The sequence below is a fragment of the Raphanus sativus genome, chromosome 4, assembly GCF_000801105.2.
Source record: "Raphanus sativus cultivar WK10039 chromosome 4, ASM80110v3, whole genome shotgun sequence".
In the NCBI taxonomy this organism is placed as follows: domain Eukaryota; kingdom Viridiplantae; phylum Streptophyta; class Magnoliopsida; order Brassicales; family Brassicaceae; genus Raphanus; species Raphanus sativus.
Window position 1 is genome coordinate 42408244 of NC_079514.1, and position 129932 is coordinate 42538175.

The window sequence follows — 129932 nt, forward strand, 5'->3', positions numbered from 1 at the left end:
CTTTCGGTGATAATATAAGTATGTACTTATAAGAAAAATGTCATAAAGTCTATATAAAGAATTTCAAATTGTGTGTTGCGTACATATCTTTAAAGGAAACAAACATTATGTATTGTATTATTCTATATCTTTCACGTTCGAGTGTAAAATGATTAAACTAAATATGCTTTTTTCTTTTTGTAAAAGCGAAAACAAATATGAATTGATTGTGTTTTCACAAATGGATTGTAAAAAGAAAACCATAAGCTATAAATTAATGACTATACTACATATCATGAATTTGAATCAGAATAAAGTTTTCATCATAATTGTTTTTGTTTCACATACCATACTGTGATAACAACATTACAAGAAAATGGGTTAAGTTTAAGCGAATATTATTTGGCTAATGTCAAGTGACAAACGAATAATCTTCGTTTAATCTATCTATCACCATATTTATCTGTCATTGCTAGCTATTTCCTATCGACATGACATCATGACCAGTCCTTGTTGAAAACTAGATTTTTGTCACCACTTCTATATTCCATTTTTAAGATCATCACTTATATACATGTTTGAAACAATATTCTACATAATAAATAAGAACAAACGAGAAATGGGATCTCGTATTTCTGCATGGGAAATCGAACAACTCGTGGATCCGAGTTAAGATCACATGATAACACGTTGCTTCACTATCTGATGACCATAACGTAAAATATATACATGTGTAATATACACACACTTGATTAATATTTTAAGCTATCACACATACTATTTTAATTAATTTTTAAGAAATAGGAGTACATATTTTAAAAATCCAAACCTCCAGTCGTGTTATGGTCTTATTATTTTCTCTTTTGACCTTTGCTTCTTACATGCATGTCACATAACATCTTCAAACACAAACCATCAACTCTTAAAACCTATATCAAAGTTTTAACCCAACCGATCTGATATTTGCCCCTTTTAGTATCCTAAATAATTTTGGCATACCATTTGTTAATTTCATCTTTGCCCATATGATTAAATATCACAGAAAGAGATGTTTTGGTATATAGATATCAAAACACTATATTTCTGTGAAAAAAACATTTTTATCATAAGTAATTTTCATGCAAATTATTTCTCAACAAATATTCAAAACGTCGGCACAGAAATTAAATGGGTAGACGACATTACGGGCTGGCAACTTACCTTGAACGGTACTTAACACAAACTCAACAAAGATCCGATTATTATGCTTGCAAAGCTTGTTTCTTAATTAATTTTTATATATCATTTAGTAAATAAAGTTGTCTCAATCCTAGTCAGAGTTGTCACGTGGACAAAACCCGTAAGCATGCGCACCTTCACAATCTATATATCAAACTCCCTTGTATATATAAGCCCCTCACTAGTACTCAACATCACATCTATCTTTCTCCATAACACTCAAAAGCTTCACCGTGAGAGATATATAATCTAGTTATGAATAAGCTCTTCCTCGCGGTGGTGGTGATTGGAGCCCTCAGCCTCTTCCCGGGAACGGCTGAGGCAGCCGTGATGGGACCATCAATGCAGAAACTAACATGGCATTTCTACAAAGTTTATAACACCTGCGAGAATGCTGAGAACTTTGTGAGGCATCAAGTTGAGATACTTTACAAGAACGATACAACCATTGCTCCTAAGCTCCTACGTCTCCTCTACTCAGATTGCTTTGTCACCGTCCGTTTTTCTTCTCCTGTTCTTGTCTTATAACATTTGAATATTATATGTTTATGTGTGTATGTGTGACACTATGATGATAGGGATGCGATGCATCGGTTCTTCTAGAAGGTCCAAACTCAGAGAGAATGGCGCTGGCAAACAGAGGACTTGGAGCGTTCGTGATCATAGACAAAATCAAAACAGTGTTGGAACAAAGATGTCCTGGTGTTGTCTCTTGCGCTGACATTCTTAACCTCGCAACTCGAGATGCTGTTCATTTGGTTATAATCTTCTTCCATTTCAATCTCTCTTTCTAGCTCTATCCAGACACATGTAGATACTGACCAGCTGCTATACTTGGGCAAATGGTTTCCTACAGGCAGGTGCACCATCTTATCCTGTGTTCACAGGCAGGAGAGATGGCTTCACGTCTGATAAGCAAACCGTAGACCTACCATCACCGTCCATCTCATGGGATGCATCCATGGCTTACTTCAAATCTAGAGGCTTGAATGTTCTTGACATGGCTACACTTCTAGGTCAGTAGTTGCCTTTTCGGTTTATTTTCATTTAAGGTTTGTTTGTACAGGAGACCAAATCAGTTTGTTTAAGGTACAGTGAAAAAACCTATAAATTAATTATGTTCAAACTATGATATTTTATTAATTTTTAAAATTATTAATTTATGAAATAAAAATAAAAAATTGTTTATATATATTTTTATAAACTAAAAATAACTTATTTTGTCGTATATACATTACTCAAATTTTAAAGAGTCAAATTTTCATACTAATTTATATTTTATTATTTAATGTATATAAATATGTTGCATAAAATTTTAAAAACTAAAAATAACTTATTTTTCCGTATATACATTACTCAAAATTTTAAAAGTCAAACTTTCATATTAATTTATATTTTATTATTTAATGTATATAAATATGTTGCATAAAATTTTAAAAACTAAAAAATAACTTATTTTGTCGTATATACATTACTCAAATTTTAAAAAGTCAAACTTTCATATTATTTTTTATTTTATTATTTAATGTATTTTATGTGGTTTTAATTATAGTTTACTAGATATTATAATATCAAAATATTTTAAAGTATCAATAAATATAGATATAATTACATTATAAAAATAAATAAAATACACAATATAATATTTTGTTTGTACTTATATAAATATATATAAATAAATTATTGATTTAGGATTTTTTTTAAAATATCACATTTTCTTAAAAATATTATTTTATTGATCTATCTTATATTTTGAATCAGTTTAATTCAATTTTATCAATTTATTATATTTATTAATATTGGGTTTATAGAGTCTATAGTTTTTGTTTTTGGTTTAGTTTGAATCGGTTTAGCTGAATTAAATCTCTTAAACTAGGATCACACTCAATGGGGAGAACACATTGCAGCCACATCGTTGACCGTCTCTACAACTTCAACAACACAGGTAAACCAAGCCCCACTATGGACAAGTCTTTCCTCTCTGAAATGGCAAAGCAATGTCCACCAAGAACCAAGAAAGGCCAGACAGATCCGCTCGTCTACCTAAACCCGGACACAGGATCAAGCCACAGCTTCTCAAGCTCATACTACACCAGGGTTCTATCAAACAAGTCTGTTCTCGAAGTAGATCAACAGCTGCTCTACAATGATGACACCAAGCAAATCTCTGAGGAGTTCTCAGCGGGTTTTGAGGATTTTAGGAAATCTTTTGCTCTTTCAATGAGCAGGATGGGGTCTATTAATGTGTTAACTAAAAACGAAGGCGAGATACGAAGAGATTGCAGGCGCAGAAACTAATAAACACAAGAAGCACAATCTCTCTCTGTGATTGCAAGAAGAAGAATAAACAGAAGGTATAAAGAGGAAACATATAGATTTTTATTGTCATTATTACATTGTCATCAGCCATGAAAAAGGCTTCTCTATAATAGCTTAAAGAAGATATGATTCTTGTTGTGTTTGCTTTCTAAGTATAAAATTTTCTGATATTCACATTTTAAAGTATAAAAGGTTATGCAATAAAAACTGTTCATGCAGGAAAAAGAGAGATAAAATTTTTATTTGTCTAACCTCTTTGATTATGAGTCTCAGTTTGTCTAGTGCCAAGCGATTCAATGTCACAAGCTTCTCAGAGTCTCTTCATAGTGCCAAAACTGTTCTTCTTCTTTTAGTTTTATCTTATTATACTGTTAATAAGTGGAGTCTGACTAGTCACCACTATGATGTGAACTTTGTGTTTGCCTCTGGCTTGCACCTTGAGTCTCTTCCAGCTTCTGGCTCTCCATATGAGTTTGATGGTGGATCTGAACCTCGTTTTGATTCTGAGACTGAGTGTGGCTCTTGGTCTTGATTACCTGACTCTAACAAGCGTCCTCAACAGTTAAAAATAGAATAATACAGAACCATAAACTTTCTCTGTCTAAGGATAACTAACCTTGTACATGTATCTCCTACGAAGTTTAATGGCTGTGCGTACGCATCTCCTCACGCTAAACACAAGAACCTTATCGTTGAAAATCTGCAAAAAAAAAAAGATATATAGATGCATCTCATCAACTTGAGCATGTAAGGAGAATAAACAGAACAAACTTTCTAACCTGTATCATGTCATCAATGGAGCGAGTTTCTTTCATGATCTTATGTCGATTCATAATCAAAATCGCCGCCACACAAAAGACAGGAAGAGCATCATCCCCTTTCCTGATAGATGAGACTACACAAGGGGCATGTGTGGTTGTTCTACCGTTCCTTGACCAAAGACTTCTTGTCAAACCACAGAAGTGATATGTGGAAGAGGAGGAGGATGATGTTGACTTCATCCCACTCTCCTCAGAGAGCGGACCAGTGGTCTTTGGCAAAGGACCACTCTTCGGCAGCAGACCGCTCATAGACAACAAACCGCTGCTCTTTGAAATTGGTCCGCTCTTCGAAGATGCTGGTTCTCTCTTTATACTATCATATATGGTTTCCTCACTCACTTCAGGTCTGGATTTACTAGGAGTCTGAATCACCAGAGGCTCCAAGCAATCATTCTCCAGAGTTTCAGCAACAGATTCATCGTAATCAGCTGCCCACATCATCTACATCCAAAGTTTCATGGTTAGGAGAACGTCACTATAGATACAGAGCTTGAACAGAAGAGCTACTAACCTCCCACATTCTGAGAGCTTCATTGAAAGACAGTTCTCGCCGGAAGAGTACTAAAAGCATACGGAAGGCAAAGTGAAGACTCTCAGCACCAATACGCGTCAAGTGAGAGAATATATCTTTATCTGTGAGTTGCAGTATGTGCCACAGTGATTGCAACTGATCCATCACTCCAGTTGGTCCCTCCATTTGAAAATTCGCTCTCTGCACAAGTTAAGACGCATAGCAAAATCATATTAATGCATAGTTCAAACAAAGGCCATTAAAATAAGATAATTAAGTATTGGTATTTACCGTTCTTCTTATGAGCATTTCAAAGCACCAAAAGGCATCAGCGTTATCTTCAAAAAGAACCACGAATGGAGAGACTAAATCACTCATTCCTATCAACAGAGTTGCAAGCACAGAGTTAGTCTTCTAATTTAGACCAAAGTAGCTTTCTCATGTTTCAGTTTAACTGAAGAGATATATAGAACCTTGGCAATAACCAGTTGAAGGATCAATCCAAGCATAAACCGCAAGGATATCAGACATTCTTCCTAGGTTTCCTGGATCCTCGTAGAACTCTAGGTGGCCATCTGTCCTTACCACATCAACAACTGAGGAAACAAGAGAGAGTTAAACAATGAAAAGATGCCAAGCTGGGACAGAGAAAAAGGAAGAACATCTCTACCTATTCGATGCAACGTCCAAAGCCATTCAGACACTCTATCTTCTGTGACATTCCCCACACCAGAGGGAGTCTCTTTTACTGATGCAACAGACTCCGGAGGCATCACTTCGATCTCTGAAGTAGACCTTTGTTGTTCTCTAACTAAGTCAGCATTCTTATTAGCAGCAGAAGATCTTAACTCTCTGTGCAATGAAGCATCCTTGTCCGGAGTAGAAACCTCTATCTGATCTAAACTGTTCCTTCCAAACAAATCTGTAACCGGCAGCGAGGGGAAGTCAAAGTAACCGTCAGGGGAAGAAGGAAAGCCATACGGACTGGAAGCAGACACGAAAGAGGAAGTGTTGTACACTACGCTCTCTGGACTTTCTCTACCGCTTGCTAAATCAACAGACTCGCTAGAACTCCCTCTTCTGTGTTGTACATGAGATGTATCAGCACCACCGTTATTATTATTACTCCAATCACTCTGATGGTCTTCAGTATTAGCATTATCATGATCTTCTTCTCTGTTTTCATCTGTAGTAGTAGTAGCAACCTTGACGGCCTCATCTCTATAAGACTTCCGCATATCCATGACTTTGGAACCCACGACATAGGCAAGCGAACCAGTTCCCACGCTTGAATGCATCGTCTGGCATTGCTTGAGCAAGTCATTGTACCGTTTCCTACGTTAATAACATTCAAATAATTAACAATCTCTCTCACTATAAGCAGTGATACAACAATTAAACAGTGTTACCTTCGAGCATCCCTGAGTTGGTTACGGTGCTCAGAGGTGCTGCTCAGCTCATAACAGCCAAGTAAAAACTCCCAAACCTCAGCTCTAATAGACGGATCGATTCCCTAATAAGAAAACAACATCAACCATTAGAGCATTGTATCTAAAGAACAATCAAAACTCTTCAGCCAAAAAAAAGAAAAGCATACCCCTAAGATAATTAACTTGAGGGCCTTTTGGAAACCAGAAACTCTTCCTTCGCTATCAAAAGACGATTGCCACTTCTCTGGCTTAAGCATTTTGCCAATCTATGCACCATTTACAAAATCAACTATTACACTTACACACACACAAAAGAAGCAAAGCCTCCAAAAAAAGAACATTCATTGCTAATTATAGAGAAGAATCAGAAAAAAAAAAGAAAGAGCTAACAGTGATAACAACCTGAATGTGGGATTGGGAAAGACAAGGCTCGCTCAAATCTCGAACCAAAGATCCAACTTTCTGCAAACTCACAACTCCCGCTTTTCCACAGCTCCATTGTTTCCCTTCTCCACCAGAACACATCAGTCCCTCACACACACTTCACAAACTCTTCTTCAAACCCAAAAACCAAAAACCAATCAGATCAGAATCCCATCATTAAAAAAAAAAATCATTCAATACAATCCACAGATCAAAATTCACATTTTCAGGAATCCAGATTTACCGAAAGTAACAAACTCTCGTCGTATCAAATATACGATTCAACAACAGATCAGATTGAATTGGCTACTAACTACAATAAAAACTGAAACTTTACATACATTTCTCGCTTATACGCATAACGTTTGATGCAGAGAGAGAGAGAGAGAGAGAGAGAGAGATGAAGAGAGGAACCTTAAGGGTCAATGGTTATGGAGGAGGATGATCTTCTCCGATCTCCATTTTTTCATGGGTAGACGTAAAGTTTGATCCTTTTTTGCTTTCTCGTCTCTCTCTCAATTTTTATTTATTTATTTGTTTGTTTAGGATTAGTTACTAATGCGGAAAATTTAATAAACAATGATCTCAGAAAATAAACTAAATTGTTTGTTATTTGCCTTATATAGCCTTTTACGGTGATCTCATGCAATTAGGTTGAGATCATTATCATTAACAATGTCCATGTTTAGCGATGAATCAGATCTTTTTGTGTGTGTGTGTTTGCGATGTGATTAGGTTGTGATTACAATATTAGACGAGTATTATTATGGTATTTTTCTATTAGAGTTTGGAGTTTTTATTTTAAAGAATACTAGATCACGACTCGCTCGACCGAGCGGGAGTCAATTTCTTTTTTATCTTTGTTTTTACTAAATGTTATACATGATCGCAATGTATATTAATATAAAATTTTGATAAATAACAATGTATACTAGTGTGTTTAAATAAGCAATGTGTTTAATTATTAAATTTGATTTTTAAATTTTATGATAACATAAAGTAGATTTTTTCTATATTATTTAAAATATATAGTGCTATATATTTTGTATTTTCAACATTTATCATACAAAACTTACATTGGGGTATTATTTATACGAAAATATGTGTAACATAATATATTTATATATTATATAAACATATGTACATCCGCACGGGTTTTATTTTTAAAATGTATTCTATATTGTTTAGTTTTTTGTAGTATCGAGTTTGTATAATTCAATTTTGTGTTTAAAGAACAATATCAAAACTGTCAGTTGTATGTAAAAATAACACTTTGCAAGCGCGAGTTGTGTCTTTTTATTGTAACACAAAATTTTATATAAAACTTATGTTTTTGTACATTACGAAATTTAATTTTTTAAAATAATTATTACGTAATTTCAAAGTGAATTTTATCTCTGAGGTCTAATATATTTTGTGTGTAATGGTTCAAAGCATTTTCGATATATATTATATTTCAGTTTGGTTTGTTTTTAGTATTATTGTATAAGTATAATACTATACAATATTACTATATTCTAAACAATATATGAAGCTATGCGTTATTTATTTTAGAAAGTAGATTAGGTCCAACGTAGTTATAAGAATAGTCATATCTTTATGTATGTGTGTATGACTTATCTACCTAATGTTATTCGTACTAATAAAATTAATATGGCCAATGAAAGTATACTGATCAATTTAAAATAAATTGTATAGGGTAATTATAGAACGATTAATATTTTTAGTATTCTTAGTATATATCTTATTTAAATTGATATGTAATAAATGTAAAAATCATATATAGAATATGGACAAAAAGAAGAACTGTATTTAAGAAAATATATTAATGCAAAGTTAGACTATGGTACGTATTATATATAAAGAATGAAACATTTAATTTAAATATATGAGATCCATTTTTAAAAATCCACCTAGAAAAAGTTGTAATGTTCCTATTTTAATAAGATAGATACAATTTGGGCCTTTCCGATTCTTTCTGGGCTTTCTATGATCTATCATTATTAGGCCTTGGATAGATCTACATGCTATAATGTGGGTTTGTTTAGGAGACTTGATTACACACACAAAAATGGAAAATTATAGTAATTAGGGAGGTCTAAAGAGTTATAATCACAGACTTGTTTTATAGTATTGAGCTGCAATCTAACTGTTCTATATTTAAAAATGCATATTTTCTTTGATAAAGTAGAATAATGGTTCTTTTGATTAAGGTCTTTTGCTGCTATACGAGGCACTAATTAAGATTTTAACCATTATATTGCTACTGCTCCAACAAGTCTTTGTTTTCTAACCAGCTGTGAATATATAAAGTACAATAACATTATGTTATTAGTAAATAGTAATTTCTAGACAGAGGAATGGTTGGTTCATCCATCTGATATTTTGATTATAGAAAGCTACCGACCAGCTCACAGCTTTAACGTTATTTGAAAAATGCAGTAACATTTGAACTCTTCTTCTTTACGACGACCTTAAGAACTTTATAGTTTGGTTGACAAAAACAAGAGAACATTTGATATATTAATCTAGCTACTTGTTGAAATTAAACTTGTTTAATCTAAAACTTACTTTGTGAATGCCTAGTGGATTAAATATGTTAATCACTAATTACGTGTTTTCGAGATGTATCTACTCATCTAGTGCAGTTCTACTGGGTTTTTTGTCATCTTATAAGTTCGTAGGCTGCCGGGAATAAAGGTAAAAGATATTTTAGCATCACGTCATCGTCATATATATACTGATGATATTTAAAAGAACATGAAATCTCAAATACAGCAAATAGAGAGACAGGCAATGAAATCTCAAATACAGCAAATAGGGAGACAGGCAAAGTCGTGCAAAATATAGCCATAGCTGTAGTTGAAGATTCTTAAAGAATCTCAAAAGGCATATTCGAATCTCGAAAAGAAGAATCTAGCCGGAACGGTCACTTTTCTCCGCATAATATAAAGCTTTCGTCATCTTTATAATAATACGGAGAATATAATATTATATGTAAGAGGAGAGGTAGTAAGAGTCATTCGTGACATCAGCATAATAATAAAATATGCTTAAGACACATATATTAACATGCAATAATGGTCTAAAGCCAAACAAATCATAAAAAGAGGGTTAGATGCATGCATCTTCTGTTGATCCACTAAATAAGATTAAGAAAATGATAAGTTGTTCTTAGTTAGGGATTAACAAGTGGGTAATGTGTTCATCAATAACTTTCCACATTTGATTGGATGTGAATCTATGTGACACATCGATTTGTCATAGCTAAAACGATTGTAACAACTTAATATTCATCTCTAATCATATGGGCTAAAACATCATATATCTTCTTACATTTCTATTTGTGTATGTGATTGTTTTTATAAGTTATTGCTGCCATTTTTGTGATTCCATAGTAATGTTTGTTATGTATTAATTTATTAATCAATAGTAAGGTTTGTTTTCTGAAACATATATTAACACTAATATATATATTAGTATATATTATAGATTTGGAGCAATGCGTAAATACGTTAATTATAGATTCTATTTTTACTGTGAATTAAATGGTTGTTTGCTTCGTCTATTCGACATGCATTTTTTCTAACATGCCTTCACTTGTAAGTTTTACTTACAAAATCCATGGATACTCATTGATATCAATTTTTTTGGTTCCGTACCATATCTATCAACCAAAAAAAAATACACTAACATATGATGACATTACAAAAATATCATCCTTAATTGAAACGCAACATTTTATTGCATACGCAAGCACAAAAACTTATATTTTAATTATAGAAAAAGACCAACTCACAGCTTTGACTTTACTTACAAAAACACAGTAACATTTGAACTCTTCTCCCCTACGACCTAAGAACTTTATAGTGTGTGTTTGGTTGATAAAAACAAAAAGAAAATTTACTACTATTATTGGCCTTGTTAAATTGGAGTTGTATAATCCTTTAATGTGAATGCCTAGTGGATTAAATATATTCATCACTAGAGTTACATATTAGATTCGTGTATTCGAGAGTTTCCGGTCGTCTAGTGCAGTTCTATAGTTGTTTTGTTATCCCTTTTTTTGAGAATTAGTTATTCTTACGTCATATATACTGTATACATACTTAAAAGATTGAAAAAAACTTAAAATATCAAATACAGCAAATAGAGAGACAAGCAAGTCGTGCAAAGTACAAAACATAGCGGTATATTGTTGAATCCACGCTTAAAGAATCTTGAAATACAATAAGAATCTGGAAGAGAATCTAACCGAAAAAAAAAGATCTAACCGGAACGGTCATGATTCTCCGCATAATATCAAGCTTTCGTCATCTTTATAATATACGGAGAACATAATAGAAAGATATAATAATATGTAAGAGGAGAGGTAGAAAGAGTCATCCGTGACATCATCATAAGAATAAAATATGCTTAAGACACATATATTAACATGCAATAATGGTTTAAGGTCAAACAAATCATATTACATGCTGATCTCTTAAAACCAAATTAAGATTAAGAAAATGATAATTTATTCTTATCATTTTAACAAGTGGGTAATGTGTTCATCAATAGCTTTCCGCATTGGATTGGGTAGGAGTATATGCGACACCTCGATTTGTCATAGCTACAAAGATTGGTAATAAATTAATATATTCATCTCTAATCATATAAATTAATATATTCATCTCTAATCATATGGTCTAAAACGTCATAGCTTTTTTTTCTTTCCAATATTAAATAACAATTACATCATCGTATAATCACTAGTTTTATAAAATATAATGATCAACTACTTTTAACATGATAGCTTTCTACACTTATATGTTTTATAGTTTTTTTTTTCATTTTAAAACATATATAAGTGAAATACATTTGAAAAATAATTATTTTGTTATTGTTTTTACATTTCTATTTTATACGTGATTGTTTTTATTAGCTATTGCTGCATTTTTTTGTGATTCCATAGTAATAGTTGTTATATATTATTAATCAATAGTAAAAACAATTTGTGAAACATACAATAACACAAATAAAGCCAATCAGTATTAGCTAAGTAATAAAAATAAAATTTGGAGTAATTCGTAAATCCGTCGATTTTGATTAATCTTTTTCGATATGAGCTAAGTTACCGTTTGCTTGGTTGCATTCAGGGATAAAATACTCGTCCTTATCAATTTTCTAGAGATTATTTGGGTTTCATCCCAAATATCTAAATATCTGTAGTTATCGACGTAAAAAAACACTAACATATAATGATACTTAGCCTTGCGGATTTGAACTAAATCGAATTAACCAACTGAAGTTTTTGATTTTGATTTTAAATCTAGTTAAATCTAGTTTGTAAAATCTTTGAAAATATTTTTCTAAGTTTTTGGTTCGGTTTGGTTTTTAGTTAGTTTACTTTTCAGAAAAATATAAATAATCCGAAATAACTGAATTAAATTAATAAAACTAATCGTAACTAACCGAAATAATCAAAAACCGGAAATACCCTAACCGAATTAACTGAAACCGCATAGATACCTCTCACTCAGTGATTCCTATAAAAACATCACATCATCTTTTTAATTGCATAGACAAGCACAAAAAAACTCAGAGAGAGAAAACCGATTTGATTCCGTGTCTGAGTAGACTTCTCTCCTTTGGTTGCAAATTGCAAAGCTTACGACTTTTAAATTAATAGAAGCTGCCTTACATCACACACTCTGCTGATGTAGCTTCCCCACTTGCTTTAATAAAACAAACCCAAGTTTCTACTTTCAGCATAAAGCTCATAACTTTTTTACTTTACTCTCTTCATTTGTCTTGGTCTTTGGCTCTTTTTTCTCTCGCCGCATTTTCTCTCTCAGAAACACCACACGTGTAGTAGTTGTCGTCTCTGTTTTGAATTCTCTCAGGTCTGTCTGAAACTCTCAACTTTGGTCTCTTTTACTATATTCTTTGTAACGTTTTGTGAGTTCCGGTTGTTAAAGTTTTGGATTTTTTTTGCAATTTCTTTATATCATTCGGTGATGTTTGTCCTCTTTGAAGTCAATTAAGTGAATTTGATTTTGTGACGTCTTCTCTGTTTATAGGGTACTGGTGGAAGGTTTCAACTTTCAAGCATCTCTTCTTTGTAATCAAAGATCCTGTCTTTATCTCCAACAGTTTGAAATCAGAATCAGTTGTGTTCTGGTCAAGTAATCATCAACGAAATGGAACACCCTTTTGCTTCAAGAGAAAATGGGTTTAGTTACCAAGAACAAAAGGATGGTTTAAGCTTTGGTTCTGGTGTTTGGAGTTTCATCTCTGACGACATGCTCAACTCCTCTGAGCTCATGAATCTGAACTCTTTCGCCACATGGTGTGACAGCCCTTATGAGACTGATACCTCCTTGGTCGCTCAGTATGGTCTAACAACCTCTCAAACAGGTCTCACTCGTTCATTCAATGGTTTGGAAAGCTCTTACTATGGTGGAGATATGAGTTACTCATTAGATAGCGATGAGCTAAGTGGTAAACGACGCAGTGTACTGAACTGTACTATCCCCAGGTCTTTGAGCCACTCACTAGATGAGAAGATGCTTAAAGCATTAAGCTTATTTATGCAGTTCTCAGGTTCAGGAGAAGGCGTTTTAGCTCAAGTTTGGAGTCCTGTCAAGACAGGAGACAAGTACATGCTCAGTACATGTGACCAGGCCTATTTGCTCGACCCGAGGCTCTCTCAGTACCGTGAAGTCTCAAGGAAATTCACATTTGCTTCCCAACCGAATCAGTCTTCTTTTCCTGGTCTTCCTGGCAGAGTCTTCATCTCTGGAGTACGCGAGTGGACATCAAACGTGATGTACTACAAGAAGGACGAGTATCTGCGTGTGAAACACGCGATGGATAACGAAGTCCGTGGCTCCATAGCTATACCTATCCTTGAAGCATCATCTGGTGCATCTTGTTTTGCTGTCATGGAGATCATCACATCCCATGAAAAGGTCAATTTTGATACCGAGATGGACTCTGTTTGCCGTGCTCTCCAGGTGGATTCCCTTACTCTCTCTTATCTCTCTCTCTCTCTAATCCTTTTTAAGCTCTAAGCCTCTCAAAAGCAAAACCATTGAACATAGAGAACTTGTCTTTCCTTAAAGGTTTTGATGTGTTTTGCAGCACAGCAAAGTGCAATAAACACACTTAAACTTTATGCAAACTTGATTTAGGGTCTGAGAATCTCTTTGTTGGCTTAAGGACAGAGTCCTCTGCCACCACTGTACATGAAAGCTTCCCAGGGCCAGCTCTGGAGACAGTTTGTTTGTGGTTGAAAGGTTACCAAACTGCAGTTACTGAATCCCTTGTACTGTATACCAAATATGTCGAAAACTAACTTATCGTATACTCTCTTTTTTCTTCTTCAGGCTGTAAACTTACGGACATCAGTGGTCCCTCGCCCTCAGGTAACATCCTGAAACCAAACAAAAGCTTATAGCTATATGTACAAGTACAACTCATTTTTATGCTTCATTACTTGTTTTTTTTTTCAGTACCTTTCAAGTAATCAAAGAGAAGCCTTAGCTGAAATACAAGATGTTCTGAGAGCACTATGTCATGCACACAAGTTGCCTTAGCTCTAACCTGGATCCCAAACTCAGGTGAAAATAATCGTGTTCTCTGCGTAGAGGAGACAGCTTGTTATGTGAATGATATGGAGATGGAAGGCTTTGTCCACGCGTGTTTGGATCATCCTCTGAGAGAAAAGGAAGGAATCGTTGGCAAAGCTTTTGTATCAAACCAGCCGTTCTTTTCTTCTGATGTGAAGGCGTATGACATCAGTGAGTACCCTCTTGTCCATCACGCTAGAAAGTACGGTTTGAGTGCTGCTGTTGCTGTAAAACTGAGGAGCACTCACACTGGTGAAGATGATTACATACTTGAACTTTTCTTGCCTTTAAGTATGAAAGGAAGCTTGGAACAGCAACTTTTATTAGACAGCCTTTCGGATACTATGCAGAGAGTTTGTCGAACTCTGAGAACTGTTTCTGATGATGTGGGGGAAACTAACTCCACTACAAGCATGTTCTCTGATAAGTCCTCTGATAAAGATAGTACAGGATCTCAGGGCACTTGTGAGCAGGTATGTTTGATGTATGCAATTTTAGTTGTTCTGTAGATAATGGACACTGATCTCTTTTTTCTTTTCAATAGAATATGAGCAAAGCTATAACACCAGAGAAGAAGAAAGGCACCGTTGAGAAGAATGTGAGCTTAAGAGTTCTCCAACAGCATTTCTCTGGGAGTCTAAAAGATGCTGCAAGAAGCATTGGTGGTGAGACTTTCACATTTTTGTCAAGGCTTCTGATCCGTTTTTTCCATTACCAGACTCTTGACTTTGGATCTAATGGTTGCAGTTTGTCCTACTACGCTGAAACGGATATGCAGACAGCATGGGATCATGAGGTGGCCATCTCGTAAGATCAACAAAGTGAACAGGTCGTTAAGGAAAATACAGACGGTGCTTGACTCTGTCCATGGTGTAGAAGGAGGACTGAGGTTTGACTCAGCGACTGGCGTATTCGTTTCAGTTGGCTCTTCTAATAATGGTAACAATGCGCATGTAAGAGTTCAGGAGGATATGGCTAAAGATACCTCCTTATGTGAGCTCTTGAAAGCTAAATCTGTCGACAATGCAATTAAGTTAGAGGATGATATCATCACTAACGGTAAGAATCATCTCTATAACTATAACATATGAATCTTAGATGAAGAAGACTACAATCTTAAGCCACTTTCTGTTTGTGCAGGATCATTCATGGAGGTTAATGCTAACCGGTCCAATTCAGATTCATCAAATGGCTCAGGAGCAGCTATGCTCAGAAGCTCATCTCCTTCCATGGACAATAGGAACCAAATGAGAACCCAAAAAGGCAATAGCAGCGAGAGTGGATCGTCAACCCTCACTGTAAAGGCTACTTATAGAGAAGACACAACACGTTTCAAGTTCGAGCCATCGGTTGGGTGTCTACAGCTCTACAGAGAAGTTGGGAAACGTTTTAGACTGCAAGATGGGTCGTTTCAACTCAAGTACTTGGACGATGAAGAAGAATGGGTGATGCTGGTTACAGATTCTGATCTCCAAGAGTGTTTGGAGATTTTATATGGTATGGGAAAACACACGGTGAAGTTCCTTGTTCGTGATTTACCTTCGCATATAGGTAGTTCTGCTGGTAGCAACGGTTACCTTGGAGCAGGTTTATGACACCTACTACTGCTCAGTTATGTCTTCCCTTGTGAGAGAATGTTTGTTTATTTCTCCATGTATTAGTTTTGCTTGTAAGAAAAGGCGTGAGGGAGAAAGGCAATTTTGGTATATTGGAGTCATGATACTGTATATGATAATCGTTTTATATAAACTAAGTAGAGAAGTTAGATGTCTTCACCAAATTGCTCTGTAATCAGTGCCGAAAATTAATTTTAAAATAAGGTTAGAAAATACTAATATATATATTTGTATATAAATATAACAGATCTTATAATTTTTCTTCGAAATTTTCATGCACAAATTTCCATAAATTGTATTCATCAATCATATCTTAGATAAGTATTATTGATATTTATTTAATTATTCTATGATTGACTGAATTATAAATACATTTTTATTACTTATGAATTTCGAAAAAAAAAATTTGTAGAGACGACATAAATTAGGATTTTCTCTCCATAATAATATCAAATATAACAAATGCAAAATTGCTAAAACCAAAATGGCATGGTGAGAAATTTCTTATAGTTTGACAAAATGGCATTTTGTAGTTTATAAAAACATATATGAATAACGTAAAGAATTGATATTAATCTAAAGAATAAAAAAGCTTCTAAACAAAAATCTGAGTCGTGGCCTAAATATTATTGTAAGAAAATGTGGCCTAAAGCAATGCCTTACTTGCCTTACATAAGGAACGGGCCTGTCTGTAATCACTTATTACTAATAATACGGGGTGTGCCATTCTCGAATATACATTCTACTAAATTTGAGATACTAAGGGCGAAACCCCGCGTAAGCGCGGGGATATTGACAATTAGATGTGATTTAAAACTTTAAAAATATTATAGAAAATGTTGTGGATTGAATTTTTTTATTTAGTTGAATTTGTTTACTATGGATTGTTGATATGCTTGCTCCGCACATCGGTTCCTTATTCCGGTGTGTACATCAACTCTTTTATATATGGATGCATTTGTTCATTTTACTTATACTTTAAAAACTCAATAAATTAGTAATATTAGAATTCTAGTATTTTATTAATTTATAGAGTTATCAATTTACAAAAGAAACTCTTTAAAAAAATATTTTAAGAAATATTTTTCCTGAAATAAAAAGATATTTAAATTTAATGTATATACATTAATTAACATTTTGAAATTTTACAGTATTAGTTTATTATATTATTTGATATATATATATATATATATATATATATATATATATATATATATATATATTTAATTGTGTTTAAGATATAATTTTATTAATCTCATCAAAATATATTAAATCTTAAGAAAATATAAATATAATTTCAGTGTAAATATAAAAAAACAATATAATAGTTGGTTTGTACTTATATAAAAATGTACAAACATATAAATTGCTAATTTATAATTTTAATGGAACCATATATTTACATATGATTTTCTTATAAATTATTATCTTATTAATTTATTTTATATTTGAGCCGGTCCAATTTTGGACCAGAATTCTTTTAATGAACTTAGGGTGTTTATTAATGTATCAAATATTAATTTACACGTTTCTATTGTATTTCAGTTTTGTAATCAACTATAACCCCACAATTCCCAAACAAATGTGAATTAAGTTAAAATAATACAATAACAAATCTGTATATCTTTTAACGCATATGGTTATAACTTATATGATAAAACATATTTAAGCGTCTCTCACCAGAATCAAAGAATCAATGGAGCTCACACTTCCAATTGCGTCTCCAAAATCAGGATCGGAAGGTTACTTGGTCAGTGTACTCTACGGTTGTGAGTGGAGCTTTCAGTAGAAGAGCAGCCAAAGTAACAACCTGAGCAGCTGCGGAGTTAACATCTTTTCCCTTGGGAGCATGGATGATCACAAGATCGTGTAATGGTGTCATTGGTCCTAGCTTCGTAATAGGGTCCCAGTCAAGCAGGACCTTAACCTTGATTCCGAGCAGACCCTGCACATTTATGAGGTTTAACCACAATCACTTTAGATATTTTCATTGTACTTAACCATTAAGGAGAATGAGGAACTCAAAAGAAGAAACTCTCACCTAGTCACATGTATAAACAGAACATGTTTAACTACAGATTCGATGTACTACTTGGTTAGTTGACCGGAGGAAACCATGTAACCGACCTTGAATTTCATGGACTTGGCACCTTTTGAGCATGGAGCTTTCCACTCATAATAACCTGAGAGTAAGAACTTGTGTTAAAAATGAAAAGTGTCTGTGAGAAATTTTATAAAGAGAAAAAACAATTACAAAATATTGGGATTTGTATTAACCTCTCATCCATTAGCGCCACTCTCCGCATGATGAATGTCATCTGATTTAGAAGGAAACCATAGAGTTTAAACTTCCGATTCAGAGATTACCACCATGGAAGGTGATCATAGGATTACAGATGACAAACCGTACTAAAATAAATCATCAAGCTTTTAAAAAAAAACATCTAATATAAGATGCTTGTCGTTTCAATACCTTCTCATCACGGAGAAGTAGAATGATTTCCATGAATTTAGCTTGCTTCTTGATGGTTTTTGAGTCCAAAAAAACGAAGCAGCCGAGCAACAATGACTGGGTAGATTTACCGAGACGAAGAGCATCAAAGGCGGAGTGCGCAACAACATCGGAGGAAGCCATCTTTCTACCCTTGATAAAAATGAATAACTGAAAGTGGTTCTGAAGATTCATCCTAGTCTCAACCCTCTTTAATTTATAGATTTGACATGAAGGATCCGAAGAGGTCGAAATTAAGATACATTGAACGACAGGGGAGGTTAAGAGATGAGAAGACGAAATTAAGAAGACGTTGAATGATTAGGGGAGGTCAAGAGATGGAAGGAGAAATCTTTGGGTTTGCAGATTAAGTTAACCGTTGACGGTGAGAAAGAAGACTGGAAGAACGAAAAGAAAGATACCCTAATCTATTCAACGGCAAAAACGCAGCGTTTGACTTATAATCTAACCGGACAAGGAGAACCAAAATCAGACCAAACACCAACCATAATCGACCAATCAAAACCGGACAAAACATGGGGCCCACATGCATTTATAAAAATCCAACGTGTACACCCTGAAAAGAGAGAAAAGTGAGGCATTATATATATGATTTTGATATTAATCATCTATTTGTTTTGTTATATCCTATTTTTATATTTTGGCATAAGCTGAGATAAAATGATTAGTATTCTCTTTTGATGGTATTTTCTAATAGAGTTTAGGTACTTCTTTTAATAATATTGCTAGTTTATTTTTTGTAATTTTAAATAATAATGTGTTTAAAATAATTATTTTATTCTAAAAAATAGGGATTTAATTCCTGTTTTCTTTTTCTTTTCTTGTAACAGGAGATTTAGTTCCTTTTATATAGTTTAACAATTGGATGAGAATATTTCATGTGATGTGGCATCCCTAGAATACCAAAGATTTAAAGATAAATAGCATAGTACAAGTTGGTTAATACATACCTTAACTCAAAAGTAAAACAGAGAGTAGAGAGGGACAAACACAGACAAAGAAGTTGGCCATGGCTACGAAGTCACTTTCTTTCTTCGCCCTATTTTTCACACTCTTTTTGGTCATATTTGGTACTTAACTATCTCCATATATTTTCACATATATTTGTTCAGAAAAATTGTGTTTCGTATAATTAAAATGATTGAGAAAGTAGTTCTCTAGTTGATTTATATTTTCTCATGTATTTATCTAATATAATATATTAATATATAATGAGCAGAAGTGCCGGAGATAGAAGGGCAGCTGTGCATGAGAGAATACGTTGGTGATTTTCCCTTAAGCAACTGTTCCGCTGTGGAAACTCCGCTTTGTCATACAAAATGCCGTGAAAACGGAGCTGAAGGTGGAATTTGCTATGTGGCAGTAGAGGGAGAGGACGAACAGCGTGTCGAAAGCTATAAGTGCTTATGCAACTTCTGCAGCGAGACATTCTGCCACGACACTCCTGGTCCTAGTCAGACTCTAGGTTGAATAATCCTGCATGTGTCATGGTTTGTATGATAATAAAAATGAAAGTCGTCCAATTATTAATAAATATGTGAAAAAGAGCCGGAAGTACCTTAAGGCTCACATGGTTTGATCACATTATATGGTTGGTATCGTGTTATATGCAAATAGAAAAATTAATTATTTAACTTCTTCACAACTTTTCATAAGCAAGAAGAACCCGATTCAAAGAAAATATCTATTTGTGTTTAAGATCTTTAGCATCCAGGTGTAGATTGACTAGTCGATTAATTTACTGTTAATGATGAAAATTCTGGTTTTGTAAACACATTAACCACCTTGGTCTCAACTGTTCATTACGTACTCAACAATGAAGTTGTTAAAATTTTATAACATATCTTAGATGGATTCAATAGAGTTGTTACATCAGTTGAATTTTTGAGTTGTTACAACAGTTGAATTTTTGTGTGTGGTTCAGCTTAGTCACGTGACGCAAGTTGATTGGATAATGTTGGATGAGTGCGTACATATGCACCATATAAAGATTATTTTTTAAATAAAAAATTTGGATAAAATTTAAATAATATGTTTTCATTAGTTGTGCAGATTGTTTTGATTTTTATATCTACCTAATAATTCAAACTCATTTATAAATAATAAAAACATTTTAAATAATATAAACTATATCAAAATTCATGATTTTTTATGATCTATAAAAGATATTGATTGTTTACTGAGTGAGAAGAGAGGGATGTGGAGAGTAACACGACGTCTTGATTTGATGGTTTATTGAGGAGCATTGAAGTTTCATCGGATACATTACACCTGAAAAGTTGGAGAGACAAAACAGAGACGACTCAAGTGATTAAATTTACGGTGGGGATCAGGGGTTGTGAAAGGGTAGAGCATGTGCCCCCATACTGATTATATTAGTCTCCTGAGGAAATAGCTGTTGCTGGTGCATTAGATTTGTTGGTTACCCGTGACATCAATAGCCTTTCGGGATTAGTTTTCGATTCCACACGCCAATGAGTTTTGTGTCAAATTTTCTTTCTATTCATTATCATTTTTCTTTATCGATATCTCATCTTTTTTTCTCCATGATTTATTATCATTTTTACTTGTTACATTTTATATTTTCAATACACATTTTTTATTTGTTATTTTATCAATATGTTATTTGAGAAATCTTTTTTTTCTCCATGTTTTATTATCATTTTTACTTGTTACATTTTATATTTTCAATACACATTTCTTATTTGTTATTTTATCAATATGTTATTTGAGAATCAAATAAATTAATATTTTTAGTAAATCAAGTTAATTATATGATTTGGATCTGATTTATGAAATTTTTTAGAATCATTTTATATAAACGAAATCTACACATTAATGATTTTAGTTTTTTATAAATTATTTTTAAAATTCAGAATTTTAAATAATTTTAATTTTTCTAAATAAAAGTTGCATATATGTAATTTTAATTATGATTGTTTTACTTTTTATATCATTTATTTGTGCTCCATACAAATATTTAATTTTGATCTACACCTATGGAGATAATATTAGAATGAGGGGTAGATCATAAAAACAAGAAACTTTTAAAAATGGGTTGGTTATTTTGATGAGTTTGGATGGTTTAAGGTCCATTGGTTTAATATCCGCGATGACGTGGCTAAATAATTGGATGAGAATATTTCAGGTGATGTGGCATCTCTATAAAACTAGAGATTTAGTTTTTGTATATAGCTAAATGATTGGATGAGGATAATTTAGGTGATTTGACACCCATAGAAAAACAGAAATTAAAAGATAAATAGCATAGTACAAGTTGATAGCACATACCTTAACTCAAAAGTAGATTAGAGATTAGAGAGGAGAAATATAAACAGGGAAGTTGGCCATGGCTACGAAGTCACTTTCTTTCTTCCCCGTACTTATCATACTCTTTTTGGTCATCTTTGGTAATTAATTAACTCCGTATACATTCACATATATTTGTTACGAAAAATTGTGTTTCATATAATTAAAATGATCCAGAAAGTACTTCTCTAGTTGATTTCTATTTTCTCGTGTATTTATCTAATATAATATATAATGAGCAGAAGTCCCAGTGATAGAAGCGCAGCGGTGCTTGAAACAATACGAGGGTGTATTTGTCTCGGATTCCTGTAACTTTCAGGAATTTTCGGTTTGTTACTGGAAATGCCGTTTAAGTAACGGAGCTAAAGGTGGAATTTGCTATTCGGTGGAGGGCGTCGGTAACTACAAGTGCTTATGCGACTTCTGCAGCGACAATCCTGCATGTCTAGGTGGTCCAAGTACTTAATCATGTATGCGTCATGGTTTGTATGATGATAAAAATGAAATTGTCCAAGTAATAATGAATATGTGAAAAAGAGCTGGAAGGCTCACATGGTATGATCACATTATATGGTTGGTATCATGTTATATGCGAATATAATAATTATTTAACTTTTTCACAACTTTGCATAAGCCACAAGAATTTAATACAAAGAAAAGAATAATTCTTGGGTTCACTTCTACGATGATCTATAGATTTACCAACTAATAAAAATTTATTTTTTATATTCAGTATCTTTTAAATTAAAAGGAAATAAAAATTTGCGACTACTATTTTTTTTTAAATGTTAAAAACATAATATAACTTGATAATATTTTGTTTCCTTTTTAAAAGATTCTGAATATGAAATAAAAAAAAACATATTAGTTGGTGAATCTACCGGTTCATGAACCCAAGAATTAATCCAAAGAAAATATCTATTTGTGTTTAAAATCTTTAATTTAGCATCCAGGTAGCTGTGTTTGACTACTCGATTAATTCACTGTAAATCGACGATCAGAATAAAACGTAGCTGTGGCGTGTGAAGAAGTGATTCAATAGATTTTGTTCCGTTGACGTAACACATTGTTTGGGTTAATTAACACACAAAAATCAAATGGATGAAACACAACCTAACAGAGAGCTACATCATATGTTGGTTGGTTGGTTGGTGTAGGGGAAGAAGACAATAACTAACTTTCAGTCGCACAACATTGTAAACTCTAAAAAACAGAAAAGTGGTATAAATCTTGATATTTAGACCCAAAAAAAAAGTAAAAAGACTCACTCACCGAATTAATTAAAAGTATTTTATGGGTATGATGAAATTTCTGGTTTCCACATTAGACCAATCGGCTTGGTTTCAACTGTTAAATATTCTGTAATGAGACTGTTGAAATTTTGTAACATATTTAGGTGGATTCAACAAAATTCTAGAGTTTCCACTGTTAAAATTGTGGTCCAATTTAATCACATGGTGCAAATTGATAGGATAAAAATGTTTGGTGCGCAACTACGCTATCACCTCATACGAATAATTTTTTTTTAAGGAAAATTTGGATAAGATTTAAAATGATGTGTTTTCATTTATTGTGCATATTTTTTATTTTTATTCTCACCTAATAATTTGAATTCATTATTATATAATAATTTTTTTTAAAAAAAATTACAAATTATTTCAAAATTCCAATCTATAAAAAGATATTAATCTCATTTCATCTGGATATTCTCATTTTTTATTATAATCAAATAATTTAGTGATTTAAATTCTATTTTTGGCATAAAGCTCAATTTTTTACTTTACTCTCTTCTTTGTTTTTGTCTTGGTTCTGTTTTCTTTCGCCGCAATTTGTCTCCCGGAACATCACTCATGTAGTTGTTGTCTCTGCTTTGAATTGTCTAAGGGATCTGTCTGAAACTCTGAACTTTGGTATGTTTACTATACTCTTATAAAACCCCTTATATATTAATCTTGAAATATTATAATATTTTTTTTGTAACCACGTGTCATCACCAGAATGATTCTTCGAATCCTTAGAAAAATAGTTGGTTCATCCTAATATATATTATAATTTTTATTAAATTAACTAATAAATTGATTATTAATGTATAAAGGAATATTCTCAACTCGTTTTTAAATAAAAACTACCAAAATTACCTAATGTGATTAACATAAATATGACAATTAATGATCATAAATAAAAAGATTTGATAACAATCAGATGTAGCGCCAATATTATCGAACCTAACTGGTCCATGTCAGATTCATCAAATGGCCCAGGAGCAGTTATACTCAAAAGCAATAGCAGCGAGGTGGATCAGCAATGCTCACTGTAAATGCTAATTATAGAGAAGACACAGTACATTTCAAGTTCGATTCATCGGTTGGATGTCTACAGCTCTACAGAGAAGTTGGGAAACGTTTTAAACTGCAAGATGTGTTGTTTCAGCTCAAGTACTTTGACGATGAAGAGGAATGGGTGATGCTGGTTACAGACTGATCTCCAAAAAATGCTTGGAGATATTGTTTGAAATGGGAAAACACACGGTGAAGTTCCTTGTTCGCGATTTGCATGCTTCTATAGGTAGTTCTGCTCAGGAGCGAATCCAGAAATGAATATTAGTAGGTGCACAAGTGTGTAAAATTACAAATTTAAGTTCACATATTTAAACATTAGTGAAGAAATTAATACATTAGTTTTTCAAAAACACTATGGGTGCATGTGCACCCTTATTCTTCTTACTGGCTTCGCCAGTGGTTCTGCTGGCAGCAATGGTTACCTAGGAGCAGGTTGATAACTACTACTACTCAGTTATGTCTTCCCTTGTGAAAGAATGTTGTTTGTTTCTACATATATTAGTTTTGGTTGTAAGAAAAGGCGTCAGGGAGAAAGGAAATTTTGATATATTGGAGTCATGATACTGTATATGATAATAATCGTTTTATATAAACTGTGAATATAAGTTGGATGTCTTCACCAAAATGCTCTGTAATCACCTATTAAGTCATGTTGAAAATTTGTGCACAAAAAAAAAAGTCATGTTTGAAAATTTTGTGATTCCACAATTAAAATGATTCCGAATGTATTTCTCTATGTGATCTAATAAATTTCTCTATGCGAATAAAATTAAGATTAACTTAGATACTTCACAACTTTTCATAAGCCAAAAAAAAAAAATCTGAGGCAAAGAAAACAAGTACTGGTTTTAAAAAACTCTGTTAGAGCATCTCCAATGGTTGGCTTCATTTTTATCTTCAAATATGCACTTTCTTCAAAATGAAGAAAAAAATGAAGCAACATTCACTCCAATGGTTTACTTCATTTCTTTCTTCTAAAAGGAATATTCCAAATATATTCTTTCTCCACTTTATCATTAATTATTAATAACATCTTCTAGTTTTTTACATTTACTAATTTTGCCCAACTATTTTATTTCAACATAATTCAACATGTTTAACATATCTTATAATAAAATTATTATACCAAACATAAATAAATAAACAAAAACATTAGATTTTATATGTTTAGTGTTAATAAACAAATGATTTACCAGATTATTAAGTTTTAGTTTATGTTGTATTGATAAGTTTAATATGTTTAGTTTTGTGTTATTAATTATGTATTTGTCTTTTTATCTTAATTAAGTAAGTTTATTTTATTTATTAGTAAAAAATTTAAGTATATTTAATATTTTAAATTGATATAATGAAAATAACAACTGAAATTAGAAATTAATTGGATTATATTAAAGCATATTGTTTATTTTGGCAAAAGATACAAATAAATAAAAGTTAAGGATCAGTTTGCAATGAAAAAGTTCATCTTCAAAAAAATGAAGATATATACAGTAGATCTTCAAATTTGAAATAACACTATTCACGGCTTCATTTTGAAGCAAAATATGAAGTAGGGTTGGAGCAAAACTTTCTTCAAAATGAAGCAAAAAGTGAAAAATGAAGTGGGGTTGGAGATGGTCTTAGTACATATTTTCTTCTCTTTTTTGTTTTGATAAGTGGCCACTTTTTTTTTTTGCTTCTAGCCTTCTTAAACGTAGGACCGGCTCTTTATCTGACTGTCGTTCGTTTAATTTATGGTTAATTAACGGTCAGAAATTACATGTAACTGTGACGTGTGTATGAGTTATGACAGCTAAATGAGTCTTTGATAATAATTTATTGGTCCAACGATAAAGATAAATAGCATAGACCAGTTCATTTACACATACGTTAACTCCAAAGTGAAACAAAGATAGTAGAAAGAAGATGGCAATGGCAACGAAGCCAGTTTCTTCCTTCGCCGTGTTTTACGTTCTCTTTTTGGTTATCTTTGGTAATTTAACTAACTCTATATTTATTGACATATATTTGTTAAATTTTGTGTGATTCATAATATGATCCAGAGAGAATTTTTCTTGGTATAATCGCAGCACGTTCATTATATATGTGATTTATATACACTCTCAAGCATTCCCTGTATACCAAATGATCAGAAATGCCTGAGACCGAAGCAGCGCAAGACAGGGAATGTTTGAAAGAATACGGTGGAGATGTTGGCTTCAGTTTCTGTGCGCCTATGATATATATATCCGTCGTTTTGTGTCAGAAGATGCCGTGCGGACAAGGCAGCTAAAGGTGGAGAATGCCGTTGGGGAGAGGAGTTTAATGTCAAGTGCTTATGCGACTTCTGCGGCGACAAAGCTTATGATCAGATTCTAAGTACTGGTATTTGATCAATCCTGCATGTGTCACGGTTTGTGTAAAAATAAAGGTGAAGACAGATCCAGGTAATAATGTAATGTTGTAATGAATATGTGAAATAAATAAAAAAGGCCGGCGGTATCTAAGGCTCGTAATTATGGTTTGATCATATTATACGGGTGGTATCGTGGTTAGAAGCGATTCATATTATTGTTAACCCTCATACTTCACAACTTTGCATAAGCCAAAAGAATCCTAGGCAAAGAAAATATCTACTGGGTTTAAAAATTTACCGTTAATCAACGGTAAAAGGAATAAATGTAATTGTGACATGTGAACAAGAGATCTAAATAGAGTTTGTTCCGTATCTAGTGAGTGGCCAGTGCAGCAGTGCTTATGCGCTTCTTCAGCGACAAACTTTATGATCAGTTTCTAAGTGTCATTTGAATCCTGCATGTGTCATTGCTTGTGGTAAAAAAGTTAAAATTGTCCAAGTAATAATACGTATATGTGAAGAAAAGTATATTGATAACTATTGTAGTATATCCAAGCCCCTGTAAACGCTGGAGCATTCACTTGTACATATGTTTTGTGAGTCGAAAGTAATTTTTTTCACCTACCAAACCTTGTTGTAACTTGTAACAATTCCTGCTTTGGTTCCCTATTTTAACTCAGGTTTGCTCAATTTTTGGTTCAATACGGTTTCCTAAATCTTCATCTCTAGCATGTATTGGGCTTTTAAAACAACACTGAGCTCAGTGAGCTGGGACCAAAAGTAACATTTATCTTTCTTTCTTTTTAACATTTAAAACACATTTTTAGTTAGAAATATGGAAAATCCCAAAAGTCGTTACGTTTCGTATCAATTATTATCACAGCTACATGACCTCTTTATAATAAGGTAAATATCATAGAAACTTTACACAGACTTTAACTCCAAAGTGAAAGAGAGAGAGATAAGATGGCCATGGCAACTAAATTAGTTTCCTCCTTTGCCGTATTTCCCATCCTCTTTTTGGTTATCTTTGGTAAATAACTATCTCCGTGTTTATTCACATGTATCAGTTAACAGTTGTGCGATTCGTAACAAAAATGATCCAGAAAGTATATCTCCACGTAATAGTTTCAATATAAATGTGATTTCTATATTCTCACGTATTCTCTGTATATATATAATGAGCAGAAGTGCCAAAGACAGAAGCGCAAGATACCGAGTGCTTGGTAGAATACGGAGGTGATGTGGGTTTCGCCTTCTGTGCGCCTTTGATATATCCCCCGTTTTGCTATACAAGATGCCGTGGGGACAAGGGATCTAAAGGTGGAAGATGCGTTACGGGAGAGGGCAATAAATATAAGTGCTTATGCGACTTCTGCACCGACAATTACAAACCACCTTTCGATCAGATTCTAAGTGGTATTTGAATAATGTTGCATGTGTGAAGTGTCATGGTTTGTGTAATAATCAAGGTGGAAATGTCCAAGTAATAATGTACGACTAATGAATAAAAGTGAAATAAAAAATAAAGCCTGAAGTATCTAATCTTATCTACATGTTTGTTGGTATCATGGTTAGTGAAATAAGGCTCTCATGTTTGTTGGTATAACAAAACAAAAAATATATATAATTCACTAAATAATCAAAATTTCACCCTCTTTTCTTTCTCTTCCTATTTTTTTACCATCTTGCTACAAATCTAATTTGTTATTTCACAAATCAACTATTGTTGGTATCGTACTATCATGGTTAGTGGCGAATAAAATAACTCTCTTGTCTACATGTTTTAAAATCTTTTATTCAGCATAAACGCTGTACCACTTGTAGTTGTACACTTGTACATATGTTTATACGTGTGACTACCGTCAGATGAATTTACAGTTTAATCCAACGGCTGTGAATGAACATCATCAATAGTGACGTGTAAACAACAGAGAGTAAACTCGAGTCTAGCTTTAATCACAGTAACTCGCGAGAAGAGAGGATAGAGAGAGATGGGGATATCGGGTTCAAAGCGAGTCAAGACGACTCTATCCAACTCGCCCGAGTTCCACTCGGCTTGCGACTCAGCATACGAGGAGTCTCTTTCTCTCGCTCAGCATGCTTTCGCCGGAGTTCGTCCCTACCAACTCCTCTCCGCCGCCGCCCACATCCACCGGAACCTCTCCTCTTTTCCTCTGATCATCAGGTGGGTCCCTTCTCCTCCGAGTCAGTCCCAAGTCGACTCAGCTCTCCGAGTCATCACCTCCCGAGTCACGGCGGCGGATATTCTCGGGCCGGAGGAGTTCGAGGAGTGGGCCACCGAGGTTTTCACGGAAACCGTCGTGGGAAACGCGAGGAAAGCGATGGCGAGTAGGATTCCATTAGGAATCGCCGGAATCGCTGGGATCGGCGCCGTGACTCGGTCCGGACAGAACCTAATCGGAGCGGCGATTGGTGTGTACGCAGTTGGAGTTGCAACTTCGGTTTTTCTCAGCCTCTCTTGACTAAAATAAAACATACATTAGTATTATGTTTTGTTCTTCATATGTAGTTCTGTTTCAAGAATTGTACGGAGATTTTCTTTGTAAACTGGTTCTGACAACTGAAATGAGTTTGGTAATGAACTATGTGGTTGTTGTCTTTAAAATCTTGTATAGATATGTACCCAAGATTCTTAGCAATCATCTTTCTCAGCGTGTTCGTACTTCGTACATTTAATTACATAGACTTTGTAAAATAAATATATTGATCTAAGTTAATCAATATCTTCCTCTGTCTCCACAACGAGAACCCTTTCCTTTTGTTTTGGCCAAACTTAAAGACTTACACCAAACTGCACTATACTTCTTTGGTCCTTATTGTTTTTCAGGACTAATCTCATAGCCATATTTCACATAAGACCAAAAAAATGAAGTAATGGAAAACTCACGAGCCGCAGAGATTATTGGTATAGTGGCTACAGTTTGAATTATTGAGATTGTTGAATTATTGACAAAAAAATGGAAAGCAAATAGTGGAGAATCCACTTTTATGTTTTGAATAATTGGCAAAATACCTGTTGCCCTGTTTTGTCCATGTATTCTTCTTTGTGTAACTTGGAAATGCTATGTGAAAAACGTTTTACCTTTACGGCAATATTTGATTTTATAAAATCGAGAACGGGCCCTTGAATAATTGTTGTTTTTTTTTCATTTCGGTTCGAATATTTTTAGCATTAAAAGCATCCTAATCATTTTACATCACTAGTCTACTACTACTATAAATATAACGGTTGATACATCCCAGAATTGCAAAATAAGCATTATCATAAGCAAATTGAAATGAAGCCTGTTTCCATATTCCTTGTGTTGTTCGTTGTCTTCCTGGTCGTTCTTGGTAAGTATCTGATTAAATTTACCATGTTATTCAGAAACTACTACTCTTACAACTCATATAATTTTGACTACAATATGCAGAGTCGCCGGAGAAGATTGAAGCAAAGTTCAAATGCGTGGAGGAGTACGGCGGAAAAACTGGCATGGATTGTAGCACTAAATTCTTCCCAACGTTGTGCCGCCAAAACTGCCGTGCTATGAAAGGCGCGAAAAACGGTATATGCATAAAGAAAAATAAGCATACCAAATGCTACTGCGACTTTTGCAAAGAATGATTAGAGTTGCAAGAACGTATGGCCTCAGCTTCAACGCATATCAAATAAGAGACCCCTTTCGCTTAAGCGTATCTACTTCCATATGAATTAATAAATGTATGTGCTCATGTGATAATAATGCCCCAACAATTTCATCGACCGTCAACTACTATCACTTTGTTTGTGTATGTGTTATATCATTGTATCATTTCATGTATGCTTAGGTTATAAATTTATAACGTTCCATTTGCTAAAATAACCACTTCTTCAGAATGTAAACAATATGCTAAAAGAAATAGCCAGTTACTCTGGCGAATTGTAGTCAACACTTAGCCTTAGAGAAAGATTAAATCAAGGACATTTATCCTTCATTAACTAGGAGTCTTTCTCTTCTCCATCTCTGCTTCAAAGAGGTTCATGAAGCTTTTAACAAAAAAATGTTTTTCTTTTCAAGTAGCAATGTGTCTATATGATATCATGGTTGAATGGTTCTAATAATTTAAATATTGAATTTGCTATTAGAGTGGCATATCTATTCTTTTTGGTTGGTTGTTAGTTTTATTATACGTTTTAAACTACTGAACCTATAAAACAACTCAACATATGATTTTTAATTTATAGATAGCTAAAGGCATTCGAGCTTCAAAGTACCATTAACATCTTTTTAAACGAAAAAGTACGATTAACATACAAAATATTGAACTAAAGTAATAAAAATAAATTGTTATACATTGTCTACGATGGTGCATACAAAATTAAAGTGATGGGCAAACTCATTAGTTTAAAATATAAAGATAGTGGAGCTTGAAAAAAAATCACGTGAAAAATGTATGTACCAATAAGGCAATCATGATTGTACGTATCTATCTCCTTTTCTTCTTTTTCTGATACGTCAAAATCTAGATGGACCGTTCGTGTCTCAATTAACACAGCTATATTATTAAAAATGTGAATGAAAAAAGAGGTCCAATCATTTGCATGTCACTATAAACACATGAATCGCTGGCAGATACACCTCCACAATAAACAGTAAACAAAGCAAAATGAAGTCTGTTTACATCTTCATAGCGTTGTTCATCTTCTTCCTCGCCGTTCTTGGTGGTAAGTACATTATTACAAAACTACCACTCTCACAAGTCACAACTTATATATAAGATTATCATAACTAAATATGCAGAGTCGCCGGAGAAGATAGGAGCCGACGAGAAGTTCAAATGCCTGGAGGAGTACGGGGGAGACGTAGGTCCCACGTTCTGTAACCCTAAGTTCTTCCCCACGTTGTGTCGTCAAAACTGCAGGAGTTTCAAAGGTGCTAAAGGCGGTAAATGCGTGAAGAAACACAAAAGCAAACCTATCAAATGTTTCTGCGACTACTGCAAAGACGATTAGATATATATTACAAGCTAGAAATCATACACCGCTTATTATTACTGTTTAAAACGCTAAACGCAACCGCCCAACCCGCTATCGCAAACAAAAAAAAACTTTTCCCTATAGCGTTTTATACTTTGATATAAGTATGGTTGTATGTGATTCATGTAATAATGTCCGAAGACGTATGAGTATTATCCCCTCTAATAAAATGCATACATGTCTATGCTAATTTATCCAATGATTCCGAGCTCGTATTGAAAACGAATTTGATTTAATTTGATCCAGAGTTCATTAATTTTGCCAAAATACAAAAAAATATGTTTTGATCAAAAAAAACAAAAGAAAATACAAACAAAAATATGTTTTGATACATCTGAGTATGAATACATCTCAATCTTTTTGACACACTACTGAACATCTCTAAAACATCTGCAAAGTTAATATTCTTCACTGATATAAAGTAGAATGATATATAAAAAAAAAAGTAGAATGATATATCATAGAATTTTGTAATGGTGTTGCAGATTAAATCGTAATGTAGAGTTTACTCTTAAGTTGATTCAGAGGTATGTATCGAACTTCTGTATGTTATCAGTTCTTTTACCTAGTCTAAGATGTTTGGTTTCATTTATAAATACTAAACGCTATAGTGAATATTACACTAGATAACAAGGAGATAGTAAGTCTAATTTGAAAAAAAAAAAAGTCTAATTTGCAAAGTAACAAAGAAGATAAAAAGCAATGATGAGCTTCCTTTTAGTCCCACACAAATACAGGACTTGGAGGCATTTTAGAATTTTGGTTGGACCAAACGTTCGAGATAAGAAGATATAACACAACTAGTAGTGGATGAGAGACTACGAATGAGATTTGCATATGGATAATGTTTGTATAAACTCTTGTGATAATCACATATTAAAACATTCACTATAACTCATATCTCATGGAATTTAGAACAATCATAGTTGTCTTAAACTCTGAACAATGATGAGATTCTTATGTCATCAATCATCATCTTTCTGCAACTAGAGAAAACCAAAAGAAACTATGGGGGCCTAATGGTGAAGGAGCTGAATAGCTGACGGTTTCTTTTTACAACGAAATGTAAGTAAAAATGAGACACCATCACATAATGTTGTATTTTCATATTATAATCTGAACTTTAAAAAAAAAAATAGTTTCACTCTTCATCTGACTCGAGCCCTGGTATGTACTCTAAGCTCACATCAAATACAACTGGACTGTTCGGTGCAACTCTCGGCCTTCCCGGAGCTGAGACTAGACCCTTTGGAAACGCCAACTTGTAGTGTGACATTCATATAATCAAAACAGACAGAAAAATTAGAAGCTCTGTTACAATAAAGTACTACTGCTATAATCTTGATGAGAAAGAAACTCACAGGCCCTGGAATGTAGAGTCTGCGTTTACCACCAGCTTTCATAGTCAAGAGTCCTTCATCTAGTCCCTTGATCACCTGGCCAGACCCAACACGGAACAGATATGGTAGACCTTTCTCTAGAGAACTGCAAGGTGAGTGAATGTGACCATTTGGTGATAGCTCAGCTAAAGAAGATCAAGTTGTTAGGTTTTGTATGGATTGAGAAAGATTACCTGTCAAAAATCTGCCCTGAAGGAACCATAGCTACATAGTTAGCAGCAACCTGCAACATTTTGGATCGTTTCATCTCAGCAACAAGGTTGAGAATATGGTTTCATCAATCTTTGATTCAGTTCTTTTTTACCTGAAAACCAACCCGGGGACTAGGGCCTTTACCAACTTTGATATCTTTATACTGAAGCCCTGACTCTGTAGTTACCATTGGGACCTTTTATTCAATCAAAACCAGCAGAGAATCCAATTAAAAATGTCATGAACTCAAAAAGATTATATGGAAAGTCCAAAAAGGTGGTGTTGTGTGCGTGATCTCACCATACATTTTCAAGCTCTTTCTCGCATTCTGCTTCACAGAGCCTCGGTTTATCCTCTGGAGGCAAACCGGCTGCATAAGCCGCAGGAGAGTAGCTCGTTGAGAGTCCTGACACGCCGAGAACCAATAGCATTGCGTCTCTACGGCTAGAGAGAGTATTGGTTTTACAGCTTCTGTCTCTTGTCTCTGAAGCTATGATGACTCTTGTAGATATACATCTTGGAGTCTTAATGTTTGGACCATTTCTAGATGCTGAACATAAATGCATAAACAGAATCTCAGGTTCTCAATTGTATTCGTTCAAGCCATGGATCAAACCGGTTCAGTCTAAACCAAGAAAGGTGAGATCTTTCAATGAGATTAAGGACTCAGCAGAAGAATCTAAGGAACTGAGAGTCTCAAAGTAGATAAAAACAGAGGAACAATCTCAAAAGTAGATTAAAAGCAAAGGAACAATCTCAAAGTAGATTAAAAAACAGAGGAACAATCTCAGAGTAGATGAAAACAGAGGAACAATCTCAGAGTAGATTAAAAACAGAGGAACAATCTAAACAAATAAAAGTGAGATCTTTCAATGAGATTGGGGACTTGGCATAAGAATCTAAGGAATTGAGACACTCAAAGTAGATTAAAACAGAGGAATAAAAATCTCGACTTGGAGAAGAACAGCTCAGAAAACAGAGGATCTTACCTAATGGTAGAAGTAGAGATGGAGAAGAAGAAGCTGCCATTTTCTTTTTTGGTTTAGCTCCTCGAGAGAAAGATTATGGATTTGGCAATGTGGCAGAAGAAGCTGAGGAGTTCAGTGGATAACGAAATCTCTGGTTTTGTTTGGTCTTTGCTGATTTGGCTCGTAATCCTTCTTGTTTTGTTCGTTGCAAAAACGTCAAAGAGTGGATTATCCGCAAGTTAGAACGGCACGCAGTTCGTTTCACATTAGGAGGTCTAGTCAATTTTCTAGAATACGCTGTTGTTTCGATTCTTCCTATGACGATTGTATTAGAAAGCATATGTTTCTTCGAATCTTATCATATTAGAAGTTTATAATAATGCAACGAATTTAGATGCTTTAAAAAAAAAAAACCCAACAAAGGATGGTTTCAATTATATATGTTGACATAACCAACATTTTACATATCAACTACGTGTAAATGATAAGTGGAGAATTTGAACTTAATTAACAGATCAATGGCATTGTGACCACACATTTGCCATTATCACAACTATTAAGAAACTGTTGCATCTCTCTCCATCTTAAGATGTATTCATACTTTGAATTTTGGTGGTGTCTTGCAGCAACCACTTTCGGTAGAAGTGATCCTTCAAATGCATCTCTCGCCAAGTCTGTACTGCACTCTTCTATCCCCAACTAATTCTAGTTGGAAGGATTTTATAATATTTGGTGTTCAAAAAAAAAAAAGACAAACATAGACTTTTAAAAGCTATCTAGTAAACCACACAAGCGTGTTCGAATGGTATGGTGAATTTGAAAAGGTCCTAAGCATTCTAGATTCGAAATCTATTAAACTCAGATTTATCCATTTGTGTAGCCAAACAATATATGTATCTAATTTCCATTGCGAATAATCAGATATGGCTTACACCGGTAAATACTTCCAGAAGATTAGTCGGTGGATCTCGACCCACCGTATGTACAGTCATCAAGAAACGCTATCTAGTAGACATCCACATTGGTCAAAGACTTCAGTGTGAATTTTTCAAATCAGTTTCATCAATAAAATACTCATATAATTTTATGTTGAAAGATTTGAGAATTGCCAATAATAATAATTCTAGTTAGTCTTTTGTTGACAAAAAGAGTTAACCTATAGGAGTATATAACCCATTGGATCTCAAAATACATATATATGTTTGTATATATTAATATTAAAATTTAATTGTTGGATTTTTTTTTAGAAATCACGAGATTCTCGACCGAAAATATTTCTTTTGGAATATTTTAATTGGGTTTCCCCTAGATTTAAAAAATCCATAATTAAATAATAATATTAATATATATATATACACAAATATGTGTATTTGATCTCCATGGTAGAATTCTCCACTGAGATGTTCTACTTTTATAAGAAATCAAAAGATGATGTTGGACCCTTGAAGTATTACGTTTTGTGTATATTAGGCTACGTAGAGAAAATTCCAAACAAATATTGGAATAATCGTCAAATCTTAGATAAATTAGTTAAATCATTAATCACGGAAAATTCCAAACAAATTAATTTTGGAATAATTGTTAAATCTTATATAAATTGGTTAAATGGTTTATCACATAAATTACCCTATGTTTGTGTGATAATCTAATCTATTAATTTAGGGATTATCTACTATTTAAAGTTCTCATTTAAATTTTGGACTCTTTCATAGTTGTTGCTAGAATATATCATGCCTCCTATACAATGCAACCTACCAACTTAAATTAAACCAAATCTTAACCAACATAGATTAGTTAAATCTAACTAGTAACACTTTTATAATATTTTTGGTTTATCTCTTAATATAATTAGATCATATAAAACTGAACCACTCTTAAATCAACGAGTTTCATATCATTCCAGACATAAGAGAAAAAATATCCGACTCATTTACAACGTAAGCATACAAAGACCGTGTATGCTTATACTCATTGATCTTCCAAAAACCAAATAATTGTGGCATAGACCAACATAGGCTCATGTTCGTATCACTAACTTTACTTCCATATATTTACTATTCACCTACATCATATCACAACATACACAGTTATGCAAGAACATGATTTTTTTTTGTTCAAACAACCAATAATGGTGGCATATGGTCAGTAGATTTTTTAAATATGTTTTTTTATATATTACATTTTACGAGACTATGTGTATAAGTTTTTTTTTTTTGAAAAAGGACATAACTATGTGTATAAGTTAAAAGGTAAATGGTGTGACAAGGCAAATTATTATACTAAAAATGAAAAAGATTAAATACAAACTAATAACAAGTACAACACAAATTATAACACTATTAAATTCTATATATATTTAATAAAATATTATATATATGTCTAATATGTATATATATATATATAAATGTTACACAAAATATATATAATATTATATACATATATTATATATACCATATATTATTAATTAAAATTTGACAAATCAATTTCCGCCCTTTAGGGCGGATCCTAATCTAGTACAAATTTAAAGTCAACAATGAAACGTTCATGCACTTATGTAAATACAGAGATATATCTCCTGACTGTTGGCTCTTGATATTAAGTTCGCAATGTTTATATGTGCATCTTTGATAGATTCATAATATGTGTGTATGTTCTCAGAGGGTTATATGCTTCGTTTGGCGGACTCCTACTGCTACTTCAAGACGATCCAGCTCATATGTATTCTCTTATTCTTATACACTTCTATTTTGTTTTAGGATATATACAGAGAAAACTTTAACAAGAGAGGTTCAAAATTCAAATCTCTCTGAGATATTTACACCAAAAAAAAAAAATCTCTCTGAGATATGAGTTGTGCATGATTCACTAATAACTGTGCTTGATTATTTTCAAGTCAAAGAAAATACCGTGTCTTTTTTCTTTGTTTGTTTTTTGTTTTAATTGTCAAACTATATCTGCCCCTTTTACATTTACGTCCCATTCGTATTCTAGTTTCCTCTTCCCACCGGCACTGGAGCCGGTGGTACATGTGCACTACTAGAATACAGGACCGGGTCAGGCCATGAAGCTTGATTTGATGTACACCTACCAAAACAATGATCAAAAGAAGAACAAAATTCTCATTTTACTTCTTCCTTGGCAAGTTATATTTTTCTCCCTCGGAAGTTTCTAATTAATACCGTGTAAACAGTAATTAAATTGTAATAATTAGATAAAGTTTCTTTTTCATGTTCTTCATCATCTTTAACTCAATGGCACTGAAAATTGCGTTTCTTCTCTTCCTCGCTTCACATTTATCGGTCTCGGGTACGTTACTATTAACAAGTAAGTGAGATCTGGTTTAATATTAATCACTCTCTCCTATAAGCCTTTTCTTATTTGCATTTTGTAGTGATGTCGAGGAGCTTTACGATAGAGAACAAATGCGACTACACTATATGGCCTGCAACCTACAACTACCAGGGCTCGGTCGACACAACCGGTTTCAGGCTTGAAAAGGGAGAGACGCGTACCATCAATACGACGTCGTCATGGATAGGTAATATATGGGGTAGAACGCTATGTGACACAAACTCATCAGGGGGTTTCTCATGTATCACCGGAGACTGCGAGTCCGGCGAAATAGAGTGCTCCAAGGAAGGCGTTCCTCCCGCAACTTTAGCCGAGTTTAACCTAGCTTTTGACGGTGGTAATGATTATTACGACGTCAGCGTCATCAATGGTTACAACCTCCCTGTGCTTGTGACACCGGAGAACGGAACGTGCAAAAGCATAGGATGCGTTGTGGACATTAAAAAGACGTGTCCAACGGAGCTGTGGATCAACAGAACCGATATAAGATCTAACGATCCATACGCATGCAAGACCTCGTGTCAGATAAACCAGACGAGGGAGCTTTGTTGTGTCGGACTTTACGTGGCTGGCGACGGCGTACCACCCGAACAATGCAAGCGGACGATCTACTCGCAGACTTTCAACCGTGAGTGTCCAGGCGCTTATAGCTACGCCTACGATACTAATAACAGCACCTTCGTATGTCCATATTCCTCCAACTTTGTCGTCCAGTTTTGCCCTGGTCCCAACACAACCACGTAAATTCACATCCACTCATCTCTATTTCATTTTTCAAAGAATTTATATTTATATCCATCACTCTCATCATTATGATTTACAGTACTATTAGTGGGTAAAGCTTTTAAAACGGTGACCAGTCAGTTTTTAAGATATTTTAGGTTAACTTTGTATCACTTAAATGCACTATGCATGTAGTTTAATAATAGTTGTAACTTGTAACTAAAAAAATTATATTATCTAGTAAATGTCTAGAGGTTATATGATAATAAAATTAGTCAAAGTAGGATTCATTTTTTTGTTGTTTCAAATAAATCTCTTTGGAAAGTTTTTTTTAAGGAAATTGAATTTTGAAATGGTTTAGGCCTCGTTCTAAAGATCATACGGTTCTACGACTCAAGAATCTCCTATTCATTAAAATTGTACTCATCGTAAAGCAAGTTTGGTAGAATGCATAGCGTTGACCCCAAGAAAAGGCACCATTCATGTTTTCTGGATCCACGTGTACACAGTTACTCTTCACTATGTGAAATATATCGTGGGTTAATAGGTTCTCGGACTAAAACAAATGGATTTGGCACTTAGATGTATACTGATGTAAGTTACTTGTTGCAGAGGCAACGGATGAACCTCCGCTAGCACCCTCAGTGTCTCCAGCCCCCAAGACAACTCGAGTACAAGCAAAACGTTAGTTTATTCACTATTCGACTTATATGGCTCACGGAAATGTTTGTATATACGTTTTTTGTTAGTTAATTGAAATCTTTATTTGATACTTTGTTGCAGGAAAATCTTCGTTGAAGTTAATACTCATACTTGGTACACATTAACTAGCTTCACTCATTAGTTTTTTTTTTGGACAAAGCTTCACTCATTAGTTTATGATGTATATATATACCACCTAACTTTTGATGCTCATTCTCTTGTAGGAGGCTCGTCAGTTTTTGCTATGATCATCGTTATTGCGATTGTGATTAAGGTGAGAGCAAATAATAGGAGAAAAAGTGATTTGGATGGGAAGAACATCGAAGCAGTTGTAATGTTAAAACGATTTAGTTATGCACAAGTCAAGAAGATGACAAAATCATTTGCGGATGTTCTTGGGAGAGGCGGATTTGGAACTGTTTATAAAGGAAAGTTACCTGATGGCAGCCGAGATGTTGCCGTGAAGATCTTGAAGGAGTCAAACGAGAATGGGGAAGATTTCATCAACGAAGTTGCTAGCATGAGTAGAACATCTCATGTTAATATTGTTTCTCTGCTAGGGTTCTGCTATGAAGGAAGCAAAAAAGCTATAATATATGAGTACATGCCAAATGGATCCCTCGACAAGTTCATATCGGAGAAGATGTCGGAGAAAATGGAATGGAAAACGTTATACAACATTGCGGTAGGTGTGTCACGTGGCCTAGAGTACTTGCACAACCGTTGTGTAACGAGGATTGTACATTTCGATATAAAGCCGCAGAACATACTCATGGATGGTGACTCTTGTCCCAAGATTTCGGACTTCGGTCTTGCTAAGTTATGTAAAAATAATGAAAGCATCATGTCAATGCTAGACACGAGAGGCACGGCAGGGTACATCGCACCAGAAGTCTTTTCCAAGAATTTTGGAGGAGTTTCTCACAAGTCGGATGTGTATAGTTATGGAATGGTGGTTCTTGAGATGATTGGGGCAAGGGACAAAGAAAAGGCTCAAAACTTTGAATCCAACAATAAGTCCATGTACTTCCCGGATTGGATTTATAAAGATGTTGAGAAGGGAGAAATCATGAGTTTTTTCGAAGATCAAATAACTGAAGAAGAAGATGAGACACTAGTTAAGAAAATGGTATTGGTGGGTTTGTGGTGTATTCAGACAAATCCATTTGATCGTCCATCAATGAGCAAAGTCGTTGAAATGTTAGAAGGAAGTCCAGAGGCTCTAATGATTCCACCGAAGCCTCTTTTATCTATACCTGCAACAACAGTTCAAAGTAGTGCTGGTGAAGTCCATGACACTTCAAGCTTCTCGAAACCGAGTCAAGATACTTCACTTTATTCCGAAGAAGCAGTTCAAGACATTACAGAAGAGTATAGCTTAAGATCTTCCTAAACCAAGGCCGGCAAGTAGGATCATGGAATCGTCTTACCGGTTCATTGATGAAACCCAAGTTAGATTTTGTTACTATTCAGTTATTCATCATTAATGATAGTTCCTGTGGAAATGTAACCCCAAAATAATATATGCTTATAATAACAGGTGATCTTTTAAATGCAGACTTGAAATGATAGAGCACATAACTACACATAATTTTAACGACACTTTCTATTGACGAGAGGGAGTGAGGGACTAAAAGCTTCTGAATGGTGATAATGGAATGAAAGTGCAAAAGAAATAAATCAAACAGAATAAGTGTAGTTAATGTGAAAGGGATGAAATGAAACAAACAAACCAAACGGCCAACTAACTATAATAGTACGTGTGATTGATAAAAATAGTATTTTTATTCAATGATATTCCAATATATATATATATATATTGGATATTATTGCAAAGTATCTCATATTGATACATAAATTTACTATTCTTTTTTTTTTTTTTTTTTGTAACACCATAAATTTACTATTCAAATCAAATGAAAGAGATGTTCCAGCAAGATAAATATTTAACCGTACCTTATGTAAATTACAATATATATATCTTATATTAAATAGTGACAAAATAGCCTAGAAAATGATGGATCCGTGCAGAAAAGTCTTTGTTGGTATTTCTAGCAAGTTATGTTGGCTCCTGGGTCCACACCCAGCTGTCTACAATAATCTCTATAGTATCCAGTCCTTGCACTAACGGCACCCGAGTTCCCACCGGCACACTCCTTATCATTGATGGCTCTAATGGTGGCTCCAAATCCTTCCTTCAGTACTGGCCTTACGCTATTCATCCAAAACCACAAACCCGTCCAGAAAGATATAGTTGAGTTGCTACCAACTAGTTCAGGCTGGCCTAGGAGGTCGAGTTTTAGATCCACGCCGCACGATCCGTACATAAAGTTCCATGCTAGTTGGATAGGACCACGACCGTAGTAACCCTTTCCCGGTGCACATGGGTATTGCCTGTTGCTCTCGCAGTAGTCGCGTGAACTCCCGTTTACCTCCTCTATGTAGCAGAAATCTAAAAGTAGAGAGACATATCAAGCTAATTAAGTTGTACCAAACTGAGATCATTATTTAATTTACATATGTATATATATGTTTTTTTTAGAACAATATATATGTTTGTTTCTGTATATGAAGTAATAGGAGTAAATATTTAAATATTTCAATCATTTATTATTGCAAATCTATTGAATTTTATACGTAGCTGCTTTCATCCCTAACTAAGACTATTCCTTACTCATTTCTTTTTTTTTTTAGTTAAAGTTCCTTACTCATTTCTATATTTTTCAGAAATAGAAAAATTATAAAGATATATATTTGATTTAAAAACTACTTTTATCACTAAATATAAATAATATTCTTCCATATTGTTTTCTTAAAATAGAGAAAAATCTGTTAATAATACTCAAATTAAAGTCTATATCCGAACAAACATGAAAAAGAGGATTATTTTTTAGCAAAAAAAAACATGAAAAAGAGAGAAAAATTAAGAACCTATTGAAAGGAATAGTTCTTACGCACGTTCGGTCTCGTGAGTAAAATGAGCAAACATGGCAGCGATCTCGAGCCTTGTAACAGTGTCAGTGAAGTCAAACGTAGCATTAGCGGCTTTAAGAAAAGATTCACGAGTGTAGAATCTTTTTCCGGCACAGCCATTACGGGTTTGGTTAATAATTCCGTCAAAAAAATTTTGAGTCACAATCTCGTCAACAGGATCTCTTGTTCTGCAAGGACCTGATTGACAACCGGAACCACAGTAATCGTCCCCGATATCGCAATAACCATGTTGACTGCAGCACATGATTGGAGAGCAGCCGCAGTACTGCGACTTGGCAGTTTGGGAGTAGAAACCGAAGAGGCAGATGAGAAAAACTGATGAGATTTTTCTGAGAGCCATGTTTGTGGATGAGAAAAGTAGGAAGAACTTGTGATCGGATGTTTGGTGGTTTGGTCATTTATTTGAGATATATAATAGGAAGCCATTTGAGAAATAGTACATTTGACTATTTTTTTACAGATGACTTCGGCAGTTTGACTCTTCTGCCTCAAAGATTATTCCATGGTTTAGCAATTCAATTTTCTTTTTTATATGGTAATATTCTCAGTTTTGTATCCTTACTGAATAGCATACATAGTATTATGACTTCCTGAATAAATCGAACAAACAAAAAATTACATTTTTCTTGCCAAAATAATCCACGCATTACTTTATTATACACAAACAACAGATTCAGTTTCTTACAAAGAATTTGATTCAAGCATTCCTAAGTTTATAAATGTTAACTTAATGCTTAATAAACTACCACAGGTCCATATAGTTGTTGCGTCCACACTTACCACCATCTCGCCGCCTGGTCGACTTCATATCGTTTCGAATTGATTAACCTCAAAAGTTTACCTTCGTGAAAAAAAAAGTCTATTGAAACAGCATTTTTTCTTTTGGGTAGTTTTCTGCCTCCTATATATTTCTGAATACAATATTTTCATTTTATTTTTATTTAATTATGATTTTCTATCACTTCAACAGCTAAAAATAAGTTAGATCGAACCATATTTATAAAAAAGAGTGAATTGGCTGAAAACATAAAAAATATAGTAATTAGAAAAATATCTAAATATTGTGGGGAGAAAAAGTGAGGAAGGAAAAAATTGGGAGGAAATAAGATAGAAAGTGCAAATATGGTAAAAATGTAGATATTGAGTGCAAATATTCTTTTACTTTTTTGTGGAGAACCCAAACATTTTAAATAGTTTCTTCCGACTTAAATTGAATTTAGGTGGTAGGAAGTTACAGCTTTACCCTTTTACTCGTACGCCAAGTCAACGTTGGTAAGATATATTGAGGTTAATTGTTATCACAAACTGTTCCATATAGTTGTTGCACGAAGGAAAAACTGTTCTATTACACCAAAACAAAAAAAAACTATTCTGCGTAAAAGAAGTAAATATGTTTATTGGATAAAGACTTGTATGAGTTTCAAAAAAAAAGGATAAAGACTTGTACAAACAACACAATAGTATTAGTTACATTAAAGACACATCACATAGTATATCACATAGCATATGACTTGTTCCCTCTTTATATTTTGTAATATTGACTTCTCTTTATTATTCGGCACATGACATCTTTAACACACAAACACACATAAAAACCACATTCAGTAGTGTCTTCAACATTTGAGGTTGGTTCCAGGAGTGACCCCAAGCTTCTTGCAGAAATCCAAGTAATGGTTGACCCTGCTCTGCACTGCGGCTGGACGCCCACCGTCACACTCACCGCCGTTGATCCTCCTCGTGGTGGCTCCAAACCCTCTGCTCAAAACCGGACGCACATTCTTGTTCCAGAACCACATGGCACACTTGAAAGCCACGGTTGGGCTACGAGCCACCATATCTGGATCCTTCAAGAGAGGAAGCCCAAGGAACTTTCCGGCTGCACCATAGTTGTAGTTCCATGTGATTTGAATCGGACCACGACCGTAGTAGTTCTTGCCCGGTTGACAAGGGTAGACTGTACTAGCTTGGCAGTACCTTCCTCTCGCTATTTCTTCTTTGTAACAAAAACCTTTGCATACCCAAACAAAACATGAAATGGTGCCCCAGTTAATAAAATAATGTTACCACTTGCCAAAAACATTATCGAATTTGTTTTCCAAAAAAAAAGTAGCAACTTATATTTTATGACGATCCTCTCTGTAAATTTCTTCAACAATCGAAACTAATCTCTAATACAAACGGCCAAGCAAGGTTTTTACGTATATTTGTGTGAAATTTTGTTATTTAGAAATTAATCTCTACTAGATAGATAATTTATAACTATAATTTATTCTACGACCAAAAAAGCATAACTATAAAGTATTTATATAATATTTTCTGATGAAAAAATGATAAGAGTAAACGTTGAAACGTACTTCCAGATTCATGAGAGAACTGAGCCAACATGGCTGCAATCTCACGCTTAGCGACGGTTCCTTTGTAGGCTGGAAATGATTGAGCGGCCGCAATGAATGCCTGGCGAGTGTAGAAGCCTTTGGCTGGGCAACCACTTCCGACTTTACTCATGATACTGTTGAAGAACGCTGGTGTGACAACGCTTGCTATGGTACCACGAGGACCAGCGTCTAGACCGCCGCTACCGCTGGGAGTAGGAGTAGGTTTAGGTTTTGATTTGCAAGGTCCATTCTGGCACCCCGTGCCTCAGTAGGCGTTTGTGGTGCCACAATATCCCCATCTGCTGCAGCACATGTTGCCTTTACATCCTGTTTTACCGCAGTTCTGCGAAAACGCGGTTTCTGCCAGGATGGTTAAGGTGAAGAGGGAAAGGATGAGAGCATTTTTCAGGAGCGCTTTGTGGGTCGCCATTTTTGTATATATGTTTGATGGAGTGTTTTGGAGGATGAGTTGTCTGAAGAAATGAGGAGGGTTTGGGGGACGTATATTTATAGTGAAAAATTGGCGATGTCGAATTTTATGTTTGGTCAAAAGTTTAAATACGTTTTATAAATAAGGCATGACCCATTCCTTTTCTTGTAGTTGTGATTTAAGGATAAATACTATGATTATTTGAATATGGACTTGGTCATAGCGTTTAGCTGAATTAGACTAAGAGACGAAACTGAGGATAATCTTTCTTTTCTTATAAGAAAAATAAACAAGTCTGGCATTGGGTCGGTTTAGCTTTAAATACATGATATCCTATGGCTATAATTTTTGATATATGGCTAACCAAGAACAAAAAATATTGTAAATATAATGTGCAGTCGTATATACAGCAAACCTGATTATCTCAACAGCCTCGATATATGATTAACATTTTGCATAAAGATGTCATTATCACATTATGTATGTTGCGTGTAATATGTTCCTGCAGATTCTACGATCGCTTGAGACCTCCGTATACGAGTTTTTTCCTAGTAAATATTAGAAAATAACAACTGTACACATGGAATTGTTTATGATAACAAATTCATAATTAAAAGCAACAATGGAGGAGGATGAAAATGACTAAGTTAAGAACATCTACCGTGTCGTGTTCATGTCGTGTTATCTCTATTTAAGTGTTTAAAACTCGTATATTAATCCTCTTTAATACATACGATCTTATCCAAAAAATAGCAGGTTTTGTGTAAAAGACTTTTTCTTCAACGAGTAGATCAAAGCCATTGGAGTAAAAGATTTACTAAGGTACGCATGCTGGTTAACTTAAACTTTAAGAATTCACCAAATTTATAAAATAGTTACAATTTAACCGCTAAGAAAATAGAAAACCATTTTTTCTTGAGAATTTCAAAACATCGAACTACATATATTTCTGATTGGCTGGGTGGAGAACGTTCAATTCAACATGGCTAAATTATTTTATATGAATAGCTGATAGATTATTAGACGAATATATATATATATTGCTTACTTGCGATGTATGTATAAAATCAAGGTATGTGATACGATTGTTTTTTAAAACTATATAACACGATTAAGTTACGTTTAAAGTACTTGAATCCTAATAATAATATAAATCTATATGCATATTAGAGGCGAATATGCCATTAGAAAATAAGCACGCACATGTAAATTATTACATAGGTTTTCAATCTGAAGGACTTTGCGATGGTTTGGAAATGATACTGTTAATGCTTATCACTAATGATAATAAGTATTAGTTAACATTCTAAATCAGCTTATTATATATGAGTTCAAAGGGTTTACTTCGCGAGACACGAAAATAAAAAGGTTTGCTTCAGCGCTAATTAAGGGTCATATCCATTGAAAGTCAACTCAAGCATGATGCTCTCATCCATGAACTCTTTTTTTTTTGCCTGGTCAAGATGTAAGAACTTTTTTTCTTTCTTTTTGACAGTCATGTGATTTTGTGTGAAAACAAAGGGAAGCCTAGCTAGTTTTTCCTTTTAGAGGTAATGTGCTAATTGGCCGTTTTGTGGTAAAAAAATGAATATCATGACTAATCTCCATGTTTTCTCTAACTTTGTATTAATGGAATTAAACACCTTAAATTCAATACTTACTTTTTTGGGGATATCTCCAATCCAACTCTATTTTTCACTCTAAAATAGAATTTAGAGTAAAAAATATTTTAATGGTACTCTATTTCGCTTTATAATAGAGTGAAAAATAAATTTACTTCAAATTTAAAGTAAGTTGTTTTTTTGTTCATCACTCTATTTTTTACTCTAAAATATAGTACTATTGGAGAAAATTACATCTCTATTATAGAATTACTTTATTATAGAGTAAAAAATAGAGTGAACTCTTTGAGATGCTTTGAGGATGGTATGAGTCTCGTAAAGATCGATGTTTTTCCATGAAAAAAAATGATGTTCTTTAACGACATTGAGATTTTGTTTAATAGGCTTAATAGGCTTGGAATAGTTGACGTACTAGTCATAAATCATAGTTGTTGAAGCTATAAGCTATACGGCAGAACTGGAACTGGAGAGGAAGTTGGAAAATATAAGTGGAGTTAAAAACAATCAATAGACTTTATAGTAATTAGTGAAGAAAAACTAATTAGCTTTCCTACATCCGCCCCTGTTAGTCACCAATAAGAAATGAGATTTGCTTGGAGCAAGACTTAATTAGTTTTCTATTGCAAAAAGGAAAAAGAAAAAGAAAACAAGTCTGAAGAAAAGCTATCCATAGTAAAAATATTGAGAAGTTACTAGTGTGTGTGGGATAAGTTTTGAACTGTAAATTAAAGGACGATAACTAATTATGCAACAAATTAGAAACTGAAACATAGAGAGCAATAGAGAAAAACGATTATGAGAGTATGAAAGGTTCAAGAACAAAGATTAAGCCATTAAGGGTTTGTCATCCTAAGAGTTTTACAAAATTAATTATTGTAAATAGTTACATGTATGATTGCAAAACATTCATGTGTGTTTGTAATAAGATTTCCTTTATGATCGAATATAACTGTTGAAGTGGACGTGTAACATATGCTAATTAAATAATCTATAACACTACTAAAAGGCAAATACGAAGCTCCATGGGACTGTCCACGTAGGATACATAAATCAACCAATAAGAGATAAATGTTTAGCCATGTCATTAATTTGCTCACTTCGCAGACGGATAACTCATTGGGCTGTTACTAATAGAATGTGGCCCATGTTTCAGATACTCTCATCTCTTGGCCCAAATCTTACAGAAGGTATCACGGCTGTTGCACTTCACCTTCATTGTCTCTGCAAATCGCGGTTTCACCTTAACAGTGTAGTTAATTCTATTCATTTCTCCTTTCATCCTGAGAGATGTTGACGTTCCGACTCCTGTTGTCTCTATCCCTATATAAACTCTTCATCAAATGTCAGCTCGAAATACGTTCTACAAACTCCAGACAACCACATCAAGCGCTGGCCATGAAGTCATGGGTTTCATGTTTTCATCGACGAGTAGGGGTTGATCCAGGAAATTCCGGAACCGGGTCTTCTGAATCATCCATGTCCATTATGCTTCATCTGGATTCGAGGGTAAGCCCCTCGTGCTCTTCCTCTGCAAACCCATGATCCAGATTCCTCCTTAGATTTCTACTATATATCTATAGAACCTATTATCGAGCTTTTGTGCATTTCTGTTGGATTTGGAAAAGTTGTATGTTAAAGTTTCCAAATTTCTCACTTTTTGTTTGTTCTTTAACAGAGAACTAGGAGAGGTCGAACCGATAGAGGGAGGTCAAGTTGCAGATAAGAAGCGCTTATGAATTGATGGTACGAATTAATGGAACGAGAGCTGAACCAAGGTTTTGCGCAAAGGGTCTTTGCACCACATATCTTATATGTATGTTTTGATTCTCTGACTTTTCTTGAGTAAGCTGGACAACTCTGTTTTATAAGTTTCACATTGATATAGATTTAGAAAAAAAATGAGTTATAAGGTGCTGCAAGATGACCATAACAACGGCCAGCAAAGCACAAGAACTTGTTAGAGCTAGATAGTTCTGTGAAAAGCTATTTGTTCATTACCTTAGAAAAATTCCTGATTGGTGACTGCGGTTTACTATCTTCTACATTTATGTTTACAGTTAATCACATATAAGATACAAAGTAAAAGGTCGTCAGAAAAATACGATATCCTGAACAACTTAGGAAATAGTACGAAAAGGTTCACAACTACTCATCAGACATCCAGGTTCGACCACATCTCCGTCTCTGTTCGCAATGTAACTTCTCATATTTTTTTTTTTGGTTTTCATTTAATGTCATATATACATTTCTGAGTTTTGCAGGAAATCGGTAAATATGTTTAGGAGAGTAAAGTATGGCCTTTTCGAGATCCAACCAGAAAGAGCCACGGACCGTTATCATGAGTGTCGCTCTGCGTCTCTGCCGATGGAAATCTTGTGGTCATTTTCCCCACTGTGGAAGCTCTCATGTCTTTGGTGAAAATATGCGCTTTGGTGGACTCTTTTGCTGCAAAAACAGTGTTTTTTTTTAAGATTGCTTGGAACATGTCAAGAGACCTTTTGTCCTTGACTACTAGATTTTGTGAAGGCTTAAAATTCTAATCTTTTCCTGCAGAGTACTATCTTTATATAAAATAGATATTAAGATGCCAAATGAACTGATTTTCCCTGTCTTTTTATATACTGATGCAGACGTACGGTAACGGAACAATGCACATCAACATACACGATGGTTAATGTGAAAGAATAAATAAGAACGAGGACATACTAGGCGGATCAAAAAGCACCACCGTTGGTGAAGCAAAAGGCACGTCTGTCACTCTTGCAAGTTGGGAGTCCCATGTAGAATCATCTCGCCTTCCAACACTTTGAAAAAGACAACAGTAGGTAAGTACAGTAATTTGCAGATAACGATTTATATAGTTAAAACCAGTTCAAGAATCATGGTCTCCCTTTCCAGATAAATCAAAATGGAAGCGCTGGAGCAATGAGGAACATTAATGGTGGAAGATACATTAATGAAATTGTTTCTGAAGTTGATAGAGAAAATGTAAGTCCTTCTACTATCTTTTATAACTTTGATAAGCACATAAAACAAAATTATAATCACACACCGGTTAATTTAAGCTGATTAGATTGTGTTTTCTGTTCAGAGATGTATGTTTGTGTACCTGGGTTTGGAAAACTTGCTGTCCATAAATAAAGAACTAAGAACTTGATTAAATTGACAACCAAACAGTTTTGTGCTTTACATTTTCAGCATTCTCACATTGCTTCTCTAATGGCTGGGAATTTGGTTTGGATTCAGACTTTCAGAGCAGTGGAGCTTCGTCGCTTCTTCCTCTTTGTGTCACATCTATAGAAACGTCTGTTTTGTTCCATCTTCAGCCTCCTCTACGGCTTCTCGGTGGAATGTCCAACTTCATACATTTTACACATGGATGCTAACAACATGCTATAGTAAATAAGGATGAAGAGACATAAATCTTCTAATGGACACGAGAGACACAACAGGTCTGCACGTCAGATTGTCTCTACATTGGGCTACATCCATAAGATTCTTTTTCAAGTAAGTGTTTCCTGGTTTTAAGAATTTTGTGGTCTACATGGTAGGTGTTCACTTCTCATGTTTCTCGCTGTCTCTAAACATGCTTTTAAATGGCAGACTTGTGCAGGAGCTGAGTTGCTTTATCTACCCTTTTATCAAATCCAATGAATTCAGTTTCCAGTTTTGAAGAAGGCAAGAGTACAACTTTGGAAAAACAAGAGTGTAACTTCCAGCTCAAGAATTGATATGTAGATGATAGAGCACAAGTGTATTATTATTGTATTTGAGGGAATTACAATCTGAGGATCTCTAATGAGTACGTTATATAAAATTCAGTCGTTGACTAACTGATTCTAACGATCAGCCAACTGTGAACTGAACTACCTACAATGCCATGTCACCTTTGGGAGTCTGAAAGAAGAAGTAGGAAGTAACCCAACTTCCAGCTCATCAATCAGCCTGAGTCACCCAAAATATCAGGCTAATCGTCTCATTACTTATTGTTATTACTAGGTGTCTTCATGCACCATGTGCAGTAATTTTTTTTAAAATATGTTTTAATAGATAAATATAAATTATATTTAATTTTTTATTAATATTATAAATTTTCTTTTTTCTTATCAATATTTTAATATAAATTTGATTTAACTGAACATTTAAATTAAGATAAAAATAATTTTGTTCATTTTGAATTATATTTAAGAATGTGCATGTATATATTTAAAATTATAATTTTAGTTATATTAATCTATAAGACATGTCATATTATTTTCGTGAGAATGATCGTAAAGAAGACATGTAGCAAAATCACTTCTCAAATATAGTTTAGGGGATACGATATTTTTTTCAGTGCTCACATACTCTTTAATGAAAATTATGACGAGAAATCAGCGATTATAGCGACTAAGTGCGAGGTAGAAAGATGGTTTTCAGAAGATTACTACATTTTCAAGTGAAGCCTAACAAACCAAAGTTAATAAAAGTTAGGACTACAGTTATGTCAAAACATACAAAATCATATATATATATATATATAAATAGATGATTAATATTTAATGTATCGACCCTCATAAAAATTAAAATAAATTTGAAAAGTTTGTGTAGAAATTTTCTTTTAGTAAAAATTTGGTAGTACCATAAATAATTTTATACATTTAGAACATTTCCAACCCTACTATATTTATTACTATAAAATGGTAAAATAACAAATAAAACAGTAAAAATTAGTTAAATTACATAATAAAGCTCATAAACGCAATAAAACTTAAATTGTTTAAATTTCAAAAATAAATAGGAAAAAATCATTAAAAAGTCCATCAAGCTATTTAAGATATTATTTTCAGTTTACAAGAAAACAAAATAAAAACAATTAATAAAAATATATCAAATGGATTTTTCTTTTTTTTTTTGTCACAGAACTCATGTTAAGAAAAAGTAATATACATTGTGTAAAAATATCGACATCAATATGGGAAAATACACTTTGTTTTATGAGAGAACTGCATTAGTTTAAAATATTGTAATCGTAGAGTGGGGGAACGGAGTACTGAATTAATTTATACACTGTATTAGCCGCTCTTAACCATTAACATAAGCTAACTCAAAAAATTTAAGTGCTTAAGAAAGAAAGTTCAAATATATGTTTGGATCAAATTGAATATGCAGCCATGAAAAAATATTGTGGCTTCACCTCAAATTGGTTGCAAGTATTTCTCCTAATTTTATGGTAGATTAATTACCAATTTATAGTGCTTTTCAAAGCTTATTTCTATAAAATCTCTGTGTTCTTGCATGAAAGATAGTGGGAATGCGAGCTCAGCATGCTACAAATCGATGGTTGATTATATGAAGATTGATTCACATGACTATAATACATAAAACTCTAAAAAGCATTGTACAGAAGGGAAAAAACAAGATTAGAAAAATGAAAGCTGAGAGATTTGACATCAAAAAACTAAAGAGAAGCTAAATGTGTAGGATGTGTAACCACAATAAAACTTCAAATGACACCCCATAATGAAATAAGAAACATAAAAGTATGGTCTTATATATCTAGCTTACTACGTTCGGATGGGTTTTTGTTTTTGAAATGCTACACACACTTAATGTTACAGATTATATTTTACATGGATATAAGTTTTATGTTAGCTTTTGAGTCATAGAATTGTAGAACGCATAAAAGAAATTTGTTTTGGTAGTAGGCAAAATTCTTGATAGGAAGCGTAGAAATGGGACTACGAGTTTCTGACAATATGTTGTTATAGTTTAGAAAGCCATACTCAATCGGAACTTTACAATTTCCCATCATTTTAAACAAAATAGATAATGTATTTCAAGCTTTTTCCCTCAGCTGACTGTTTCATACGATTTCCGCAGTTAACTTTTATCTCTTTAAAGAACTGATCTAATATTACAAAAGATCAATTGTAATAAAGTGAATTTTTCCTCAAAAAAAAGAAAGTGAATATTGAATCGATTATCAAATTCAGTCATGATAATTACAACAGCTGTATCTAAAATTTTCAAAGCAAAGTTAATTTTCGCAAATTGATCCAAATTCCAAATTCTCAAAAGTCAGTTGACAAAATTCCAAAATTTGAAACTTTCTTTGTTATCTACGAAAATTCAACTGCTTTGGGTGTTACAATAAGAAGGTAAACAATAAAAAGGTGTTACAAAGAAAAGTTCTACCTGCTTTTGGTAAAAATAGCCAAATTGTTTGCTTCTGACTATTCATCAAACATACTCTAATATTTACTTGCAAACTTTACATCCCAAATCATATAAAACTATATAACAGATCGACAATGGTGAAGCTCATTATGGGATAACCCAACATCCCTGTTCAAATAGTTGCAAAGATAAGTAATCGAAAATATGTAGTTGTCATGGTGTCAAACATTATCCCAAAATATATAAAGGTAAAATCAAATACAAATTTAAAAATCTAATTTACTAATTAACAACTCTTATTTACAGAAAAAAACTATTTCTCGCCTCATCAGTCAATTTTTACTTGATTTTTGTTTTTGACCAACAACATTTACTTTGATAAGACAATAAAAATCATCAATGACGTCAAAGTAAGGATAAGAGTCATGTCGAATACATGAGTTAGAGCTAAATCTCTCATCTACAACTCAGAAGATAATAATCAAAGAAACACAACTAAGAACAACTTCTCCACATCATCCAGACTATCTATGTATTCTGAATCCAGTTTTGGTATTCTAGCAAACTAAACAACTTCTCCACATCAACATTTACATAACAAAAATATAGCATGTCTTCCCTCTTATACTACACACTTTATAATTTTTATATATGAAAATTATATGGTATTTTTATTTACAGAACAAAATTCATAGTAAATTTTAAAAAACAATTATCCGCGCGTAGCGCGGAAAACGATCTAGTTTCGGTAATAAGACTAAAAAGTGAAAAAAAAATTAATGTGAAAATAGTTTTAGAGAAGAATCAACTCTCTATAAATTTTAGTATGGTAATTGTGACCACCTCCAATTTTTTTTCTTCAAAATCCAGGCATATCATTTCTCAGTGTAGATTTTATCAATCCCACATTTTATTCATACACAGTTTTTTTCTAAAAATAAAACTTCATAGATATGTTCATGTAAAAGGTGATTTATTTTTTTTTTTAAAAAAGGTGATTTATTTTTATTTTAAAATAAATGAAATAACTTTTTACTTTCCATAAAAGTATCCTTAATCTATAAACCAACTCAAAAGGTTTAAAATATCACACAAAACTAATAAATGCATTCGAAACTCTCTAGATTTAAAGCACATGTTCGTGTAAAATCAAAATTGAACCGAAGTTACACTAAACTGAAAACATCGATAAAACCAATTGAACCGGTTTGGTCAACCAAACTAATTTAAACTACACAGTAAAATCAATTATCAATTGATTTTACTGTGTAGTCGTCTTCTCCGGCTATTGTTTCCCTTTTTTCTCGAAATCTCGTTCCCGTTAAAGGCTTCTATTAGGTACAGATCATCGTTTCCCACTCGAATTCGGTTTATTTAACCAACCACACCAAGAAGCATTTTAAGTCTTTTATATTTCCTAAAGTATTTCTACAATTTTCTATGCTCGTCATGCATAGCTTGTTTTTTTTTTGTCAACATGCATAGCTTGTTATTTTTCTATTTAAACTCTTATTTGGTAAAAACCTCTTATTTTCTTATTTTTCCAAAAAAATCTCTTATTTGTTTCATTTCAAATCATTCAATCATTTTAAAAATCTTCTTAGTGCTTAAAGACAAGAATTGGGACTGTACCGAGGAATTTTGGATGCAAACGTACGTGAAAAGAGAAGAAGGAGAAATCGTAACGGATGAAAAGAAAAGTAGGTTAAAAGATAGTAGGGCTATCAATGTTTTTTTTGCAGAATATCGAAAGTATGCCTCGATAGTATCGAGTCGATACAGTCCCAATGTACTTCATCATTACTACGAAGCGTGTGTCTGACCAAGGCTTGTGTCAGACGTTATACCTAAACAGGCTATACTAGGTATTACGAGAAACTAAACAGGCTGATGTCCGTTTGCCTAATAATGGAAAAAACCCATTTTTCTATTTAAACTCTTGTTTGTTTTCATTTCAAAATCATTCAACCATTTTAAATAAAAATCTTCTTCGTGCTTAAAGACAAGAATTGGGAAAGAGATGAGCTTCACTAATGCTAATTCTTCTCGACCATCCTGCTACTCTCCTGCTACAAGGTAGTAAGCTTGATTATGTAATTAATTAGTTCTATGAACCATATGGCTACACTGTGTTTGTCAGCCCCAAGTCCCCAACTCGTTATTTACCTCTTTTTTTTCCTTTTTTTTTTACTACAGCTATGTTCTAAGTATGGACAGGATCAGTCACTTGCCAGATGCCTTGCTTGTGAAGATATTGTCTTCACTTCCAACAACCAAAGAAGTCGTAGCCACCTCTGTTTTGTCTAAACAGTGGCGGTCCCTCTGGAAGATGGTGCCTAGGCTAAAGTTCATTTGCAAAAGCCCCAATGATCTTCAGGGATTTGAAGATGGTGTACGCACGACTATGCTTTCACTCCAGGCTCCGTATCTACAGAGTTTGCATCTCGATGTTTCATTTCTTCAAGGTGATATCGATCATCATATAGATTATGAAGAGTTAGTTGAAATTGCACGTGGACTCCATGTGCGTGAGTTGGTGATCAAACTCTTAAGGCCAGACTCCAGAGCTCAGTTTCTTCCTTAGTTTGGATGACTGTCAGACTCTAGAAACACTGAAACTTCGTGGTCGTGAGGGATCCATTATTCTAGATGTCTCTTCTCCGTGTTGTCTGAAGTCTCTTACAACTCTGCACCTTGAAGATGTGGTCTTCGATGACTCTGTCATGGACCTTTTAGCTGGCTGTGTTAGTCTTGAAAGTTTGGTGGTTGATCGTAATGGTCATGATGATGTGGAGACTCTCACAATTGCCGTGCCGTTTTTACAGGAGCTAACCATAGAGGATGATGTCTCGGAGGGTACTTGCTCGAACTACGTGATAAACTCTCCTTCTTTGAAAAAAATGAAGATTGCAGCCTCTCTTTATTCTGGATCTTGTCTGATTGAGAATGCACCTGAGCTGGTGAAGGCACAACTTTTTATCAAGGAAGTATTTCTGGGAGAACCACTCTCTTCAGTCAAACGTCTCTCCCTGAGTACACACATGGAGGTATGGTTTTCTTGTAATGAATTGAGTTTGTTGTTGTTGTTGTTACATTGTTTATGAATTATTACTGATACTGCCTAATGCATAAATTTTAGGTTCCTGCTGGTTTCATCTTCAATCAGCTGGAATATTTGCAGCTTAATACAATTGAATTAAAGTCTTGGAATTTTCTAATGCTTATGCTTGACATCTCTCCCAATTTATAAGTTCTCGATATCAACAGCGTAAGCATTTGCAAGTTCATTTTTAATTTTCTAATGCTCGTATTTGATGATCTAACATAATGTATAATACATTGTTGTTGACTTGTTGGTTTCAGGACCACCATATGGAAATTCCATGGACGCCACCAAACCATGTTCCTGAATATTTGCTCCACCTTAAGACATTAAATTGGTTTGCAGAGCAAAGAATATACGGGGAAGATGTGGCCAAATACATCCTATCGAATGCAAGGCTTTTGGAAAATGTAACTTTGCTCATAAGCAGGCACGACGAGTATTTTCGCGAGCGTTTTCCCGAGTATTTTCCCGAGGAAGAAAAACTTAAGGTGCGGCATGACTTTGAAGGATGGTGTCCAGATGGTTGTATGTTTGAATGCAAGTTTGTGAATTCTTCTGAGGCTTCCTCCCACTGTCGCTTTTGATTATTGGTTGTTTCATGTCATTTTGTACTATCTCTAGTCTATTTTCCATGAATCAATTATTATTATTGGTCATTTTGTACTATCTTGTTTGAGTGTAAGCTTGAGTTTGAGACGTCTTCCACAGACTGCTACAGCGACTAGTGGCATGATATGGAAAGATGGTGTCCAGAATGATTGTAAGTTTGAGCTTTATGCGTGATGTATTATGTATATCATATGTTCACATTGTTAGGCGTTCTTTTATGTTAGATTTTGTGTCTCTTATGGTTCCTAATTTGAGTCACACGTGGTTTGGATTTTTTTTAGTTACTCATGATATTTTTATCTTAGAGCTCTCGCATTTTGCAGCTTTTTATTATCCGTAACGGTATTTTTATTTGTTTTTGGATAAGTGCATTCAAATTTTTTTTTTTTTTTTTGAATAAATGTTAAATTTTATTCATCAAAAAGTCTTTTTACATCAAAGTGAAGACCAAAGTCAAAAGGAAATTCTATACATCACCCTTCGAAGAAAATCCTAGAACAAAAGACCAAAGAAATCATACTCTTGTCCTAAACCAGAATTGGAGGAGCCCCTCCATACCCTTTCTCCTATCTTTTTCTATCAAGTAAAACTTGTTGCGAATCCCTTTATCAATAACTCTCTTCAGCATTGCAATAGTCATTGGTTTCTCTCCATGCTTAATTCGATTCCTCTCCCTCCATAGAGCATAAACCACTGCTTGAAAAGCATATCGAATGCAATATGACTTCTTCTTATCTCTGTGTCCAACGCTTATTCAAGATACAACATCAGACCAGACCGTAGAATGAGAACTTCCCATGATGCCAAGCAATAGATAGTCCCAAATTTGAGCTGAATATACACACTCGAAGAAGAGATGGTTTCTGCACTCCGTCGCCATTTTGCAAAGGACACACATGGTATCAACCCCCTGATTCCACAAGGATACTCTGTCCATAGTAGATAATCTATCTCTCATCGCGAGCCAAGTAATGAAAGCAAACTTAGGAGTAGACATCGAAAACCAAACTCCCTTGGCCCAATCACACTTCTCATAATCAACTCGAATCATCAACCAAGTCTCCTTAGTCTGAAAAGAATTTTTGTAACCCGCCCTGCATTTCCAGAGATTAACATCCTCTATATCCACACTCCATTGGTCTTTCAGACCCTTGATCTCTTCCTCGACAGAATTTAGAAACTCAACACGATGATTTCTACTTCTTCTGTTGCTCAGGATAGCTTCTTCAACAGTAGCCTCTCTGCGAATTCCCAGATCAATGATTCCCCTATCTCCCAATAAATCAAACATAACCCCTTTGCACGACCAGTTGTCAAACCAAAAAGAGACTTGCTTCCCATTTCCAATCTCTTTCATAAAGAATCTCTTAGCAACTTCTCTTAACTTCAGAATTTTTTTCCACATCCAAGAACCCATCTGAGTTTTCCCACTTATAGCCCAGAAACTTCTCTTCTTCAAGAGATAACACTTGATCCATCTTCCCCATAGAGACTCCCCCGACAATAACCTCCAGATAATCTTTAAACCATAGACCATATTGACTTCCTTTAGCGGCCTTATGCCCAATCCTCCTTCCTCCTCCAACTTACACACTTCACTCCATGCCACTTTCGCACCAGTTGCCTTAAGATTCGGACCTGACCATAAGAAGGAAGCACACATCTGCTCAACCTCTTTCATACACTGGCTCGGTAACCTAAACACTGAGGCCCAGAAGCTAGCAATGCTCCTAAGGACTACCTTGATCAACTGTAATCTACCCGCATAGGAGAGAAAACGAGTGGTCCAAGTGCCAATTCTGTTGCGAATTTTTTCCATAAGAGGTAGATAATCTTGCTTCCTCATCACCTTAGTCATAAGAGGCAGACCTAAATATCTCACCGGAAGAGATCCAACTGCAAATGGAAAATTCATAAGAATTCTGCTCTGCTCTTCTCTTGCAACTCCCGCCATATACAAGGTGGATTTCTCAATGCTTATACACAAACCTGACCACTTCGTGAACTCATCGAAGACTGATAGTGCATTCAAATTAAAAGCATATCAAATGACAAAGTTCAAAACCGTAAGAGTTTGAGAAAGTGTTATGAGCAAGGACATTGCTAGATAGTGGCTCTGTTGCCTAACAAGAGCTTCTTCTTCTTCTTTGACGTGCAAAGGTTCTCCCTGTAGTCTGAAACCAGAGTTGAATCCATAAAACCATAGTTACTCTGCTTTTTATCTAGCAACATATTCTTGTGTTTATGGGAATGTGCTTGGACCTGTAACATAGCTTCATTTCTCCTTATTTCAACAATTTGTGTCTAGATACACAAAACTGACCATCTGAATAGACTTAAGGCTCTCTATCCTTTGAAACAGACAACACACATCAGCTTTCTTGACCAACTCTGTGTTTTTGAACTTGAATCTCCAATATTTTTTAACCAAACCCCAAACTTAGATTTTGAATTTCATGATATATATCTCAATTACTACCAACAGAATCATCTGAATAGACTAAAGACTCTCTATCCTTTGAAACAGATAACACACATCCGCTAAGATGAGTTTTATTTCTTGACCAACTCTGTGTGTGTTTGAACTTGAATCTCCAATATTTTTTGAATACACAAAACTAAATGCTTTCCAAACCCTCTATAAATTAAATTTGAAGCATATGTTAAGTGTGAAATCAAAACTAAACCGAACTTAAACTAAACCGGAAACATCGACAAATGCAATCGCGAGAATCGGTAATCAATTGGATCGGTTCGGTCCACCAACCCAGGCTAAACGACGCCGTAAAAGTTCATCTTTGGAGATAGATTAAAAAAACATAGGGATCGCTTCACCGTTCGCTCCTCACTGTTCTTTCGTCTTCTCCGGCGATTGTTTCCCTTTCCTCTCGAATTCTCGTCTCCGTTAAGGCTTCCACAAGGTACAAATCATCGTTTTCAAATCTGTAATCCGGTTCATACTGAGCTTCTCATCGTTCTCACCCTTCTGCACAATAGAGCATTTTCTTAGGGTTTATTTTGAATTATTGCAGTTAACATCAGAAAGTTAATGCACTAAGTATTGGGGGAAAGAGATGAGCTTTACTCAGGCTAATTGTTTTAGACCATCCTACCACTCTCCTGTGACGACGAGGATACCTAAAGCTAATGGTGTCTCCACCAGTGTACCTGTTAGAGCAACTGCTTCGGTGTCTACTCTGTTTTCGCCTCTGTTAAGTCACCGGCGTAGTGGGAAATGGAAGCAAAGTTCTGCTGTTTGCTTGTTTGGTGGTGGCAAGGATAAGTCCAATGGTGGCGGTGACGAGGTCTGATGCCTTTTTCCTCACTTTGAAAGTTATGTTCTTTTGTGTGTCTGAACGGTTTTACTTTGTAACTAGTTCTGTTCTTCTTTGTCTGAATTATTTTGCTCTGTAATTAGTTCTGTTCTTCTCTGTCTGAATGATTTTACTTTGTAACTAGTTCTGTTCTTCTCTGTCTTAATTAATTTACTTTGTAATTAGTTCTGCTCTTCTCTGTTTGAATGATATTACTTCTAGCTGGACAATGATTTCTTTTAGTGGCAGATCGTTGCTGTTCTGTTTTCATGTTTTTCAGTTTGTAATGATTTTTTTTTGTTTTCATTAGATATCACCATGGAAAGCAATAGAGAAAGCTATGGGGAAGAAGTCAGTTGAAGATATGTTACGGGAGCAGATTCAAAAGAAAGATTTTTATGATACTGAAAGCGGCGGCGGCAACGTTCCTCCACGTGGAGGAGGAGGCGGTGGTGGTAACGGTGGAGAGCGTCCTGAAGGATCAGGAGGAGAAGAAGACGGTGGTGTCGCTGGGATTGCTGAAGAGACTCTGCAAGTGGTTTTAGCCACCTTAGGCTTCATCTTTTTGGTACAACACACAACTTTGAAACTTGCAATATATGTAAGTATCATCATGTGTTGATCGAATGTTCTGTTTTTTTTTTGTTGGCAGTACACTTACATTATCAATGGGGAGGAGTTGATAAAACTTGCAAGAGATTACTTTAGGTTTCTTTCGGGGAAACCTAAGACCGTTCGGTTGACACGAGCCTTGGATGGTTGGAATAGATTCATGGCGACGATGTCGAAGCCCAAAGAGTATGATGAGTACTGGCTAGAGAAGGCGATCATCAACACGCCTACCTGGTACGACAGTCCCGAGAAGTACAAGCAAGTCCTCAAGGCTTATGTCGACTCAAAGACTGATGAACAGTTCGATTAAACCCCTTGTCAGTTTCACTTTTGTTTACTCAGTACCTATTCACAATCACAATTGAGGTTTTCTTTGGTTTATCGTAAGGCTTTTCAAATAAATGATCCTGTTCTTGAATGTTAATATCTTTCAAAATTCAGTTTATAAGTAAAAATTGCAGGTCAAATGAGATTACATTAAAAAAAGAGAGAACATCAAATTTTCTTGGGTTTAGTAGAGGTTGAAGTGCTTTCTTTCTTGTCTGCCTCTGTTGATTTCTTACGGTCTTTCCTCTCCCTCTTCTTCAAAGCAGTCATGTGTGCTTTAAGGATGGTGGCATATGATGCTTGAAATCTCTGGTGATCCTTAGCCCCAACCTTAAAACAAGAAACCATTGCAATAAGTTAGCGTCAGTGTAAAACTTAAACCAGTATTCACATTCTTGACCCCCCAGTAATAGTTTACGAAGAGGGCTAAGAAAGAATGTTATATGTTATTGTTAACCATTCTCAAGTGAAAGTATAGACAGACAATTCTTGTGACTAATATGGTCTACTCATGGCATAGTTAAACATTTGGAGACAAATATGGTTCTGCAGTAACTTCTCGAGATCAATGAGTAGAAGAACATACCGAAGTAGAAATAGTTTTCTTGGCATCAGTAGCTCGAATAAGGCATCTGTACTCTATGGATTCACCTGCCTCGCTCAGTTTCCTCTTCTGCAGCTTAGACTTCAAAGATGCTGACACAACAAGTGATAATATAAATCATATACAAGTGAAGGAAGAAGGTCCAGATGAGATTGTCTGTCAAGTAAAAGACTAAAACAGCCAAGCTTACATCTTTTCAAAGTAACCCACACAGAACCCTTCTCTTTGCTTTTCTCAAACATGCTCGTGAGTTCATTCAGAAACGGATCCAACTGTAGTAAAACCTGAGAGTAACAAACGAGATTCCATTAAAAAAAAGATTTTTCCCCCCTCAATTAACCATTGAATCTTATATAGTCTAGCTGAATAAAATCCCAGCAAACACTCATAACACACACACACAGTGTTTTCATCTTGTGTAGAATATCATATAGCTAATGGGATCGAAAATTACCATTGTTGAAAAACCTCAGATGGATACTCTTTGCAGATGCTCAAGCACTGAAAGGACTTCTTCTTCTTCTTATCTTTCGGATCACTGAGTAGAAACAAAAACATAACCACAATGCAGGGCAATAGTGAGAGACCTTATGCAAAGTTTTTTTTTTTTGAGTAAAAGATCTGATTTTTAAAGTTGACTTTGCCTATATCAATCCAATAAAACATCACAATAAAACAAATTGCGCCATAACCATTCAGATTCTGATCTATTCGAAGCTAATAAAAAGATAAAATAAAATTACCCTAGATCATCCAAAGATTCTGAACAAATCTACACGAAAATCAACATGCAGGAGGAGATAGTATAATTCAATTTATTTGTATTTCAAATCAGATTGAGCTACAACGTTCCATTAGCTGAAAACCTAGAAGATATAAGAATCAAAAAGTAAACTTACCGGAGACTAGAGAAGCTGATGTGATCTGCTCTCCAACACCCACCGGCCGGATGAAATTTATTCGGTAGCTGTAAAAAAATTAAAGAGAAGAATATTAAATTAGGGCTTTATATTATGTCCACACTAACGGGCCTTTTATGCAAACTAATGGGCCTTCTTAACCAACAAGAAGTTCTAAAAAACCCTAGCAAGGTTTAAACGCTGCGCGCTCTCTCTCTCTCTCTCTCTCTCTCTCTCTCTCTCTCTCTAACTCTTTGATAGCCTCCTCGAAGAGCTAATTAACAGCGGCGTTGATTTGATATTTTCCGACGTAGAGAACCCTAATTTATACAAAAACCTCAGAACCGGCTCTGAGAAAAAACATAACAATGTGGAAAAAAGTGGGGTTTCAGAAGAGTGGTAGCGTAAGCACCAAGACACCCAAAGGAAACGATCAAAACGAATACGATTTTCAGGTAAGGAGTGTGTTTTGTTTGTTCTTTTTGTGTATATTGATTCTCTCTGAGACAAACTTCACCATACGTTTGTTAAATTTTTATCTTATCTTCTGAAGCTCCAATCAAGTGATGATGAAGAAGAGGAGGTGTTAAGAGTACGGGCAGAACAAATAGGATCCATTACAGAAGCTGATGCTGGGTTAGAAGATGATAGTGAAGATGAAGAAGATAGAGACAGAGAATTAACCATGGAGGTGTGTGTGTGTGTGTGTGTGTGTGTCATGAGTCTCCAGCGATGCTATAATACATTTTGTATGACTAGTCAAGCGGATGTTTGTTTCTTTTATCATATCAGCTTACTTTAAATTTTTTTCTTCTCTATATAATTAAAGATCAAAGGAGTTGATGGAGAGCTTCCACCTGGATTTGAAGAGTCTCTAGCGACAAGTATTGCTAATAATGGGACAGTTATAATCACACAAGACACAGTCGAGGTAGAAGTTGCGTCTTACTCGCTCTATCACTTGAGTTATTCTCTTAGGAGTTGTTTGACACTTCCTTTGTATCCTTTTCTTGATCTCTCTGTTGATACAGCCAGTTAAAATCAATAAATCGAGGGCAGACGCAAGGAGAAAAGGAGAGAAACGCAAGCACCAGGTGAAAAAACTCATCCAAGCTATCCTTTGTCTGTTCTGTTTAAGTTGAACTAATAATCATATGCTTTTCTTTGTAGCAGAATGATCAAGTTGATATTCAGAGTGAGGAAATGTTGTTGAAACTTCGAGCTTCTCTACAAGGAAAGTTAACAAGCAATGGAGTTTTTGGTTCTACTGTTTCAAAGTCTGATAAAGCTCAAAAACGTCAGAAATTAGCTTATAAGTAATGTCTTTTTTTTTTCTTACTCTTTTACTAATGATGATCTCTTTTGTACCTCGTGTATATATATTAATAATTTTAAAGTTCCGTATCTAACCAGGAAGCTAGAGACATCCGACGACTATGATGATAATGACATGGTTGATAGTGATGGCAAATCAGAAGGCTCGGAAGATGAGTTTTACAAACAAGTGAGACAGAACAGAGAAGCTAAACGAGCTGCCAAAGCAGAGATCTATTCAAGGTGTGATTATACACACTACTTTTAACCTTTTCTAGACCGTCACATATGATGTGTACATGCTGTTTCAGGGAACCATCATCGACCTTTTCATTACCAGAAAGCGTGGATGGGAAACGTTTGATTTCAAATGAGGTTTAGAATGTTTCCAAAACACATACAACAAGATCTTCTGTTTCTCTCACCGTTCCTGTTCTTTTTTTTTTTTATCTCGACCAAAACCTAGATTTGAGTAACAGAGGATTGACTCGACATCGCAACAAGGACAAAAAGAATCCGAGAAAGAACTACAGGGCATAACACACTTGGATTGCTAGTTTGTCCATTTTTAGTTTTTTTGCCTCAGCTGAGATGTTTTGGGGCCTTGGTCTTGTTTGCAGGACAAGTACACGGACAAAGTCAAGAGACGTGGAGGACAAGTTAGAGAAATCAGGAAACCTTCTGGTCCATACGGAGGTGAACGTTCAGGTATCAATACCAACATAAGCCACAGCATCCGTATCAAGAATTAGCCTCTTCTTCCTATCAATGTCATATTTCTTCCTATCAATGTCATATTTTTCTTCTTTGTTTTCTATCTTTTATTGGATCTCCTACTTTGCATTTCACTCTGCTTCATTACTTGAACAAAACAATGCTTTGTTAAACTTGTTTACCTTTCAAACAAGCTTAAAGAGTTGCTAGTTCAATGTTCATCCAATTTCAGAGATTTTTTTCTTTTTAGATTTTCAAATATATGATTATTAGATTGAAAAAGTAAAATGTACTGTTAAAATTTTATTACGGATTTAATCTTATAAATAATCTTAAGATATTATGAGTTTAGATATGTTAAAAATCTAAGATATTGCGGCATTTTGTGTTGTTAAAAATTAATAGTAACCAATAAACTTTTTTTTAATGTGAAAAATCTGGCAAATAAATAAGCATTCTCGTTATGCTTGACAAATGATAATAAACATAATCACCTAATTATTTCGGTTTCATACAGTTTCTAAATCAATACTATTAAAACACAAGAGGCTTTTTTGAGACCACCTTGAAGTTTTAAAATATTTACCATCATATGCCACTGATATATTTTTAATCTATGCTTTTTATTTAAATTATATTTAAATCTATTTAATCCTAACTAAATCTATTTAATCCAACAATAGAATCTCATTTGAACTAGCCCTTAATTTCAGGATGAATTTTTTTTCTGTTGTATAATTGTTTTGTTCTATTTTTTAAAATTAAAAATATTTCAATATATTGTTATATACGAAATTAAATTATTATTAAAAATGTGAAATATTTTCAATTTCTTAAAATATTTATGTGTTGCAAGTATCATTTAAAATGACCACATAAATGTTAATTCTTAATTTTAAACAAAAAAAAACTAAAAAGATGGCATTTTCTAAATAAATTTGTAAAATTTAAACAAACTATTTATTCATTTAAAAGACAAGTATTTTCAGTTAATAAAAGGTTGTGTCCAACTAATTATTTACATGTTTTACTCTTTCAAAAAAGAAAACTGACTTCTTAATTTATGTAGCATATAATACTATGATTTTAAAGTTAAAAACATAACTACTTTTTAATGTAAGAAAACGTATCTCCCTATTTCTTTGGGTAGTTTTGAAATTAACAGTAATCATTATTAAAACTGTTTTTAGCTTTTGATAGTTTCTATACGAGAATAATTATAATGATATATGTAATTTATATTAAACAATTTAAAGCTGATTTTTATCTTATGTGACTATGTTCAAATTCGTCCATGTATGATTTAAATCTTTTTATATTGATATAAAAACATTTAAATATAAGGTTTGTAATCATATTTAACATATATTTTTAGCAACATCTTTAGCAAAAAAAACAAAAAAAATTGAACACCATTTTTTCAAAAAATCATTATCACACTACAACAACATAATTTACATCTCAGCCTAAAAATCTGGGATTTATTCAACCAAACATTAACTTATTTAAATTTTAAATATTTTATATAGACATTAGTTTTATCTATTAACAACGCACATGATGTTTAAATATGGTTTAATGGGTGGTCTAAGTGGACTTTTAATAGAAATAAATTTTCTTATAAATTTATTTAGTTTAACGGGTTTTCAATAGATTATTCGATTAAAAACTATTTATTAAATGTTCTACGGGTGGGTGTTCGGGCCTCCATTGGGTTCGGTTGGTTCTATTCAGATTTTGAATTTTCGGATTCAAAGATTTCAGCCCCATTGAGTATTTCTAAATTTTGGTTTGGATTCGGTTCAGATCTTTGAGAGTTTGGTTTGGGTACAGATAACCCATTTAAATAATTTTTAAATTTTTTAAATTCCTGATATATTTAAATTTTCACAAAATCTATAAACAAAAATAGATATTACATATAAATTTGAATAGCATAGGTCAAAATACCTAAAATTTATATATAAATTGGTTTGATTTGAATATTTGGATTGAGAATCAATAGATATTTTAAGTATTTTTAGTGTCTTGAGTATACTTTAGCTATTTTAGACATATACGACTATTCGTATATATTTTCAAATATTTTGAACAACCAAAAAGTATCTTATATATTTTGAATGTTTTATTATACATTAAATCTAAAAATAATTAATATATATATATATATATAAATATATATCAGATATATTCGGCAACCCGAAATACTTCGGTTCAGGTTGGGTTCGGTTTCGATTCTTTAAATACCAAAAACTTGAACTCATTCGGATATTTAATTAATTTCAGTTCTGTTTGGTATACTACTTCTTCGGATCGGGTTCTGTTCAGTTCTTCGGATCTAGGTTTTTTTCCCATACCTAAACTATCCAATTGATAAACGTTATATCTATTTTTTTTATATTTGCATCAAACTATATAATAACGCTAACCACTTTAAACACAAAGATCATTACAGATAACACAATATAAAAAATAAAATTTCTATATATATATATATATATACCTGTCCTTTTAAAAGATTCTACTAATATAGATTTAGTCCAATTATTTTTAATAAAATAAATTAAAGTCTTTTACTCATCATTTTAGAAAAAATATTTTACACAAATATGATTACAAAAAAAATTAATTAAAAATATAAATATGAAAACTAATTTTGTTAAATAAAATGCAAAGCAAAAGGTATACCGTCCTCCAGAGAGGACGGGTCAAAATCTAGTATTATCTTAAAATATTTATAGCTTTTTTGTAACATTCAAATATTTATAGCTACTAGCATAAATATAGAAGTTTTAAATTTGGTACGTATTTGTATTTTACAGAAAGACGTGTTTGCTCACACTTAATTAGTTTATATCTCCAAGATTAGGACGACAGGTGTTGTTGAAAATAATGACTGGAACTTTTGTAATGTTTGGAAATGATTATGTTTACATTTTGTAATTACTTTTAGTTTATCCTGGAATGTCAATTTTTAGAATGTAATAATATAGAATGATCTAATTTCATCCGTCCCACAATTTATTTTACCATTTGTAGTGAATATGAAATATGATTACTCTACCAATTCCATAAAAGAAATAAACAAAGTTCAAAGTAAATCATTTCATTACAATTTTGATCATGAATAAGGAGAATGAAATCTATTCCATTTTGTTCAAAAAAAAAAGAAATCTATTCCATTTTTTTTGTCATATTTCATTCTTTTTTAATCTACTAATTCCAGAAAAAAACATTTGGGTGAACGTCTCTCTTTACATATATAAGAGAACTTAAATCTAAGTGTAAATGGCAAAGTAGAGCTGTAGAAGAGTTTTCAGACGTCAAGCAAAAAAATCAAATATGCCTAAATCACACATAAATCTTTGCTTCATCATTATTTTATATCTTTCGTCTGAAATTTTCATGAGTGTAAACTCACAGGTATGTGTTTAAGATTAATTACCCCAAAACAAATTTCAAAATGTAAAAAAAAATTCAGTCTTATATATAACCTTTTTTCATTTGAACTTGCTCTTTGCAGAGCCAGGGAGACTGGTGTATAGCGAACTATATTACAGATAATGATAAATTATTAAATATCATAAATTATGCATGTGCTAAAATCAATTGTGGAATTATTATGGAAGGAGGTTCATGTTATCATCCTAATACTCCTCTTCATCATGCTTCTGTCGCCATGAATCTTTATTATCAAGCTCAAGGAGGAAACCAAACGCAAAGCGATTGCTCCTTCGAAGGCTCTGGTCTCATTACCATCACTGATCCTAGTGAGTTAGCCTCTCTAAACAATTATGTAATTCTTCTCTGTCAATCTTGAATCAATATTATCTTATTATATATTTCTCTTATTTTCAGGCTATGGGAGTTGCAAATTTCAGTATAGTCCGTAAAAGTATGCAAAGCTTTGTATTGGTTAAAATAAAATAAAATGAATAACAGAGAACTCTATTTATGGAATTTCATTTTGATCTAAAGTTTGAGTGCGATTTATCATTTGCTACAATATTTGAGTTTCTATGATTCTATCATTGTCAGAACAATAAATACTTCATCCATTTACAAAAACTGTTATGCTTTATAGTTTTTACCTTAAAATGAATAAGTAATAAACTGACTGGTACATCTTACTTCTGATATGAGATATTACTTTTAACTCGTCTTCTCGAATGGTTTGTGTTCTCATTTTGATCAAAAGAGTTTTAAGGGGTTATTGGGAGATTAATTTAAGTAGAATTGATTGATTGGAAGAATTAAGAGATTTGTTAAATTTACAGAAAGTTTTAATGAATTTTTTATATTTTAAAAGTCTACGAAACTATTCTACTATAATGATTTTCAGAATCTTGAATATATACAATATTTTAAAAATCTTGTTTTATAAATTAAAATGTTAAGAATTCAACTCTAATAATATTAGATTTTAATAGAATTAATAATTTTTAAAACCCAAACCATTCGAAGAACAATGAATTCTATATATTATTAAAAGATCATGAAACCAATAACACTTGATTTTAAGTATACTAGAATTCTTTTGTTAGTAACTATAAATTTTTAAAATTCTAAGAATCATTATAAATGTATCTCTCACTAATATTCTCTAAACAATACAATTTCTATTTTGGTTAACAACCTGAACATATATAATAAAAACTGCTTATCTCAAGAGAAATCAGGAAACCTTGGGGTTCAATCCCAACATAAGCCGGAGCATCCAAATCAAGAATTAGTCTCTTCTTCTTCTTTGTTGTTGTTGAACTTTTTATTGGATCTTCTACTCTGCATTTCACTCTGCTTCATTACGTGAGCAAAGCATTGCTTTGTAAAACTTGTTTACCCTTCAACCAAGCTAAAGAGTAACTAGTTAAATGTTCACCCAATTTCAAAAATTCTTTTCTTTTTGAATTTCAAATATTCGATAATTAGATTGAAAATGTATTGTACTATTAAAACTTGATTATCCATTTAATATAATAAATAATCTAGGATTTTAAGAGCTTAAATGTATTAAAAAACTAAAATATCATGACACTTTGTGCTTAAAAGTTAATATTAACAGATAAACTTTTGTGAAATCCTGAAAACAAATAAGAATTCTAGTTTCTTCTTAATGTTGATATGCCTTGTGAATCTGGATGTTACATCTACGCGATGGATGTTACATCAAGTTGTGACGGATCAGATGTATTTCCGGGCCAAGTGCTCTACTAGAGCCAAACTAGATGCCTGTACTGAGACCAAACGCTCAATTAGAGCCAGACGTCCATCACCAGATGTCCAATCTCTCGTTTAGTATAATTTTGTTCGCTTTAGACCTAAGTCCCACACGGATTTGTTCTTGGGTCATTACTTCCAAAAAAACCTCATACTAAGTAGGATTAGACCAAATATATATATATATATATATATATATATATATATATATGATTTTGTTTTATTTAATATCCAATGTGAAACTTGAATTGATTTTTTATTTATTATGACATTAATAAATGATAAGTTATACTTCCACGATGAATAAACAAAATTCAAAATAAATCATTTCATTCCCAATTTGATCATGAGTAAATAGAATGAAATATATTCTATTTTTTATATTGCATTCCTTTTTAGTCTACTAATTCCAAAAAAAAATATTTTGGTGAACGTCTCTCTTTACATATATAAGAGAACTTAAATCTAACTGTAAATTGCAAAGCAGAGCTGTAGAAGAGTTTTCAGACGTCAAGCAGATCAAATATGTCTAAAGCACACATAAGTCTTTGTTTCATCATCTTTTTGTATCTTTCGTCTGAAATTTTCATGAGTGTAAACTCACAGGTTCATGTTTAAGATTACTCCAAAAAAAAATTAAAATGAAAAAAAAATTAGTCTCATGTATAACGTTTTTTTCCATTCGAACTTGCTCTTTGTTGCAGAGCCAGGGAGATTGGTGTATAGCGAACTCTATTACGGATAATGATAAATTAATAAACAACATAGACTTTGCATGTTCCAAAATCAATTGTGGAATTATTTTGGAAGGAGGTTCATGTTATGATCCTAATACTCCTCTTAATCACGCTTCTGTTGCCATGAATCTTTATTATCAAGCTCAAGGAAGACACCAAGCGGATTGCTACTTCGAAGGCTCTGGTCTCATTACCGTCATTGATCCTAGTGAGTTAGCCTCTCTAAACAATTATGTAATTCTTCTCTGTCAATCTTGAATTAATATTATCTTATTGTATATATTTCTCTTATTTTCAGGCTATGGGAGTTGTAAATTTCAGTATCGTAAGTAAAAGTATGCAAAGCTTTGTATTGGTTACAAAAATAAAATGAATAACAGAGAACTCTATTGATGGAATTTCATGTTTGCTATCTAAAATTTGAATGACTCGATTTATCTTTTTTTTTTTTGTCATCGGCTCGATTTATCATATGCTACAATATTTGAGTTTCTATGATTCTATCATTGTCAGAACAATAAATACTTCATCCATTTGCAAAAACTTTCAAGCTTTATAGTTTTTACCTTAAAAATTAATTAGTAATAAACTGATTGGCACATATTCCTTATGATTTACTCAAAATATCTAATCTTACTTCTGATATGAGATAGTACTCTTAACTTGTCTTCTCGAAATGATGGTTCTGGTTATTCTACTTTTGTAATTTTTGATGTTTAATCTGTCTTCTGATATGAGATATTACATTTGCATTTCAAGAAGAAGAAAAGTTGTTTATTCTTAAAGCAAGCTTAATAGTATCTACTTTAAATGTTCGCCCCAATTACAGAGATTCTTTTCTTTTAGATTTTTAACTATATGATTATTAGATTGAAAAGATAAATTGTAATATTAAAACTTGATCATTCATTTAATGATCTAATAAAAAATCTATGATATGACATGTGTTAAAAAATTCTAAGATAATACGACAATTTGTGTTGGTTGTTAAAATTTAATAATAACAAATGAGCTTTCGTGAATAAGAGCCGTGCCTAATGTGTTTCAAAAAAGGCATTTGCCACACGCCCCTAAAAATATATAAGTTTTAGGGCCCCATAAATCACCAAAATGTAGTACATAATATAGTTTTAGATTTAAAAGTCTTCCAACTCCCAATGATATTGAACAAGTTCGAATCTCTTATGTGTTCTTTTGTAAATTTGTTGAACAAAAACTTATATAGAAAACGAAATGTTTTGGTAAGTAAATGTGGTGTTGTTTCCTATATCGTTTTTGTTTATTGGAACTATCAATCTTTTTATTACCTATTGGTAATTTTTTCTCTTTCGTTAGTTTTGGACGTGTTTGACTGTTTATTAATGTTTTGTATGATTATAAACTATATTAACAATATTATGTGTTTTATTGATCTACACTAAAAGGGCCCCGATTTTAGACTCTGCCTTAGGTTTTTACATGCCTTCGCACGGCACTATCGTGAAATCTGGCAAATAAATAAGAACTCTATTTTTTTCTTGACAAAAGATAGTTATATATTAAAGTCTATATAATCATAGACATAATACCTAATTAATTAATTATTTATGTTTAGTAGTTTCTAAATATTATATTAAAATATTTATAGTTATCATCACAAAATATAGAAGTCTTAAATTTGATATTTGTATTTTACAGAAAGGCTTAATATAAGCAAACTGAAAAACGTGATTGCACACACTTAGTTTATATCTCCAAGATTAGGACGACATGTGTTGCTGAAAATAATGGCAGTTACTTTTGTAAATTTTGGAAAAGCAGTTATGTTTACATTTTGTAATTACATTAAATTTATATAATACTTAAATATTTTTTTTGGTTGATCGTCTCTCTTTACATATATAAGAGAACTTAAATCTAAGTGTAAATGGCAAAGCAGAGCTGTAGAAGAGTTTTCAGACGTCAAACAAAATCAAATATGCCTAAAGTTCACATAAGTCTTTGTTTCATCATCTTTCTATATCTGTCATCCGAAGATTTTATGAAAGTAGACTCACAGGTACGTGTTTAAGATTACTCCAAAATAAATTTAAATTGTAAAGAAAAACCAGTTTCATATACACTCTTTTATATTGGAACTTGCTCTTTGTTGCAGAGCCAGGGAAATTGGTGTATAGCAAACCCTATTACAGATAATGATAGATTACTAAAGAATATAGACTTTGCATGTTCTAAAATCGATTGTCGGATTATAATGGAAGGAGGTTCATGTTATGATCCTAATACTCCTCTTAATCATGCTTCTGTCGCCATGAATCTTTATTATCAAGCTCAAGGAAGACACTACTGGAACTGCAACTTCGAAAGCTCTGGTCTCATTACCGTCGTTGATCCTAGTGAGTTAAGCAATTATGTTATTACTCTTCTCTCTGTCAATCTTGAAACAATATCTTATTGTATTTTTCTCTTATTTTCAGGCTATGGTTGTTGCAAATATCAATATCGTAAGTAAGAGGATGCAAAGCTTTGTATTGGTTACAAAAATAAAACGAATAACAGAGAACTCTAGTTTTTGACCAAAAAAAACAGAGAACTCTAGTTATGGAGTTTTTTTTTTTTTTTGAATTGAATGTTAAATTTAATTCAAAGAAAAAAACCTGTTTTTACAACTTGGTGTAACTTTTTAAAGAAAATGCAACATCAAACTTTTAATAAAGACTTAAGTTCAAATCATCTTGTTGAGAACCAAAACTGCAACCCTCCTTCGAGCTTTTTCTCTCGCCTCCTCTGTATAATTGAGAACTTGTTTCTCATAGTCTTATCAATTAACTTCGCCAATAGAACAGGTGGAGATGCTACATCCCCATGCCTTCTTCTATTCCTTTCTCTCCAGATGCTATGTATAGTAGCCTGAAACAGATAACGGGTTGTAAAGAGAAGAAGCCTTTCTTTTGTTTCATCCTTTATAAACCTCATTAAGTCCTCCCAGTCTGTAGTATAGCTATCACGCATCACCCCCTTTGCTAGCACTGACCATACTTGCTCCGATAGAGGACATTGAAAGAACAGATGACTAACCGTTTCCAATGGCTCTTGACAAAACACACACGAAGTGTTAATATTCGCACTCCACTGCATCATCCTACTACCAGTTGAAAGTCTATCTCGTAAAGCCACCCACGCCAATGGCTCTAGTTATGGAGTTTCATGTTTTATATCTAAGTTTTAATGGTTCGATTTATCAACTGCTACAATATTTGATTTTTCTATCATTTTCAGCACAATAAATACTTGATCCGTTTACAAAAACTGATGAGCTTTATAGTCTTTACTCTTAAAAATCAGTTAGTAATAAACTGACTGGTACATATTCTTTGTTGTTGTACCTTTTATTGGATCTTCTACTTTGCATTTCACTCTGCTTCATTACTTAGCAAATCATTGCATTGTGTAAATTATGATGTTTAATCTGTCTTCATACACTTGCATTTAACGAAAAAACTTGTTTACCCTTTAAGAAAGCCAAAAGATTACCTAGTTAAATGTTTACCCAATTTTAGATATTCTTTTCTTTTAAAATTTCAAGTTTATGAAAAAGTAAGGTGTCTGGTTCGAATCCAAGTGAAGCCAATTCCGTTTGGTCTCTTTTTTAAGTTTTCCCATAACTAACATGAACTTGGGAGATAGCATTATTAAGCCTCTTATCAGTTAGGCTCATGCTAAATGATAAGCTTGTGTATTCTGACCAATTCGGAATAGCAACTTTCGTATCTCGAAAGCAACATGATTCTTTGTTCGGGGTTTGAGTCGATCTGATCAGCTAGGCTCATGCTAAATGATAAGCTTGTGTATTCTGACCAATTCGGAATAGCAACTTTCGTATCTCGAAAGCAACATGATTCTTTGTTCGGGGTTTGAGTCGATCTGATCAGTTTTTTTTTCTCGTAGACGATAGGATTTTATGATTATTAACAGAAAAAATGTGTTTTTTTTCTTAGTCTTTCTCTAATTACATAACAATAGAATAAGAAAAGTGAGAAATAATATTATTTGTTCCGGCAATTAAGTAAGTAGAAAATTAATGTAACTTGGATTGAAAATGTAAAATCTACTATCAAAACTTGATTATTCATTTGATCTAATAAATAATCTAATATATTACGAGTTTAGATATGTTAAAAAGAATCTAAGATGTTCCGATAATTTGTGTTGTTAAAAGTTAATAATAAGACACAAAATTTTGTGAAATCTGGCAAATTAACAAACACGGTAGATTTTGACAAATGATATATATAGTAATAAACATAATTATTTAATATTTTCAGAAATATACCTTTAAAAAGTCGGTGCCTTGAAAGAGAAGAAATATGAAAAGTTCTCTATATACACCTTTTTCATAAATATAGAGAACATATACTAGGGTTGCGGCGGTTATATATCATGATGATCAAATTGATCAAATCAATGTTTCAGGCAATAACTCGTCCGATTCAAAACCTGATCATCGCTTATCTCCGGTATCTTCTCGGCTCTCCTTCATTGACTGATACAAAACGTGATCATCACGTCACCACGCTTGTCATCGAACACTCAGGCGAGTTTGGTAGGGAAAACGTCCTCTATTCCGCCACTCACGCTTATGTTTTCAATAAGCTCGGCATTCACTCGGACAGTTACCATGTCGGCGAACTCACATTAGCCGATAGCTACCAAGGGTTCGAGCTCAGCTGGAGGATTTTCTATAATAGAACTATTGGAAGGGAATCATTCGAGCTGAGATTTGACAAAAGACACAAAGACTTGGTCTATAACTCTTACCTACCTTACTTAGAGAGCAAGGCAAAGGAGATGATGACAATTCCGGAGGTGCACATATATTCTCACTCCTTTGACACTTGGGAGACCAAGCCCCTTGAGCACCATTCGACCTTTGAAACAATTGCTATGAAGGAAGAGCTCAAGCGTGACCTTATCCACGATCTTGATATGTTCGTCGGAGGGAAAGATTTCTACGATAGAGTTGGGAGTCTTTGGACGAGAAGTTACTTGCTGCATGGTCCACCGGGGACGGGGAAGACTAGCCTGGTGGTTGCTATGGCTAAGTACCTTAACTTCAATGTCTACGACCTACAGCTCTCGAGACCAGTGGAAAGCTACTTCGATCCAAGAAAAATGCTTTCAGGAGTCATGAACAACTCTATTCTCCTCGTAGAGGATATAGACGAGGTTAGGTCTATTTTTTTTTATTTTACTTTTATACATTACATTTATATGTCTTTTTTGTTACTCAAGTCAATACTTGGACATTCCAAGCTTTGATTACTGATTAGTATAATATTTATGTTCAAACTGTTTTGTGTATTCCTTTTTTTTCTTTTTCTGGTTTGATCAAATAGGGATCGACGGTGTTTGCATTATCGAAGCTGTTGAGAAGCCTAACACTAGGGACACCATGCGGAGAACCATGCATCGTAATATTCACGACAAAAAACAAGGATATGATTGACCCAACATTGCTAAGTCGTATCAGTATGGAAATTTACATGGGACATTGCTGTTTTGAAGGCTTCAAAGTGTTGGCGTCTAACTACTTGGGCCTCTCTCATGTCGACAATGATGAGCCACACCGTCTCTATCCAGACATCAAGCATTTGATTGATGGACAAGTACTTATCACACCTGCTCTAGTCACGGTGGAGCTAATGAAGAGCGATGATGTTGATGAGGTACTCGAAGGTCTGGTGAAGACTTTGGAGAGTTTAACATCAGATAAGATTGATGAAGATGAGGGAAGACATTTGCCATGTATATGACGAGTCATATAAACTTGAAGCGAGTCTTGCTAATCTTCCACAATATCTATTAAAAATAATAATTAAATTTACAAGTAACCAAATTTTATGTATTGATGATTATTCTTTTAGTTTATTAAAAGATCGTGTGATCCGCGGGTGCTGGTCATCCTCACTGCCTATAACTCGGTCATCTAACACTTCTTTTTTTAGTTTTTTTTTTAATTGGAGAAAAAAATATGGAGGTGTTGTTGTCGTTGAAGATCTTTGCCAGTTCTATGCTTAAACACTACCTAATTAAGTACCCTTCAAAAATATTCCAAACAATGATTTTTGCCAATTCTAATACCAAAAGAAGTAATGAACTATACAGTATTGCTGCTTTGAGGAACCACAAAGAAGCTGAGCGAAGAAGAAGAGAGAGAATCACTTCTCATCTTACAGGCTCTCTTGTAATTCCACCAAGGTAATATAAATTTTAATTTATGCTAATACTCTTTTCTATAGCTTATATATATATATATATATATATATATATCTTCACATGATTGCACACACTTAGGTTTATATCTCTAAGATTAGGACCACACGTGTTGCTGAAAATAATAACCGTTACATTTGTAAAGTTTGAAAAATATTATGTTTTACAATTTGTAATTACTTTAAAATATATCATGTTTTACAATTCGTAGTTACTTTAAAATTATATATTTGCAACTAGATTGTCAATTTTTTGAAGAAAATAATATGGAATGATCTATTCCATTAATTCCTAACTAGTTGTTTTTCCCGCACTTATGAGTTTAATAAGTTTACAAAAATTTATAAATAGATATATTATCAATTAAAAATTCATTAAAATAAATTATTTTTATGTTTTTGAAATATTTAATAGTTAATTAAATATTAAACTTTTTATATATGATAAATTTTTTATTTTTATAAAAGTTTATTTTATTACATAAAATAAATTTGAAAATAGTCGTATATACATAAAACTATATACAGTGATTAATATTTATTTTAAAATATTATGATGTAAAATAATTTTAGATAACATAATATATAATCTATTAGATAATGATAATTATTAAATAAATGAAATTTGTTTTTAGTTTATAGGTAATTATATATTAACATATCTAATCTAATTATTTATTAACTGTAACAAAAAATTTAAACATCTTAACTCTTAACGTGAGAATAAAAACATCATTTTAAAATAATAATATAAATATTTTTGAATTTTTTACGAACTGTTTTCAGATTATCACAATGAGTGATTTTGATTGTGTTAAAATTATTTTTTAAAAATATATGATTCATTCTATCTTATGTGAGATTATATATATATATATATATATATATATATATATATATATATATATTTCAATGTTACTAAAAAAATAGAAATTCAATTATGATATTATCGTTAGAATTTTTTAATTACTTTTTTTTTTTTTTTTTTTTTTTTTTTTTTTACTGATAATAAAATATGAATTATCTTAAAATTGTGGAGAGTATGAAAAATCAGCAAAATATTAAAATTATTAATTGCAATTATTAACAAAAATATAGAAAACTTAAAAGATATCATTTAATTATAATTTTGATCATGAATTAATATATAATGAAATCTATAAAAATATAATGAAATTTATTCCATATTCCATTTCTTTTATTTCATTCCTTTTTAGTTCAATAATTCCATTTTAGTTCACTAATTCCATTTTATTTACCTTTTTTTTTGGACAACGTACATTCCATTTTATTTACCAAGTTACAGATATAATACTTAAATGTTTTTTTTGGGTGGACGTTTCTCTTTACATATATAAGAAAACTTAAATCTAAATGTAAATGGCAAAACAGAGCTGTAGAAGAGTGTTCTCAGACGTCACATAAAATCAAATATGCCTAAAGCACACATAACTCTTTGTTTAATCATCTTTTTATACCTTTCTTCGGAAAATTTCATGAGAGTAAATTCACAGGTTCATGTGTAAGATTACTCCAAAACAAAATGTAAAAATGTAAAAAAAAGTCACTCTCATATATAATTTTTTTTCCATTTGAACTTGCTCTTGTTGCAGGGAGATTGGTGTATAGCAAACCATGTTACGGATAATGAAAGATTACAAAAGAACATAGACTTTGCATGTTCTATAGTAAATTGTGGAATTATTATGAAAGGAGGTTCATGTTATGATCCTAATATTTCTCTAAATCACGCTTCTGTCGCCATGAATCTTTATTATCAAGCTCAAGGAAGACACCAAAGGGATTGCTACTTCGAAGGCTCTGGTCTCATTACCGTTATTGATCCTAGTGAGTTAGCTTCTCTAAGAAAATACGTAACTCTTCTCTGTCAGTCTTCAATCATTATCTTATTATTATTATTATTATTATTATTTTTTCAGGCTACGGTTGTTGCAAATATCAATATCGTAAGTAAAATTGTTTATAAAAAAATCAACATCGTAAGTAAAAGCATGCAAAGCTTTGTATTGGTTACAAAAATAAAATCAACAGAGGTTCGGAGCGATTTTCACTGGTACGTACTCTTCATCCTCTTTTCTATTGCGTCCGAACGTTTACCAATAGAGAAAGGGTTATAAGCATTGAGGATATCACCGGGATCTAACTACTCCGAAGACGACATCGGGAATCCCGGCATCCGAAGCAATAAGGAGAATCTCACTTCCAAGTGGTCATCGTCGAAGGCTGAGAACAGTACTCGATTCCTAAGAATTTTAAAAGCAGATCGGTGGAATGTGCCGGATTTAGTGGATGGGCGAAACCGGTTCTGTAATACATTGACTTGGGTTATTTTGTTTGAATCATGTTTGTAACCGGAATTAATATTCTCGCTTCGGGTTGAAATAATATTTATATTTAAAAAAAATCACTCAAAAAAATAAAAAAATAAAGTAAAATGAATAACAGAGAACTTTTTTTTTTGACAAATATAACAGAGAACTTTAGTTATGGAGTTTCATGTTTGATATCTAAAGTTTGAATGGTTTGATTTATCATATGCTACCATATATGAGTTTCTATCATTGTCATAAAAATAAATAAATAGTTTATTCATTTACAAAATCTGTTAAGCTTTATAGTTCTTACATTCAAATTACATAGATGAGATATTGAGTAAATCATGAAGAATATTTACCAGTCAGTTAATTACTGATCAATTAGTAATTTACTCAATATCTCATCTTAGTAATTTGATATCTAAAGTTTTAATGGTTCGATTTATCATATGCATGGAAAATCATTTTGGCTGTGGCGATGTTGCATGATTGATGAACAGGCTGAATAACCATCTTTCACCGGATGAAACATTCTCAGAAAATTTTTAGCGTGAAAGAAAATAATTAGGAGTACTATATTTAAGATTCGATTGAATATGTTCCAATGAATACAAATAATTTTTGCTCTGTATAATTTGAGTGGATAAACTTAGTTATAAACATTCAAAAAACTTACTTAGAAATGTAAACAGCTATATTTTTATTTATACATATAATTTGTACCATTTAGCATGATTATTTTACTTAAAATATTAATTAATATCATATAAACATGTATAAAATTATTTTTTAAAAATAAATTTATTATTAAATATTTGTTTAGCTTTTTTTCTAGGAAAATATTATTCTCCATATAAAACCATATCAAGTTTTCTTTTACTTGGCATAGACTATCAAATGATCCAATAAAAATCTAGTAGTCACAATCCACCATATTATGTGTTACCGTTTGGTATCCTAGGGAAGAGTTTTTGAGTTTGTGGTTACAATGACGTAAAAGAAATGGTAGGCCAAGGTTGAGTGATAAAGTGGCCAACTATTCCTCTGTTTCATGATTATAATCAAGCTGAAGAAAAAAAAAACAAAAACAAAAACAAAAGGTAGTAAGAGAAAATAGGAAAGAAAAAGTTTGAAATCATCTCTTACCAACTAGTCCCAGATCCAAAGTTGCAGACTTTTCAACAATTTTAAAGTAATTTTACTCACAAACACAAAGAAAAGATTAGAAGACTAATATCCCTATAGTTTTCTTAAAATGGCCATTATAAAATTTCAATTAAATAGAGGAAACAGAGGAAAATCACCAGACCAGAGTTTTTCTTCTCTGGCTGCTTATGTGGCCTCTCTCTCTCTCTTTAAAAGAAGGTAGAGCTACCAAAATTCTCAGAACCAAGGTATGTAGTTCTTGTTGCTTGTGAATTATTTTAGTTCTCTTTGATTTAGTATTCATTTTTCACTTTATAGTCTTCTGGATTGTTTCAAAAGATCTGTCTTTTCTTGTTCTTATTGTTGTCGTTGTCTGCTTACTGATAAAAATTCTCTAAGCAAAGTTTTCAACTTTCAATTTTCTAATATTCTGCATACTAAATTTCAGACCTTTTACACTTAAATCTGTCTCCGTCTCTGTCTTCTGCATCAAACAAGCAAAAAAAATTGTGATGATTTAGTCAGTTTACCTAATTTAAAGAGAAGATATATAGTTGGCCTAACGTTTTTCAACAAGTTAAAACTTCCTTTTCATGGAAGCTCAACAACTTGTAACATATCTTTTCTCTTTTGGCAGTTTCTGTATCTCAGTTCTTGGGTCTTTTGTAACTGCTGTTTCATTTAAATAATGCAGGTAATAGGCTTTTTTTGTTTGTTGCTGAAGCTGTTCTTCATCGTCAGTGATACAAAGCAATCATGCTAACTTGTTTGTGGCTTCTTGCAACATCCTAGCCATCAATATATGTAAGAAACGCTTCTAATAAATATTCCAGTTTTAATTGTATGCATAGATCTTAAGACTAGCGTAAAGGTTCATCCTTTGATGTGTCTGAAAGAGAAAAAGAAGGGTACAACAAAAATTGAGTTATGTTTTTATTGTGACAGGTAAGGGAATGTTGGAGAAATGGGGAAGAAAGGAAGTTTGTTTTCTGCAATCAAAAGGGCTTTTAGTCCACATTCCAAAGAGAAGCTCGGCTATGTAAGCTGGTTACTTCCAATAAGTGTTTGCTGGAATTTAGTTTTTTTTTTTGCCTGCAAGAGTGTTGGATTTAAAGAGTTTTAGATGATAAGATTACTTTTGGCTCCTGGCTGGCATTTCTTTTGTAGGAGGAAGCAGAGAGAAAGAATGGGAAAGAAAAGAAGAAGAAAGGGTTTGGGAAGCTAAAGCGTGGAGAGAGCAGTTCATTTCTTCCCATCTTCAGAGAGCCCAGTAGTATTGAAAAGATTTTGGCAGAAGCTGAGAGAGATCACAATCTTGTTTTCAGACCTCCTACTCATGATCGATCAAATCCACCTTCAGCCTCTCCTTCTCCTCCTCTGAGGCCTGCTTCTCCACAGTCTCCTCCTCCTAGGGATGACTTTCCAAGATTGGATTCTTCAATATTGCTTTCGCTGAAGTCCCCTGATGGATCAAAGCCATCATCAGCCTCTTCCAGTACTCCTCTGAAGCCTGTAGTTCCTTCTCCAAGACAAACTTCACCAAGAGTTGTCTCTCCACGAGCTGATGACCATATAAAGCCTCCTTCTCCAAGCCCAACTTCACCAAGAGTTTCATCCCCACAGGCCTTCCCTCCAAAGCCGCTTACTCCAAGAGCAGACCCACTAAGATTGGAATCTCCAAGACTACCTTCACCAGAGCCTCCTCCAAGACCAGAACCATCAACCTTAGATACTCCGAGACCCACTACGCCTAAGCCACCGTCAACAAGAGCAGAACTGCGAGGGGAGACTGTTTCTAGACCAGAGCCAACTCTCTTGGTCCAACATGCTTCTGCAACAAAGATTCAAGCAGCTTTCAGAGGTTACACGGTACGTATACACACATTCTTGTTTCTGTTTTAAAGATTCATCCCATTACATTAGCATCCATATTCGTGACTGTTGATGATTTGGATGAAACAGGCAAGGAGGAGTTTCAGAGCTCTCAAAGGTTTAGTCAGGCTTCAAGGGGTGGTGAAAGGATACAGCGTGAAGCGGCAGACAGTAAATGCAATGAAGTACATGCAGAAACTGGTCCGTGTCCAATCAAAAATTCAGTCACACCGCACAAAAATATCTGAAAACCAAACACAAGTTGAGAAAGACAAAGCAAAACGGTCTGCATCTGAAGCTGGTAATGATCATTGGGACGATAGTGTGCTGACAAAAGAAGAAAGGGATGCGAGATCACAGAGGAAAACTGATGCAATCATCAAGAGGGAAAGATCCATGGCCTATGCATACTCTCACAAGGTAACACCCAAGTCTGCTCAGGACGTTGGAACTTCAGGTGGGCTCTCTCTATGGTGGAACTGGGGGGATCAACAGCTTCCTCTTGCTAGCCATTACAGGCTAACACCAACAAGACTAAGCCCAAGCCCTCTGTCTCAGTCAAGCAACCAACACCATTTCAAGCTTGACAACTTTGACAGTTCCACACCCAAATCATCGAGGTCTACACGATCCAGACCCTTCCACACATCAAGATATTCAAGAGGAAGACTAAGAGATTCTCCTTTCAAGGATGATGACAGCCTCACAAGCTGCCCTCCATTCCCAAGCTACATGGCTCCAACTGTCTCTGCCAAGGCCAAAGTTAGACCAAACAGCAACCCAAAAGAGAGAGTGATGGGTACACCATCATCGGTCAGCAGCGAGAAGAGGAGAGTGTCGTATCCACCAGCGCAACAAGGTAAAGATATGTTTAGATGGAACAAAGGATCATTGCTCATGAGCAACAGAGGTCCTGGTTCACCTGTAAGTGTGGTTCTTGAGAAGCACAAGACAGTTAAATCGGTAGGACATTTGAGCATTGATTCTACAGTTGGTAGGAAACCGTTTAACAAATATGTGTGATCTCTTTTTGATGAAACATGTTCTTTTTTATGTTACCTTTGTTTCATTTGTGGGTGGTGTTGATTTTGAGTGCTACTGTAATGACAGAGGATTTGTTTTGAAGTAGAACTTTTGACCATGAGATTCTGGTAATGATATTGAAGAAACAGGTTTACATAGGACCAAAATGTTTGAATGACAACTGTATGCAGTATCGACCATTTATAATTTATTAATGCATATAATGTTATCTTCTAACAGAACCTTTAAAGTATTTATATTTGACCAGCTCTTGTGTTATTCCATAATCCATGGAGGACGTGGACACCACGAACGTTGACTCTGCAGCGTAACTAGCTCTCCAGGACATAAATGATTTATAGCAATTGAATTTTTCTCATTTTCTAATTCTTCAATCCATCAATGATCATGGCTGGTCAAATCCTATCACAGGTCTTTTCCTTGATCCTTGTTCTGTTCTGTTGTACTGAACACACCCATGGCAAGCTGATTATGCAGGGATCAGCCGGATTCGTCAAAGGTTTCAGAACGTTAACGAGCACCAAGAAGCACACATATGGTCAAGCCTTCCAAGACGAGATACTCCCGTTCAAGAACTCCAACGGTACCATGACATCTTTCTCTGTCACCTTCTTCTTTGCTATTGTCCCTCAGCATAAGCACAAAGGCTCTCACGGTATGGCCTTTGTAATCTCTCCCATTAGAGGAATCACAAATGCATCTGCTGATCACTACCTTGGAATCTTCAACGAAGCAAACAACGGGAACACCTCGAATCATATCTTTGCTGTTGAGCTTGACATAAACAAAGATGATGAGTTTGGCGACATTAATGACAACCATGTCGGTATCAACATAAACGGCATGAAGTCTATTGCATCTGCTCCAGCTGGTTATTATGATCAAGAGGGTCGGTTCAGAAACATTTCTTTGATCAGTGGAAACCTACTCAGAGTCACCATTCTGTATAGCCACGAGGACACACTGATCAATGTCACATTATCATCACCAGAGGAGGCTTATTACCCTAAGAAGCCACTTCTTTCTTTGAACCAAGATCTCTCACCTTACTTCTTGGACAAGATGTATGCAGGCTTCTCAGCCTCTACAGGCTCGGTTGGAGCAATGCATTACATGTGGATATGGTTCATCAACGGCTACATCACTGTTCCAAATCTTGACTTTGGGATACCAACGTTTCCATCATATCCCATTACAAAAACCAAGGTAGCTCTGATAGTTTTGGGGACAGGCTTGGCCTTGGCTCTCTTTGCTGCGTTGGTTGCTTCGGCTTTGAGTTTCTTCTTCTACAAGAGACATATGAAGGTTATGGAGGTTTTAGAGGAATGGGAGATCGAATGTGGTCCTCATAGGTTTGCTTACAAAGAGCTTTTCAAAGCCACAAACGGTTTCAAACAGCTTCTAGGCAAAGGAGGTTTTGGTCAGGTCTTTAAAGGCACACTTCCAGGTTCCAACGCAAAGATTGCTGTGAAACGTGTTTCGCACGACTCAACTCAAGGGATGCGTGAGTTCTTGGCCGAGATAGCTACCATCGGTCGTCTTAGACATCCGAATCTAGTCAGGCTTCTTGGTTACTGTAGATACAAAGAAGAGCTCTACTTGGTTTATGACTTTATGCCCAATGGTAGCCTAGACAGGTACCTCTATGGAGGAGGATCAGATTCAGATCAAGAAGAGCTTTCTTGGACGCAACGTTTCAAGATCATCAAAGACGTTGCATCCGCGCTGGCCTATCTCCACCACGAGTGGCTACAAGTTGTGATTCATAGAGACATCAAGCCGGCGAATGTACTAATAGACGACAAGATGAATGCAAGTCTTGGAGATTTCGGATTAGCTAAGCTGTATGAACAAGGACATGAAGCTCAGACCTCTAGAGTAGCTGGAACGTTTGGGTACATGGCACCAGAGCTCATGAGAACGGGAAGACCAACCACGGGAACAGATGTATACGCCTTTGGTGTGTTCATGCTAGAAGTTTCTTGCGGTAGGAAACTGTTTGAGCCACGAGCAGAGCCCGAAGAGATTGTTCTTGCTGATTGGGCGATTAACCGTTGGGAGAACGGTGATATCATAGAGGCGGCTAGTGAAAGAATCAGACGAGACTATGACAAAGGAGAGCTCGAGCTTGTTCTGAAGTTAGGAGTGTTGTGTTCGCACCAGGCTGAAGAGGTTAGACCGGATATGGTGACTGTGGTTAAGATCCTGGAGGGAGTTACCGAGCTTCCGGATAATCTGCTTGATATTGTTAGAACAGAGAAGTTGGGAAGATGGTATGAGATGTATGGCAACGTGCTTGATGTGGACGTGACTATGGAGTCTGGAGGTAACTTGACAGTCACGGAACCGTTGACTTCAGTGGGACGGTAAAAAGTGATTGCTGGAGGTTTGATGAGGGTTTAAACATTTGACGGTGTTTGCTTCTACAAATGATTGTTTTTTGCTTAACCTTAAATGTTTTTTTCTGTTGTTGTTTCTTATAAATGCATCGTTTGGTTTATGTGTTTGTGTGTTTAGTCTTAGTGTGTTGCTTGTCTGCATCTAAGATGGGTTTAGTAAAGAGAGAGTATCAAACGTATACAAATGAATATAATTTATTTTTATTTATATGCAAATGTATACATAGGTGGAATGGTATTGAAAATTTGGTTTTGAAGAAAAATCACCAATCATGATTCTAAGTTCTAACACATACATACTCTCAAGTTTCAAAGGTATCATTTAAAGCTATAGTATTTATAAATATTTTTGTTTAAAATATTGAATTTGTTTTTCTAACCTTGGGTGGTTGTTGACACAATAGATGACGTCATTTTTCCATTTTAAACTATTTTGTTGTTATTTCCATCTGTCTCTGTCTCTCGGCTCCTCAGAGTAAGAGAGTCTTCTCTTCGGCGGCTGTTATTTCATAAAGGCATCTCCCTTTCTGTGGACGAGACTGAACCTTAAGAGAAAACGGAACCATAGAGCACCACTAGCCTAGAGAGAGAGAGAGAGAGAGCTAGCTCGATCGTCTGTGAAAGGAAATGGCTTTGAAGCTAAACCTTTTGGCATCTACTCACCCCTACAGATTCTCTTCCTCGGCTCGTCCGCCAATCTCTACATTCAGATCTCCCAAGCTCCTCTGCCTCGCTTCTTCTTCTTCTTCTCCTGCTCTTGGCGCCAAGTCAGTCTCTTTCTCTCTCTCTCTCCAATACAATATCCACTGACAATATCTACCTTTTTACTGTGTTTCCTGGTTCTGCTTGCTTGTCTGATTATGGAGATCTACCTTTTGTCGATTTAGTCTCAGTCTTGTTTACTCACATTTGATCAATCTCGACTGTGATAAGAAATGGATGTGCTTTCAATATTGGGTCTAGTTACAAAACATGGCTGGGGCCATCCTCTGTTCTCAGGAGATTGATTCATTAAATGTTATTCTTTCATAAATCTGATTCAAATGAAAACATCATCACACCATTTTTAGATTCATTCACTGTTTCCTGTGTCTCTGAGATTGATCCATGTATTAGAGTAATCAATCTTTTTTAGATTTCCAATCTGAATAGAGTAATCAAGCTCTACTAATGGCTGGTCTCAGTTAAGATTAACACTATTTTCTATGATCTTTAGATTACTTAAGAGGCATTAAAGTATGTGACATTCAACTAGCTTCTTACTCAACTCTCTGATATTCTTGCATGTTTCAAAAATTTCAGCTTTTTGATGTTTAGTTTATAGTCTTTTTGATGGTGAAGTACATGTCCACTTGTTGCACTGAGAGAAGATTCTTGAAACGTAGAATCAATGTTAAGTCTGTTTTCTTTATTTAAAGACACTACGTTGGACTTCACGTCTATGCATGCCTACTTCGTGGCCTCTCTCTATAGTTTCCGTCCAAAAGTTTCCACACTTTTTTCTGTAACTTTGTTCACTCTGTTTTTAAAAGCCATTTGGCTTTTTTTTTTAATGATTTTGTCTTGTCTCTATCTGATTTTGTCTCTCTACCTTGTCACTCCCTGCTAAGTTTTCTTTGTTTGATTCACATTGCCAAGTAAAGAGCCAGCTGTGAACTACACAATCCTTTCATAAGATGATGCATATGTCTTTGCATTTAAAGACTTCTACATGTTCATTGGTCACAAAATTACTTTATTTTATAGATGTAGACATGAAGGATTTACCTCCTAATGTAATCAAATGTGTTATTGTTTCCTCTGCGAGCATCAGAAATAAGGACATTTTCTGATAGTTTCAATGGAGTATGATGACCAAATGCTGATGATACCTTTTTCTTGATTGATCCAGGGATGTTGAGAGTTTGAAGAAGCCATTCACTCCACCTAAGGAAGTGCACGTTCAAGTCTTGCACTCCATGCCACCCCAGAAGATCGAGATCTTCAAATCCATGGAAGACTGGGCCGAGCAGAACCTCTTAATTCACCTCAAAGACGTCGAAAAGTCGTGGCAGCCCCAAGATTTCCTACCCGACCCTGCGTCCGACGGGTTTGAAGATCAGGTGAGAGAGCTAAGAGAGAGGGCGAGAGAGCTCCCTGATGACTACTTTGTTGTTTTGGTGGGAGACATGATCACAGAAGAAGCGCTTCCTACCTACCAAACTATGCTGAACACTTTGGATGGAGTGAGAGATGAAACTGGCGCTAGCCCCACTTCATGGGCCGTTTGGACAAGAGCTTGGACTGCAGAGGAGAACCGACATGGTGATCTTCTCAATAAGTATCTTTACTTGTCTGGCCGTGTTGACATGAGGCAGATCGAGAAGACTATTCAGTACTTGATTGGCTCAGGAATGGTAAGCTCAGTTATCTTAGTTGTTTCTCAGTTAATAATATAATAACTTCCCTAATTGCTTTCTCTTGTAACAGGATCCGCGTACAGAGAACAACCCTTACCTTGGCTTCATCTACACGTCATTCCAAGAAAGAGCAACCTTCATCTCTCACGGAAACACAGCTCGCCAAGCCAAAGAGCATGGAGACCTCAAGCTAGCGCAAATCTGCGGCACTATAGCAGCAGACGAGAAGCGTCACGAAACAGCTTACACCAAGATAGTTGAGAAGCTCCTCGAGATTGATCCTGATGGAACTGTGGTGGCTTTTGCAGACATGATGAGGAAGAAAATCTCGATGCCGGCTCACTTGATGTACGATGGACGCGACGACAACCTCTTTGACAACTTCTCGTCTGTGGCTCAGAGATTAGGTGTTTACACTGCTAAAGACTACGCGGACATTCTTGAGTTTTTGGTTGGTAGGTGGAAGATAGAGAACTTAAATGGGCTTTCGGGTGAAGGAAACAAAGCACGAGACTATTTATGTGGGTTGTCTCCGAGAATCAGGAGATTGGATGAGAGAGCTCAAGCAAGAGCCAAGAAAGGACCTAAGATTCCTTTCAGCTGGATACATGACAGAGAAGTGCAGCTCTAAGAAACGACATAAACTCTCAGTTCCTCATCTGATCTGTTTCTGCTGGTGTAGATTACTATGGTTTCTGATAATGTTCTCGTGGGTCTAGTTACAAAGTTGAGAAGCAGTGAGGTGATAGCGGTGTTTGGTCACTTTAGTAAACTTTGTAGCTGTGAAAACATTTGAAAAGTCTGGTCTGAACTCTGTTTTTGACTTTGGAGTTTTGTTTCAGTTCAGGTTAGTAATGTGTGTTCTCTCTGTTTTTCCTCTGTTTTTAGATAAGAACTCATGTGGCTTTTAGCAGTTTTGATTGATTGATGATCATGAATCTTAATGAATATCTAGTTGGTCAAGGTCTAAGAACAGGTTTTAATTTGGTATAAACGTATAAGATGAGAAAGGTGATTGAAAGTCTACACCTTTACTCCTTTGAATAGAAGAAACAGAGACGGCTGGTGAGGAAAAAGAAAACCCTAACGGCCCAAATTCAAAGCCTTTGGCCCAGTAAGTTAGTTAGAGCTCAGAGAGACACGGCCATGGGAGGCGGTCGAAACTATACAGACTATACCAATACCACCAATGAGCTTGGGGAAGGAGTAAAGATTCGAACTCTCTCCTCTTTCTGCAAGTTAAGACCAACTCTCTGGAACGTAAGAGGAAGAAACGAGATGGATCCAACAGAGGAGGAGGTGGAGAAGAAGGTGAGAGAGAGAATCAGACACAAAGTTAACCAAGTCAGTTCTGTCTCGCAGTCTCTTCTCTCTCCCTTACAAGACCACATCAACTTCACCCTTCAGGTTACTTTTGAACTCTGCTCTGAAACTGTGTTGAAACAAAGTTAGATTTCACATACCCTTTACTCTGTTTTCTCCCCTGTAGTTGCTAAACGCTTAAAGTTAGCTTCTTTGTGTATACTTGGTTTTTGCTTAGTTCTGAGAGATTATGTAAAGAGTATGTTTTGTGCTTTTGGTACAGAAAGCTTACTTCAAGTGTGCGTACGAGTGCTTTGATAGGACAAGAACACACGCTGAGATTAGCCAATGCGCAGAGACTTGCAGTGTTCCAATCACAAACGCTCAGAATCATTTTGATAATGAGATGTCTGTGTTCGAAGTGAGTCTCTTATGTCCATTATAATGTCTAATTAGAGATGATGAAGTGCAAAAGGATTAAGTGATTGAAGTCTGAAACTTTCAATGAAAATAGTGTTGGTTGTTTGTCCACTTAGTTTGATTACAAGACATAACTGACTGATGTTCAACTGATGAATGTAGGAGAGGTTAAATAGATCACTTGTGGCTTGTCAAGACAAGTTTGAGGCTGCCAAGCTCCACAAGACGAGGAATGAAGCTGTAACTGGTTTGGAGCAGTGCGTGAACCAAACTGTTGACGATGCTGTGAAGACGCTGCCTAGTCTCGTGTCGAAGATGAAGAAAGCTTTGTCAATCCCTGACTGAGGAGCTCTGCAACAAACCTAATCCAAGAGAGATAGATTTTCTAACTCTTTATGTTTTCATCATATGTTTTATCTTTTTGAACTCAGTTACAGCATTATTAGTAACAGAGGTTTTTTGGTTAAGGCTGAGTGACTATGTGGAAGATTAGGCTAATCCAGAATGAGTAGTAGAACATGTAAGAGAACAGCATCAGTTAAGAGTATTAATCACTTGCATAACTACAATGCACGGTCTACCAGAGCTCTTTTATAATGTTTTTAACATGATCAGAGCTTTTACTATGGATAAATGTTTATGATTTTTTTTTATCATCCACATCTTTTGATTACGAAGCTAAGATGTAAAAGTTGGTAAAGACAAAGTTAAATCCAAGAGATTACATAATGTTTAGACCCTAAGTTGGTATACTTTACTAGGCTATCTCAACTTTTATACAGGCTTGTCTTGCAACATTAGAGTGTGGTTTGTCAAGAAAAGTTTGATGCTGCTAAGCTCTTCCAAAATGCAATTAAAAAGCTCTATCAGTCATAGACTGAACTCTGCCAAAATGCAAAATCAACTTCCTCCGATTTTTATTATTTCAGCTCTTATTGAACTCTTGAAACACAATATATTATAAAATAACCAAGAAATCTTATGAGTTCTTGATCAACTAGAGTACTTAAAACTTCATTACTTTTCCTTTTTAATTTTCTTAACATCAGAGAAGTTATGCCTCACATAGAAATTAATTGTGAGCAAACGTATTCATCATAATATCCAAAGAAGCCTTCAAATTCACTGCGATCAAGAATTCCTGAATGAAACTCTCTTTTCTCCGGAGGACATAATTTTCCCCCTCTATCGATTTTCAAGTGAAATGCTTCGCATACTCTAAGATTTGTATGAAACGTCAGAGAAGAAATAGCACAGCCATCGGCCATCTCCCCGCTTATACCGGTCACAAACTCTGTCTCATGGTTCAGCCTTATCTGTAGATATAATAGTGTAAATCAAAACAGACATGTAGAACACTGAAAGTATAAAAAAGTTAGGACTAGATCATGAGACTTACAACTCGTATGCTATCCCCTGTTGGTCCGTATGTTTCAGACATGACAAGCTCTCCATTCTCCATGAATCCGAACTGTATGGATGTTACTGAATAATTGTTAAATGAGACAATAATAAGCGAGATTGCCATGCGGCCTGTCTCATCCCATTCGGTGGCCTTGCCGTACCCAACATTGTAGCCAAGCGGCCCCATCCTCATCCCCTCCATGAATACGAAACCAATTTCTTTAGGAATTAAAGATATGGAGGACGGAAGGACATATAAATAGGGTAAACTTGTGGGGATTAAACAAGGTCCCGAGGATTATTTATGGTTTTGTGTGTGTGGGAAGCAAGCTAAGAAAAGTCAAAAATGGATTTAAATAAGCCTGGAGAATTGTGCTTAAAATGACTCTTTCGTTGAAACTAGAACACTTGTTACAGTTTCCTATGTAAGTCTTATAAACACAAGGTAATGTACTTTCTTGGTTTGTAGAAACGAGCCAAGTTCTTGGAAATGTGAGCTACGGAAAAGATAAAAAAAGGGTTCCCATTGTGCTGCCGTGAGGCTCAAGTCTTGAGTAGATATTATGGTGTCAGTGTTGATCAGCTTTTGTGGTCTTTAATTTTTCCAAACGCAGAGTTTTTTCATCACAAACTAATATACCATGCCGAGACAATTATTTGCAGTGCAATGTGCTGCAAGATCAACTGCTTTGGAAAAAGAATCGGAATGACAACTATGAAGAATACATTGACCTGCAGAAAACTCAGATTCCTCCACTGAGTAACCATATTCCTAAAGATTGATTTGAATATTCTCCACTTCAAGATTTAGTCCACAACTGATGTATGCATTCTAAGATTGATTTCTTTGATAGTTTCTTTCTAACTTCATTGATGAGGGTAAAGCCTAGTATTCTCAATAAAATACTGTGCTCTGCCACAATATGAAACTTCTGATTCTGTCACAAATGCACCGAACTATTTCAATAACGAGATGTCTGTGTTCCAAGTCGGTCTATTTGCTAAATAAGAGATGATGATATGTAAATAGGAATCTTACATGAAAGATATAGTGATATAGTCTCGAACTTTGGTTTTCATTTAACACTTCTAAACGAGTTTATGAAGTTATTACCATGTGTTATCTCTTGGATAACTGATATCAGAATAATTGTTCAGTTTAATTACAACATATCAGTAGACCATATTCAAGTTTTCGTTTTTGAACTTTTTACTTATAAATGAAGGAGAGATTGAATAGATTTCTTGTGGTTTGTCAGATAAAGCGGTAAATGATTAGCAGCAGAGTATGTGAACCAAGAAGTTGTTGATGCCGTGAAGATGTTGCCTAATCTCATCGAAAGATTGAAGAAAGATTTGGCAATCACAACCTAATAGAAAACACTTTCTGATTATTTTATTTCGTCTTTTGTTGATCTTTTCAAATCCATTACACTACACCATAGATGACAGAGAAGTGAAAAATGGAGTAATGTGATAGTTGATAAAACATAAACCAGCAACATGTCACGGCTTGCCTGTTCATACCTTCTCGTTTTTAATCTTCTCAGCACCAGGGAGGTTAAGCCTTACACAGATACCAATTGAGAACAAGTCGAAATCGCCACGAGTTCCAAAGAAACCTCCAAATTCACTCCGTTCAAGTATCCCGGAATGCAACTCCATCTTCTGAGGTTTTGAGAATTTGGTATCGAATGTCAAGTGAACCGCCTCGTGTTTCCTTTGATTTGTATGAAACGTCAGAGAGGTTATAGAATTACTGTATATCTCCATGCTAATCCCAGTGATAAACTCAGACTCATGCTTCAGCCTCACCTGCATATACTTGTTTAGTCAAACGAATATATAGCACATACATAAAAGCAACAAGTTACAATAAATAATGAGACTTACGATTCGGCTGCTTAAGCCAAGTGGTGATCCTCCATAAGTTTTTGACATGACCAGAGCTCCATTTTCGACGTAACCAAACTGGATGGATCTTACTCCACTTATGTCATATGACACGATTATGTGTGAGATTATGTTGTGGCCCACCTCGTCCCATTCGATTATACGAATGTAATCTCTCCGGCCAATTGGCCCCATTTTAATGAACTCCATGAACTTGAAACTAAGGTCTACGGGAAAAGAATATACAGAAGACAAATAAATAGGGAGAACTTGTGGAGGTTCCACAAGGACCGAGGAGTTGGTCATGGAGTTGTATTTTTGGGTTGCGTGTATGGGAAGCAAGCAACGAAAAGTTCCAAGTGAAATTTATGAAGCCTGGAGAAATGTGCTTGTGATGACTCCTCCTTCCCAACTATAATTGATTATTGTATTAAAGTTTCTAAGGAATTGCTCTATTTATAAAGAATAAAACAAGACGACTTCGTTGAGTCCTGAAGGTGACATTTATGAGATAAACAGAGTATTTTGATCTGCCAATTCATATGTTTTCCTGTTTGATCCCATTCACATTTAGTGTGGACAAGCATCACGTAGAGACCAATCCAGATTTGCAGCGTATCTCTGAAAGAAACTTTCTTCTCATCAGTGTCCAGTGAACCGCTTTGTGTCCGTTGGTTTTGTATGAAACCTCAGAGGAAATATAGCCCTTGTATAGGTCCCTGCTTTTTCCAGTCACAAACTCTAAGAGCATCTCCAATGTATTACTGCAAATTTTACTCCAAAATGATGCAACTCCAAAATGGAGTAAGGTTTTACTCCAATGTATTACTCTATTTTTTACTCCAAAATAGTTAATAATTGTTAGTAATATCTTATACTTATAAAAGTTTACCAATTAACCCCAACTATTTTATATTTGCAAAAATACCTTAAAATATAATTTATTTAAATTAAATATTTATTATTAAAAGGTACAAGAAATCATAAAAATAGAATAAATCATAATATATAAGTTGGTTCGATAATAATCATTAGAATATTCTTCCCACAAATGATCAATTAATGCATTTCGTAATGAAAAAACGAGCTTCTTTATCTTTGATATTCCTAAATCGAGCAAGAAAATTTTGAACTCGGATATTTAAATCACTTATTTTATGTTATTTTTATTTTATATTATTTATGTTGTTTAATTATATTATGCATTTTATGTCAAATTATTAAATAATGAAATATCTTATTTTTCATGTTATTTTATCATTTTAAAATATAATTTAAGTAAGAAATAAGAACATTAAAGATTTAAAGGACAATTTTATAAATAAAAAAAGTTCAACTCCAAAATGGAGTAATGTGTAAGATTACTCCATAAATGGAGTAACCCTAGCCATTACTCCATTTTGGAGTTGAAAATAGAGTGGGGTTGGAGAAGATTTTACTCCAAAATGATGTTTGGAGTAGAAAATGGAGTAGAGTTGGAGATGCCCTAACTCATGGTTAATCCTCACCTGAAGACTAGTGTAATCAAATGAATCACACATTATATTTAGTGAAAGTTGGATGAACCGTGTGTTCTTGACATGACCAGAGCTTATATTATGGATAACTGTTTAAGATTTTTATTATCATCCACCTAGTCCGTTTCTTACACAACTTAGACGTAAAGGTTGGCAAAAACACACTTAAATCCAAGAGACTATATAATGTTTAGACCCTAAGTTTTTATTCTTTACTAGGCTATCAACTTCTCAATTGGATTATCTTGCAACATTAGTGTGCGGTTTATTGAGACAAGTATGAGTTTGCTAAGCTCTGCCAAAATGCAATTATGAAAACCTATATCAATCTAAACTGAGCTCTGCCAAAATGCAATATAAACTTCACATCTTTTATTTCAGATCTTATTAAACACAGTACATCATACACTAACAAAGAAAAGAAATTATTAGTTGAGACCAATGAGTCATGGTTCTCAACTAGAGAGGACCAAGAAAACTTCATTACTTTTCATTTTTAATCGTCTTCACATCAGATAAGATATGCGTCACAAAGAAATTAATTGTGAGCAAACGATATTCATCATAGAATCCAAAGAAGCCTTCAAATTCACGGCGATCAACTATCCCTGAATAAAACACCCTTTTCCACGGATGAAATGCTTTTTCCCCTGCATCAATTTTCAAGTGAAAGGCTTCGTGCTCTCTAAGATTTGTATGAAACGTCAGAGAAGAAATACCAGAGCCACTGGCTATCTCCCCGCTTATCCCGGTCACAAACTCAGTCTCATGGTTCAGCCTTATCTGTAGAGATATAGCGTAAATCAAAACAGACATAAATTAAAAAAAGTTGGTGAACAATAGAGGTCAACTTACAACTCGTTTGCTAAATCCTGATGCCCCATACGTTTTTGACATGACAAGCTTTCCATTCTCAACGAATCCGAACTGTATGGATGTTACTGAACAGTTGTCAAATGAGACAATGATCAACGAAATTGCGGTGCGGCCTGTCTCATCCCATTCGGTGCCCGTGCGGCTCTTATGCATGTAGCCAAGCGGTCCCATTCTCATCCTCGCCATGAATCTGACACTAAGTCCTGTAAGAAAAATAAAAGGATGATACAGAGGAGATATAAATAGAGTAAACTTGTGGAGATTAAACAAGGTTCGAAGAGTTTTCTTAAGTATTTATGGTTTTGTGTGTGTGGGAAGCAAGCAAAGAAAATCCCAAGTTGGATTCTTCCTGGAGAATTGTGCTTAAAATGATTACTCCTTTTAAACTAGAACACTGTTACAGTTTCCTACGTATAAGTCTTGTAAGTAATAATAACACACAAGAGGTAATGTTCTCTCTTGGTCTGTATAAACGAGCCAAGCTCTTGTGAATTGTGAGTTACTAAAAAAAGAAACAAAGGGTTCCTATTGTGCAGCCGCGAGGCTCAAGTCTTGAGTTAATATCTTGGTGTCACTATCGATCAGCTTGTCCAATGACAGAGTTTTTTTTCATCATAAAATAATAATACCATGCCAAGATAACTTGCAGTGCAAGGTGATGTGTTGGTTACTACATAAAGAATATTTGACCTGTAGAAGACTCAGGTTCCTTCAGTACGTTCCCAAATTTTTAAATATTGATTTGGATAATATGCTCTCTACTCCAAGATTTAGTGCACAACTAATGTTTGTATTCTAAGACTGATTTCCCTGATAGCTTTTCTGAGAGACTTTTGAAAGCATTGAATATACAAATCAAAATAGATGTAACTTTAACCCCATTGATGAGAGTAAAGCTTAGTATTCTCAATAAAATATTGTGCTCTGCCACAATATGAAACTTCTGATTGTATCACAAATGCACAGAATTATTTCAATAACAAGATGTTTCTGTTCCAAATTCCTAGTCAGCCTATTTACTAAACTAGAGTTGATAAAATGTGAATTTAAAATTTTACATGAATGCTGAAAGATTAATAACTGAAGTCTGAAACTTTTTTGTTAAACGAGTTTATGATATCATGTGTTTGTCTCTTGGATCACTGATATCAGAATAATTGATTAGTTTAATTACCAAATATCAACTGACCATGTTCAAGTTTGTGTTTTGAACTTTTTAATTATCAATGTGGAGAAATTGGATCTCTTGTGGTCTGTCAAGATAAAGCGGTAAATGATTAGAAGCAGTGCGTGAACAAAAAAATTGTTGATACCGTGAAGATTCTGCCTAATCTCATCGAAAGACTGAAAGAAAGCTTTGGCAATCACAATCTAATAGACACACTTTCTGATTATTTTATTTCATCTCTTCTTAATCTTTTCAAATCCATTACAGCATAGCTAATAAAGACAAACCATGGAATAATGTGATAAGTAGTTGATAAAACATCAAGCAGCAACAAGTCACGGCTTGCCTGTTCATCGTACCTTTTCCTTTTTAATCTTCTTACCAACAGGGAGGGCAAGCCTCACATAGAAACCAATTGAGTTTAATTTGGAAATGCCATAAGTTCCAAAGAAACCTCGAATTCACTCTGTTCAAGTATCCCCGAGTGCAACTCTATCTTCTGAGTTTTTTTTTTGGAATTTTGAATTGAGTGCCAAGTAAACCACTTCGTGTTTCCTTTGATTTGTATGAAACGTCAGAGAGGTTATAAAACCATCGTACATCTCCAAGCTTAACCCGGTCATAAACTCAGACTCATGCTCGATGCTCCAGCCGCACCTACAGGCTTTGTGTAGTCAAACGAATATGTAGCACATACAAAGCAAAAAAAAATTAGACAAATAAAGAAACATACAATTCGGCTGTTATAGGACCGCTGATGATCCGAACGTTTTTGAGATGGCCAGAGCTCCATTCTCGACGTAACCGAACTGGATGGATCTTACTCCACTTCTGTCATATGAGACGATTATGTGTGAGATTATGTTGTGGCCCATCTCATCCCATCCGGAATAAACAAAGTTACTTCCCCAGCCAATTGGCCCCATTCTGATCATCTCCATGAACTTGAAACTAATGTCTACGGGACAAGAGTATACAAATGACAAATAAATAGTGAGAACTTGTGGAGGTTAAACCGGGCTTCGTAGCCTGGTGGTAATGGAACCTCGGCTGAGGTGCCCGCCACCCAGCTTCGAAACCCGGCCACAGCGATTTAACATCCTTACTGCTGGGGCGCTGGACCCCTTCGGGGGATATTTGGAAAAGTGGCTGTCCAGACACCAGAAATATCAAAAAAAAAAAACTTGTGGAGGTTACGCAAGGACCGAGGAGTTTTTTCATGGAGTTGTGTGTATGGGAAGTAAGCAAGTCCCAAAGTGAATTTTCAAAGCCTGGAGAAACGTGCTTGAGATAATGACTCTCTTTTGAACTAATACTCCCTCTGTTTTTATTTGTAAGTAGTTTTACTTAAAAGTACTAGAATCAAGGAAATGATTACTTTTTAAAAAATAGTATTTAATATACAAATTCAACCAATAATTAAAAGGCATGTATTATTTGATTGGTCATCAAATATCTAATTAATGCAAAAGTTACTTTGGATCATGTAAACACCTTATATTATGAAACAAAAAGTTTTGGCTAAAACTACCTACATAATAAAACAGAGGGAGTATAATTATTGTATTACAATTTCTAAGGAAATACTCTATTTATGAAGAAGAAAACGAGACATCTGCGTTATATGTTTTTTTTTGTGCCAGTATCGATCAGCTTTTGGTCTTCAGTTTGTCCAAACTGCAGAGTTCTTTTTTCCCATTACAAATAATACTAAGATCCCAAGATAACTTGCAGTGCAAGGTGCTGCAAAATCAAGTGTCTTGAAAAAGAATCGGAATGACAACAATGAAGATATATTTGACCTTGCAGAAAACTCAGATTCCTCCACTGAGTAACCACATTCCTAAAGATTGATTTGAATGTTCTCTACTCCGAGATTTAGTGCACTACTGATGTATGTATTCTAAGATTGATTCCCCTGATAGCTTTTTTTTTAGAGTAGAGCTTTGTATACTCGATAAGATATTATGCTCTGCCACAATATGCAACTTCTGATTCTATCACAAATGCACCGAACTATTTCACTAACAAGATGTTTTTAGTCTATCTGCTACAAGTAGAGATGAAAGAATGTTAATATGAAATCTTACATTGAAAGCTGAAAGATTAGTGAATGATGTCTGAAACTTTGGTTTAAACGAGTTTATGAAAAGATACCATGTTTTGTCTCTTGGATGATTGATATAAGAATAATGGCTTAGTTTAACTACTAATGTCAGTAGACCATATTCAAGTTTTAGTTTTTGAACTTTTAGCTTAAAAATGAAAGAGAGGATTAATGGATCTCTTGAGGTTTGTCATGATATAGCGATAAATGATAACGAGCAGTGCGTGAACCCAAACAGTTGATGATGCAATGCCTAATCTCATCGACAGATTGAAGAAAGCTTTGTCAAACACAACCTAAAAGAAAATACTTTCTGATTATTTTATTTCTTCTCTTCTTAATCTTTTCAAATTTATTACAGCATAGCTAATAAAGACATAAAACCTGGAATAGTGAGATAAGTAGTTGATAAAACATCAAGCAGCAAAACAAGTCACGGCTTCCCTGTTCATACCTTTTAGTTTTTAATCTTCTTAACATCAGGGAGGGCAAGTCTTACATAGAAACCAATTGAGACCAATCTCACACAATTATATTTTCTCCGCCGAGGTTCTTTGCAAACAAGCCAGAACGACAATTCTTTAGAAAATTTATGGGGAGCAAGCAAAGATAAAGGCCCAAGTAATTTCAAGAATTAACCCTCGAGAGACTCTTATGTTTATGTAAAAAATCGATAAAGAGAGTTTGTGAAACAAGAAAACTCTATATATTAAGGGAATCTTATAAGTCAAGAAGAAAGCTAACTAATAGCTATGTCATCTGGATTATTGGGGTTTTACGAGTAAGTCTGCTTGCATGCTCGGTAACTGTCAAGTTTGGAGGAAACCTAAGTAGTATAATAGTTTCTCTCATGTTATTAACTTAGCCAATAGACTTATTTATACAAATTACATAACTTGTCTAGCAAGTTCTTTACATAATAGAATAGGAAATCTAACTTATACATTAATGATATATTTCCTAATAGTTACATCCAAATATATTCGGGGCGATCTCGTAATCCCCGAGATCTCCCAATACCCTCCCGCAAGCTCATACGTGGTAACACGTATGAGATTGGACAATCATCAAATCATCTTCATGGTGTTTATACCTCACCATAAGGCCATCAGTAGCGTTTATACCTCGCCACGGTCATCAATAGCGCTTATACCTCGCCACGGTCATCGATTCAATGAAGAATACTGTAGTTGTTGTGTATCTCATAATCTCATGCTACCAAGTGAACTGAACGAATCCTTCTGATTCATGCTCAAAGTCCACAGCAGCAACATCATCAATTCATCACTCCATCGGATCAGTATATACCCGTTGAAGTCATTATCAATCATCTTCGTAACTACCACCAAATTCGTAGTAGATTAATAGTCATAAAGATTTGTAAAACTCCACAGGTGAATATGAACCGACCATCAAAGATCCATGCTCATAATTCACGTAGTGTCATCAATTATAAGTAGCCCTCTTTTGTAGTATGAGACCACGTTCTCTCGTCTTTTTTTTTTTTTTTTTTAAATAACAAAACCAAAAGAGAATAAGAAGAAGAAAACCAAAAAAAGCTTAATTATGATAATCAAACTCGTTGTCACAAATAGAAAAAGAATCAACAGATAAAATTCCAAACTGAAAGCAAACGTGAAAACTCTTTTTTTTTTTTAATTTAGAAAAGAATAACAAAACCATAACCCATAGGATATTGGATCTTTGGCTCTGATACCATGTCAAGTTTGGAGGAAACCTAAGTAGTATAATAGTTTCTCTCATGTTATTAACTTAGCCAATAGACTTATTTATACAAATTACATAACTTGTCTAGCAAGTTCTTTACATAATAGAATAGGAAATCTAACTTATACATTAATGATATATTTCCTAATAGTTACATCCAAATATATTCGGGGCGATCTCGTAATCCCCGAGATCTCCCAATAGTAACCATGCAGTACACCTTGTTGTAAAAATTGGTTTAGTGGGTGTTTATGCGTCTGCTAGACGGCAAATCATTCATAACCGAAACGATTTTTGAAAACATTCTTTTAACATCTTGAGTAATATGTCACATCAAAGTAATATGTCATATCAAATTTTGTTTTATGTCATATGCGGTTAAAACAACACACACACACAAAATAAGAAATAAAACCCTTTTTATTAGTTGAGAGTTAAGAACTAAAAAGACAACATTAAGACGAATTCCCTCCATTCAAAACTAAGGCTACTATTGAGCGTTGCTTGGTTTATTGTTTTCACGTTTAACCACCGTGCCGCCGCCGGTCATTGGAGTGGGCTTCACGTAGATACCAATCGTTGACAGATATTCACTATTGTAAGTCCCAAAGAAACCACTAAACTCACTTTCATCGCTAATTGCCGGATCAATCTCTATCGTGGAAACACTTGCGTCTGAATCATCGCATGAACGTCCAATAGGTCCGTGCTTCCCGCGGTTAGTGTGGAACGTCAAATTTATGATTCGTCCCAGTCCCATCTTTTCTATCACTCCACTCAATCCAGTTATATATTCATCTTCTTTTAGTCTCACCTGCATGCGTTTAACTTCATTAGAGACTTCACTTAAAAGGAAAATTAAAAAAAAAAAAGGTTTACCAATAATATAAAACTTACAGTTCGAAAGCTTCCTACAGAGATACCAAAGGTTTCAGACAAGGCTAGAGCTCCATTCCTCGTGTAGCCAAACTGAATACATGTAATGACTTCACTGAACGAAACGAATATATGAGAGATCATGGTGTGTCCCTTCTCGTCCCATCGACAGTGGTAAGATGAAACTCTCTTTCCCACTAGTCCTGCCCTAATCATCTCATCCAGCTAGATATTGTCTTTGTTTATCCGATGATGGACGACTATTCGTATGAGCATATGTCTTATTTTATTTTTTTGGTCAGCATGTCTTATTTATACCGTGAGATTTTGTGATCCTAATCTCATCTACTCTATGACTATGTCTCTCCTACTCCTTATGTGTTTGTACTTTGTACACATTCTCCTATTCCTTATGTGTTTGTACTTTGTACACATTCTCTTAATAATTACAAATCAAATAGTTTATTTATAAATCTACAATCTAAAAGATTTATCAAAATATTAATTTATTTTTAAAACATATTTACTGTTTTTTTACCGGATCAATGGTTAATCGCATAGCGATTTTTTTCATTTAGCAGGGCTTTTAAATAACAGATTTTTTTTATTAAATCCAAATTTGATTATATATAAAATCAGCAATCAGATATGAAAACATTGGTTACAAGTTATAACTTGTCAATTATGTTAAACTAATGATTTTATCAAGGGTTAATCACGCCTAATGCATTTATTTAAATAAACACCAATTGCGTTTGCACATTGTAAAATGCAAATATACAGTTGACGTAGAGAGAGAGGAAGTCTATTGGGAGAAAACAACCTGGAAACAAGAAAGAAATCAAAGAAGAGGTTCCTTGTAGGTCAAGAAATTACAAGAGGAAATTTCAAATCTCAGGCTGCATTTTCTCGCACTCTTCACGGATCGACTGGAAGAGCATTGTGGAGAGGTAACGTTCCCCAAAGCTCGGGAACACAACCTGGAACACAAAGATTCATCAACTCACACATCAAATTTTCTAACAAACCTGTGAATCTTTTACTCACTTTCAAAGGGCTAGGGTTCACTGATCCAAAGAGATAAAGCTAACACAGAGTGTAGGTATCTAAGGGCCATAAGTGACTAGACGTGTAAAGCAAATCAACTACTTGAGAAAGAAAACAAAGCTTAAGTGCAGTAAGACTAGGCTAAGGTTTATGAATCATGATTTCCATGTGCTACTGTGTTGTAAATAGATTATTATAACTCGATAAATATAGTTAATTAGTGGTCGGTCACAGATACAGGACAAGGGTTGGTGAGGAGGGAATCGAATCCTTCTGATGAAAAGACTTAACACAGCAATTCTCCATCTAGAAAAGAAGATGAAAAGCATAGATGGCAACACTAAGAACTTACAGCTATGAGTTTCCCGGCATTTTCAGGTCTCTTTGCGACCTGGATTGCAGCTGCAGCAGCAGCTCCAGAAGATATACCAACCTGGGAAAGAAAAAAAAGTTATAATAGTTCACTAACCATTAAGGATTTTCTCATATGCATTCAAAGTGTTTTCACTCAAGAGATATTTCAAATAGACTAACCAACAAGCCTTCTTGGAGAGCTAGTTGCTTTGCGGTTTCAATAGCTTCATCGCTGGAAATCTGATGAAACAGGTAAAACTTTGAATCTCTGGATACGTTTAATACGTTCTCTCGTGTTTTAGAGAGCCAAACATAAACAGAACATACCGCTATGTATTCATCGACAATACTCTGATCCAAATTCTTAGGAATAAATCCAGCCCCAATCCCTTGAATCTTGTGAGGTCCTACATTCCAAAAGACAAGACAAATCAATTACAGGTTCAGAGGATAATGTCAGGAAACGAAATCCAATGCCTCACCTGGTTTTCCTCCAGCAAGTATGGCGCTTTCCGTGGGTTCAACACCAATAACCTGATACATGTAAACATCAACTTAATTAGACATAAAGTTTCACCACTACATATAGACCTCAAGCGCCTTTGCTACGTTACCTTCAGTTCAGGTTTTCTTTCTTTAATGTAACGACCAACACCAGTAATGGTTCCACCAGTTCCAATTCCAGCAACCAATATATCCACCTTCCCTCTTGTATCTTCCCAAATCTCAGGACCAGTTGTCTCGTAATGAATCTGCATAATTGTTCACATTAAAAACACTACCCAGGAACCAGAAAAATCTCACAAATTATCATGGTGAGCTCAAAACTAAATGCCATAGAAAAAAAAACACAGTACTCCAAGGTTGATACTCATAAAACTCCAGGAAGAGTTTCTATATTTTCTGTAACTATCCCTTTCACATTATCATCATATGGAAAAAGAAGTAACCACAGAGACCTTGGGATTGGCAGGGTTGTCAAACTGTTGGAGCATGTAGGAGTTGGGAGTGTTCTTCAAGATCTCTTCAGCCTTCTGAATAGCACCGGTCATGCCTTTTGCAGGTTCAGTCAACACAAGCTCAGCTCCAAACGCCCTCAAAAGAACCCTTCTTTCCAAACTCATGGACGCAGGCATCGTCAAGATAAGTTTATACCCTTTCGAAGCAGCAATAAACGCAAGACCGATCCCTGTGTTTCCACTTGTAGATTCCACAAGAACACTCTATAAAATTTCCAGCAACAAACAAAAAACAAAAAATCAAATCAGAGAGGACTTATAACACCAAGAATAATGAGCTTTTCACAATACCTTTCCAGGTGTGATAAGTCCTTTCTCCTCAGCATCAGTAATCATACTATACCCAATCCTGAAAACCACCAATATAACAAAATACTCAGAATAAACAAACACATGTGAAGATTATTAAACCAATAAATCAAAATGGTTAACACAACAAAACCTATCCTTGACACTGCAACATGGCTCCATGATCTCAAGCTTAGCAGCAACACTTGCAACAGAACCCTTGACTATATTGTTCAAGTACACCATTGGAGTTTTCCCAATAAGCTGGACTCAATTCATAGGCAAACAAAGATTAGACAAAGAAGTCAAAAGTCACAGACTTTATGCTCAGTTTAGTTACTGTCTTAAAGTGAGAAACTTTATTATCAAAACAACATCTAAACCTGAGCAGCATTCTCGGCGATATTGAGCCCTTCAACACCAGCTTCGACCTTTGCAGACACAGCCTTGCACACGACAACAACATCGCTACACCTCTGGCTCTTGAGAGCGAGAGGAGGAGACGGGAGAGAATCGAAAGTAGCCGCCTTTCTAGAGGATAAGGAGAGAGAAGCGAGGTGTGGAGAGTGGTTGAAAGGACGGTGGCGAGAAGTCAACGGATTAAGGAGGAAAGCAGAGGCAGAAGATGTAGCAGCAGCCATGGTTTGGATCTTTCGTCCTTGCTTTCCCAAAATTGTATCACACAAAAGATAAGTAAAGAGAGATGCTTCTCTCTTTCTCCTTTGAAGAGTCGCTCTACTGTAGCTATGAGAACGACGTCGCTTTGGTAAAAAACAGAGTAAAAGAAGAGACTTTAAAATAAAGTTTTGTGTTTTGTCTTACTCTGATTCTCACCAACCTACTAGTCGAGGTAATTGTGTGGAGCACATGCTCTTCTTCTTCATCATCCATCCCTACCAAACCCCGAAAGGTCAAGTTCTAATCTTTTGTTTTGTTGTCTGTGTTGCTGTTAAAAACTTATTACAAACTTTTCGATAACAGAGAAAAGTATCAAACTTTATGTGTATTAATGTTACTGAAAGAGACGATTCCTTGTTTTTGTAGTCATCTCTGTGATTGTTCTGTTCCATTAGATCTCTTCACTAGTTGTCTCTGATTACTAGTTTTCTATTATAAGCAATTAATTGTAATTGTTGATTGGCTCTACCTGCAGGTTAGAATGTCTATGGAGGAGAATAACCTTATAGAAATCTTGGAGGAAGGTCACAAAGTGGACATAGTCAAGTACATTGACTACGTGAGCGCCCCTCAAGCCGGCGCCATAGCAACGTTCTCAGGCACTACAAGAGACACGTTCGAAGGGAAAACAGTTTTGGAGCTAAGGTACGAAGCATACAAACCAATGGCCACAAGATACCTCAGCTATATATGTGGAGACGCTAGATCGAACTGGGACGTACACAAGATCGCTGTGGCGCACCGTCTGGGACCGGTTCCTGTCGGGGAGACCAGCGTGTTCGTGGCTGTCTCGTCAGTTCACCGTGGGGATGGTTTGGACGCTTGCAAGTTCTTGATCGACGAGCTGAAGGCGTCGGTTCCGATATGGAAGAAAGAGGTGTATGTTAATGGGGAGGTTTGGAAGGAGAACTCTGAGTTTATGGAGAAGAGGTTGGAGCTTGCTGAGAAGAGGCTGGAGAGTGGGGAGAGTTTGGTGAAGAAGAAGAGACATGTGGTTGGAGAAGAAAAAAAAAGAAGTTGCTGTGGAAGTAAAGTTAGAGTACAAGAAGATGAAGAGTGATGTTTGTTTTTTGTTTTTTTTTATGTTTTCTCTCAATAAACAAAAGGTGTTACAAAAACACATTGTTGAATCTAAAGACTTCAATTCCAGTTTAGTCGCAATGGTCTTAGAGGAAGATCTCTATGTCGTGTGATCCAGATGCAATTAGAGTCCCGGATGGGGTTGAACTTCATGGTGTAGACAGCGCTTGGATGTCCAGTTAGCAGCATAATAGGTGCTTCCAAGCTTGTAGTCCGTTGCTTAGCAGCAGGTAGTACTTGGAGAGCAGCGTGTGGGAGGAGAGTGGACAAATCCATAGGCCTGGGACCTGAGAAAGCCTTCTCATTCTCTCTTGGCCTGATCTGTATAAAACATTTAATAGACGACCCTTATATTGCTCAAGTAATGCTATAATGGTCCACATACTATTCTTTTTATCAGAATACCCCGCCATCACCTAACGTGGATTTTTCTCAAGTCTTTCATTAACAATTTGTTTACACGTAAGAGGTGAATCAAATACGTTTCATGTTACGAAGATGATTGCGAAAGTACAACCAAACACAGCAAATAACGACAAATGATTTATGGTTAATTTCTGATTTGTTTTCACAAAACACTGTTGTTAGTCACAAGATTGCCATAATCCATATGGAGTATAAAATAATATTAACATTGGAACATATTAGCAAATGACTGTTCCTTTCACACCGGACATGAATTTCTGTCTTTGACTCAAAACGAACGAAAGAGGAACATATCACTTTCCCCTCTCCTCCTCTACTTCTTCTTCACCGGCGTTCATGGACGGTGGCACGGGTCAACCACCTGCTGATCATGATACCGAGATGCTGGAATCTACAGGCTCTTCTGCGGCTCCATTAATATCTCAAGTGGCGGCGGGGATAGAGAATATTCCGGCGACTCTTAGCCACGGAGGGAGGTTTATACAGTTTAGCATACTAGGGAACGTCTTCGAGGTCACCTCTAAGTATAAGCCTCCCATCATGCCTATTGGCAAGGGTGGTTACGGCATCGTTTGGTACGTACAATTTTCTATTTATTTATTTTTTATTTCAGTTTATCATAAAAAGAAAAGAAAAATGATTTTGATCCGAAAATGATTTTAAAATGATTAATGGATGTTTTCTTTAATATATAAAGCTTGATATCTTTGTAGCTCTTGTTGTGTAATTCTTTGATTGTTGCAGCTCTGCTATGAACTCTGAAAGCAATGAAAGCGTTGCCATTAAGAAAATCGCAAACGCTTTCGACAACAAGATTGGTGCTAAGAGGACTCTCCGTGAGATCAAGCTGCTTCGTCACATGGATCACGAAAATGTCAGTTATTTTTTTTTCTTTCATTTATAAGTCACAACTAAAGAAAGAAAGAATCTTCTGTTCAGTAATCCTAATGTAGATGATATGTTTTATAGTCCTAATGTAGATGATAGGTTTTAGTTAATGTGAAATTATATAGATAAACAGCTGCCTGTGTTTGCTCATTATCGGTTTTAATTCTTATTGTATGAATTTGTAGCTGGTTGTGGTTAGGTTTGTGAATTAATGTGTAGCAGCTAGTTGATTCACAACATCTTAAATTACTTTTGTAACAAGGAATAAAACTACATGACTGGTTGATAGTACAATGCATGTATTTTTCTCGGTTTGATACGGATGGTTTAGTGCTTATTTAGTATAGTATGGTACTTTCCATATACGTCAGAAGATAACCAATTTTACAAAAGAATGTGTAGACCATTTCCAACTAATATAACAAGTTACCATCATTGTCTATCAGATTGTTGCAATCAGAGACATAATACCACCACCCCTAAGAAATGCTTTCAATGATGTTTACATCGCTTATGAGCTCATGGACACCGATCTCCACAAAATCATACGATCAAATCAAGCATTATCCGAAGAACATTGTCAGGTTTGGTGTTTTGAGATTGCCCTTTCTCCTATAAACCAACCTGAAACCTGTTTCTTTTTTTTTTTTCTGTGCAGTATTTTCTTTACCAGATCCTCCGTGGTTTGAAGTACATTCATTCCGCAAACGTGCTTCACCGTGATTTGAAACCGAGCAATCTCCTCCTGAACGCAAAATGCGACTTAAAGATATGCGATTTCGGTGGAGCTAGAGTCACTTCCGAGAGCGACTTCATGACCGAGTACGTAGTCACGAGATGGTACCGTGCACCGGAGCTCCTCTTAAACTCTTCTGATTATACTGCGGCCATCGATGTTTGGTCTGTCGGTTGTATTTTCATGGAGTTAATGGGCCGTAAACCGCTCTTCCCTGGTCGAGATCATGTTCATCAGCTTCGCTTGCTCATGGAGGTAATAAGTAGACAGACCCTTAGTAAAGAAACATGATTATATATACTTTCTTTTGTGTGCAGCTCATAGGAACTCCATCAGAAGAAGAGATTGAGTTCTTGAACGAAAATGCAAAGCGGTACATAAGACAACTCCCACGTTATCCTCGCCAGTCCATTACAGATAAGTTCCCAACGGTGCATAATCCTTTAGCGATTGATCTTGTCGAGAAGATGTTGACGTTTGATCCTAGACGGAGAATCACAGCTTTAGACGCGCTGGAACATCCATACCTGAACACGTTGCACGACGTTAGCGATGAGCCAGAGTGCCCAGTACCTTTCGGCTTCGGTTTTGAGCAGTACACTCTCTCAGAGGAGCAGATGAAGGAGCTTATCTACCGCGAGGCGCTTGCTTTCAATCCAGAGTATCAGCAATAATAGTTTGAAGAGGGAGGAATGAGAATCGGTTTGATGTTGTTGACAAGATTCTTAAAAAGAAGAAACATCATTTTTTTGTCTTATGTGTTATAACTTGTGACTTGTGAGAGATGCTTGCTTGTATGGGATTGTGTGGGGGCTGAAACTATTACTTTTTTAAAAGTCTTTTGTGTATATTTGTGAGAGATGCTTGTATGGGATTTGCCATCATTGTTCACCTCTAATACTTCTACAGTATGATATCCATTGTCATCTTTTTGCTTTCTAAGAAAAGGATTATTGCAATTTTGATTCCAGTGTAAGAAAGATAAAAAGAACTATTAATATTGCAAAAAGGACTTCATGTTCTGTTTTTTTTTGTTGTACATACATAGAAAGTGGGTTCTCCTTGACTATTATGCTATGTATGAATGAGATAACATAGCCAATGAGCAAAATATAGCTACAACGTACACACAAAAGTTCCATGTTTCCTTTTTACTTCCTGCAAGAAAAAAGAAAACTCATTAACAGTCACAATCTTTCATCTTTGTGTCTCACTTTAGATAACTATCTGAATAATGAAATACTTTACCAAGGCAACTTAAACGTGTCTTTCCACCATCCTTGCTTAGAGCAATTAGCTACTATTTTGTCCAGTCGGATAATAATCTCAGAGAATATCGGCCTAATACCAGCTTCTGGATGCCAACACTCCTCAATCAACCTGGAGATTAAGCGATACAACCAGATAATTTAAGATGTTATATAAATAATTCTAGGTCCCAAAACTGTTTTTTAGAGCGTACTCTTTCATATCAGGAGGGTATCCTCTTGACTTGGTTTTGAACACAGGTCTCTTTCCTTCTAAGCATATCATTTTTGCAACTTCTTCAGGTGGTCTCGGGTGAAAAATTGGTACTCCCTCAGTCATCTGCCACACACACACACACACACAAATACATATTAAAGAAACACAAGACACAAACCGAAGCAAGATGAGGAGATGTTACCTCATATAGAATGACACCAAATGAGTGTACATCCACCCTTCTGTCAAATATTTCGTCTTTATAAACCTCTGGTGCTATGTAGTAATCTGCAATCCATAAATCATTTTGTTCATGATCATAAACCTTGCAAAGAAAACAATGTCTAGCATATGAATGAATGAGAAGCATTCTCCTTACTTGAGAGATCTATATGTGCTTTGTGGTTTGCTACTTTCGCATTGTCTGGCGAGATTGTAGACAATCTTATCAAACCGAATCCAGAGATCTTCAAGTGTCCTCCTCTATCCAGCAAAATGTTTCTGGCACCTTACGAGAATTTACAAATATGTTAAAACGAACAGAAACATCTCAGTGAGTATGAACCCAAGGTTTTACACATATGTAATGTACTTATCTTACTTTGGCTTTAGATCACAGTGAATGATGGAATCTGGTTTACACTCATGGAGATAGTTCATGCCCCTGAGACACCCAAAAGCACCAAGAAAAAACAAAAACGAACTCAGTAATTAGAGGAACCTTAGCAGCAAATAGATGAGAAGTTCAACATACCTGGCAATATCAAGAGCAAATCTAAGTGCCTTGGAAGGAGAAAGACGTCCTTTATTTTTGAGATATACACCTAAGTCTCCCTGCAATAAAACCAAACGAAAAGACATTGCTTATGGTTGGTGAAATAAGGTAAAATCAAGAGGAAGAAGAGAAGTACAAGCATGCTTACTTTTGGAGTATACTCTACTACCATCATCATTGGTACGTTTTGAGTGACAGCTCCAACAAATTGAACAACATTTGGATGCCTGACTTTTTCTAGCAACGTCAGTTCATGTTTGAATGCGTTTCTGTTCAGACACAACCACCAGAAAGACAAAGAAAAAGATGAACTCTTGAGTGACTATGTTAAGATCATTAAGATATAGATAGAAGAAGAATGAGTACATGCGTTCCGGGTCTGCGTAGCTATCTTTGTCAAGTATTTTAACCGAGACCCTCGTGCCATTCCATTTAGCTACTTGATAAGCTCCCTGCAAACAATCAACAACACAACTGATTTTCACTAAATCAAATATATGTTTAATGATAATGACTTATAAGACAAAAGAACATGCCTTTGAGATGCCATCAGATTTGCGAACTTGAACCTCAAGTGGATTAAGCTCATACTCAGGGACTTCTCGTGGATTCGTCACCGTCATTGGCGTCTTCCTGGTTTTCTAGAAAGTGTGCAGATAATTAAAAGCCTTTTTCATAAAACAACACATGAACAAAGCAAAAAAAAACACTAAACCTCTCCAGTTTCAAGAAACAGAGGAGTTCAAAAACAGAGGAACTCAAGAAACAGAGGAGTTCAAGAAACAGAGGAACTTACCGGAGCTTTAGCACCCCGAGCCTTCAAGAGATTGTAAACGTCTAAATTCCCATAATATTTTGCATCAGCAGCCGCCTGAAAAAGATAAAAACGTCTCCTTTCACCATTCCAAATCGAAAATTTCAAAAAAAGAAAAAAAAAACAGAGCCATAGGTCAATGGAAAGAAGAGGACAGACCGTACTTCCCCATCGATCACGAGCATCAATGTTAGCTCTACGGCTAAGAAGAGCCTTAACAACCCCTAAATGACCTTCACAAGCGGCTATATGTAGAGCCGTACGACCATCAAGATCGATGCTATTAACATCGATTCCCTCATCAAGAAGCTCCTCGACTCCTCCGACGTCACCTTTGCTAGCCATAAAGAGAAGCTGCATCGTGGAACCTAGATTCTCAGGCACCGACATGTGCACCTCGTCCGTAGAGTCAGGGCTCCTCCGGATTGGATCGAGGGAAGACTGACGACCGAAGCTGAACCTCATGTTGGTCCGACAAGGGTCGAGAGAAGACTGACGCGTGAACTGTCGGCTCAACGTTCGACGGATTGAACCGGTTGAGAATTGTCTTGATATCCCGCGTTTTAGCTGCACGGCTATGTTCTCCATTTGCTGAACTTTGTTTTTTGATGCTAAATCTCAATTGAGATAAAGATTAAGCCCACATTGCCTCCTTGGAAGGTTGTCGTCAACGGAGGTCGAGAGAGGAAGAAGACGACAAGTCAGAGAAACAAAAGATCGTGGTCCGTTTTTCTTCTTTCTATCTTTGTTGAATTTTTTGAGATTATTATTAACAATAAAAGTTCGTTGGTTTACAGTTTCTTTTGGAGGTGTAAAACGCGGGTAAACCTTGATTGACATATTAATCTCATACATGTTATATTAGTTCCAAATCTTGTAGCAATTAAAATTTTAAATAAAGGTGACAAAATATATATAAATAAAATTAAACAGTGATTTCATGGAATACAACCTGGAGATGGTGAGGTTTTGACTTTTTAGTGAAGTGGAGAGGATGATTCAGTTTTTTTCTTTTTATTAAACTTTAAAATGTTGGTGCTGCCCCACTAGTTTTCAATGTAATGTAGTATCAAATCTGATATGCTCCATAAAATGTTTTAGTATTGAAGGGTTAATGGGTCGGCTATTAAATACTAATTAGTCTTGTTACCAGTTACCACCAGTGTTGTTAAAACCGGACCGGCAAGCGAACCGGATTTTTTTTGGGTCATGGGTCAATGTGGTTCGACCAGGTTCGATCCGGTTCGATCCGGATTTGATTAGACTAAACTAAATTTAATGATATTTTGAATATGTATATTCTTACAATGATAAAGATCATATCAAATTAAATATTTCAATAACCATAATGTTTAGAAATTTTTAAAAAGTAACAAACTAAAAATGTAATAAAAATAATAGAACAATGTAATAGTCAAAATCTCAAATCAATAGAAAAACATATTTAATTTTTATTCTCTGGGTTTTTGTCACTCCAAATCTTCATCACCTTTACAAAAATTATAGACACATTAGTTAAAAATTTATACTATGAAATAAAATTAAAAATTATACCATGATTGAGTTCTTCAAATCTAAGTTTTCAATTCTTAAAATTTTCGAAACAAAAACAATACCTTGAGAAGTAGATACTTTGTGAGTTGCAGTCTTGCATAGTCGTCAAAGACTCAAGAGAAAAATATGAGATGACTTTACCTTATTAATCTGAATCCTATTTTTTATTTTAAAAAGGAAGTTTTAATTGTTTTATTAATAAATTTTTGATTTAATACAAGAACCAGGGTTTAGCCGGTTCGTTGAGTCGCCGGTTCACGGGTTTTTAACGGTTCGATAGGGGTTTTTAACCGGTTCAATTATAGTTGGGTTTTGGCATTAACCCAACCCGCATTTGTGTCCGGTTCATGGTTGAACCTGGTCCGACCGTCGGTTCGGTCCGGGTTTAATAACACTGGTTACCACTTATGTATTCTATAACTTCCCAATAGTTTATATATTTACTTTGATTTAGATCCATCCATATCAAGCATCGCTAACCAAACATGGCAACATTCAATTATGCATATTTTTAATAAATTGTTCTTACCATTTCCAAATGTTTAAAACTAATCACATTTTCTGGTCCAAGATAACTAGATCTTGATCCGCTCTTTCAAAAGCGCATGTTTGATTTTGGATAAAAATCTTAGTTGATATTAAGTATTATTTTTGAATTTGAATTTGTTTTGTTTTTATATTGTTCAAAGAATAAGCTTAAAATGTCGGAAATTTATCAAAATATAATTTATTATAGTTGCATTAATTGAAATTTGATATGGAAGATCTCAAAGATCAAAATAAGTAAACGAAGTCGTGTTAACATTACATAGGAAAGCAGCTGAATTTTTGCTTTCCTAAAATGTCGGAAAATTTTCAAAAATATTATTTATTATTGTAGCAACGTAGAAACTTGAAAATAGAAAATCAAACAAAAAACTAGAAAATAGCACGACGTCGTTCACAGATTCAGCTGCATAAACTCATCTTTAGTCCAAGAAGCAATCGGGACGACATCGATTCAAGGATGCTTCTATATATCATGTCAGAAGTTGGTCTCTCTTTAGACAAGGAGTGAAGGGTACAACGACATCATTAGCTAATCCATTCGCATTACTGCAAGAAGACTTAGCCGATCCATTATCTATTTGCACGAGATTCACATTGTCCATTACAATATCGGTACATGGTTTCTCCTTACTACAATCCAACATAACCGCCACCTCCGTTTTCGATGTCCCATGTATATCTTCATATCTCACATTTGATATTTTAACTCCAGATTCCTGTGATAAAATATGCACATTAAATGGTCTCTCAATCTTAGATCTGCGATATACACAATTAAAGGGAGTAAGATATGGTTAATTAATTTCTTGTTACCTTTTTAGGGCAAGGTTTGTCAAGACAATAGTGTTGGTTTATGATGATCGGGTTCTTGACCATCTTCATCTTGATATGTTGAAAAACAATGTTTCTAACAAAGCTCTTGCTATCTTTTCCCCATGTCTTGATCCTTACTCCGTTATCCGTTGACGTGAAATCCACGTTACTCACCATCACGTTCTCCACACCTTGCTCGTCTTCTGATCTCCCAAGACTCCCGATACTGTTTTGAAGAATCCACAAATCAAAATAAGCTGAGATATTCAGTAACTTGTATGGCAAGAAATAGAGTTTTCTGTTACCTAATGCCGTGGCCAGGACCGCATTGAATGCCTTGTATGGAAACATAAGTGGTTCCTGGACCGATGGAGATGCAATCGTCTCCGGTTCCAATTCTTGAGTTAGTGATATTAACTGAGTGAGACTTCTCGATGTGAATCCCATCGGTGTTAGGGCTATCAGCATCAGCAGAAACTTTAACGCCGTCAATATTGACGTTATTGCTCTCGTCAATAACTATATGGAACTTCTGGCTGTTGATCGACGTTAGACCGTTGATAGATATGTTATTCGAATGAGTAAATAACAAAGTCTGCAAAAATAGTTCAAAAACGAGTGAAGTTAATATACAAAACCCGCATGTATATGATATGATAGAAGTTTATTGTTACTTGTGAATCAAGCGAACCTTAGCACCAGTAGGGCATTTTTTACCACCATTGTTCTTGCACTTCCACAAACTAGAGCCTCGCGCGTCAAGTAATCCACCATAGATTGAAACATTAGTGACGCCATCGAACAAGATCCACTGTCGTGAGCTTGCGATAACTTTATAATCTTCCGGAGCAATAATTGAACCGGCTATACGAATAGATATAGGAGCATCGGTACACTTTTTGCCTTGGAATACAAGGTTACCCACCAAGAACCTTCCTTCTGGTACAATAATAGTTGTAGGCTTAGCAGAGGCACATGCGACTTCCCACGCGGCTAAGAAGGCTTTGGTTGAGTCTTTTGAGCCATCTGGTTTAGCTCCGTAGGTTAAGACATTGAGGGATGTAACTGGAGTCGGCTTGGCTAGTGATGAGATTAAAATGAAATCAAGGAAGATGAGAACTAGAGGAAGAAGAAGAAGACATGATGTTTTGTTATTCATTTTGTGTTGTTTTTTCAGAGAAGGTTAGTCTCTTGAGGATGAATGATATTGGAGAAGAATGTGTGCAAGAGGGAAACTTATAGGAATGTTACGTTAGTAACGTAATGGTTTAATTTGAGGCAACTAATAAATTAGTATGATTTTATATGGAAGTTTATATTTTATTTTATTAACATATAATTTTGTCAACTTGTAGCCGGATTCTAGCCTGATTCTGTAATATGAATACAATTGATTTAGTTTAGGAATATTAATTATGTTACGAGATAAATTTCCATGTCCGACAGAACTATCAGTAACCGTAACTGTGAAGGACACTAGATTAGTCAAATTTGACACATATTCATGAATTATTTGAAGTTTATTGAATGGTTAGCATAATTAATTAGTGAATAGCTTACTGTAAATTGATTATGGGTACTCTAGATTTGGTATCTCCTTCTCTTTTTAGATTAATTAAAGATTGAATAAATGGAATGATCAGTATATATATCTTATGATTGTGTTTTCCTGTATGTATTTATGTTATTATTTATTATCCAATATGATATTGATATTAGTGAATAGTGATTTTCATCATGTATACGTATCTCATATGCATTTTCAATTTTTTTTCCGATCACTAAAATAAACCCTAAACTCTCTGGTGAATAACATAACTCATGTTATTTGAATTGAATACGAAAGATAAATAGCATAAAATATATGTTTAGTAAGCGGAACTAAAGATAACTAATAATAGAAAACATGTTACAAATTAATAAATTATAAGATCAGTGGATTTGTGATCAGTCAATGTTTTCACCAGTTGATAGAGAATATAGAAATGTGGCAAATATTATTCTTAGTTTTCAAAGAAAAACAAATATTATTCCTAGTTTTGAAAGAAAAACAAATATTATTCTTATTGTACTGAGATATAGTGATCTGATCCAAATTTTAGTCATTACTTTAAAAGTTCAAACCATAGCTTCGAATACAAAAAAAAAAAGAAAAAAAAATAACGATCAAAATAAGTAGCAACGTAGAAACTTGAAACCAAAAAGAAAAATAAAACAAAAAACTAGCAAAAAGCACGACGTCGTTCACAGATTCAGCTGCATAAACCCATCTTTAGTCAAGGAGCAATCGGAACGGCATTTGATTTCAAGTATCCTTCTTTATATCATGTCAGAAGCATGTCTCTCTTTAGACAAGGAGTGAACGGGATAACGACGTCGTTTGCTAATCCATTTGCATTATTGCAAGAAGCCTGAGCCGATCCATTAACCATTTGCAAGAGGAGATTCACATTACCCATTACAATATCGGTACATGGTTTCTCCTTACTGCAATCCAACATAACCGCCACTTCCGTATTCGATGTTCCTTGTATATCTTCATATCTAACATTGGATATTTCAACTCCAGATTCCTGTGATTAATATACACATTAAATGACTTGATATATATAAACGGTTCTGAACATAATCGCATCAAACATTCGTTTTAGCTCATATTAAAACAATTATTATATATAAAATTCACATTGTCTTTAAATTGTCAAAAAATATTAAATTTAACATTAAAAATATTTATGATCTCTTAAGTCTCAGATCGGTCATAGATATATAAAACTAAAGGCAGTAAGATATGGATAATTATTTTTTTGTTACCTGTTTAGGGCAAGGTTTGTCAAGACAATAGTGTTGGTCTATGATGATCGGGTTCTTGACCCTCTTCATCTTAATATGTTTGAAAACAATGTTTCTAACAAAGCTCTTGCTATATTTTCCCCACGTCTTGATCCTAACTCCGTTATCCGTTGACGTGAAATCCACGTTACTCACAATCACGTTCTCCACTCCTTGTTCGTCCTCTGATCTCCCAAGACTTCCAATACTATTTTGGAGGATCCACAAATCAAAATAAGTTAAGATATTAAGTAGCTTATTTTGCAAGAAATGAATATTTCTATTACCTAATGCCGTGGCCTGGACCGCATTGAATGCCTTGTATAGAAACATACGTGGATCCTGGACCGATGGAGATGCAATCGTCACCGGTTCCAATTCTCGAGTTAGTGATGTTCACTGAGTGAGAGTTCTCGATGTGGATCCCATCGGTGTTTGGGCTATCAGCATCAGCAGAAACTTTAACGCCGTCAATATTGACGTTATTGCTCTCCTCGATAACTATATGGAACTTCTGGCTGTTGATCGACGTTAAACCGTTGATAGTTATGTTATTCGAATGAGTAAATAACAAAGTCTGCAAAAATAGTTCACAAACGAGCAAGATAAAAGATAAACCGCATGTATATGAGAAAGTTTATTGTTACTTGTGAGACAAGCGAACCTTAGCACCAGTAGGGCATTTTTTGCCACCATTGTTCTTGCATTTCCACAAACTAGAGCCTTGCGCATCAAGTAATCCACCATAGATGGAAACGTTAGTAACGCCATCGAACAAGATCCATTGTAGTGAGCTTGCGATAACTTTATAATCCTCCGGAGCAATGATTGAACCGGCTATACGAATAGATATAGGAGCGTCGGTACACTTTTTGCCTTGGAATACAAGGTTACCCACCAAGAACCTTCCTTTTGGTACAATAATAGTCGTAGGCTTAGGAGAGGCACATGCAACTTCCCACGCGGCTAAGAAGGCTTTGGTTGAGTCTTTTGAGCCATCTGGTTTAGCTCCGTAGGTTAAGACATTAAGGGATGTGATTGGGGTCGGTTTGGCTAGAGATGGGATTAAAACGAAATCAAGAAAGATGAGAGCTAGAGAAAGAAGAAGACATGATATTTTGTAAATCATTTTGTGTTTTCTCTAGAGAAGGGATGAATGATATTGGAGAAGAAGGTATGTAAGAGGGGAATTTATAGGAATGTTAAGTAACGTAATGGTTTAATTTGAGGCAAATAATAAAATAGTATGATTTTATATGGAAGTTTATATTTTATTTTATTAACATATAATTTTGTTAACTTGTAGCCGGATTCTGTAAATATGAATATGATTGATTTAATTTAAGAATATTAATTATGTTACGAGATAAATTTCCATGTCTGACAAAACTACCAGTAACCGTAACTGTGAATGACTCTAGATTAGTTAAATTTGTCACAGATTCATGAATTATTTGGGGTTTATTGAACGGTTAGCATAATTAATTAGTGAATATTTTTAGTAAATTGATTATGGGTACTATAGATTTGGTATTCTCTTTCTCTTTTTAGATTGATTAAAGATTGAATAAATGGAATATTTGGTATATAGCATATCTTATGATTCTGTTTTCCCTTCTATATGTTTTTGTTATTATTTATTATCCTATACGATGTTGATATTAGTGAATAGTGAATTTAATAACGTTTCATCATGTATACGTATCTCATAAGCATGTTCAATTTTTATTTTATTTTTCCGATCACTAAAAGTCTAAAATAAACCCTAAACTCTCGGGTGAATAACAGAAATCATGTTATTTGAACTGAATACAAAATATAAATAGCATAAAATATATGTTTAGTAAGCGGAACTAAAGATAATTAATAGTAGAAAACATGTTATAAATTATAAGATCAGTGGATTAATGATCGGTCAATGTTTTCACCAATTGAAATGTGGCAATGTGGCAATGCACATTTAAAACATTTTTCATAAAGGTAATGAACAAATGTAGTTGTGAAATACAGGAAACATGCATTAAACAAAGGATGTCCGTATCAATTTCTTTAGCGCTTGCGTTAAATTCACACTTCATCACGTGAGATTTAGTTTCTTGATTTCCTTATACAAGTAGCATCTTTTTTTTTTCAAACAAAAGCTTAGTTTATATTTTTGTTTTTTGGTCAGTCAGCAAGATCAAAATTTTATTTATTTATTTGAGACCTAAAATCAAATTTGTGCCAAGTTCATTGAAACAAAATAATCTATATGGTTTTTTTCTTTCAAAGAACATAATATATATATATATATATATATATATATATATTTCACTTTGGAATAAGACAGTTGAATTATAGTAACCTAAAAGGAGTGTTACAAAAAAAAGTAACCTAAAAGGCTAAAACTGTTAAACATTCTCTTTACAATTTAAAAAAAAAACATTTTCTGTACATTGAAGGATAAAATAAGAGGCACCAAAATAATGCCAGTGCCAACCAAAACAAACTTGCACACTTTGTTATACAAACAGAAGAAAATTGCACGAAATTGAGGAGACTTGTCTTTTAATATATTTTTTTTCCCAATAACAAATGACAAATGTAAAAGCCATATAATAAAGAAAATTATTATTTAAAAAATCCCAAATAAGTAAATAAAAATAATATTAAATCTATCAAATAACAAAACTCACACAACACATATGAAATCATCAATGGTTGCTATGGACTATATCCCCCTACAAAACAAGGCCAGACTCTCGGCCTAGTGGACCGTCAACAGCCACAGGCTCATGCATCTCAATTTCTCCTGAACCGTACGTTTCGGAAACTGCGAAACTATAATTTACAATACTTATTTTAACCTTAAGTAATGTCATAACTAGAAAAAGAGATATTTTCACTTTGTCAGAGGCAGTTTGGCTGAAACAATCCAGCTTCTATCCCTCCTGCATGAACACAAGCTGACGCAGCCGGTTTATTACGGTACGATAATTTCACATCCTTAAGTCGAATTCCTGTGCACGGTTTCTTAGGACTACAATCAAGTCTCACTCCAACTTCAGTTGCCGATGTTCCATGTATATCTACGAACAACACATCGCTGATTTTGATACCCGAAACCTGAATTTTTTAAATAAAAATTTATGATTAAACTCCAATGTTAAGTACTAGTTGTATCTGTATTGCTTAATTAAATTAGGAACAGTACCTGGCGAGGGCAATTTTCGTTACGAGGACAGTAGTTCTGGTCAATAATTATGGGGTTGTCTACGTTGTTCATTACACAATGATGAAAACGGATGTTCCTAGCGAATCCACTACTGGGCCTGGCCCATGTTTTAATCCTCACTCCGTTTTGCGTTCCTGTAAACGTCGCCGTTTTCACAGTCACGTTCTGTACACCTGACTCCACTGCATCTTTCCCCAGGCTCCCAATGCTACAATGCAATATCCCATCCAAATATTGTCAAAATTTTAATTTTTCTTTTATCAGACCAACTGATATATGAATGCATATCAATGGAAAATATAATTATTAATAGTATTTTCTATTCATTTATTCGAAGTATTTTCTTTTCTATACGTGATACTGATATGAGTTATAATTTCACCATATGACAATTTGTAATTCATCGAGAAGAATCCATAATAAATGTACATATACCTGATGCCGTGACCGGGGCCACATGCGACATTCTCGATCCAGAGACCGTTAGTTCCGGGACCGATGGAGACACAATCGTCGCCGGTGGAAATTTTCGTATTGAAGATAGAGACGATGGAGGAAGACTGGACGTGGATACCGTCTGTGTTGGGGCTGTTTCCTGCGGCTAATACTTTGACTCCTTTAAGCTTTACGTTGTTGCAACCGTTGATGACAACGTGGAACATCTGGCTGTTGAGTGACGTCAGCCCGGAGACCACGACGTTGTTTGAGCTCTGAAACCCTATGGTCTGTTGATTCACATGATAAAAACCGTCTCATTTATTACACTTAATTTTTATAACGATGTTGACATATGAATCCATGGTTGGTCACTTGGTCCATGTGAATTGGAAATGGTGAAATTATTTTTAATAAATCGTTACAACTTCATAATCTAGAAAAGTGTGTTTCTTGGGCGTTACGTACCGTGGCTCCTCTAGGGCAATTCTTGCCGGATTTTTTACAACCCCATAGAGAAGTTCCTTGAGCGTCAAGAACTGGAAAAACGTGCTATTTCCCCACGAGAAATATCGCATCCTCCCAGATCTCTCCCAAACTATGACCTCATCTTATATGTCCACGAGATAAAAGTTCGAAATCTATTTCCCCATAGAACTTTAGAAAACCTCTTATATCTCTCCGACATATAAGTTGAAGATCCTTAACCCCATAAAATCAAATTTATCTAGTTAAACCTATAAACCAAAACTATTTTCGTTAATTAAACCCGATTAAAACCTGATTTAGATCTAATTGCAGTAATTAAACAAGAAAAGAAAGATAAAGACCTGATTTGGATCTGGTTTAATTACTGCAATCAGATCTAAATCAGGTTTTAATCAGGTTTAATTAACGAAAATAGTTTTGGTTTATAGGTTTAACCAGATAAATTTGATTTTATGGGGTTAACGATCTTCAACTTATATGTCGGAGAGATATAAGAGGTTTTCTAAAGTTCTATGGGGAAATAGATTTCGAACTTTTATCTCGTGGACATATAAGATGAGGTCATAGTTTGGGAGAGATCTAGGAGGATGCGATACTTCTCGTGGGGAAATAGCACGTTTTCCCTCAAGAACTCCACCGTAGACGGTGACTCCGTCAAGATGCTGGAAAAGAATCCAGTAATCTTCATTACCGATAACTCTATAATCAGCCGGAGCCACCAATGTACCTTCGATACGCAACGTGATGGGCTTGGGCTTGCACTTGGAACCGTCGAAATTAAGGCTCCTTAACAAGAACCGGCCTTTAGGAACCACAATGGTCACGGGACGAGACGAGGCACAAGAGGTTTTCCAAACCGCCATAAACTCTTTGGTTGCGTCTGTCTTTCCGTCCGGTTTAGCTCCGAAAGACAAGACATTGTAGGATTGAGCAGAACAAGAGGAGATGAAGAAGAAGACGAAGAGGACAAGAAGTGAAGCCATTGTATGTCGCTAACTTACACTTGTTGAGAGAGAGATAGTTAAAGAGGGAGAGAGAGTGGAGTAGTGCTGTAGTGGTGGTAGTGTTAGAGGTTTTAACGGTTATGGAATGTATTTATAGTGCTTGTCTTGTATATGAAGAGTTTTTTGTTTGTTTATATATTGGATTTGCATGAATAAGAAATTAGTAGGTGTGAATTTGTTTTGCATGATTGTTATTATTCTTTGAAAAAGCATCATATAATTAAATTTTTTTGTTGTTATGTTTAAATTGACTATTAGGCTCTTACAATATTTTTAAGAAAGTTTTGTCATTGGTGTGAGTAGGGCTGGGCATTCGGGTACCCATTCGGGTTTCGGTTCAGTTCATTCGGGTTTCGGGTTTTCGGGGTCAAAGATTTCAGCCCCGTTCGGATTTTTTTAAATTTCGGTTCGGATTCGGTTCGGATCTTTGCGGGTTCAGTTCGGGTTCGGATAATCCATCTAAAATGTTTTTAAATTTTCAAAATTCATTATATACTTTAAATTTTCAAAATCTATAAGAAAGATAATATATTACATATAAATTTTCATAACATATATGTCAAAATACCTTAATTTAACATATAAATTGGTTTTCTTTGAATATTTGGATAAAGAATCAATAGATATTTAACTATTTTTGGTATTTTCAATATACTTTAGTTATTTTAAACATTTACTTTTGACTATTTGCATATATTTTTCGAGTATTTTGAAAAACTTAAAGGTATCTTATATATTTTTAATATTTTTAATATACATTATATATAAAAATAATGTATATATTTAAGTATATAAATTTATTTCGGATACATTCGGGTACCCAAAATACTTCGGTTCGGATCGGGTTTGGTTTCGGTTCTTTAAATACCGAAATTTTGGAACCCGTTCGGATATTTAATCAATTTCGGTTCAGGCTCGATGCTACTTTTTCGGATCGGGTTCGGTTCGGTGTTTCGGGTTCGGATTTTTTGCCCAGCCCTAGGTATGAGTAAATTAGATCAATGCTGATCTAAAACTCGCAAAAAAATAATACCACAATTAAATAGCACTTTGCCAAAACACTTTTATCTCAGGATTTACAGATTTCAAGGACTGATTCGAGTTTAGTCCTGAATTTCATAAAAATAAATTACTGTTATCAACATGATGAAATTTAACATAAATCTTTTTAGTTCAGTTGTTTGTAAGAGAGTACAAAACTTCCATATTTATTTTTTTTCTAAAAAAACTATGTATGCCCATTTGGTCGAGGAACTACGTATAGGACAAGACGTGCCTTAAATTTCTTTATACTAAAAATAGGGTGTGAATGAAAAAGCAGAAGTAGAAAAAATGTTGAAAAGTGAAACTGCAATGGTGTCAATAAATATATATTTTTATTGGAGAAATACATGAAACAACCTATTGAAATGCGAGGAGTTCGTTAGTTTATGAGAAGAATACGCAAAGTCTCTGCAGTTCTCCAACGTGATCAAGCCGCAAAATTTATCTTTTGTTTTTTCTTTAATCAAATCAACTTTCAAAAAGTTGTATTAGCGCAGATCAGGTAGTGTGGATAAAGTCAATATATCACAAATCCATTTTAGACTTTGAAATTGATAGTTTTTTCCTCTTTTTTTCTATCCGTGAAATTGTTTAGGCATAGTTTTTTTTAGATACTCTCAATTACCTAAAGTTGCTTAGGCCTAGTCTGCAGAATGTGATTATTCTATTAAACATAAAAAAATTTGTAACGCAAGTATTTTGTGTATCTGACCCGTCAGAGTCCGTGGGGGAAAGGAAGAGGGAATTCCATATAATGATAGAAGAATTCATTTACTATTTTATATGTGTTGTGTATCTAACAAAACAAGAAGTTACTGGACTGAGTACTGCTGACTTGGTCCAAAGTCCAAACAATTCGTTTATTACAGGTTTTGTTAATAAGTGGAAGACTCGGTGACATTTTTTCCATTTGTTGTAGGGATCTGAGATCATAATTTATGTTTTGTTCCCTTTCCTATTTAAAGAAAATGATTAATAAATGAAAAAAAAAAAAAAAAAAAAACAAACGGCTATGGTTCTCTCTTTTATACTTTTACTGTTACGTCAAGGTAGCAGCCAAGTGATATAAAAGCACCCTTATTGGTGGATACCCAAATTAATGTTAATATTTTATCATGATTTTAGTGGGAAATAAATATTTTTTGTTGTTGTCAGAAAAAAAGTTGTCAAAAAAAATATTTTTTGTTTCATTTATATAAAAATGAATTAGTTAAATGTCCATACCTGTAAGAAATAGTATCTGTAGAAATCTCTGCATGGAACCGAATTTGTCTTCTCTCACTCTAAGACTCGCGCATTGATCTATGATTCAAATTTGTAACTTAAGACAAAAGGTTAATGGTTGGAAAACGAGGAAACTAACATAAAATGGTCATGGCTCACGTTGGCTATGCTGCCTAGTGCCTATCAGCCTACGAAGTATACACAAGATCAGGGCCGGCCCTGAGATTTTGGGGGCTGTAGACGAGTCATGAAGGAATTCAACAATTTGGGGGCTGAAATTTTTTTTTTTTACAAATTTGGGGGCTTATATCCATGTAAATTTTTTCAAAAATTTCGGGGGCTTGAAACAAATGTTTCATTAGGCTTGGCTCAGGGCCGGCCCTGCACAAGATCAACGCATGTGGCCCGATTGGCTTTAGTGGCGATTTTTTTTGTCAAAAAATAAACGGGGATAAAGTACTGGTCAAAGTTCCTAAATGAAAATATGTTCTTGAGATACAAGTCATAATTTTTTGTACAAACAGGAAGGACTGTTGCATACCGTGTACCTATGTCATTTATATAGAAAATGAACAGAAAAAGTTTATGCGAAGGTAAAAATGTCAACAGTCATATGTGTGATCTTGTTGTGTTCCCACTCTCCACAAAGCATTCACATGTTACATTCATTGTAAAACTCCGAGTAACTGTATACGATTTAAAATTAAATTAAACTGAAAATGTGATGCAAGGTTCAGAAAGAGACAGAAAATAAAATATACACATCAGGGAACTCATATGAATGGGAAAAGATGATTGGATATTGTAGACTTATAGTCCGTCGATATAGAATGTGGATGGGTGGAGTAGAGAAACATGTTTACGGAACGTGACAAGTGGAAAATAATACATAGGAGATATTGGGCCAATGATCACATCGAAAGGTTTTTTCAAATTTCCCATATATTAAATGTTTTCCTTATACAATGTTTTCTTAATTCAGACATTTGATTACTCATATTTTTCAAGTTCATGCACTTTTGATTGACGTGCCAATGGAGAGAAACAGTAATATAAGATGAGAAGAGACGAGATTTGTTTAACTAATTTGTCGAGTATACTTTTTCCCGTAGTTACTTAATTAACAATGTCAATGGAAGGATCATGTTGCGCCTTACAATACTAACTGACATGTTCATGTTCAAGGATCCAATTTTGAGTGTAAGTCCATCTTTCCTTACACCAAGAAGAATGGTGCTCCTAAAATTTATGTAATGTAGGATTACATAATCCAGATTTGAAAGTCATTCATATTTCCGTTGGAAGAGTTTGATTTTGGTTTTTTTTTTTGAACTACGAGTCTAATTTTGTTCTAAAAGTTAAATTATATGGTTTGTATCTAGAACAAAAAAGGGGTTGTATCTCGTTTTAGAAAAATGTACCGGCATAGAGATTCAAAATCTCTTAGCCATTGAAACAAAATAAATTTCAAATATTATTCGTGTATGCTATAATAATGGTGTCTAGTGCTGATCACATGCATTGCAAGATCTCAAAAATATACTATGCTTAAGTTCACGTAACACATTTATTACGTCTGCATATATGCTTTGCTTCATTTATTGGTAAGGACATCATGTTGAGTTCATGTTTCTCTTTGATTGTTACGTATTTGTACACAGTAACACCATTGTGGATATACCATACTTATAAAAATTAGCATAGACTCAAAATTTGGTAATTGACCAAAGATCGACGTGTTGTTGGAGAATGATTTTTGAGAAACAATTTACGCATAGTCAGTATCACTAACCGTTGGTTCAAGGCTTCTTGCTCGCCATTGGTCTAGATATGGATTTTACCGGTTTAGAAGGAATTTGCTATATTAATTCACATAAGGAACTATCGTGTAACAAAAACTGAAGACTATATAATATCCTTAGGAAAGTAATCAACACAACATCTAACTAACTATATACTATAATTTTACTAGTATGTTTCTGGACTCTGAAACAATTTGGGTTTGGGAAAGTAAACAAGACCTTCGTTCTAGATCCAGAACGAAAATTTCTTTTTATTTTTGGGAAAATCGCATAAAAAACCTTGAAAGTGGCACATACTGACACTTTAAACCTCGAAGTTTTTTTAGTAACATTTTAAACCTTCAAAGTGACATTTGTATCAGAAAAAACCTTTAAACTATAAAGTTGACCTGTTTAACAGGTAAAAAAAAGAAAAATTAAATAAAAATCAAAAAATTAAATAAAAATTCAGAAAATTAATAAAAACTATAATATTTAATCAAAATACAGAAATTTAAATAAAATTCACAAAATTATATAAAATTAGAAAATAAAATAAAATATAAATTCAGATACAAAAAATTATAATATTTAAAATAATATATTTAAAAAATTAAATAAAAATTCAGAAAACAAAAAAAAAGTATTTTCCAAAAAATTACAAGATTGCTATTTTTTAGAATGGACCAAATCATTGACAATTATAATTTCAAACATATCATTACTTACGATGATGATTTCAATCATAACCATTAACAATGATGATTTTGACATACTTCCAACGGTAATTTCTGACACCATCGTCGAAAATGACTGTAAATGTGTCAATAAAAACATTTTGACAGCCGTCACTGTGAACGATGATATGCATAATGCATGGAATACACTAAATTTTAAGTTATTTAAGTGTCAATTTGATGTTTATTAAAAAACATTGTTATTTGTGAAATTCATGAATTTTTATTTAATTTTATAGTTTTATTTCATTTTTATTTAATTTATGTATTTCGATTTAATCTTATTCATTTATTTATATGATTTTTTATTAACTTCTGATTTTTAGTTATTTTCTGATTTTTATTTAATTTTATTTAAATTTATTTAATTTTCTGAAATTTATTTAATTTCTGAATTTTATAATAATTTTATATTTTTTACGATTTTTTGATTTTTTATTTAATTTTCTGAACTTTTATTTAATTTTTCTGAGTTTTTTTAATTTTTGGTTTTTATTTAGTTTTATGAATTAAATAAATTTTTTTTTGGAAAAAACCTACACATCACTAGTTTTACCTGCTAAACAGGTCATTTATTTTGTTTGAAGGTTTTTTATGACACAAATGTCAGTTTCAGGGTTAAAAGTATTAGTGAAAAAACTTCAAAATTTAAAATGTCAGTAAGTGCCACTTTCAGGATTTTTTATGCGATTTTCCCTTTTATTTTTGCATTTTTTCAGATGACTTGCTTATTCGCCCAGAAAGTAAACAAGACCTTCGTTCTAGATCTAGTACAGTGAACACCATCAGTACTTACGCAAATGTTGTTATCTGGGCGAATAAGCAAGTCATCTGAAAAAATGCAAAAATAAAAAGAAATTTTCATTATGTCCAGATCTAGAACGCGTGACACCACAAAAGTATAGGCATTTTGTTGTGTAGGCATTTTGTTGTGCCAACTCTCAAGGCTCATGAATATCTCATTCAAGAATAACTATAAAAAATATTATTAAATAACAGATTCAACTACTGAGGGCTTAATATTGTTTCTCATGGAATATATAACCGATTCAAACTAAACAAATTTTGCAGGACCCATGCATTGCATATATTCCCGCCCAATTATCCTGCAGAATTTTCTCCATGTGACACTACAATAAATTCCAACTGTCACAGATATAACTTTTGGTTATAGGTTTCTTCTCAACTTGATTAGTGTTCTTGTTTAATTACCGGATAAATATAACACTTCTATATTAACGTATCGTGTAAGTCTTCGTATGTATCACCAAAATATTTCAAAACTAAACAATATAACTTGTGTTTCAAAAAAAAAACAATATAACTTAAAATATCAAACTTTAAATATGATTTTTTTTTTCTAAAACACTGAGTTAATTTGAAAAGAAACCCACAATAACAATATTATCTTGCAGACTATTATTCGTACAATAACAATGTGTTCACAAAGAATTCTTAAGTACATAATGATTAAATAACTTGGAATCAAGTATGTATAACTTAGGTCACTTATATTTTAATGCACCGCGTTTAACGTGATTAGTCATTAATACACCAATCCTCCGATCTATACCAAAAAAGTCTTTTCTCCCTGTATAGTGTATATATAGAACTTTCCATTATATCTTCTAAATCATTACAATCATACAAAGCCATCAAAAACTAGGAAAAGAAAATCTAAGATGGCCAAAAATATCTCTTTTCCTTTAGTCATCATACTATTCTCCATTGTTTTATTTCTTATTAACTCGTCCAACGCAATGCCTTCTTTCAACGTACAAAGATACGGAGCTAGAGGTGATGGACGAACTGATGCGACCAAACCATTTTTGACGGCTTGGTCATTAGCATGCCGCTCAAGGGCTCGAGCCATGGTCTACATTCCCCGTGGAACATACTTGGTTACAAACCTAGTCTTTTGGGGTCCTTGCAGAAACCATATTACTTTTAAAATCGATGGAACGCTCGTGGCTCCGCCGAATTACTGGAGCATAGGTAATTCTGGATACTGGATCCTATTCGCTAAGGTAAACCGAATCTCGGTTTCCGGCGGAACCATTGATGCTAGAGGATCAGGTTATTGGTCTTGTAGAAAGAAAGGTGGTCATTGTCCCCAAGGTGCAAGGGTATGTTTATATCAAAATCTCATTGATTCTTTAGCTAACTATTTTAGTATATATTAATCAAAATTTCGATATGGTTTTTTGCGCAGTCTATATCGTTTAGCTGGTGCAACAATGTACTACTAAGTGGCCTAACGTCATTGAATAGCCAGAATATGCATGTCACAGTTCATCATTCTTCTAATGTACGGATTCAAAACATAAGGATTAGGGCTCCAAGTGGAAGCCCTAACACCGATGGTATCCACGTCCAGTCTTCTTCTGGAGTCACCATTAGTGGTGGAACCATTGCGACCGGTGATGACTGCATTGCTCTTAGTCAAGGATCTAGGAACATTTGGATCGAACGCATGAACTGTGGACCCGGACATGGAATTAGGTAACCTAACTAAAATGAACGACTTAATTAATATGATGTTTTAGAAACTGATGATGTTAATGATCTAATTAACGTGGGGGTTGCTTGTAAAATTTGATTCAGCATTGGGAGTCTTGGGGATTACTTTAACGAGGAGGGTGTGCAGAATGTAACCGTCACGAGCTCTGTTTTCACCAAGACACAAAATGGAGTAAGGATAAAGACTTGGGCTAGACCGAGCAGAGGGTTTGTGAGGAATGTGGTATTTCGAAATTTGATAATGAGGAATGTCGAGAATCCAGTGATAATCGATCAAAACTATTGTCCTAATGGAAGAGGCTGCCCTCGTCAGGTGAATAACCTAATTGATTTGGTGTAACTCAGATCTCTTACATAGTTTTAAATTATTTCTAAAGAACATTTGTTATGATTTAATCAAACAGAGCTCTGGTGTGAAGATAAGTGGAGTGACGTTTGCAAACATAAAAGGAACATCAACGACACCAATAGCCATGAAGCTGGATTGTAGTAGCAGTAATCATTGCACAGGAATAAGGCTACAAGACATTAGACTTACTTATATGAGAAGATCATCAGCTTCTTATTGCAGGAATGTCCATGGACTAAGATCTGGAGTAGTGATTCCAAGGAACTGTCTCTGAATCAGGATTCCAAGAAATGAAAATTGGGATTCTATATATAAACCCTAAGATTAATTTCTGGGTGTAGATATCTTATATATAAGGTGGTGTTTATTTGATTCTTCTGATGTTTCTTGACCTCAGATTCATCTGAATTTAAATGTGCTGAATTCTTTGGTATGAACTGAAATGAAGAGTAGCAGTGATTTATTCGGTTGTTCTCTTTATCAATGTGCTTGTACCAACTTATGTTTTGTATGAGATAACACAGTTGGACATTTATTTATAATATAAAATAAACAATTATCAAACATAATCAAATTTTATTATTTGGCATCCAACTTGACAGGTCCAATTGATTTTTTAATAATATAAATATGATTAAGAAATTGGCATTACAAGAACATTTATGAAGGCAGATCTAGATTTCAAGAACTCTTTTAACCATTGGAGAAAACAGTACAAATAATTAGCTGATGTTCAGCCTGTAAGAGCATATAGAACCATGTCAAGAAAGAAAAGAACAAGGTAACATATTGATACTCTCTTCCATATCATGTGAAGTTGTTATAAAGCATTGGCTGACGATTACTTTGAGGTTTTTATGTTTACTTTAGTAACGCAAGATTCATGTAGACGACTAAGATCGGATCTCTGCCCTGCGATGACCACATGTCACATGACATTAAATAATAAATTCTTTATGCTTCATTTCTCCGCACGTAACTTCAGCATGAGCTTGTATTCACTTGCACACCAGGTGATAGCCACATGTAAGAGCATTTCCACTGGTTCCAATCTCTTGAACCTATTATTAAATTATGTCCTCTTTACATTTAGAATGCACCTCCAAACTTATTATTACATTTAAAAATTTGATGTGTTATATGTTCATCAGGTTATCAATACTATTAATTCTTCAACATGTCCAATTGATATTAATTGGGTCCAACAATTAATTATCCACTTTATCTATTTTGAAAAATAAACCACTGCATCTAAATATATAT

General features: G+C 34.4%; 33 protein-coding genes, 3 long non-coding RNA genes and 2 pseudogenes across 47 annotated transcripts; 23 read left to right on the plus strand and 15 right to left on the minus strand.

The window, feature by feature from the left end:
• The first annotated feature begins 1146 nt into the window (after positions 1-1146).
• LOC108851058 (probable peroxidase 26) lies at positions 1147-3516 on the plus strand. The gene is made up of 5 exons (XM_057008317.1): positions 1147-1170; positions 1438-1692; positions 1776-1955; positions 2054-2213; positions 3074-3516. The coding sequence occupies exons 1-5, from the start codon at positions 1147-1149 to the stop codon at positions 3493-3495; spliced, it is 1041 nt and encodes a 346-aa protein (XP_056864297.1). The 3' UTR covers positions 3496-3516.
• A 38-nt stretch (positions 3517-3554) lies between these two features.
• LOC108848474 (rab GTPase-activating protein 22) lies at positions 3555-7274 on the minus strand. Of its 3 annotated transcripts, none has more exons than XM_018621847.2 (11): positions 7116-7274; positions 6681-6833; positions 6446-6544; positions 6258-6361; positions 5519-6183; positions 5322-5444; positions 5140-5228; positions 4849-5049; positions 4296-4778; positions 4133-4216; positions 3555-4058 (listed from the first exon to the last, which is right to left on the minus strand). In XM_018621847.2, the coding sequence occupies exons 2-11, from the start codon at positions 6801-6803 to the stop codon at positions 3906-3908; spliced, it is 2124 nt and encodes a 707-aa protein (XP_018477349.2). In that variant the 5' UTR covers positions 6804-6833; positions 7116-7274; the 3' UTR covers positions 3555-3905. The 3 variants fall into 3 exon arrangements, with proteins under 3 accessions (XP_018477349.2, XP_018477350.2, XP_056864965.1); XM_018621848.2 differs by having other exon boundaries at positions 6681-6830; positions 7116-7271; XM_057008985.1 differs by lacking the exon at positions 7116-7274 and adding an exon at positions 7043-7061.
• A 5013-nt stretch (positions 7275-12287) lies between these two features.
• Positions 12288-16085, plus strand: LOC108848479 (protein NLP8). Its single transcript, XM_057008983.1, is given in 7 exon segments — positions 12288-12586; positions 12764-13699; positions 14072-14110; positions 14198-14276; positions 14279-14787; positions 14859-14979; positions 15062-16085. Coding segments are annotated over 6 exon segments (2412 nt in total). The 5' UTR covers positions 12288-12586; positions 12764-12883; the 3' UTR covers positions 15910-16085.
• Positions 16086-17450: 1365 nt separating this feature from the next.
• On the minus strand, positions 17451-18835 carry LOC108838819 (uncharacterized). The gene is made up of 4 exons (XR_001947582.2): positions 18404-18835; positions 18208-18248; positions 17972-18113; positions 17451-17875 (listed from the first exon to the last, which is right to left on the minus strand). It is a non-coding gene; the product is annotated as an uncharacterized LOC108838819 (long non-coding RNA).
• A 575-nt stretch (positions 18836-19410) lies between these two features.
• On the plus strand, positions 19411-20016 carry LOC130511660 (defensin-like protein 192). Its single transcript, XM_057008993.1, has 2 exons — positions 19411-19512; positions 19662-20016. Exons 1-2 carry the CDS (start codon positions 19452-19454, stop codon positions 19910-19912), a joined length of 312 nt encoding a protein of 103 aa, XP_056864973.1. The 5' UTR covers positions 19411-19451; the 3' UTR covers positions 19913-20016.
• A 5955-nt stretch (positions 20017-25971) lies between these two features.
• On the plus strand, positions 25972-26640 carry LOC108851910 (defensin-like protein 4; annotated as a pseudogene).
• A 684-nt stretch (positions 26641-27324) lies between these two features.
• LOC108854078 (defensin-like protein 2) lies at positions 27325-27975 on the plus strand. Its single transcript, XM_018627579.2, has 2 exons — positions 27325-27458; positions 27614-27975. The coding sequence occupies exons 1-2, from the start codon at positions 27392-27394 to the stop codon at positions 27850-27852; spliced, it is 306 nt and encodes a 101-aa protein (XP_018483081.2). The 5' UTR covers positions 27325-27391; the 3' UTR covers positions 27853-27975.
• Positions 27976-28354: 379 nt separating this feature from the next.
• Positions 28355-29054, plus strand: LOC108852224 (uncharacterized). Its single transcript, XM_018625728.2, has one exon. The coding sequence runs from the start codon at positions 28420-28422 to the stop codon at positions 28909-28911; it is 492 nt and encodes a 163-aa protein (XP_018481230.1). The 5' UTR covers positions 28355-28419; the 3' UTR covers positions 28912-29054.
• Positions 29055-29649: 595 nt separating this feature from the next.
• On the plus strand, positions 29650-30294 carry LOC108854077 (defensin-like protein 197). The gene is made up of 2 exons (XM_057008994.1): positions 29650-29782; positions 29863-30294. Exons 1-2 carry the CDS (start codon positions 29728-29730, stop codon positions 30054-30056), a joined length of 249 nt encoding a protein of 82 aa, XP_056864974.1. The 5' UTR covers positions 29650-29727; the 3' UTR covers positions 30057-30294.
• A 719-nt stretch (positions 30295-31013) lies between these two features.
• LOC108854080 (defensin-like protein 197) lies at positions 31014-31647 on the plus strand. The gene is made up of 2 exons (XM_018627582.2): positions 31014-31136; positions 31213-31647. The coding sequence occupies exons 1-2, from the start codon at positions 31079-31081 to the stop codon at positions 31422-31424; spliced, it is 270 nt and encodes an 89-aa protein (XP_018483084.1). The 5' UTR covers positions 31014-31078; the 3' UTR covers positions 31425-31647.
• Positions 31648-32322: 675 nt separating this feature from the next.
• LOC108854072 (peptidyl-prolyl cis-trans isomerase FKBP16-3, chloroplastic) lies at positions 32323-34168 on the minus strand. The gene is made up of 6 exons (XM_057009700.1): positions 34030-34168; positions 33346-33590; positions 33153-33236; positions 33022-33071; positions 32810-32933; positions 32323-32709 (listed from the first exon to the last, which is right to left on the minus strand). The coding sequence occupies exons 1-6, from the start codon at positions 34067-34069 to the stop codon at positions 32590-32592; spliced, it is 663 nt and encodes a 220-aa protein (XP_056865680.1). The 5' UTR covers positions 34070-34168; the 3' UTR covers positions 32323-32589.
• Positions 34169-37158: 2990 nt separating this feature from the next.
• LOC108854081 (PR5-like receptor kinase) lies at positions 37159-40343 on the plus strand. The gene is made up of 6 exons (XM_057008318.1): positions 37159-37314; positions 37400-38099; positions 38444-38501; positions 38682-38766; positions 38866-38898; positions 39009-40343. The coding sequence occupies exons 1-6, from the start codon at positions 37236-37238 to the stop codon at positions 40175-40177; spliced, it is 2124 nt and encodes a 707-aa protein (XP_056864298.1). The 5' UTR covers positions 37159-37235; the 3' UTR covers positions 40178-40343.
• A 354-nt stretch (positions 40344-40697) lies between these two features.
• On the minus strand, positions 40698-42143 carry LOC108854071 (endochitinase At2g43590). The gene is made up of 2 exons (XM_018627573.2): positions 41743-42143; positions 40698-41236 (listed from the first exon to the last, which is right to left on the minus strand). Exons 1-2 carry the CDS (start codon positions 42116-42118, stop codon positions 40836-40838), a joined length of 777 nt encoding a protein of 258 aa, XP_018483075.1. The 5' UTR covers positions 42119-42143; the 3' UTR covers positions 40698-40835.
• A 1238-nt stretch (positions 42144-43381) lies between these two features.
• LOC108854074 (endochitinase At2g43610-like) lies at positions 43382-44628 on the minus strand. The gene is made up of 2 exons (XM_018627576.2): positions 44133-44628; positions 43382-43786 (listed from the first exon to the last, which is right to left on the minus strand). Exons 1-2 carry the CDS (start codon positions 44281-44283, stop codon positions 43392-43394), a joined length of 546 nt encoding a protein of 181 aa, XP_018483078.1. The 5' UTR covers positions 44284-44628; the 3' UTR covers positions 43382-43391.
• Positions 44629-47393: 2765 nt separating this feature from the next.
• LOC108854082 (uncharacterized) lies at positions 47394-50051 on the plus strand. Of its 5 annotated transcripts, none has more exons than XR_001949828.2 (8): positions 47398-47711; positions 47881-48018; positions 48263-48369; positions 48467-48637; positions 48836-49030; positions 49104-49193; positions 49452-49712; positions 49809-50051. It is a non-coding gene; the product is annotated as an uncharacterized LOC108854082 (long non-coding RNA). The 5 variants fall into 5 exon arrangements; XR_001949829.2 differs by having other exon boundaries at positions 47399-47711; positions 48467-48619; XR_001949826.2 differs by having other exon boundaries at positions 47394-47711; positions 48467-49030; positions 49383-49712.
• Positions 50052-54348: 4297 nt separating this feature from the next.
• On the plus strand, positions 54349-56272 carry LOC108851060 (F-box/FBD/LRR-repeat protein At3g26920-like; annotated as a pseudogene).
• Positions 56273-58884: 2612 nt separating this feature from the next.
• On the plus strand, positions 58885-60423 carry LOC108848274 (uncharacterized). The gene is made up of 4 exons (XM_018621595.2): positions 58885-59000; positions 59112-59384; positions 59704-59961; positions 60046-60423. Exons 2-4 carry the CDS (start codon positions 59154-59156, stop codon positions 60313-60315), a joined length of 759 nt encoding a protein of 252 aa, XP_018477097.1. The 5' UTR covers positions 58885-59000; positions 59112-59153; the 3' UTR covers positions 60316-60423.
• Positions 60396-61949, minus strand: LOC108848276 (signal recognition particle 14 kDa protein). The gene is made up of 5 exons (XM_018621596.2): positions 61836-61949; positions 61391-61474; positions 61127-61220; positions 60919-61028; positions 60396-60662 (listed from the first exon to the last, which is right to left on the minus strand). Exons 2-5 carry the CDS (start codon positions 61391-61393, stop codon positions 60501-60503), a joined length of 369 nt encoding a protein of 122 aa, XP_018477098.1. The 5' UTR covers positions 61394-61474; positions 61836-61949; the 3' UTR covers positions 60396-60500.
• A 118-nt stretch (positions 61950-62067) lies between these two features.
• On the plus strand, positions 62068-63992 carry LOC108838536 (protein THALLO). Of its 3 annotated transcripts, none has more exons than XM_057009704.1 (8): positions 62068-62290; positions 62389-62526; positions 62665-62766; positions 62867-62929; positions 63006-63151; positions 63249-63392; positions 63461-63524; positions 63616-63992. In XM_057009704.1, exons 1-8 carry the CDS (start codon positions 62204-62206, stop codon positions 63619-63621), a joined length of 750 nt encoding a protein of 249 aa, XP_056865684.1. In that variant the 5' UTR covers positions 62068-62203; the 3' UTR covers positions 63622-63992. The 3 variants fall into 3 exon arrangements, with proteins under 3 accessions (XP_056865684.1, XP_056865682.1, XP_056865683.1); XM_057009702.1 differs by having other exon boundaries at positions 63770-63992; XM_057009703.1 differs by having other exon boundaries at positions 63009-63151; positions 63770-63992.
• Positions 63993-67398: 3406 nt separating this feature from the next.
• On the plus strand, positions 67399-67840 carry LOC130511588 (uncharacterized). The gene is made up of 2 exons (XR_008945082.1): positions 67399-67633; positions 67722-67840. It is a non-coding gene; the product is annotated as an uncharacterized LOC130511588 (long non-coding RNA).
• A 3640-nt stretch (positions 67841-71480) lies between these two features.
• LOC108853616 (major pollen allergen Ole e 10-like) lies at positions 71481-72939 on the plus strand. Its single transcript, XM_057007601.1, has 3 exons — positions 71481-71855; positions 71952-72192; positions 72274-72939. The coding sequence occupies exons 1-3, from the start codon at positions 71724-71726 to the stop codon at positions 72306-72308; spliced, it is 408 nt and encodes a 135-aa protein (XP_056863581.1). The 5' UTR covers positions 71481-71723; the 3' UTR covers positions 72309-72939.
• Positions 72940-74190: 1251 nt separating this feature from the next.
• Positions 74191-75788, plus strand: LOC108851061 (AAA-ATPase At5g17740). Its single transcript, XM_018624489.2, has 2 exons — positions 74191-75022; positions 75193-75788. The coding sequence occupies exons 1-2, from the start codon at positions 74237-74239 to the stop codon at positions 75607-75609; spliced, it is 1203 nt and encodes a 400-aa protein (XP_018479991.1). The 5' UTR covers positions 74191-74236; the 3' UTR covers positions 75610-75788.
• Positions 75789-79479: 3691 nt separating this feature from the next.
• LOC108855031 (protein IQ-DOMAIN 14) lies at positions 79480-82563 on the plus strand. The gene is made up of 5 exons (XM_018628716.2): positions 79480-79798; positions 80245-80354; positions 80496-80589; positions 80718-81419; positions 81513-82563. Exons 3-5 carry the CDS (start codon positions 80515-80517, stop codon positions 82443-82445), a joined length of 1710 nt encoding a protein of 569 aa, XP_018484218.1. The 5' UTR covers positions 79480-79798; positions 80245-80354; positions 80496-80514; the 3' UTR covers positions 82446-82563.
• A 126-nt stretch (positions 82564-82689) lies between these two features.
• On the plus strand, positions 82690-85037 carry LOC108855030 (probable L-type lectin-domain containing receptor kinase V.3). Its single transcript, XM_018628715.2, has one exon. The coding sequence runs from the start codon at positions 82848-82850 to the stop codon at positions 84834-84836; it is 1989 nt and encodes a 662-aa protein (XP_018484217.1). The 5' UTR covers positions 82690-82847; the 3' UTR covers positions 84837-85037.
• Positions 85038-85330: 293 nt separating this feature from the next.
• LOC108855347 (stearoyl-[acyl-carrier-protein] 9-desaturase, chloroplastic) lies at positions 85331-88134 on the plus strand. The gene is made up of 3 exons (XM_018629147.2): positions 85331-85632; positions 86757-87261; positions 87335-88134. Exons 1-3 carry the CDS (start codon positions 85493-85495, stop codon positions 87893-87895), a joined length of 1206 nt encoding a protein of 401 aa, XP_018484649.1. The 5' UTR covers positions 85331-85492; the 3' UTR covers positions 87896-88134.
• Positions 88135-88257: 123 nt separating this feature from the next.
• LOC108855348 (uncharacterized) lies at positions 88258-89569 on the plus strand. The gene is made up of 3 exons (XM_018629149.2): positions 88258-88671; positions 88850-88987; positions 89149-89569. The coding sequence occupies exons 1-3, from the start codon at positions 88411-88413 to the stop codon at positions 89329-89331; spliced, it is 582 nt and encodes a 193-aa protein (XP_018484651.2). The 5' UTR covers positions 88258-88410; the 3' UTR covers positions 89332-89569.
• A 478-nt stretch (positions 89570-90047) lies between these two features.
• On the minus strand, positions 90048-90592 carry LOC108851062 (jacalin-related lectin 25-like). The gene is made up of 2 exons (XM_018624490.1): positions 90386-90592; positions 90048-90302 (listed from the first exon to the last, which is right to left on the minus strand). The coding sequence occupies exons 1-2, from the start codon at positions 90590-90592 to the stop codon at positions 90048-90050; spliced, it is 462 nt and encodes a 153-aa protein (XP_018479992.1).
• Positions 90593-91911: 1319 nt separating this feature from the next.
• Positions 91912-92478, minus strand: LOC108851064 (jacalin-related lectin 24-like). Its single transcript, XM_018624491.1, has 2 exons — positions 92284-92478; positions 91912-92205 (listed from the first exon to the last, which is right to left on the minus strand). Exons 1-2 carry the CDS (start codon positions 92476-92478, stop codon positions 91912-91914), a joined length of 489 nt encoding a protein of 162 aa, XP_018479993.1.
• A 1708-nt stretch (positions 92479-94186) lies between these two features.
• LOC108851065 (jacalin-related lectin 24-like) lies at positions 94187-95063 on the minus strand. Its single transcript, XM_018624492.2, has 2 exons — positions 94656-95063; positions 94187-94583 (listed from the first exon to the last, which is right to left on the minus strand). The coding sequence occupies exons 1-2, from the start codon at positions 94860-94862 to the stop codon at positions 94284-94286; spliced, it is 507 nt and encodes a 168-aa protein (XP_018479994.1). The 5' UTR covers positions 94863-95063; the 3' UTR covers positions 94187-94283.
• A 5018-nt stretch (positions 95064-100081) lies between these two features.
• On the minus strand, positions 100082-100919 carry LOC108854215 (jacalin-related lectin 24). Its single transcript, XM_018627729.2, has 2 exons — positions 100577-100919; positions 100082-100493 (listed from the first exon to the last, which is right to left on the minus strand). Exons 1-2 carry the CDS (start codon positions 100769-100771, stop codon positions 100170-100172), a joined length of 519 nt encoding a protein of 172 aa, XP_018483231.1. The 5' UTR covers positions 100772-100919; the 3' UTR covers positions 100082-100169.
• A 351-nt stretch (positions 100920-101270) lies between these two features.
• LOC108854213 (cysteine synthase, chloroplastic/chromoplastic) lies at positions 101271-104005 on the minus strand. The gene is made up of 10 exons (XM_018627725.2): positions 103647-104005; positions 103418-103527; positions 103267-103324; positions 102916-103179; positions 102571-102708; positions 102439-102490; positions 102284-102363; positions 102137-102196; positions 101955-102035; positions 101271-101535 (listed from the first exon to the last, which is right to left on the minus strand). Exons 1-10 carry the CDS (start codon positions 103902-103904, stop codon positions 101443-101445), a joined length of 1194 nt encoding a protein of 397 aa, XP_018483227.1. The 5' UTR covers positions 103905-104005; the 3' UTR covers positions 101271-101442.
• Positions 104006-104028: 23 nt separating this feature from the next.
• On the plus strand, positions 104029-105095 carry LOC108854214 (molybdopterin synthase catalytic subunit). Of its 3 annotated transcripts, none has more exons than XM_018627726.2 (2): positions 104029-104173; positions 104417-105095. In XM_018627726.2, exon 2 carries the CDS (start codon positions 104423-104425, stop codon positions 104999-105001), a length of 579 nt encoding a protein of 192 aa, XP_018483228.1. In that variant the 5' UTR covers positions 104029-104173; positions 104417-104422; the 3' UTR covers positions 105002-105095. The 3 variants fall into 3 exon arrangements, with proteins under 3 accessions (XP_018483228.1, XP_018483229.1, XP_018483230.1); XM_018627727.2 differs by lacking the exon at positions 104029-104173 and adding an exon at positions 104186-104315; XM_018627728.2 differs by lacking the exon at positions 104029-104173 and adding an exon at positions 104190-104303.
• Positions 105096-105664: 569 nt separating this feature from the next.
• Positions 105665-107961, plus strand: LOC108854218 (mitogen-activated protein kinase 6-like). Its single transcript, XM_018627733.2, has 5 exons — positions 105665-106022; positions 106192-106321; positions 106782-106919; positions 106994-107326; positions 107389-107961. Exons 1-5 carry the CDS (start codon positions 105784-105786, stop codon positions 107743-107745), a joined length of 1197 nt encoding a protein of 398 aa, XP_018483235.2. The 5' UTR covers positions 105665-105783; the 3' UTR covers positions 107746-107961.
• Positions 107962-108089: 128 nt separating this feature from the next.
• LOC108836047 (integrin-linked protein kinase 1) lies at positions 108090-110862 on the minus strand. Of its 2 annotated transcripts, XM_018609257.2 has the most exons (12): positions 110284-110862; positions 110107-110181; positions 109847-109951; positions 109677-109762; positions 109459-109579; positions 109290-109369; positions 109137-109199; positions 108915-109036; positions 108738-108823; positions 108534-108658; positions 108320-108451; positions 108090-108229 (listed from the first exon to the last, which is right to left on the minus strand). In XM_018609257.2, the coding sequence occupies exons 1-12, from the start codon at positions 110710-110712 to the stop codon at positions 108223-108225; spliced, it is 1431 nt and encodes a 476-aa protein (XP_018464759.1). In that variant the 5' UTR covers positions 110713-110862; the 3' UTR covers positions 108090-108222. The 2 variants fall into 2 exon arrangements, with proteins under 2 accessions (XP_018464759.1, XP_018464760.1); XM_018609258.2 differs by lacking the exon at positions 108090-108229 and having other exon boundaries at positions 108316-108451.
• Positions 110863-112697: 1835 nt separating this feature from the next.
• On the minus strand, positions 112698-114199 carry LOC108854219 (probable polygalacturonase At2g43860). Its single transcript, XM_018627734.1, has 4 exons — positions 113732-114199; positions 113346-113635; positions 113041-113266; positions 112698-112943 (listed from the first exon to the last, which is right to left on the minus strand). Exons 1-4 carry the CDS (start codon positions 114197-114199, stop codon positions 112698-112700), a joined length of 1230 nt encoding a protein of 409 aa, XP_018483236.1.
• A 1112-nt stretch (positions 114200-115311) lies between these two features.
• LOC108854220 (probable polygalacturonase At2g43860) lies at positions 115312-117001 on the minus strand. The gene is made up of 4 exons (XM_018627735.2): positions 116537-117001; positions 116160-116449; positions 115855-116080; positions 115312-115613 (listed from the first exon to the last, which is right to left on the minus strand). The coding sequence occupies exons 1-4, from the start codon at positions 116999-117001 to the stop codon at positions 115365-115367; spliced, it is 1230 nt and encodes a 409-aa protein (XP_018483237.1). The 3' UTR covers positions 115312-115364.
• Positions 117002-118420: 1419 nt separating this feature from the next.
• LOC108851066 (polygalacturonase-like) lies at positions 118421-121057 on the minus strand. Its single transcript, XM_057007533.1, has 5 exons — positions 120643-121057; positions 119990-120073; positions 119522-119811; positions 119066-119294; positions 118421-118977 (listed from the first exon to the last, which is right to left on the minus strand). Exons 1-5 carry the CDS (start codon positions 120991-120993, stop codon positions 118762-118764), a joined length of 1170 nt encoding a protein of 389 aa, XP_056863513.1. The 5' UTR covers positions 120994-121057; the 3' UTR covers positions 118421-118761.
• Positions 121058-127409: 6352 nt separating this feature from the next.
• LOC108853432 (polygalacturonase-like) lies at positions 127410-129189 on the plus strand. The gene is made up of 4 exons (XM_018626843.2): positions 127410-127926; positions 128013-128302; positions 128405-128633; positions 128725-129189. The coding sequence occupies exons 1-4, from the start codon at positions 127483-127485 to the stop codon at positions 128941-128943; spliced, it is 1182 nt and encodes a 393-aa protein (XP_018482345.2). The 5' UTR covers positions 127410-127482; the 3' UTR covers positions 128944-129189.
• The last annotated feature ends 743 nt before the right edge of the window (positions 129190-129932 follow it).

What these genes read in the sequence shown, in the direction of transcription:
- LOC108851058 (XM_057008317.1), top strand. Translation starts at nt 1,147, where the DNA reads ATGGGTAGACGACATTACGGGCTG. An exon ending in ACTCAGATTGCTTTGTCACC is followed by an intron (nt 1,693 to 1,775) that starts GTCCGTTTTTCT and finishes CTATGATGATAG; the next exon opens with GGATGCGATGCATCGGTTCT. An exon ending in CTCGAGATGCTGTTCATTTG is followed by an intron (nt 1,956 to 2,053) that starts GTTATAATCTTC and finishes GGTTTCCTACAG; the next exon opens with GCAGGTGCACCATCTTATCC.
- LOC108848474 (XM_018621847.2), bottom strand. Translation starts at nt 6,803, where the DNA reads ATGTGTTCTGGTGGAGAAGGGAAACAATGGAGCTGTGGAAAAGCGGGA. An exon ending in CAACTCAGGGATGCTCGAAG is followed by an intron (nt 6,184 to 6,257) that starts GTAACACTGTTT and finishes TTATTAACGTAG; the next exon opens with GAAACGGTACAATGACTTGC. An exon ending in CCATTGATGACATGATACAG is followed by an intron (nt 4,217 to 4,295) that starts GTTAGAAAGTTT and finishes TTTTTTTTGCAG; the next exon opens with ATTTTCAACGATAAGGTTCT.
- LOC130511660 (XM_057008993.1), top strand. Translation starts at nt 19,452, where the DNA reads ATGGCTACGAAGTCACTTTCTTTCTTCGCCCTATTTTTCACACTCTTT. An exon ending in ACTCTTTTTGGTCATATTTG is followed by an intron (nt 19,513 to 19,661) that starts GTACTTAACTAT and finishes TATAATGAGCAG; the next exon opens with AAGTGCCGGAGATAGAAGGG.
- LOC108854078 (XM_018627579.2), top strand. Translation starts at nt 27,392, where the DNA reads ATGGCCATGGCAACTAAATTAGTTTCCTCCTTTGCCGTATTTCCCATC. An exon ending in CCTCTTTTTGGTTATCTTTG is followed by an intron (nt 27,459 to 27,613) that starts GTAAATAACTAT and finishes TATAATGAGCAG; the next exon opens with AAGTGCCAAAGACAGAAGCG.
- LOC108852224 (XM_018625728.2), top strand. Translation starts at nt 28,420, where the DNA reads ATGGGGATATCGGGTTCAAAGCGAGTCAAGACGACTCTATCCAACTCG.
- LOC108854077 (XM_057008994.1), top strand. Translation starts at nt 29,728, where the DNA reads ATGAAGCCTGTTTCCATATTCCTTGTGTTGTTCGTTGTCTTCCTGGTC. An exon ending in TGTCTTCCTGGTCGTTCTTG is followed by an intron (nt 29,783 to 29,862) that starts GTAAGTATCTGA and finishes TACAATATGCAG; the next exon opens with AGTCGCCGGAGAAGATTGAA.
- LOC108854080 (XM_018627582.2), top strand. Translation starts at nt 31,079, where the DNA reads ATGAAGTCTGTTTACATCTTCATAGCGTTGTTCATCTTCTTCCTCGCC. An exon ending in CTTCCTCGCCGTTCTTGGTG is followed by an intron (nt 31,137 to 31,212) that starts GTAAGTACATTA and finishes CTAAATATGCAG; the next exon opens with AGTCGCCGGAGAAGATAGGA.
- LOC108854072 (XM_057009700.1), bottom strand. Translation starts at nt 34,069, where the DNA reads ATGGCAGCTTCTTCTTCTCCATCTCTACTTCTACCATTAG. An exon ending in GTCCCCGGGTTGGTTTTCAG is followed by an intron (nt 33,072 to 33,152) that starts GTAAAAAAGAAC and finishes AAAATGTTGCAG; the next exon opens with GTTGCTGCTAACTATGTAGC. An exon ending in TCAGGGCAGATTTTTGACAG is followed by an intron (nt 32,934 to 33,021) that starts GTAATCTTTCTC and finishes CTCACCTTGCAG; the next exon opens with TTCTCTAGAGAAAGGTCTAC.
- LOC108854081 (XM_057008318.1), top strand. Translation starts at nt 37,236, where the DNA reads ATGTTCTTCATCATCTTTAACTCAATGGCACTGAAAATTGCGTTTCTT. An exon ending in TTCACATTTATCGGTCTCGG is followed by an intron (nt 37,315 to 37,399) that starts GTACGTTACTAT and finishes TGCATTTTGTAG; the next exon opens with TGATGTCGAGGAGCTTTACG. An exon ending in AACTCGAGTACAAGCAAAAC is followed by an intron (nt 38,767 to 38,865) that starts GTTAGTTTATTC and finishes ACTTTGTTGCAG; the next exon opens with GAAAATCTTCGTTGAAGTTA.
- LOC108854071 (XM_018627573.2), bottom strand. Translation starts at nt 42,118, where the DNA reads ATGGCTCTCAGAAAAATCTCATCAGTTTTTCTCATCTGCCTCTTCGGT. An exon ending in TTTTACTCACGAGACCGAAC is followed by an intron (nt 41,237 to 41,742) that starts GTGCGTAAGAAC and finishes CTCTACTTTTAG; the next exon opens with ATTTCTGCTACATAGAGGAG.
- LOC108854074 (XM_018627576.2), bottom strand. Translation starts at nt 44,283, where the DNA reads ATGAGTAAAGTCGGAAGTGGTTGCCCAGCCAAAGGCTTCTACACTCGC. An exon ending in GTTCTCTCATGAATCTGGAA is followed by an intron (nt 43,787 to 44,132) that starts GTACGTTTCAAC and finishes GGGTATGCAAAG; the next exon opens with GTTTTTGTTACAAAGAAGAA.
- LOC108848274 (XM_018621595.2), top strand. Translation starts at nt 59,154, where the DNA reads ATGAGCTTTACTCAGGCTAATTGTTTTAGACCATCCTACCACTCTCCT. An exon ending in CCAATGGTGGCGGTGACGAG is followed by an intron (nt 59,385 to 59,703) that starts GTCTGATGCCTT and finishes TGTTTTCATTAG; the next exon opens with ATATCACCATGGAAAGCAAT. An exon ending in CCTTAGGCTTCATCTTTTTG is followed by an intron (nt 59,962 to 60,045) that starts GTACAACACACA and finishes TTTTGTTGGCAG; the next exon opens with TACACTTACATTATCAATGG.
- LOC108848276 (XM_018621596.2), bottom strand. An exon ending in GTGGGTTACTTTGAAAAGAT is followed by an intron (nt 61,029 to 61,126) that starts GTAAGCTTGGCT and finishes TTGTTGTGTCAG; the next exon opens with CATCTTTGAAGTCTAAGCTG. An exon ending in AGAAAACTATTTCTACTTCG is followed by an intron (nt 60,663 to 60,918) that starts GTATGTTCTTCT and finishes TCTTGTTTTAAG; the next exon opens with GTTGGGGCTAAGGATCACCA.
- LOC108838536 (XM_057009702.1), top strand. Translation starts at nt 62,204, where the DNA reads ATGTGGAAAAAAGTGGGGTTTCAGAAGAGTGGTAGCGTAAGCACCAAG. An exon ending in TCACACAAGACACAGTCGAG is followed by an intron (nt 62,767 to 62,866) that starts GTAGAAGTTGCG and finishes CTGTTGATACAG; the next exon opens with CCAGTTAAAATCAATAAATC. An exon ending in AAAGCAGAGATCTATTCAAG is followed by an intron (nt 63,393 to 63,460) that starts GTGTGATTATAC and finishes ATGCTGTTTCAG; the next exon opens with GGAACCATCATCGACCTTTT.
- LOC108853616 (XM_057007601.1), top strand. Translation starts at nt 71,724, where the DNA reads ATGGCAAAGCAGAGCTGTAGAAGAGTTTTCAGACGTCAAACAAAATCA. An exon ending in TTATGAAAGTAGACTCACAG is followed by an intron (nt 71,856 to 71,951) that starts GTACGTGTTTAA and finishes TCTTTGTTGCAG; the next exon opens with AGCCAGGGAAATTGGTGTAT. An exon ending in CATTACCGTCGTTGATCCTA is followed by an intron (nt 72,193 to 72,273) that starts GTGAGTTAAGCA and finishes TCTTATTTTCAG; the next exon opens with GCTATGGTTGTTGCAAATAT.
- LOC108851061 (XM_018624489.2), top strand. Translation starts at nt 74,237, where the DNA reads ATGATGATCAAATTGATCAAATCAATGTTTCAGGCAATAACTCGTCCG. An exon ending in TCGTAGAGGATATAGACGAG is followed by an intron (nt 75,023 to 75,192) that starts GTTAGGTCTATT and finishes TTGATCAAATAG; the next exon opens with GGATCGACGGTGTTTGCATT.
- LOC108855031 (XM_018628716.2), top strand. Translation starts at nt 80,515, where the DNA reads ATGGGGAAGAAAGGAAGTTTGTTTTCTGCAATCAAAAGGGCTTTTAGT. An exon ending in CCAAAGAGAAGCTCGGCTAT is followed by an intron (nt 80,590 to 80,717) that starts GTAAGCTGGTTA and finishes TTTCTTTTGTAG; the next exon opens with GAGGAAGCAGAGAGAAAGAA. An exon ending in CAGCTTTCAGAGGTTACACG is followed by an intron (nt 81,420 to 81,512) that starts GTACGTATACAC and finishes TGGATGAAACAG; the next exon opens with GCAAGGAGGAGTTTCAGAGC.
- LOC108855030 (XM_018628715.2), top strand. Translation starts at nt 82,848, where the DNA reads ATGATCATGGCTGGTCAAATCCTATCACAGGTCTTTTCCTTGATCCTT.
- LOC108855347 (XM_018629147.2), top strand. Translation starts at nt 85,493, where the DNA reads ATGGCTTTGAAGCTAAACCTTTTGGCATCTACTCACCCCTACAGATTC. An exon ending in TCTCCTGCTCTTGGCGCCAA is followed by an intron (nt 85,633 to 86,756) that starts GTCAGTCTCTTT and finishes TGATTGATCCAG; the next exon opens with GGATGTTGAGAGTTTGAAGA. An exon ending in ACTTGATTGGCTCAGGAATG is followed by an intron (nt 87,262 to 87,334) that starts GTAAGCTCAGTT and finishes CTCTTGTAACAG; the next exon opens with GATCCGCGTACAGAGAACAA.
- LOC108855348 (XM_018629149.2), top strand. Translation starts at nt 88,411, where the DNA reads ATGGGAGGCGGTCGAAACTATACAGACTATACCAATACCACCAATGAG. An exon ending in ACATCAACTTCACCCTTCAG is followed by an intron (nt 88,672 to 88,849) that starts GTTACTTTTGAA and finishes CTTTTGGTACAG; the next exon opens with AAAGCTTACTTCAAGTGTGC. An exon ending in ATGAGATGTCTGTGTTCGAA is followed by an intron (nt 88,988 to 89,148) that starts GTGAGTCTCTTA and finishes TGATGAATGTAG; the next exon opens with GAGAGGTTAAATAGATCACT.
- LOC108851062 (XM_018624490.1), bottom strand. Translation starts at nt 90,592, where the DNA reads ATGGAGGGGATGAGGATGGGGCCGCTTGGCTACAATGTTGGGTACGGC. An exon ending in CAGGGGATAGCATACGAGTT is followed by an intron (nt 90,303 to 90,385) that starts GTAAGTCTCATG and finishes TTATATCTACAG; the next exon opens with ATAAGGCTGAACCATGAGAC.
- LOC108851064 (XM_018624491.1), bottom strand. Translation starts at nt 92,478, where the DNA reads ATGGGGCCAATTGGCCGGAGAGATTACATTCGTATAATCGAATGGGAC. An exon ending in TTGGCTTAAGCAGCCGAATC is followed by an intron (nt 92,206 to 92,283) that starts GTAAGTCTCATT and finishes AAGTATATGCAG; the next exon opens with GTGAGGCTGAAGCATGAGTC.
- LOC108851065 (XM_018624492.2), bottom strand. Translation starts at nt 94,862, where the DNA reads ATGGCGAGGATGAGAATGGGACCGCTTGGCTACATGCATAAGAGCCGC. An exon ending in CAGGATTTAGCAAACGAGTT is followed by an intron (nt 94,584 to 94,655) that starts GTAAGTTGACCT and finishes ATATCTCTACAG; the next exon opens with ATAAGGCTGAACCATGAGAC.
- LOC108854215 (XM_018627729.2), bottom strand. Translation starts at nt 100,771, where the DNA reads ATGATTAGGGCAGGACTAGTGGGAAAGAGAGTTTCATCTTACCACTGT. An exon ending in CTGTAGGAAGCTTTCGAACT is followed by an intron (nt 100,494 to 100,576) that starts GTAAGTTTTATA and finishes AAACGCATGCAG; the next exon opens with GTGAGACTAAAAGAAGATGA.
- LOC108854213 (XM_018627725.2), bottom strand. Translation starts at nt 103,904, where the DNA reads ATGGCTGCTGCTACATCTTCTGCCTCTGCTTTCCTCCTTAATCCGTTG. An exon ending in TGTTGCAGTGTCAAGGATAG is followed by an intron (nt 103,325 to 103,417) that starts GTTTTGTTGTGT and finishes GGTGGTTTTCAG; the next exon opens with GATTGGGTATAGTATGATTA. An exon ending in ATGCCGGGAAACTCATAGCT is followed by an intron (nt 101,536 to 101,954) that starts GTAAGTTCTTAG and finishes TTTGTGTTCCAG; the next exon opens with GTTGTGTTCCCGAGCTTTGG.
- LOC108854214 (XM_018627726.2), top strand. Translation starts at nt 104,423, where the DNA reads ATGTCTATGGAGGAGAATAACCTTATAGAAATCTTGGAGGAAGGTCAC.
- LOC108854218 (XM_018627733.2), top strand. Translation starts at nt 105,784, where the DNA reads ATGGACGGTGGCACGGGTCAACCACCTGCTGATCATGATACCGAGATG. An exon ending in GGTGGTTACGGCATCGTTTG is followed by an intron (nt 106,023 to 106,191) that starts GTACGTACAATT and finishes TGATTGTTGCAG; the next exon opens with CTCTGCTATGAACTCTGAAA. An exon ending in TATCCGAAGAACATTGTCAG is followed by an intron (nt 106,920 to 106,993) that starts GTTTGGTGTTTT and finishes TTTTCTGTGCAG; the next exon opens with TATTTTCTTTACCAGATCCT.
- LOC108836047 (XM_018609257.2), bottom strand. Translation starts at nt 110,712, where the DNA reads ATGGAGAACATAGCCGTGCAGCTAAAACGCGGGATATCAAGACAATTC. An exon ending in TAGTAGAGTATACTCCAAAA is followed by an intron (nt 109,370 to 109,458) that starts GTAAGCATGCTT and finishes GTTTTATTGCAG; the next exon opens with GGAGACTTAGGTGTATATCT. An exon ending in TTTGCTCTTGATATTGCCAG is followed by an intron (nt 109,200 to 109,289) that starts GTATGTTGAACT and finishes TGGGTGTCTCAG; the next exon opens with GGGCATGAACTATCTCCATG.
- LOC108854219 (XM_018627734.1), bottom strand. Translation starts at nt 114,199, where the DNA reads ATGAATAACAAAACATCATGTCTTCTTCTTCTTCCTCTAGTTCTCATC. An exon ending in GGTCCTGGCCACGGCATTAG is followed by an intron (nt 113,267 to 113,345) that starts GTAACAGAAAAC and finishes TCTTCAAAACAG; the next exon opens with TATCGGGAGTCTTGGGAGAT. An exon ending in ACAAACCTTGCCCTAAAAAG is followed by an intron (nt 112,944 to 113,040) that starts GTAACAAGAAAT and finishes ATTTTATCACAG; the next exon opens with GAATCTGGAGTTAAAATATC.
- LOC108854220 (XM_018627735.2), bottom strand. Translation starts at nt 117,001, where the DNA reads ATGATTTACAAAATATCATGTCTTCTTCTTTCTCTAGCTCTCATCTTT. An exon ending in AATGCCCTACTGGTGCTAAG is followed by an intron (nt 116,450 to 116,536) that starts GTTCGCTTGTCT and finishes CTATTTTTGCAG; the next exon opens with ACTTTGTTATTTACTCATTC. An exon ending in GGTCCAGGCCACGGCATTAG is followed by an intron (nt 116,081 to 116,159) that starts GTAATAGAAATA and finishes CCTCCAAAATAG; the next exon opens with TATTGGAAGTCTTGGGAGAT.
- LOC108851066 (XM_057007533.1), bottom strand. Translation starts at nt 120,993, where the DNA reads ATGGCTTCACTTCTTGTCCTCTTCGTCTTCTTCTTCATCTCCTCTTGT. An exon ending in GAGTCACCGTCTACGGTGGA is followed by an intron (nt 120,074 to 120,642) that starts GTTCTTGAGGGA and finishes GTGGGGAAATAG; the next exon opens with CACGTTTTTCCAGTTCTTGA. An exon ending in ACGAAAATTGCCCTCGCCAG is followed by an intron (nt 118,978 to 119,065) that starts GTACTGTTCCTA and finishes TAAAAAATTCAG; the next exon opens with GTTTCGGGTATCAAAATCAG.
- LOC108853432 (XM_018626843.2), top strand. Translation starts at nt 127,483, where the DNA reads ATGGCCAAAAATATCTCTTTTCCTTTAGTCATCATACTATTCTCCATT. An exon ending in ATTGTCCCCAAGGTGCAAGG is followed by an intron (nt 127,927 to 128,012) that starts GTATGTTTATAT and finishes TTTTTTGCGCAG; the next exon opens with TCTATATCGTTTAGCTGGTG. An exon ending in GAAGAGGCTGCCCTCGTCAG is followed by an intron (nt 128,634 to 128,724) that starts GTGAATAACCTA and finishes TTAATCAAACAG; the next exon opens with AGCTCTGGTGTGAAGATAAG.